Raw genomic sequence first — 115,315 nt, forward strand, 5'->3', positions numbered from 1 at the left:
CGTTTTAAAGTAATTACTATTTAAATGGGAATAAGCCACAATTAAAGGTTGAAATAGACATTAAAGGACAGAAAGAGAAAGAAAAGAAAGACAGAGGGCGCCAACTACTTTTTGAAGAAAAAATAGTAAAAACCAAACTGGAGGTAAAGGAATTATAAATTAATTAAGATGTGACGTTTATAACGTTACAAACCAATAAAGGAAAAATAAATCATGATGGTGATGTTACGTTAATTTAATTGAAATTTTTAAAAATAGAATTATATAAAGATAAAGATGGCAAGCAAGTATTTAGAATAAGTAATCTATTTGTTTTTTTTTATTCTATTTCCCAACCAGTGTTAGGTAAAATGCGTGATTTAAAATACAAGAATTCAAGCAAAGTATAAGAATTGATCAATTCATTAATAAATAATCTATGCTAATAGATGTAAATTGTATTAGATAAATATCAAATTATAATTTAAAGTTGAACTCCTGTAGATCTTGCGATTTTTTACGATAACATAAAAACCGAAGAATGTACTTTGAGTTAAATCCATTAAAATGTTATCAGAAAAATTTAAAACATATTAATTAAGCATCAAAAAGAGAAATTTATATTCTAAACGAAAACATTCCACACCTAATTAATAAAACTGCTTTGACAAATAATCGGTCGAGCCGAATCCTCTTAACGCGTTCGATTTGTCTACTGACTGAATGCCGAAAGTCGGGAAGGCATCAAGACGCAACACCAGAAACCCATCTTAAGTTAATGTTTCCCATAGGCAGAGGGTACTTAAACTAATTTGGACTTGTCAGAGTGTAAGTTTCTGCAGTTTATGTTGGGACAGTTTTAGAAATAGTGCGTCGGAGTGAGTATTAAATGCGCGCGACATGAAGACCGGGGTGATTGTTATTTTTGTGGTTTTCTGTTTTTGTAAAGCAGGTACGTTTATTTTTTTATTCGGTGTTATATTAAAATAAATTAGTGTAGATTATATATTATACCAATTTTTCGTCTTCCGTCTGTATTTTTGGCTCATAACTTGCATTTTCCTTAGTTCTTCGCTGCTGTTTAATAATTCATCTTATTCCAATACATTTTTTGCCTATGTAACAAATACTATTACACTTAATTGGAAATTTATATTCTGTATTTCAGAATAAAAATTTTTTTTCTGTATAATCTTAAATTTTTTAATTTTTCGACAGCATTTTCCTTTAATTTCATTAATTTATGTTTTATTTTTCTTATCTGTTAGCTTTTTTTAGAATATTTTGTGCATTATTCTCATTTCCGTTTTACATAAGATTTATTGGCCCAGTTTGAACTATTTTCTTTTCGTGTTTTCTCTCCCATTAGCGTTTATATATATATATATATATATATATATATATATATATATATATATATATATATCATCATCATATAACGGGGGTCCTACGGCGATTGTCGCTTCCCGCATTTCAGCCTCCATGTTTTCCTATCTCTCCAATCTCCCTCTTCTAAGCCTCTAGATTGCATTGTTTTTGTAATTTCTCTTCTCCAGGAATTTGGTGGTCTTCCCCTTTTCCTTCTTTCTGGCGGAACATACATTAAGGCTTTCTTTGGCCACCGCTCCTCCTCCATTCTCATCACGTGACCATACCATTGTAATTGCCTTCCTTGTATTCTATCTGAAAGAGTATCTCTAATTCCTGTACGGTTTCGTATTTCCTCATTCCTGATTCTTTCCATTCTCGATACTCGACATGACCTTCTAAGATAATCCATTTCCACAACGTCTACTTTATCTCGTTCATTCTGTGTCATCGTCCAACATTCAGCACCATATGTGGTAATTGGTTCTACAATTGCTCTGTATACGCGAAGTTTGGTATGCATCTTTATTTTATTAGACCACAGTAATGAATTCAGTATTCGGATGCATTTTTTCTCTTGGGTTATTCGGTTTTGTACATCTATCTTAACTCTACCATCTGCTGATATGATGCTTCCTAGATATTTATACTGGTTGCAGCCTTTTATAACTGCGTTTTCAAGCCTCAGATCTGTGGTATTTCCTCCAATTTTTAAATATTCTGTTTTGCCTATGTTTACAGTAAGCCCCCATTTGGCATATTCCTCAAATAATTTTCGATTCATATAATTTATATCTTCCTCATCGGTTGCAACCACCACCTGATCATCTGCAAATAACAATGTATACAGAGTTTTTTGTCCCACTTCGATGCCCATAAATCTACATTTATTTCTCCAATTCCTCAATGCTTCTTGGACGTATATTTTAAAGAGTGTCGGTGACAAACAGCATCCTTGCTTTAGGCCTTATATATATATATATACATATATATATATATATATATATATATATATATATATATATATAAATATATATATATATATATACAGGGTGTCCCAGACTAATTTACCCACGCTATATCTCTTAAATGAATGGAGATTTTCGAATGGGATATACACTTTAGTATGGCGTAGAAAAAAATCATCCTCTAAATATTCATCCCTTAGTTACAACCCCTAAATTTAATTTTTTTAATGGCACCATGTATATTATTTATAGTTTTGGATGTGGTCTATTCAAGTATCGTCTATTCAACAGATTTATTAAAAATAAAATCGGTTTGTAAATAGTCAAGAAATCAATTTATTTTTTATTTTTGTTAATTAAGTGTCCCAGACTAATTTATCCAGGCTATATTTATTAACAAAATAGAGATTTTTTAAAGGGACAAAAACTGGTCTGTTCCATTTGTAATACACTTTAATATAGCAAAGAAAAAAAAATGAAAAGGAATATCTTCTAGCTTCTAGAGGAATATTTTCTTGACGCTCATGTCGGCTCATGAAGAGGAATATCTTCTAGCAAATCGGGTAAAATGTTTTCTAAAAAGTCTAAATATCGAACACCTGTTAAAAAAGTAAGGACCTACAACACGGCCATTAAATAAACCGCACCACACATTTATACCCCAAATATTCTGAAATCTTGTTTCCATCATCCAATGTGGGTTGACGGGAGACCAATAATTGGAATTGTGACGGTTGACAACACCATTATAGTGAAATCTAGCCTCATCAGTCCACAATATTTTTGATAAAAAAAGTGGATCATCACTGATTTTTAACATTATTTTTGCAATAAACTCAAGACGTCTTTGGTCATCACCAGGCTGTAATCCTTGAACTAGGTGCACTTTAAAAGGATGGTACTTAAAATCTTTGAGAATTCTATGCACGGAACTTTTTGGAATGCCACATTCACTGGCGAGGGTTCTAACAGACACCTTGGGATTAAAATTAACATATGCTAGTACATTAATAAGGTTTTGGTTACATCTTACTGTGCGTTCAATTGTACCTCTTTTATTATTAGGAAAATGTCCCTGTCTAAGTGATCGTTCCAAATTCTTAAAGGTTTTTTCGCTTGGAATGTGTCGATTTGGAAACCTTTCTTGATATAATTGTCGGGAAATTCTCCTATTTTTTAAGCATTCTCCATAACTCAAAATGACATCAACGTACTCGTCAGGCGAAAATAAATAAGGCATATTGAAACGTTATAGATACACAATTACAACAAATATAATTATTACTGGTCTAATACCAAACGTCAAAAATAATACTTGTTGATTTGACAGATCAAATCATGGCAACCTGAATTAAGGAAATATCCAAGACGTAAAATAACCGCAAAAGTTTTTCAAATATTGTGACTTTATTATAAGAGATTTTTTTGTTAATTTTTGCACTCTTAATTTTGCACACTGGAAGAAAACGTATGCTCCTACAAAGACCAAATTTTGAAAAATTAAAAATAATGTTTAAATATAAAGAGTATGTACTTCGTAAGAAGTTATACTACCTAGTTAAAATAGTAAAATTTTCAGTGATAATTTTTCGACTGTTCTAACAACCATTCAAATTTCGTCATTTTGTGTCATGTGGAACAATTTCACCCAATCATGTCAAAATTAGACTGATAATTGCATTCAGTGCAATTTTCAATCCCTATGACAACACGATCGAGTTTGACAACTTCATCCAAATAAATTTCAAAATGTCACGTTTCGGCAATGAGAATGTTTAAAGTATAAATGCGCTAATCAAAGAAAAAATTCCCAGAAATACAACCTACAGTCACAAATATATTTGGGGAATATTCATTTTTTTTTCGAAAAATTATCCGCCGAATATCCCTCGGACATTGATGAATGCCTCATAATTTCATGACAAATTTCTCAAGCTCGTTGCTTGGTAACAGCACTCAGCCTTCGGCTTCGTGCTGTTACCAAGGAACGAGCTTTCGATTGTCATGAAATTATCTCGTCTGTTATCAATGTCCTAGGGATATTACTACTGATAATAAAGCATAATATTTCTTTTCTATTCTATTTTTTAAGGCTATCTTGATTAATTTAACAAAAATAAAAATTAAACTGATATTTTCTTGATACCTTACAAAACCATTTGATTTTTAAAAAATCGATTGAATAGACGATAGAAGACCACATCCAAAACTATAAAAAATGTACAGGGTGCCATTAAAAAATTTAAGTTAAGAGTTGTAACTAAAAGATGAATATTTAGGGGATGATGTTTTCTACGCCATATTAAAGTGTATTACAAGTAGAATAGATCACTTTTTGTCCCATTCGAAAATCTTTATTCGTTTAAGAGATATAGCGTGGGTAAATTAGTGTGGGACACCCTGTATATATATATATATATAAATATATATATATATATATATATATATATATATATATATAATATCTACTAATGATGAAATATTATCAGCCTCTTACTCCCAAACCTTGTTCTAACTTCTCTAGAGTTAGGTTTAGAGTTCATGTATTTAAACAGAAAAAGATTTATTACAAAGTAAAGGTAAGCAGTTCAGTGGATGTTCTACAATGTGCCATATATTCTTCTTAGCAGTAAAAACAATGTTTTAGAAGATATTTTTGAAGTTATACTTCTATACGCGCGCTCCACGTTGGAAATTTGTATGGGAGCGAATCTGTGAAATCATTACATATGTAAGATAATGAGTAAGAGAGAGACAGAAGATATATTTTCTCTCTCTTCCTCTCTCGAATATAAAAATGTCCCTTTTGTATATATAATTTAATATTATATATATTATATAAAGATATATATACATATAATATTATACATATAATAAAATATTTATTAATATTATTATTTATGTGATGTGTTTTGTATTATTTATTAAATGTTCATAATTATATTAGTCTTTTGTATTTCAAAATAATAATCTCAATAAATCACTGTATGATCCAGAACTGTCAATTTTGAAATACGTTTATGTCATGTCCTCGGTAGTATAGAAGTAAGCATCCCCGCCTGTCACCTGAGACCGGGGTTCGATTCCCAGTCGGGGAGGACTTTTTTATTAATATTATTACATTATTGTCATTTTTAAATACTTATGGATATTGCATTTTAATTTGTATTGTATTATTATATGGAATTATGTTGCACTGTATTGTAGTGTATTTTTTTATGTATATTATTGTCATTTTTAAATACTTACGAATATTGCAATTTAATTTGTATTGCATTATTATATTAATAACAAAATAAACAATGAATTTTACTGCAGAGTATCTGTAAAAAATTTTTGCATTCAACTCCTTTCATACATATATGAAAATAAAAATATACATTTTCATCAAAATATTGAGTCAATCCTTCATTGTTAGTAAGTTGTTATTAATTCTGTTTCTCTTTTTGCTATGTCTTACCTATAGAATTACATATGTAATGATTGTGCAGATTGACTCCCAAATAAATTTGTAACGGCGAATGCGTGTATAGAAGTGTAACTTCCACCGGCAGTCCCACTGGACTGCCACACCCGTTTTTTTATAACTTTATAGAAACTACTATAGCTTAGCTGTTTAATACTTTTTGGTAAAATATTGTAATAGTTACAATTTTTATTGGCAATTTTTATCTAAAAGACGTAATTGTACAGCGATTTGTTCGTAAGTAGTAACAGTTTCGCGTATTGTGAAAGTGAACATAAGACTGCTTTATTCAATGGGCACGTTTTCTATGAATTTCAGTTAGAACTTGAAATATCAACAGAGTAGGTAGCGGCATAATTTTGAATTTGATAAAGAAAGGTCGGGAGTGTTCTTGATAACTAACCCCTGCTAAAATCCTGATAGCTTTCTTTTGCACTCTAAAAATTTTAAGTGCATTTGTTGAATTGCCCCATATGATTAAGCCATAATTTAGGTGAGAGTGGAATAAAGAAAAATATGTAATTTTTAATGTTTCAAAGTTGCAACCTTTGCTAATTGACGGATAACAAATAATGAACTTGATAGCTTTTTCTTTAGTTGTATGTTCATTATGTAAATTACTAGTAGATATAACCAAATTTTGTGTTTCATCAGATTTAAGTTTTAGTTTTTTTGGAGCAAACTATATACTAGATTTGGTAGAAACTTTCTTTTAAGACATTTTTAGATCATTATTTTTTTTTCCTGATATAACGTATGTCGTATCATCTGCGAATTATACGGATTTATATGGAGATATGAATTTAGACAAATCGTTGACATAAATAATAAACAAAACAGGTTTTAGGATCGAAAAATGTGGGACTCCATGTTTTACGGATAGAAAATCGGAGAGATGGCCTTTAGACACTATCGCCTGATGTCTGCGACATAGATAAGAAGGTATAAGCTTAAGAGGGATACCTATGATTCCATAGTAATTTAATTTGTGGAGCAACTGAGTTCTCTAGTTTAAAACAAGCTCTCATCCAAAACGGTTTTCGCGAAAATCACATTAATAGGAGCATCCACAGACATCAATCTCCCACTCAGTCTCAAAGTCTCAGATCCTCATCATATGAAAGCTTTTCTTTCTTACATCAAAGGTGTCACAGACAAAATCGACAAAATTTTTAAGTCAATAGGAATAAAGACAATATTTACTCTCCAAGAAAAACTTTCATCCCTTGTCCGGTCAATCAGACAACTTCCAAATGAAGAAGACAGAGTTTATGAAATTACTTGTGCAGACTATATAAGTCAAACACATCGTAGAATTAAAAAAGAATTTATGAACATTCCATTTCTGTTCACAATTCCGGTTCAATTTCAGCTCTATGTCAACACTATCTTTATACAAGTCACAAAATTGATTTGGAGAAAACTCCAGAATCCGCTTTTATAAATCAAGAAGCCATAGAAATTGAAAAAGGCCAAATTGTCTTAATAAAAGAGATGATGTCACGCGGTTACCTTCGACATGGAGACCTCTCATAAAGAAAATATCGTTCTTATCGTGGGTTGATAACTTATTAACATGAATAGAGAAACAGCACATAATCAAAATATATCAATTCATTCATTATCTCTGAATTTTACCAAATAAATTGTTGCCAATTTCTTAAAATAGAATAGATTGTAACTTTTAATCATTCCTTTTTCTGATCCATGACCTCATTAGTACGTCAGTTTATTCCAGATAGTATGCCAATTGTTCGTTAATGATCATTATCAACAAATCTGTGCATTTTATTCTATTGTTTGTATAAATATCATTATATTTATCTATCAACGAAACCGCAAATTCCTTGCTTTTGAAAATAATTCTGTAATCTAAAATTGTGTGTATACAGTAGTACAAATAAAACCACAATGATTATACAGTTTTGCTAATAACAGAAATAAATAATCAAAATAACGAAAAACTATAATATTGTAAAGTTACAATAATGATATATGTATATTAATATTCAGCATAAATACAATATTTGCATAAAATTGTTCCTTAATTTATTAACTTTCATCAAGTGCATCACTTGCCTGTTACTATCCATCCCTATTATATGACCGAATTTTTTCTCCTTTATTGTGTCAAGCAACGATTTAATTTTTAGCCTGTTTCTTATTTATTATTTATTTCTGAGTCTGTCCTTTTTGTACTTATCGTTCTTCTGAGGTATTTCATCTCTGGTGCTTGCATCTTCTGCTTAAAATCCAGTTTTCAGGTCTATATGTCAATGTTGGCCTATATTTAGGTTGGTTATTTAAATTTTTTTAACATTTATAAATATACGAGTATAAACTTATGTGTCATCCTTATTCTTTATTAACCACACGTTTATTAGCCAGTTAAATATACAATCTTCTTGATTCATTCCATAAGATACATCTTTTCCAAAAATGCGCTAGTCTAGGAAACACATAACATCTGTAACCAACTATATTCTGCTAACATAACAGTCATAATGATCTGGACTTTATCTCATATTGGTATATTGGGAAATAAAAAGCACGTTCTTCTGACTCAGCCTTCAAAGAGCATCATACGGACCTTTTCATAGAACATACAGGATCTTATCGTTTACCACGTCGTCTACTCACGGTATTACGGCCATTATTCATCTGAAGAAATTCCATTATCCAAAAAATAATCTGGAATCATGCCTAAAGAAAATAATATTCTATTCCAGATCCCAGTTCAACAGTCCTCTGCATCAAACCAGTCGATAAATTTGGTGCCTAGGAGTGATATGTTGGACAAACTAAGGATGGTATGAAGTAATGTAAGTTAAAAGCTTTTGATTCGACGTTACAATTTCATGCTCCCCAAACCATTGGTCTCTTGGTGATCTTGGTGTGAAGTCGTTTTTCTGATAAGTTTCGTACCTCTAAAAAAGTCAAGCGGTCTCAAACCGCTATCATATTAATATTTCTGTGTACTCTCGTTGCTATTTCTCTAAAGGCCAAGTTGGCCTAACAGAAGCCCACTATACGCCTCCTAGCAAACTCGGCAAGCTGTTGAAAATTTGCTCGTCTTCTCAAACTCGGCATAAAGCCAGGTTTACACGTATCCAGTAACTGGCACCGGTTTCACTGGCACACCAGTGCTTGACTAGGACAGCGCTGGATAGGCAGGTTTACACGTATCCAGTAGCTGGCACAGTCTCACTGGCACGCCAGTTTCTACTTGGTGAAGTCAGTCGTTAGTTGTACTCTTCACAGGTACGCCAGCGACTGGAACAATGTGTGTCTACAACCGCTGAATCTTCAAAGAGCTCTAGCTCCCTTAGGAAGCATTTTCGGACTAGGTGAATTGGATTAAATTGTCTATCTAAGGCATCTCCAGCCTTCGTTTATTATTATTATTATTATATTACAAATAAGGGCAGAGGAGCGAGCTCCTATTATGCCCAAAAATCAAAAATAAAAAAAAAAAAAACATCCTTATAAAACTAATACCAATTATGAAGTTAAGTAAACATAAACAATTAAGTATATCATACAAAAGTTGAATGGTGAGACAATAAATAAATAAATAAATAATGCTGTCAAAGAAAAAAATCCTATAAATAAAATAAACCACTATCAAGTTTATTTTTAAAGGTGTTAATACTAGTTGCCGATATGGTGTCTTGATCCAAATTGTTCCAGATATTAAAGATTCTATTTGGCAAGAAGTTCACCCTGGACCTTGCAGTAGTTTGTTCTTTTTTCAATTTGTATCGATGGCCTCTTAATCTTTCGTCTTGATTCAAAGTGAATATGGTGCTTAGGTTCCTAAAGTTATGTTTTAAAATACGGAAGGACATAATTAGATCACCTCGAAGACGTCGCTGCTCGAATGTCGTAAGATGAGCCATGGATAATCTATCTTCATAGTTAGGTCTTACACGACCGTATGCCAGTCTTGTAGCTTTACGCTGAACATTTTCAAGTAAGATCTTATCGCGAATGAGATCTGGATTCCACACTGGTCCGGCAAACTCAAGAATAGGTCTAACGTATATTGAGTAAAGTTTACTAACAGAAGTTAGAGATATACGTGTAAAACATTTACGGATCAAAAACAGTTTCGAGTTTGCACGTTTACACACCGACACTATGTGATCAGACCAATTTAAGTCACTATTAATTATCACTCCGAGATCATTGTGGGAGGTTACCGAGTTTAAGGGATGTCCATTAATAAAGTACGGTAGTGATGGGTTATTTTTGCCGATATGTAAAACAACGCATTTTTCAATGTTAAGCGGAAGTAACCATTCTGAGGACCATTTGAATATTGCGTCAAGATCTTGTTGAAGAACATGTTGGTTAATAGTTGGATTCACATATAATTTCGTGTCATCAGCGTAAATGGAAACCTTACTGGATACGATGAGCGGAAGATCACTAGTGTAGACACAAAATAGTAGCGGTCCAAGTACTGATCCTTGTGGGACTCCACTCTTGACTGGCTTATCTAGTGAGTGGTCTTCCCCAACACGAACCCTGAAGTATCTATCGGATAGAAAATCTTCAATCCAAATGTTCAACTTTCCGCGGATACCATAGTGATCCAATTTAGCTAGTAATTGACGTTTTGGAACAAGGTCAAAAGCTTTGGAGAAGTCTAAGTAGACTACATCGACAGGATTACGATTGTTTAAAGATAATGACCAATCATTTACACAATGAAGTAAGTTTGTGATCGTTGAACGACCTTTGATAAAGCCATGCTGTTGGTGAGGGATGATATTTTCTTGAAGAAGAAACTCAGACATAGCTTCTGAAATAATCGATTCCATGACCTTGCCGACAATAGGAACCAGGCTGATTGGACGATAGTTATTGCAATCAAGTTTATTTCCTTTCTTGAATATAGGAGTAACCGAAGCCAATTTCCAGGACGAGGGGAGAGAACCTTGATTAAAAGAAGCATTCATTATAAGAGATATAGGGATGGCTACAGATTCTGCACATTGTTTGAGGAAAAAAGAGGTGAGTCCGTCTAATCCAGGTGATGAATTATTTCGTAGTTTCCTTAAATGGTGTTTAACTTCATCCGGTGTGAAAGATATATTGTCAAGAGTTTTAGACAAACGTGGGCACATTATTTGAGGAATGGTATCGTTAGGTTCATTGTGAAAACCTGAGAAAAGAATAACGATAAACATTCCGAAGATCCGTCAGCTTTTTGAAGTAACGGTATGGAGACTTTAGAAGATAAAGATGTACGAATGTACCGATAAACTTTTTTACTATTACCACTAGCAATGATAGATTCTTCAAATTCTGTTCTTAACTTTAGCAAAGATTGTTTGACTCGGTTAGAAAAATTACGGTGGGCGAGAAAATCATCAAGGGATCCAGTAAGTTTATATCTTCGCCAAAGCTTTCGCTTATGTCGAATTAAATGGGTAGCTGAGAGGTTAATCCAAGGTTTTAGTCGGTTTCTGTATAGCTATTAAGGATAGCTATTTATCAGGAAAGTTTCTGAACACCCTGTATATGCATCAATTTATAAAACATGTCAATTATTATTTTTGAAGCCGCTATTTCAAGTATATAATTTGGTGTAATTTGGTGGTTTTAATGCTTTTTTTACGCTTTTTCTGTATGGCTTCTTGGTACATTTGATCTTCACTTCGGTTAAAACTGTAATAATGTATATTTTTGGTTCGGCATAGCTTTCCGAAAATAGAAATAGTACTTAATAAATAATAGCAAATAAGTTCTCATCTTACTATAATTAACTCTGACAAACTGTGACACGGTAGTTTCAGTCGCGACTTTTGTTAATAGTCCATAAAATCAATGCACATGCAAAAGCCGGTAGATTTGACCGTTTCATGAGATGTTATTGTTGTCTAAAATATGTTGTGTAGGCGTGTCGAGGAGACCTCATTTTGAGAAAGATCTGCATATTTTTAGAAGACAAACGTTTATTTTACTGACACTTTTTGTTAAATTCATAGACAGCAATAACATATTAAGGAAACTATTAAAACTTTTATTTAATGTCCTACCATTCGCAAATAAAACAGACACATTTGTAAAAAACAATATGAATTTTTAGAAAGATTATCCACTGATTTTTAAAAATTATGTAGATTGAAAATTGTATAGTTTTTACTTTAATGGAATTTGAATTGGGATCTGCTTATACGTCACAAAATAATTTTGTTCACTTAAAATCCACAAGGAAACTAAGTTCCTGTAGCTGGCTGAATATCATGTATCATAAAAAATTTATTTAAAAATCCTTTATAAAAGGTCTATAAATCAAACACCCAATCGGGCTACATCACAAAACGTTTTTGGAATCTATATTCCACCATCAGTGTGTCTAAGTGTACATGTTTTGAGCCACTAAATATTTGGGTTGATAGCAACTCAGTTGCTATCAACAAGTCCTCGTAGACACTTTGTTTCAGGATTAGCAACCTCCTGTAGAGTCTTAGGTTGCCATGTCATCAATTCAATTTGTAACTCTAACATCTTAATATATAAGATCTCATAATGTGAAATAAATTTAAACCAATAACTTTTAACGGGTTTTTACCCAGATATTTAGTGGCTCAAAACATGTACACCTAGACACACTGATGATGGAATATAGATTTCGAAAACGTTTTGTGATGTAGCCCGATTGGGTGTTTGAATTGTACATATACCTTTTATAAAGGATTTTTAAATAAATTTTTTTGTTCACTTAATCACTAAACCTTAAAAACACGATTCAATCCGAAAAATATTTTACTAAATTTTCATATCAAAAGTTTATCAACCCTATTAAGGAGTGGCACCGATAGATTCCAAGATACGAGGTTGAGTAGGTGGGTATTTTCAATACGAAGAATTGCTGATCTGCCGGTTCCTGACAGGAATACGAGGGAAAGACCAAAAAAGACCTGGGGTAGGTGCTTAGGTAGGACATGTCGGTAAAAGTTATTGACATTGGTGTGATCGAAGATAAAAACTTATGGAGAAATGTAATTTGGGAAGTCGACCCCGCATAGAAACAAAGGCAAAGCGAATGATGATATAATTGTTACTTGGAATTGTTTGCAGACTAATTACATACCTGGTAAAGCCATGTTGTAAAGTAGAATCGAAACAACAAGAAATAAGATAAACAAAGAGATCTTTCCGGAATGGATACCTCGGGAGATCTATTTGAGGAAGCAGATACAACAAAAAATAGACTATAATACAAGAATAAAAGTTCTGGGAAGAAAGCTAACAGCACGAGAAAAGAAATTATAAAGCTGTTCACAAACTGGTGGAACAACATTTAACAAATGAAATCCTTACAACAGTACAAAAGTTTATTAAAGCCAACAAAAGATACATAGCGTTGCCAAAGAGATAGAAAATAGAAAGGTAGTGGTTAACCAAGCTTCAGAAGACAAACAACCAGATATAAGGAATACAAAAAAAAATGGCCTAGGTTGAGTTGCATACGGAAGAGTGAAGGACACATTCAATAGTGGAAGCCATATGAGCCTTACGAGAAAGGTATATAATCAATGTGTTCTTTTTCAGAGGAAAATGGAAATTAAATTTACAGACCGAATTAAAAACGAAGCGATCAGTAGAAGAACCGAATAGAAGATAGAATTTCCTGGAAGTCTATGGAGGAGGTTTATGTCCACCAGTGGACGCAAGAGGCTGGATCATAATGATAAATGTGTTCTAAAATTCTAAAATTAAAAAAATTTGAATAACACTTTTTGAAGACTACAAGTGACTTCACAAATATATAATACAAGCAACTAGATCCATTCAACTAGAAAAAAGAAAGCCTTTTTACAATACAGAACACAACAAACATAACAGGCATATCACCACTATTAACGGATCAAAAATAAAACGAATACTTTAGTTAGACATATAAAAGGGAATACTGGCAGAGCTTCTCAAAACAGATGGAACAAGACTTCTATGGAACACAAAAAGAAATATGGAGAATGATCAGAGGAAAAAGAAAACAGATGAACGAACTAATAAAAACGAAACAGATTCAGAAGGATACATGGGTAGACTAGTTTCGTAACAAACGAGGAAATAAATATTTCCTCGTTTCCTCGAGGAAGAGATAAAGAAAGCATTAAGGAAATTAAAAAATAGAAAATCACCAGGGGAGGACAGAATACCGAACGAACTCCTAAAGTACAGAGGATCAGATCTGAACAAACAACTATTAAAACTAATCCAAAAAATAATAGAACAAAGCAGAATTCCTCAAGAATGGAAATCAAGCATCCTAATACCTCCTAATAAAAAGAGAAACCAATCGGACCCGGAAAATTACAGAGGAATTAATTTATTAAACACAACACTAAAACTAACAACCAAATTAATAACAAAAAAAACTGAATAAAATTATAACACTAGCAGAAGAACAACAAGGTTTCAAGTCGAGAAGATCATGCATCGACGCTATATTTATAATGAGACAAGTGCAAGAGAAATCATTAGAATACAACAAACCGGCATATCTATGTTTCGTGGACCTTACAAAGGCATTTGACCGGGTCAAATTAAAAGACGTTATCCACTTACTGTACGCAAGAGAGATAGCTCTAGGAATAACCAAAACGATCGAAAATATTTACCAAAACAACACAATAAAAATAAAAGTGGAAGAAGAACTAACCGACCCTATTAAAGCTTGCAGTGGTATAAAACAGGAAGATTCCTTGAGTCCTCTATTATTCAACCTGATTATGAATGAAATAATAAAAAAATAAGAACTAAAAAAGGATACCACATGGTAGAAAAAAAACTTAAAATAATCTGCTATGCAGACGATGCAATACTACTCTCTCAAAGTGAAGACGATTTACAACGGTATGCTGCACCAACTTAATATAACCGTCAGAAAATTTAACATGTTAATTTCCTCAAAAAAGACAAAATGCATGGTTACAACAGCAGATTGACTAATATGTAAATTGGAACTGGAACGTCAAAAATAGAACAAGTGATGGAATTTAAATATCTAGGCACCACATTATCTAGCTACGAAAAGCTCTAAACTAAAGTGGAAGATCAAGTAAATAGAGCAAACTGAGCCGCAGGCTGCTTGAATGAAACAATATGGAGAAATACAAATATTGGGAAAGAAATGAAAGGCAGAATTTACAAAACAATCATTAGACCAATAATGACATACGCGGCAGCAACGCGACCCGACACAGAGAGGACCAAAATGATGTTAGAAACAGCGGAGATGAAAACACTTAGAACAATTGATGGTAAGACACTATGGGACAGAGCTAGAAGTACAGATATACGACGAAGATGCATATTGGAGAAGATCAAGAAATTGGTAAGAAATAGAAAAGTAGAATGGAACGATCATATAAGCCGAATGACAACAAATAGAGTCGGCAAGAGACGGTTCGTAGGAAGACCACGAAAACGATGAAACGATAACTTACTGGAGGCACATTGAAAAACAGATAGAGTCATGTCTACATAAAATGAAGAAGAAGAAGATCTAGATCCATTAAAAGAGACAAGATAAGACCACAAAAACACCGAGATAAGGCTTAGAACGAAGATCAGAGATATCGTGGAAGAAATTTTAAAAATAAAATGGCGCTGGGCCAGTTACATAGCCAGATATGATGATAACAGGTGGACACAGAATCCTAGAATAGAGACCAAGAGGGACAAAATGAAGCGTGAGAATACCTAAAACGACATAGATATATGGCATAGGATCAGTGGCAGGCAAACATGTGGATTAGATTAGCTCTAAATAAAGAAAGAAGGAAGCAATTTGGGGAAACCTTCATTCAGGGGTCGATGGAAATTGGTTGACGAAGAAAAGAAAAAACTAGTAAAAGGTAGTACTGGGCTCCAGTACTACCTTTGAATGGGTGTCCTTGAATGGGTGTCATAAATACATGTTATATTTACAATAAGGCAATTGACTGAAATATGACAGGTCTGTAACAGACAGCTTTCGAATAAAAAAAGAGAATTAATATATCTATATGCACTGAAACATTTACTGTCTGAGTAAATCACCAGATATCTTTTCTTATTAAATGTGCATTTATCCGACATTTGCTGCGATATTTGATGGCCAATTTAACAAAAAAAAAGAATATTGCCAAATAAAAATGAATCAGTCTTAATCTCTTTCAGAAAAAGAACATAATAAATAACTACTAGATTTAACAGAAATATGATTAATTTTCTACGCATAAACAATCATAAAATTTAGCAATTCATAAAATGGCAATTTAGAAAATTCACTTCAAAATTAAATTACTCCTAATGACCTATTTAAATAAACGAAATATCATCACCTAACAAGAATCTATTTTAAAAATATCCAAATATAACATTCTCTATTTTCACTTAATAGGCTTTTAATGTGGTTTGAACAGTTTATTTTACTGTCTTTGTAATCTTATTTTAATTTCTCACTTTTACTATGTTCTATTATTAGAAGGGCTGTCGAGCTTTCTTTTCTTTGATAGTGTCTTCCCAAAATAAGTACCCTGATTTACTACCAATGATTTCATTTGCATTTCGTAATAAATGGCCACACGCAACTTTAAACTTTATGTGTGTAAGATAAATAACTCGTTGAAGTTACATCAGTTTAAATGAGTCGTAAAGAAGAGGAAAAAATCTAGATATCGATTTCATTGAAATATGATTCTATAAATATTTTAGAAACTTACATAAAAACAAGCAGGATAACATGCAATTAATTGGTTACTTACAAAAAATTATAAATAAGTTATTTTTATGTTAAAAAAATACATAATTGAATACATAAGAGATTAAATAGGGATGGCGACCTTTAATAAACAATATACACAGTGCCGGTTACACACAATCTGTCGCCCGGTGCTGACACGGATGCCGCTCAAAGCTCAAAAATATTTCTTAACTTTTTCAATTCAACAAGTTTATTAAAATAAGGGAAACAATTACAACTTTTGGGTTTCAAACTTAAATGAATTCTAACAAAATACAAGAAAAAATCAGGAGAGAGAATGGCCATTCTCTCTCTTGATGCCACCGATACGCTTCGTTCATCCTGAACTCTTGTGCCAAAGTCAAACGTTTGTCCATAGGACTCTGATTAGGGTCATTAGAACCCATTAAGACAGAGTTCCCCACCGGGGTCGCCCATTTGCTCGTTTCTTTTGTAGACTTGGTAAATTTGTATTTGTAGACTTATTCATAGAACATTCACTTATTATTTTAACCCTCTTCGGGGCCCATCTCTTTTTGTCTCAATCTCCATTTTTTTCCCACCAGTTGGGACGAAATTCTGTGAAGCTCAATCATGCTCACTAAAACATGGTAAAATTATGTTTACCAAAATCCGCAGCTAATTTTAACTTAAAATATGACAATATACGTTCCTCATTAATAACAAGATTAAAATTCAACCTTCCTCGCTTTCCTTGGCACCCTCATACGATAGAAATATGTGATGATCCTTTCAGTAAGAATTTATCGATAACTGAAATCATATTTTCGGCGAATGTCTGAATCATATTAATTACAATTTTACGCATAGTACACTGATTAACGGTATTATAGTGATTTCTTATCTTATTCAAATAAATTCATAAAAGTAGATTTTTGTTTAGTAGATTTTTTATTAGATTTATAAATCAATCACTGATTAAAACTTTATTATTTGGCAGATACATTTTTAGTAAAATACCAATCTCTACTCTAAGCTACACACATCAGTAAAATAAAATATCAAGGTTAAATTCTCTTTTATATTTTTTTCGAAATTTAATTTTTAACATTTTTTTTGTCAAAATTTAAATAAATACATAATATGATTTGTCTAGAATGTTTCGTTTATCAACTATTTATTAATTATTTTTCAACAATTTAGTAAAGGTCTTTTATTATATCGGATCCTCTACTATACGTTTAGAATTTTTATTTAATCTCGAATATTTCAGTCAAGAAAATTGTTTTGTTTTCATATTGGATTAGTTTTTTTTTAATTTAAACACAAAACCACATCAACCGCGCAGGGTTATTAGTGGATATAACAAATACATGAAATATTACATTAAATAAAATTGAATAACTTGATGTCTTTTAAATAGCCTGTCGAAATTTTTTTGGTGAGAACTGTTTTGAGATCATCGTCTGTGAATCCGTGGGATCTTCTTTTTTTCCTTGAATTGAGGATAATCAAGCAGGATGTGTTTCACTGTCAGTGGGTTAGAGCATGAAGATAGCTACTCCGCCACTGGCCTGTTGTGCTACTCTGTTTTTTGGAAAACATTGATAATTTCGAAAATTTATATTAACTTGTTTAAAATAAGTTTCTTGAAGACATAAGATCTTTGGACATAATTCATTTATTAATAGTTTTAACTGTTCCAAATGGGTTTAAAACCCATTAAGATTCCACTGTAAAATAAAGGAATTGGACATGTTAGAATTCTGCCTGAAATAATTGCTCATCTGTTTCTTCTATGGAAGAGATATTATTGGGCTTTAGTTTCTTTTTTAATCTAGTTATATTATTTTTTAATTTTGAATTGTGGTTATAAACGTGAACAAAATTAAGGATCTCAATTAGCTCGGTAGTTTCATTCGAGTAATATTTTTAAATTATTTCAGGGTGTTTGGCATATATTGTATTTTATAGAAAGTCACATATTTCATTATAATTTAGGATAAACGGTGGTGATCTGTTTTCTATTTTGTCTTTAATTGACTCTAGTGAAAGTAAAAGTTCTTCGCGGGAATTTCTGGTTGACTTTTTTTTGGTTTGCTTACTACAGGAGAAATAAATATCTGTGAATCGGTCTGTGGGGTATTTTCGTTAGTGTCTGGAGAAGATAAGATGAACCTTTTTAGTTGATTAGGGACGTTTGTATTAATTGGATTTGGTGTTATTTCTACTGGAGTAGGATTTCTGATGTTGTTTGAGGTTGATAATGTTAGAGTTTTTAAGGAAGATGTTTCACTTCTATTACTTATGGATCCTGTCAGGTTATTGTCAGTTTCTATAATTCGTTCTGTTTGGTTATTAAAGGATTTTATTGTAATTAATATGTTTTGAAAAGTTTCTGGGTGTGCATCAGTGGATGAATTAGCTTTGTCAGAACTTTATAGTTCTATTTTTACTGTAGGTAATATGTTTTGAGAAGTTTCTGAGTATACATTAGAAGTAGTGGGGTTTGCTTGGTTAGGGCATTCAGCTTCCTGATGACCAATAGTCTTGCATTTTGTACAGTTAAATCCTTCTATAGAAAGGTATAAACGAATCATAGAAAGAATCAGGAATAGATATATTGTCTAAAGGTGTAATAAATATTTGCCTTCTAAAACTGAAGACATGATTGTATTCGCTTTCAGGCATACCTACTCTTAGAAAAGTCATTTTTGAGACGTAGTTTAGTCATGAACTTTAGTTCCTTCAATACTGGAAAGTATTATAGCTTGTTCTTTTGTTGGATCTTTGTTGTGTTGACAACACTGGAATATGAGACGTGAGATGAAGTGTGAGTAGTATTCATAGTTTTATTCTAAGTCATGGTTGATTAATTATAAGTCCGGCCCTATCACCGGTTCGAAAACCGGTATGGATTTTGACCCAAAACTGGATTTGTTTCTATTTCTTCGGAACGTTATAGGTTATATTAACATTAATATAAATACTATGAAGTGATTTTTGGTACTCACGTAACGTTTACTGTCACCTCGGGGGAACAATTAAGGGTCTAACCACCTTCTGATATCCCCGGGTGCTCTGTAGAGGGCTTCGAATATACTGTCGAGAGCTCCTCTACTTAAGTCCATTTTCGGGTTATGGACTTGGAAAATATTTATCTTCGGTGTCTTGCCTTGAAAAAGGCAAGATATTTCTTACATGACAATTTCTTCGTCGAAATAAAAACACCAAGTTAAGTTGAAACAATTCTCAGCCACAGAGTATGAAAAATAAATGCAGGAAGTAGAGCCCCGAGAGCACTAAGCTCTCGGAGAGCCCGTGAGGGACTGACCTGGCTGACCTGAAAATCGCCAATATTTATATGCGCTGTTCGAGCGATAAATAGGGATTTCCAGGTCAAGAGCCAATGGGAAAATTCGAGGCGGGGCGATGCGCATCGAAATGCGTACTAGTCCACAGACTATCGCATTCGATGACATTACTCGGTTGACTTGAAGGTAGCACTATAAAGATTTTCTCCAATAAGTTTACTACCTTTTTACTGCCGAAGTTCACACACTACTTAGTTTTTAACCAGTTTTACTAAATGAAACTGTGAAAAATACTTTAATATGAATTAATATTGAGTATTGTTGAAAGAGTTCTAACTTAATATGTATTCTGACTTTTTTCGGATTAGTTTTTATATCATCAAACGATGTAAATTACCTTCCAGTTTTCTAATTAAATAAATTGTCGTTAGTTCTATGATTAGATATATTACGAAATGGTAAAAACTCATGGTGCAACTATAAATTAAATTTAGATATTTAACATGGTTTAGTTTATTATTATATAAAATGTTTATTAATTGACCGGTTCATCTGGTTCTAATTTGTAAAATTATTTACATATTGATTAAAAATGTACAAATTATATCTAAAATCTAACGACCTTGCTTCTGGAAAAGATGTTATTAATTAAATTTATATTCGCTATGGGAGTCATAGTAGCACGAGTTCCTTTATGAATGAATAAAGAGGCAAATTAAGGACCATTACTACAGAGTTTCGTTCAATATGTAAAGCATAATGAACGCTAATGTTATCCCTAATTTCAAAAAGATTTACCGAGCCAACATCAACAAAAAGCTTGTCATAGGCGGAGGCTTGAAGAAATTAATATGCTTTTTTTTATTTTTGCAGATGTTGAATAGTAGGGGAGAATATATTAATATGGGCCCCTATTTTATTTGTTCCAAATATTTTTATACCCAGAACATTTGTTAACAATACGGAACAGTTATTTATTTAAAAAAGCTTTGGGAAAAACAAATATTAAATAATATAAATTTTGTGCAAATTTTAAAATTTCTCAGTGAATTGGAAATATAAGAAATAAAAGAAAAAAACATAGTTTAGTAACTTAGTAAAACAGAAATAAATTGAAACTATTTGCAAAAATCGCAAACGTAAGTGATTTCTCAGCTCCCGGACATAGTTTATGGTCCAACAAATTACATAATAATACATTGAATCCAAAGCTCTCCATTTCTGTCTGCTTGAAATCGCCACTCACTCAACTTTCTCAAGGTCAACATCATCGTTAGCTGCGAAAAATTGTTCAGATGCTACGGAACTGCCTTTTCTGCTGTTTCGGATGTTTTTGACTTGTTCTGGATTTTTCTTTTTTTCGGCAATGTTAAACACTCATTTCCTGAATTTCCTTTTGATCTTATTTTTAGGAAGGGAATACTGTCTGAAGGTGAAATTACTGACTGTTCTGATTTTGATGACGGCTGGGGCTCTTTCGTGTCATTAACAGTTTCTTTTTCAATATTTGAAGGACCAGGTACAGAAATTCTGACTTCCAATTTTGATGACGACTGGGGTTCTATCGCATCAGTACAAGTTCTTCTTCTTCTTGCTGAAACTGGATAAAAACATGGCCTTCATCGTCAGCATCTTCACCTAAATCTTGCTTTGTTACTTCCGCTGCCATAAAATCTACGTCCAAAACATATTTTTATCTAGTGGATAGATTCCTGTGGACCGAAAGCCCTCTCTTGCTATCTACAGTAGCAGTTTTTGCAAATGCTGTGGAAAGAGACCAGCTACATGGTAAATGGGGAGAACCTGTCCTGGATGGGAACTGGTCCAGCTGTCAGCGACCCTCTCATAATAAGCTTTTAATGGTTTCAAAAATGGCCGATCGAGTGGCTGAGTCTTATGACTGCTATGTGGTGTCAGACTTAATAAATGGATGAAATTATCTTTTGCAAATGTTACTGCTTGAAGATTTGCGATACATTATTATCTAGAATCAGAAGAACGGGGTTCTCCTCTGTTGGACTTGTATGGTTTTTAAAATGCTCCAGGTTCTTGATAAACGTGGTAATGTTCATGTAATCACTATCAGTAACAGCCATGTCGCAAGCAGTGGGTCCGTCTTTGATTAGAAAAAGATTCATCGGTTTTCGAGCAAATAAGAAAAATGGGGGACATGGTGACCAGTTGCACTCATACAATAAACAGCCGTCATTGTTTGTCCTTGCTCGGCAGCTACAGCTTTTGCTAGATCTCTCTTTTCAACTGGGGCAACATGTTTGGGCAGATGGTTTAGGACTCTGAATGCTCGTTTCATCGAAGTTATAGATACGGTTGGGAGGTAACCTATATATTTTTTTTAAATAGTGAGCTAGTTGCCCTTTATTGAAGCCCACGGTTCTTGTTTTTCGTGAAACTCGTAAAGATAGTCGGTTCCTTTTTATGAAAGATCCAGTGAAGTCCCGACCAGCCAACTAATTTATAGGTGAAAATGGATGCTCAATACGGTTTCTTTCACAATAAGAGTAAATTAAAAATCGCAATGACTTAAGCGTCATTCCATATTCCGTTTTCTTGGATTTTGGTTAGAACTGCTTTAAATCTGCCTAAAGACTGGACACCATATTAATTAGTTCACGAGCTTCGCACAAAATAACTTCTGTCAAAAGCTTGCGCTCTGATTTTCTTTTGTAGTTTCTGGAAAACAGTAACCAAGATTTAGACGAATTAAATATTTAATTCCGAAATTAGTAGAAACAAAATGAATTTATGATAATGGGGAAAATACGCATTCGTAGTTTTGCCCCATAACTCTCGCGTGTTTTTGCCCCATTTAGCAACACTGTCAAAACCATCTGTTGAGATTTTAAAGACCTAACCTCAATCAAAAACAATTAACATAATAACCCACAATCAAGCCAAGAAAACTCAATGAAAAATGCCAATTTTATTTGATCACAAATTAATTTTGTTATGCCAATATTACAGCAAAATATAATATATAATATATAGGGTGAGTCATAACTATTGGGACATAGACTAAGGACTAAGGAAATATGCCTTAATAAAATGTTGCTGAGAAAAAAGATACAGGGTGTTAAAGTTCATTTTTGTTTTTCGTTTTTTGTTAATAGTTTCCCTGTATATTTATAAATTGCTATCAAAATTGGCACAGAGGCATAATCTTAGACAAGAAATAGTATTTTATTTACAATTCTACTATCAAATACCAAACTAATAAACAAAGTTGCAACTAACGTAAGGTTTCCGTTTTGACGATAAATCAAAACTAAACACACTTTAACTTAAAAGAACTCACAAAAACTCAAACTAAACGTTCTACATGGTCTCCTCCGATTTCTATCTATGCCTTTTCTAATTCTTTTTATAAAGGATTTTCGGACGTTAAAAAAATATTATTCTGTCCCCTTATAAGATTAGCTGCATTTTGAATGTATCTCCAAAGTTCGTCTCGTGTATTAATTTCATTGGCATAAACTAAGGACTTCATATGTTCCCAAAAATAAAAATCTAGCGGGTTATACTCAGGACTTCTTGGTGGCCATTGAAAATCACTGCCTCTGCCAATCCATCGTTGAGGAAATACGTCATTAAGATGATTTCTAACAGCTAATGAAAAATGAGGTGGCGCATCATCCTGCATAAACCACATTTTTCTTCTTACATCCAGTGACAGATCATCTAAAATATCACTAAGAGTATTTTCCAAAAAGAATAAATAAGAATCTCCATTTAAATTCGGAGGAAGAACATAAGGCCCTAGTAGTTTGCCACACCAAATATTCAATTTAAACTCATGCTGAAAATGTCTAGCTTTAATAGCATGCGGGTTTTCTTCTTCCCAATAATGACCACTTCGCCAATTAAAAACCCCTTGTCTGGTAAAAGTTGCTTCGTCGGTGAACATAATATTCTTAATAAAGTGTTTGTCATTGCGATGTTTATTCAGAATACGTTGGCAAAACTGTAACCGTCGTGGAAGATCTGTTTTAAGTAAATTTTGAACAGGAGTGAAGTGATAAGGATGGAGGTTCTCTTTTTTTAGAATTCTAACAATAGACGACTGACTTACTCCTGTTGCTGCTAATAGATGTCGTGAACTTATTTCAGGATTTTCATCTACTCGAACCAAAAGTTCATCTTCTTGATTAGGTGTGATTTGTTTCGGTCGACCACCCCGATTTTTAGTGTGAAATGACCCAGTTTCACCTAAACTACGATATAATCTTGCAAAAGTTTTGTGATTTGGTTGCCTTCTGTTTGCGTATAACATTCCATACCTTCTGGATGCCGAGCGACCGCAAAAATTTTCTTGTGCGTATACGCAAATCATATCTCGCATTTCTTCATTAGTAAAATGATTGTGACGAGGCATTTCAATCAAAAAATGTAATGATTACTTTTAAAAAATGCAACATTACACTACACTGTCACATCAAAAATAATTTACTCTGAACAAATGACATTTACCAACAACAATTATCTGACAGTCCAAAGCATACTTTTCATAAATGAAATAATATTTGAAATCCTTTTTTAAGACTCTAAGCAGTTCGACTGCGTTTTTATCGAAAACGGTTGAAATTATCATGTTTAAACAAGAGTAACAATTTTACGTAAAAATGATGTTTACGTCATATTTTCTAATAAAAATTACTAAAAAGTTTCATCAGAAAAAGTTTAGACTCAATTTGATCATTAGGAATGATCCACGTGGCGCCCTCTATGACAAAACGTAAAATTGTAAATAAAATACTATTTCTTGTCTAAGATTATGCCTCTGTGCTAATTTTGATAGCAGTTGATAAATATACAGGGAAACTATTAGCAAAAAACGAAAAACAAAAATTAACTTTAACACCCTGTATCTTTTTTCTCAGCAACATTTTATTAAGGCATATTTGGCCTTATAGCCATATTTTGGTCCAAATAACCTGTCCTTAGTCTATGTCCCAATAGTTATGACTCACCCTGTATAATATATAACCTATACTGAACACGATTGCAACAGAACATGGCCATACTGTTTTGAGGTTACAAGTACAAGTAACGTACAAGTAAAAAAAATGAATCTAGAGGAAAAATATTTTTTCAAAATTTAAGGCGAAGTGATTCGAGTTAATTCAGTTTGAAATATCAGAGATCACAAGTGCTGAGTGGAAAAAAGCAGTAAACCATGTCGTTAATGTAGAAAATGAATACAGAAGACTAGGACAATTCACTTTAAAAAGTGGACAATTTGTTATTAATCTGTTGAATAGTTACGATGATGAGAGCTGGTCTACAGAAAAAATATTTTAGACAAGGTACGCTAATGTGGTGACTAAAAAAAGTCACCACATTAGCGTACCTGAGTTAAAAACATTCATTTTTTCATTATAAATTGTTAACTTTTTTTAAAGCAATATTATTTTCTTAAACGTTTAAATTAAAATGAAAATACATTTCGGCAGTTTCATTTCTGTGATGTCATCGTTAAACGCTAATAAAAAATGCCGATGAATACCTAGTATTTTTTTCCACAGGGTGACAGATTGATAATCTTTTGACATTTTCTCTGCTCTTTGACTACATACATATTATACATTGTTTCTTTATTATTTAATAATCAATAAATTCGTGTCGGTGAAATAAACAATATCGCGATACGTCCCTAGCATCGAGCAAAAAGACAAAAGAGGGAATCTAATCGTTATAAAAAGGCGACCAAAAAAGTGGCCTCTGATGGCGGACATATCCGGAAATGCGAATGCGCCAAATTTAAATTTTCCGACCCTTATTAACAGTAGCTATAAAATAGTTTTCAGAATGTGTCTTAGACGAGAAAATTTTAATTAAATATTAACGATAACAGTCTAAAATGTGAAACAATTGTTAAAAAACTTCAATATAAATAATATTTCATGTGACAGTTGGTACAAATAATAACATAACCCAACTAAATTTGATTTCTTAAACAAGGAAAGACTCTCTTTTCTTGTTTAATTTGGCCTCTCAAGATGGCACTTCCTGTCTAACAATATTTTTGCCCCCACTACCTTTACATTCCCTCTTTTGTCTTTTTGCTCGATGGTCCCTAGACAGCGCAGCGTCTACTCGAATTTCTGATACATTTATATATAGTTCGTCCCAAACCCTTCTTTCAGTGCGTCATAGTTGATCGAATTCTCTCTCTCATATTAAGCTAGAAGTGACAGAAAAAAACGTGAGTCTGTGATTATTATACATAGAACTCAGAAAATTATTTATCGTAAAGCTAATTCTACTTACGGATGTATAATTGGTTGGAGTTTAGAATACACTAAATAAATATCCAATCAATGATGCGCATAAATATAATTTGACGCAGATTTTCTCGATCGTGACAGTACTTTCACAATGTCAACTGATAAAATGATAATTGTCATTCCAGGTTAGCATTATCAGACATTTTACAGTGAAAATTTAATTTTGTATTTATTGTCATAAAAATATTTTAAATATGCCGAGATATATCGGGAAAGAACAAAGACTAATATTAAAATTAATAAATCATTTTCAATTAGAAAAAGAGAGATTACGATCCTGCAACTGTCAAAATTAGTGACGCACTGAAAGAAGGGTTTGGGACAGACTGAACCTCCACTTTTTCGATGGGAGATAGAAATATGGAGGCAACTACGTATATCTTTGACATGAACAAAAATTAAACACAAAATGTTTATACGTAATTTATTTTCTCTGAAACTATTCTTTATTACGAAATTATTTCTTATTTCTTTCAGATTTAACAGATCAATCAATAGACCACCCAGAAGGCGGTCCTGTACCAACGGTAATTACCCATATCAATACAACAAACACCGATGGCCACTTATTGCTATCAACGATAAATATTTTAGACCCAAAAGCTGATTCGTCACTCAACAATACCATTTCAAGTCAAAGTAGTATGCCAGCACCACCGAACGACTTAATAAATCGTCCTTTAAAAGGCCCGATTGATAAAGAACTTAATAAAGGCAATAACACATTTAACACAAGCACTAATGATATTAAAATAAACATCCTGAACAGTGGGTTGGAAGCACAAGGAACAGCAGGGAGTCATAGTTCTGAGAAGGCTGCGGTAGAGAAAAATAAATCGGAAGTGCCGAAAGATGGTGTCATTTCTGAAAATAATGCAAAGTTAGGCCATGATTTGAAATTCGTTGGAATAAATAAGAGCATCAGTCCCAAAACGAATGAAATTGTTCTGGAGAACGGTGAGTACAAAAGCACAAAATCTTTATTTTTGTTTTTAGAATTTGATTTTTTGAAAAATATTATTCGGTAATTTGATTTTTAAATTTAATTGCTTTATGTTCTTGTAACTTTTTATTTGATAAAGGAGAAAGTACAATGTTGAAAAACTTATGGAAGAAGAAGTAAAAAATAAATATGAAGATAAAATAAATAAATTTCTTTAAAAATGTCACCAAAATTTACAGAGCAAGCTTGGAAAAAAATTAAATCTGCCGTAGGACAAGCTAGCGAGAAAATAGTTGAAGGCGACTTCAAGTGAAGTAAAATCAAAGATTGGTTTAAGGAAGAGTGTCAGGCGATAGCAAAGAAAAAGAAGAAGACATAATGACGGTATTAGATTTTTGTTTTGATACAGGGTAGCGACTATACCGTTCTGACGAGACCTAAAGAGGTCGAAATACGTATAAGCGGTTGTCGCTGCCCTGTATCAAAACAAAAATCTAATACCGTCATTATGTTTTATTACTTACTTCGTTTGGAGTACCAGAAACTGAGTTCACTACGAATTTTGACCAGGATGAACGGCATGTGGAATGCAATTTTAGATTCCCTTGCCGAGTAATTTATCGAGCTGTTTGTTTCGCAAGTTTTAGGAAACACATTCGGTTTCGCTAGATAGAAATCGTTTGATTTCTCTTTTTGTTTTGAAAAGAAGAAGATCAGACTAAAATTATTAACAGATGACAGAGACTGTAAACAACAAGAATATAGAATATTTCGAGATAAACTTAAAGCTCTATGCAGAAAGAAAAAGATATATCATAATAAGTTCAAATTAAAAGAAATAGAAAGAAAGTTTAAACACAAAGAGGTTAGGTGGTGCTATCAAGAAGTTAATAAGATGGGAAAAGGTTACCAAAGTCACTGTAGTTATATGAAAGGGAAAGACGAAAATTTAATTAGTGATCCGTAAAAGTAATGGCGGAGTGGGAAACAAACTTCCAAATGTTATTGAATGGTGAAGTGTGACGCGAAGCAGTAGTTAACTGGGTAGTTGGAGAATTTGAGATAGTTGAAAGGCAACCTACAGAGGAGGAGGTGGCGACAGCAATACAATAAACGAAAAATAACAGAAGTTCTAGGGAAAATGACATATGCATAGAAATAATCAAGTTCGGAGGAGATCAACTTGAGAGAAAGATATATCAATTAATAAATAGCAAATATGGGGAAAATGAAATAATGCCAACTGATTGACATTAGGCCCTCATATGCCCGCAGCATAAAAAAAGACAAAATGAAGTGTGGTAACTGTAGAGCTATAGCCTTAATAGATACTGTATATGAAATCTTCGCAAGAATATTGAGAAATAGACCAAATTTCTTTCATCGGTTTTGTATTCTCCATTCTCAGAAGATGACGCTCCCAACTGAATTATCTTCTTTCTATATATTCTAATGTTGACTCTATTTGCAAATCTTGTCTTACTTGAGTGTTCTCTAATCTATCTCTTTTGGTAACTCCTCGAATTCGTCTCATATATTGCATTTTTATTTGTTTTGTTTTGTTTGATGTTCTGTTTTAACTCATGACATATTGCTGTTGTAAATATTTTCTAATTGCTCTTATCATAAGTATTAGTAACAAAATACTTATGATAAGAGCAATTTTCTAATATTTCCCATAATTTTTGCCTTGGTACACAAGCCTTTTCAAGGTCTATATACGCCAGATACATCTTTTTTCCTGTTGCTGGTATTTTTCTATTAGTTATTTGATAGTTAATATATGATCATGGGTACTTCTGCCTTCATGGGCACTGTTAATTTTTCCGGTTATTCTTTTGTTTAATATTTTTTCGTATATTTTCATTGTAGTATTAAGAGTGCTATTCGTCTATAGTTGTTACAATCCGTGCTATCACCCTTTTTATAAAGCGGTACTCTCTGAGCCTTCTACCAGTCAATTTTTATCTGTTCTTCTCTCCATATAACATTAAATATTTTTAGTAATAACTCTATTGCGTTTGATCCCGATTTTTCATCATTTTACTTAGTATTCTGTCATACCCTGGTGCCTTTCCGTTTTTCATTTCTACAATTGCTTCTTGCAGCTCATTTATGGTTATTGGATATATTATCACCTTCTATTCTTTGGTTTAAGAGGTTGTTTTCTTCTTGATAGCAGTGTATTTGTCGCATCTTTTAGAAATATTTTTTCTATCTGTTTATCATTTCATTGTTTTCTGTGAGAAGTTCGCCAGTTATATTCTTTATGTTTTTTATATCTTTTTTTTTCTTTGTCTGTTGTTTTCTTTGATTTTAAAACTCCATAAAACAGTTTCTGATTCTCTTTCCTGCTTGATTCCATCTTTTTTTCAAATTCTGTCCATTTGTCCTTTTTTGGTTTTGTAACAAATTCTTTTACTAATCTATATTTTTAGTATTCTTCATAGCTTTCTGGTGTTTTATTTTGTAAATATATTTTCCAAGCAATTTGCTTTCTTTTATTGCCCTTCTTACTTGTTGCATATAGGTCTGTCGCTTTATTTATATAGCTATTCAATAATCTCTTTGAAGGTGCTCCATAGTTGTTCTACGTTTTTACCATCTATCTTTTCTTTGGCATTTTCTAGCCTTTGATTTATGGTCATCTGGTACTTCTCAGTAATATCTTTATTTCTTAATTTATATGACGTAATAGTTTCATTTTCTTTTTTTTTACAGTTTGTTAATGTTATTATTATCTGACTCATTTTCTAATATTTTTGCTACTACTAAATAGTGGTCACTTCCTATTTCTACGACTCTTCTAACTTTTGTGTCTATTAAGTAGACCAAATAACTATGCGGAAATACACCAAATTACTTTACACAAAGAACATTATATGAGTACTAGACCGGCTTTAGAAATTACAGATCTACTATAGACCCAATCTTCTCCTTAAAGGTGATACATACCACTTAATACGATGGTAAAATTCTTCTGCTTGTGTTGTTTGTGGATATTATAGAAGCGTATGATTGGGTCGATAGATTCAAAATGTATCGAGCAATGGAACATTTGGGTATATCAAAAAAATTGATCAGACTACTAAAAGTTACACTAAATAACTCTATCTGTGAAATTGCTAAGCACAGTCATATTTCAGATCAATTTATGGTTGCAAAAGGCATGAGACAGGTAAAATCCTTTATCCACGACATTATTCAACTTAGTGTTAGAAATTGTAATCAGAAAATGCAGCATGAATGCGAAAGAAATAATCATGAAAAATGAGCACCAGTGTACGGCATTTGCTGATGATCTAATGATCTTAGCAAGAACCGCTAAAGAATTGAAGATTACTGAAGAAGCAAAGAAGTACAGGTTGGAGCTAAATGAAGAAAATAAAAAACATAATAATTGAACAATGTAATAAAGTAATTGGAAATTAGGTCAGAAATATCAAAGATAAGTGGAGGGTTTTAAAAAAAACGGTTATAATAGCTGTAAAAGAAGTAGTTGGGGCAAGCAAAAAACCTAGAAAAAAAAAGATGGTATGAGTAAGACAGTCGGAGGCTAATGGAACAAAAAAATCAAGATAGGCTTAAAATTCTGATCTACAGTACAGAAGAAACAAAAGTGGAATATATTACAAGTAGACGACAATTAAAACAACATCTATGATTTAAAAATAGTAAACAAAATATAGAAAAGATTAAAAGGCTAGAAGAACATGAACAAAAGAGAAATTTGAGAAAAAAAGGTTTCCAACGTTGGTTGATTAATTTCTAAAGGATCGTTGTTTGTGATTAGTTATATAGTATATTTTCACTGTCATTCGGCCTTTAGCTTTTGACCTGAGATCCGTTAGTATCTGCTGAGCCTTTTTCAATTATACCAGTACTTCATCATTACCCACACATTTAGTATTATCACGTCCATCTAACACGATTTCTTACAATGTTACTAAAATTAGTTTATCGTATTGGGTAATATCGAAAGCATTTCTATAATCAGCAAAAAAGCATAAAGTTTTCTTTGTGCTTACAAATATTTTTCGACCATTAATGTCAGACCCAGCATAGTCTCCCTGGTTTCTGTTTTTTTTTCTAAACCCATATTGGGATCAACTTAAATCTTCTTCGCATTTTTTTACTAAAGTGTTCCTGCTAGCTTTTTAGTACTTCTACTCTATCGTTCAAAAAAAAATATTAGCCTTGCCTTGGTTCACTTGTGGCTTGAAAACTTTTCTTTTTGTGTTAACTTATTTGAAAATTTTCGATGTTCGTGTTCTCTATTTCTTCGAACTCTCTACTGATTTCTTGCCGCTTTTTTTCTGGTTGTGCTTTTGGTTTTCCTCTCTTCTGTTTACTCGATATTATACAACATTGCTCCTAGTCCGCCTGTTGATCATTTTCGGATACGCGTTATTCTCTTTGGGTACTCGTTTAAATTCCTCATTAAACCAGTTATTTTGCTGCCCTTTAGGTACCTCAGCCCATAGTTCATCTGCAGTCTTTTGCAGCGTGGTTTTTTAAACTCCAGTTTGAGTTAAATTTAGTGGGATCTACTTCGTTTTGGGACGTTTTGATAGTTTACGATCTAAGCGTATTTGAAAGTTTCTTACGACGTCAGCATATTTTAATTTATCAACTTATTTGCTTAGTCTTATTGTTCCTGGCATTTGATACACAAGCCCTGAGACTCTCAGCTATAAAACAGTGATCGGGTTCAATATTAACACCTCTATAACTTCTGCAGTCTAGTATATTTGATCCATGTCTTGAATGCTAAATGGTACCGGTCCTTTCCCATCATACCTCTTGTATAGCTGTTATGTCCATATTATATTTTTTAAGAGTGTCTAAGAGGCATCTCATCGCTCCTGCAGAGTGCAATGTTCTCACGTTCTATGATCCAAATTGAATATCCTTTTTAAGTTTGCCAGATAGTCTACATAAGGTCCGTCCGGTTTTTGTTTTTTCAGCGCTCGTAACAATGCTTTTTTCCAGGGTGGGGTTGTTAGCCCTACGCCCAACCCCCAGACTCGGAGGACCAGGGACTCTACTGTTAGGGTTACCATTACCATACCTTAGTCTGTTTTGGTTCGAACGTGGGATTTTATTTCTTATTTACTCGACGGTCCTAGGACCGGTTAGGGCGTTCATTACCCACCACCTAAGAATTTTGGTATCTAGTTAAGTAAAAAAATGTTTAGTCAAGTTTGAATAAACAACCATTTTTTAAAATTTTGATTTTAAAAAATGGTTGTTTTAAATTAAAATTTTAAAAATCATAAATACAAGTCTCTCACTTATGATATTTTTTTTCAGCATCCACAACGAAATTTTCAGTAGAAACTACAACAGAGCCCACTACGTTAGTTACTACGAATATTGTTACAGATTCAACAATACCAACAATTACCACTGATTTTACAACACCGGATAATACATATGTAACTCCATCGACTTATACAGAAACAGAAACTACGTATTCACCCTACAGCACTAATGAACCAACTACAATAACAGCTTATTCCATTACGCTCGGTGTAAATATTAGTGGATCAACGGATATGCCTACCTTTACCAATCGGTTAGGAAGTAATACAACTACTCATGATGCCGTTACTACCTCAACACACCATCACAGAAACGGAACTCATAAGTCTAGTACACATCGATACCACAAACATACACCAGTAAGTAGTACCGAAAGTACTGGACATAGTTACCATAGGTTCAACAAATACACCAATCATCATTATGGAACCAAAAGAACCCATACTGCTACTACTTCTAGTGGGCACCACAGATTTAAGCCAACACATAAACGCACTTATATACATAATCGTTTTTCAGATACCACCGAAACAACAGAAACTAGTCCAAATAGTACAAATATCTCTAATAACAATGTAACGACAGTTACTTCAACTACTAGTAGATACCACAGATATAAACCAGTTCACAAAAATCAACATAGCTATCATCGTTATAACAAAATTAATACTATAAACGACACTGCTTTAAACAACACCAATTTAGAAGTCAATGGTACAACTGCTGCTCCTGTAACACATACCACACATAGGTATCACAGATATAAACCAGTTCATAAAACTCATTACAGTCATCGTCAGTATTCACATATCAAAAGAAAGAGCCATGTCAACAATGATACAAAAATAAATAGTACTAACAGCGAAGATAATACGGAAACAACAACTATTTCTGCTCATAGATACCATACATACAAACCAATACATAAAACCCATCATAATTACCACAGTTCTCATCATATAAGAACGACAGAAAATATTTTGAATGGTAGTACTACAGAAGCAAGTAACAACGGCGATAATAACACTGAAACAACTACTATGTCTGTAATATCTTCTTCTACACACAGGTATCATAGATTCCATCCAAAAACAAATATTTATAATAGTAAAAATATACAGCGTTCACATAATAAACCTTCAGGTAGTTATTTTTATACTACCAGACACCATTCACATATTGAACAAGGAAACGATGGAGATTATACTACAACAGAAATGCCAATAAAGAAAAATATATATCAGAAGTATAGATATCGCAACCACTTTTCCAATAATTTTTTAAATCGTCCAAGTTCGACAGACAATCCCAACTCCACTTCTTCCAACACGATCACTCCCAATACTACTACTTCTTCATTACCATTAGAAAAAACTGATAATCCAAATAGTACTATTTCTGAGACGTCAACAAGTGTCTATGAAAGATTTAGGCATAATAGACCTAATTTTCTAAATTCTCGATTTGGAACGGTTAATAATCACATAGAAATTCATCATAGCAATATATCTTCAGAACAAAATGCAATTAATAGTAATGGCACAAAAACTGAAGAACCTAATATAAATCCTGAAGAAGATAGTGGAACGGATACTACAACTGAAATATCTAGCACTTATGCATACGACAGATATAAGAGAATGCGTCATAGAATGAGTTTTAAGCCTCATTTTACCGTATCCAAACATGTACATCCTTCTGAATCTAATACGTCTGAAAGTATGGGAAATGAAACAACGACGATTAGACCTATTTCAAGAACTAACATATATCAACGATATCGAAACGTTCATAGACCTATGCAAATGAAACCTTTAGTACAAGTTAATCATAAAGAAACTACGGTAACTGATGATGAAGCAACAGTAAGTGAACATACGACACAGCCTGGAATAACAGCTGAAATCACTAGTGTGTATGACAGATATAGAACATTCCGTCACAGGATGAACTTCAAGCCACACGTGGAGACTTCCAAGGGTACAACTCAAACTCATTCGAACACATCTGAACCCAGTCCAACTGAGAGTATTGGAAATGAAATTACGACCCAAGAACCTACTGAAAGTACCAGTGTATATGAAAGATTCCGTCACGCTCATAGACCTAGATTAATGAGGCCATTAGTGCAAGTCAGACATCAAGAAACAACTACTCTTGACTCAACTCAAACTCTTTCAAACTCATCTGAACCCAATTCAACGGATAGTTTCGGAAATGAAATTACAACTCAAGAACCTACTGTAAGTACCAGTGTATATGAAAGATTCCGTCATTTGCGTAGACCTATGCGTATAAGACCGTTAATGCAAGCCAGACATGAAGAAACAACTACTATTGATACAACTGATACGACTGAAATTCATTTAAATCCATCTGAATACATTCCAACTGACAGATTTGGAAATGAAATTACAACTCAAGAACCTACTGCAAGAACCAGTGTGTATGAAAGATTTCGTCAAGCGCATAGACCTATGCGTATGAGACCATTAATACAAGCTAGACATGAAGAAACAACTACTCTTGATACAACTGATACTACTCAAATTCATTTAAATCCATCTGAATCCATTCCAACTGACAGCTATGGAAATGAAATTACAACCCAAGAACCTACTGCAAGTACTAGTGTGTATGAAAGATTCCGTCACGCGCACAGACCTATGCGTATGAGACCATTAGTGCAAGCCAGACATGAAGAAACAACTACTCTTGATACAACTGATACTACTCAAATTCATTTAAATCCATCTGAATCCATTCCAACTGACAGATATGGAAATGAAATTACAACCCAAGAACCTACCGCAAGTACTAGTTTGTATGAAAGATACCGTCATGGTCATAGACCTATGCGTATGAGACCATTAATGCAAGCTAGACATGAAGAAACAACTACTCTTGATACAACTGATACTACTCAAATTCATTTAAATCCATCTGAATCCATTCCAACTGACAGTTATGGAAATGAAATTACAACCCAAGAACCTACTGCAAGTACTAGTGTGTATGAAAGATTCCGTCACGCGCACAGACCTATGCGTATGAGACCATTAATGCAAGCTAGACATGAAGAAACAACTACTCTTGATACAACTGATACTACTCAAATTCATTTAAATCCATCTGAATCCATTCCAACTGACAGCTATGGAAATGAAATTACAACCCAAGAACCTACTGCAAGTACTAGTGTGTATGAAAGATTCCGTCACGCGCACAGACCTATGCGTATGAGACCATTAGTGCAAGCCAGACATGAAGAAACAACTACTCTTGATACAACTGATACCACTCAAATTCATTTAAATCCATCTGAATCCATTTCAACTGACAGATATGGAAATGAAATTACAACCCAAGAACCAACTGCAAGTAGTAGTGTGTATGAAAGATTCCGTCACGCGCACAGACCTATGCGTATGAGACCATTAGTGCAAGCCAGACATGAAGAAATAACTACTCTTGATACAACTGATACCACTCAAATTCATTTAAATCCATCTGAATCCATTCCAACTGACAGATATGGAAATGAAATTACAACCCAAGAACCTACTGCAAGTACTAGTGTGTATGAAAGATTCCGTCACGCTAGTAGACCGGTACATATGAGACCATTAATGCAAGTCAGACATAAAGAAACAACTACCTCTGATATTACTGATACAACTGATAGTACAACAGAGGTTACAATAACAACTGATACAACTGATGTAACCAGTTTATATGACAGATATAGAAAATTCCGTAATATCCATAGACCTGTACATATGAAACCCATAATAACTACTGTGGTACCTAATACTTCTGAAACTACATACGATCTGCAAGATAATGAAAGTTCGGCTATAACGGATGCTACTACAAATATTGCTGAAACCAATAGGCCACGTATACATATGAGACCGCGTATTTCCCAAGTTAACCATAATGAATTCAGTGCCCATTCACAGCATCCAAAAAGAATGCGATATAATAGACATCTTTATGATAGGCGACCACTTAGCCAACACAAAACAATTATTAAAGACGACATTAATGAAAATGCCGAAACTACATTAGCTCCAGAACTTTCTGGTAATGAACACACTGATAATAGACAGAGACATCTAAACCAAAGAAGTTTTTCTGAAAATGAAGATGACGATTCAGTTAACTCAGTTCCAACACGAGAAGTTATGGTAGATCATGACACTAATTATCATCAACCTATTCACATGAGACCCCGATATTTGGCAATTCATAGAAGACCTTCTGATGCAAACGAGAATTATGACGAATCAGATTTAGACCCCGAAGAATCCGGATATAAAGTAAGAAGACGAGTACATAATCGGCACTTGCGCAGAAGATCACAACATTATTACACAGAATCAGACCCTCCGGAATTTTATGGCGCATATGGTAAAAATATTCCCGAAGGTAGAAACAATGATGGCATACCTCCTAAATTTCAGAATCAAATAAGTCAAAATTTAGCTACAAAAACCGATTCGATAGGAGTAATGTACGAAGAGGATCCTGTAGGCCATGATCATGAGGGCCATGTAAAAGTTAAACATTCTATATCGGATAGCGAATATTTCAATAGTTTGGAAAGCGATGACAGTTTTCAAGTAAACCCTTTACGTGCTGATGCTTCTGCTAGTGAATCCATAATAAATAGAGAAGACCGTGATACCTTTGGGACAAACACTTCAAACATCGTTTTGAACAATGAAGAAAATAACGCATCAAATACGAAGATCAGGCAAAATGGATCCTTAAGTGAAAATACTAGTGAACATAAAGGCGATGATAGAGGTAAGCAATTTTTATTTAATGTTTTACACTGGCATATTTTTAGACAATTTAAAATCACAATTAATTATAATGATAATTACACTTTTTTTTGGCGTTTCGATTTTCAGTACGGAAATTGTTTTTAAAAACATGTATTGTATAACTCCTCGTATTTGTATCATTATTCAGTATTTTTTATTCTCATATATTTTAACAATGCCACCAGTGCCAAATAAAAAAGAAAAGTTTAACATACGCGTACGACTATTTCGTTGCTCTGTTAAATCACAATTACAGGTAAAAATCACAATGAATAAAAAATCACGATTACAGTTATACCTGTGATTGTAGAGTCACAGTTTAGCCCATCACTAATTGTATTACAGGACCAATTACGTTCAGCAACTATCCAATGATGAAAGAGAAGAACTGTCATTAGAAACGAAGAGAATACCGGATCACAAATAATACCTATGAAGAAGTTATCTACAAGGTGGTCCAGAATTATGCACATTAATTTCTAGAGCTCATAGTACGTCCAAAAATAAGGGTACTTCTTTATGTACACTTTTTTATAAAACTGAATAATAAGCGAGATACAACCCTTTAAAGGGGTGAATTGAAATTCTTATTTTTTCAAATATCTTCCAAACGGTTTTGAATACGGAGTTCATATTTTGGGAGTGATTATAAGACATTAGGATAATTAATTTCATGTCACCACCTACCACATCCTATATTAATACAGGGTAGTTTTGGAGGGTAAGTGGGGGTTATTGCGTCACATGTTTTTTAATTTTTACATATTTTAAAAAAATATTTTTAAAAATTGTTTCCTTAGACTTTTCTACGCAAAAAAGGTGCTCTTGTAATATTTCGATAGATATCACCGTTTTCGATTTATTTAAACTCGAAGGAATACATGTATTTTATTGTAATCGTTACATTTCTTAATATTCATCAAGTATGCTTTGGAATTGACACTTGTGTTAGCAACAACACTTTAATCTCAAGTAGTCTATGAACTGTCAGTGACGTTTAATAACAATTAAATTATTTTATCTACACTTTTATTGTACTCGACAGTGAAATTTGTTTAACACGTCTCTTTTGCTATATTTTTAAATTTGTTTGCCCGCAATATGGCACACTATTCAAATTCTGAGATGACAGACATACTTTTAGTATTAGGGGAATGTTCGGGAAATACTGCTGCCGCTATAAGACGCTACAGAGAAAAGTATCCGAACAGAAATATTCCCAATGCCAGGACTTTTGTAAGTACTGAACGACGACTGAGAGAAGCCGGTTGTCTTCAAAGAAGGAATACAGATGCTGGTCGTCGTAGAGAAGCAAGAAATGTTCGCGTTGAACAGCAAATATTGGATGCTGTAATAAATGACCCCACAATAAGTACACGCAGGTTAGGATTAAGAACGAATATTTCCCATCAAAGTGTTTTAAGAGTTCTGCATGAAGAGCAATTACATCCTTACCACTATCGACAAATGCAGGAATTGTTTCCTGACGATATGTCACTTAGAGTTGATTTTTGTGAAGTATTGCAAAATAAAGTTCAAACTGCACCAAATTTTTTAAGCAACATTCTGTTTACAGACGAGGCCACATTTACAAGACAAGGTATGTTCAATTCTAGAAATATGCACTTCTGGGCCGAAGAAAATCCAAGGGCTACAATGGAAACTCACTTCCAACACACGTTCAAGATAAACGTTTGGGCAGCTACTTTAGGAAATAGTTTCATAGGATACCACATCTTTCCCGGAAATTTAAATGGTAACATGTATTACAATTTTCTAGACAATATTTTACATGATATTTTGGAAGATATTCCACTACAAATACGAAGAAACATGTTTTTCATGCATGATGGTGCTACACCACATTACACAAGAATTTGTAGAAGGTGGTTACATGAACATTTCCCTGATAGGTGGATAGGGCGGGGTGCGGATGCACCGATTCATTGGCCTGCTCGTAGTTGTGATCTTAATCCAATGGACTTTACAGTATGGAGTTATTTGAAATCAAAAGTGTATAACACTCCAATTAATACAGTAAATGAGTTAAGTGACAAAATTGAAGAAGCATTTACCGATTTACAAAACGATCCAGTAACATTAAATGGATTAATGCGTTCGCTAAATAAAAGAATTAGATTATGTATTCAACAAAATGGAGGACATTTTGAACAGTTGTTGTGAAATATTATTTTCGCCATTAATTAAATGTTAAGTATTAATTAAGTTTTCCATTAATTTGTAATATTATTGCTAACACAAGTGTCAATTCCAAAGCATACTTGATGAATATTAAGAAATGTAACGATTACAATAAAATACATGTATACCTTCGAGTTTAAATAAATCGAAAACGGTGATATCTATCGAAATATTACAAGAGCACCTTTTTTGCGTAGAAAAGTCTGAGGAAACAATTTTTAAAATATGTAAAAATTAAAAAACATGTGACGCAATAACCCCACTTACCCTCCAAAACTACCCTGTATTAATATAGGATGTGATAGGTGGTGACATGAAATTAATTATCCTGTCTTATAATCACTCCCAAAATATGAACTTCGTATTCAAAACCGTTTGGAAGATATTTGAAAAAATAAGAATTTCAATTCACCCCTTTAAAGGGTTGTATCTCCCTTATTATTCAGTTTTATAAAAAAGTGTACATAAAGAAGTACCCTTATTTTTGGACGTACTATGAGCTCTAGAAATTAATGTACATAATTCTGGACCACCTTGTATATCAAAAACAGAAAATATGGCAAAGCTACATGACCAGATGATGTGTCCATCAAATTATTAAATCTCATTGATGAAGCTGTTATTGATGTAATGGTTGAACTCTTTAATCTAATATTTCGGACTTTCACAATCCCCAGACAATGTCTGTAATGGACCTTGGTAGCAATTCCCAAAAAGTTAAGTGTATTAACATGCTCAGATCACAGAACAATAGCTTTAATGAGTTACACACTTAAGTAAACCAATTTTGAAAATAATATACAGCAGAATTGGTAAAACTCTTTAATATGAAGTTAGTGATACCCAATTAGGCTTCAGAAATGGCATGGCAACAAGAGATGCTTTGTTCTGTTTGAATGTGCTGGCTCACACATACATGGACATGAATCAGGACATGTACTTAGATATTTTTGTAGACTTAGAATAGGCGTTAGCGAAAAAGCTTATAGATATATTAAAAATACTGACAGTCGTGATTTGAAAATTATATCTAATTTATATTGAAATCAAACTGCCAAGGTAGGAGTTGACAACCAGAATACCCGAGATATCAAAATACAGAGTTGCGTGCTGTTCCCACTAGTCTTCAATGTCTAGAGTTAAGCGGTATTTAAAGAAGCTCTCTTAGATTCAATAGAAGGTATATCTATCAATGGAGAAATTTTGAATAACTCACGATTTGTAGACGATAGGAAATGAAGCGGAAATAATATTGACTATCAAAAAAAGAAAACTTGAGTACTTAGGATATATGAAAAGGGGCAAAATACTCATTATACAAGGCAAAATTCAAGGAAAGCGACATGTCGGAAGACGAAAAATATTGTGGCTCAAGAATTTGAGGAAATGGTTTGAGTGTAGTAGTGCAAAACTATTTACAGCGGCGTCAATACGACTCACATAGACATGATAATTTCCAACCTTCGATAGAAGATGGAACTTAAAAAAGAAGAGAATGATTCATAAGTCATTTTATTGTGGCAAATTTAAATATTTCAAATTCAAAATTGAATGTAGTAGGATCTTATTACCAATGGTAAAAGAAGAAGTTGTCAAAAAGAAAATATCAACATTGGTAAATTAATAAATGGAAACAAATCTACTAATGCATTCATATAATTTAACAATATAAAAAGATGTCGGTGTTAAAAGTAAATTAAATATTATACCTAATACTTACTGTGCCGGGATAGGAGCAGGGCAGATTTGTAGTTAATTCCTTGAGAATTTACTCACAAAAGTATAAATAGCTAAAGACATCTAAAGAATTTTTTGTTTTAATCTGTGAATCTTCGAATTTTTCCATGAATGTGATAAATTTATAACAGATACTTATCATGTTACAAGGCAAACAAAACATTCAGTTTTAACTCAAAATAGATGAACATATTGTGCTGATGAAAACGACTTTCTTGTTTTCTTTGTGTCGGATTTCAAACATGCCGTAGGGACAGCCAATACTTAAAATTGTTAAAATAACAGAAAGGGATGATTATTTTCCGATTTCTTAATTTAAAATGTTTCACAAAACCATATTAATGTTAAATGTATTCAATAAAAGGTTTTCAATTTGATTTAGATATCTCATTGTTGATTTTTATTAGCACATACAATATCTATTCGCCTCATTAGATATTCCTTTCAACTTTTTAAATTTAATTATTTTTATTTCACTTATTTTTTCGTGAAAACTAACTTTTTTGAAACTTTACTGCCTGGGTAACAGCCCGCCTGACCATTGACTATGTCTATTTGCCCTATTAGAATCCTCTCGTATAATATAACTATGCACGACAGAAGGCAAACAGGACGATACTTATCTTTCCCCTTTAGAAGTGGCACGAGTCTTAAAATCCTCCAATTTGTCGGAAATCGCTGAGCTGAGTTTCAAGCAGTGCATTCATGTGTTTTGAAAGCCATGTCGGCTCCATAATGCCAATGCGTTTCGCCGCTTCTGGTGGTATCCCACTGAGTCCCGGAGCCTTTCGTGTCTTTAGCTTAATCTACACAGGTCTATTTCTTCTACCTTCTACTCTACACATTCTTCGTACTTCGTATCAGGAGATCCTGCTCCTATTTAAGGATATACTGAATGATCTCATTAGATCTGTTATATTTAATAGGCCGATGTTTGTTTTCTCTTCCTTCTAATGGTATTCGTTCCGGCTCTTCGTTTAGTAAACGTTTTTCGACTTTTCTAATTTACCTAGCTTTTGTTTCTTGTTTCTATCTTTCTAATTATTTTATATATCTTCCTAGTTTGCTTCTTTCTTCTGAATACGTTCCTGTAATTGTTTTATCGGTTGCCTATTTTAATGCTTACATTGCTCAAATAATAAAACTCGGATCGACTCCTCAGAAGATTATGTATTTTTAAGCAATATACTGTGGTATTGATCAGTGTGATGTTTACCTATCTCAAATATGCTTAGTTATTTTTGTTATATTTTAACCGTTGTTGGTTCATTTGAGGCACTTTTTACTCATACGATACACTTACAGCAGTAAACGCTTTATACATGCCGAGATTTTGAGTTGTGTTTAGAAGCTTTGCTACATATTTGCATGTTATTAATTACTTTATTTTTGTAGTGTTTCTATTATATGGTATTTCTTTTCTCGACCATTCGCTTTTTGGTATTTGAATTACATACAAAGCTACTTATTTGTTTACAATAATATAGTTTTTGTTTGTTTTATTATATTTTAAGTTAATAAACAGTTCTTTCTTGTTCCAGTGTCATTTGGTTTGGGGGACACATTATTTGCAGACGAAGCATCTGATGATTTACTATTTGAGGCAGAAGACCACGTAGGAAGTGACCTTTTTGGCGATGCTGTCGAGCCGACGATATCTCCTTTCGAAAAAGTTACTGTATCTTTACCAAAAAGTTTTTATTCCAGTAGTTTGGATGATGTTTCAGAAGAAGCAAACAATCAAACATCTTTGAAGAAAACAAACAACACAATTAAAAAAGCTCCAAAAAATTCAGAAGATAATGAAGAACTAATGAAGGAGAGCAATATATCAGGTTTAAGCGAAACTGAACTACACCAAATGCAAAAATACATTGATGAACGAAAATCTATAACGGATGAAGAAACTACTGAGCAGCAATTGGTAACGGTTGATCCAAAACACTGGTATACGTTAAGTTATCACCAAGATACTTCTGATTCAAACGAAGTTGATAGTGAGACTACTCTAAAATCTGAAACTACTCCAAAATCTGAAACTACTTCAAAATCTGAAACTACCCCAAAACCAATAATAATTACAGAAGAATTGGTCTCAAGTGTAACTAATGAAATACAAAATTTTACTACAGAAAATATTTTAATTAAAGATAAAATAGAATCAATTACAGTAACTGAAACAACTGCAACTACTGAAGCTGGAATAACTGAAAATAAAGTGATTTATTTTACTATGCCATACGAAGATAACAATAATTCTTCTGAAATGAATACAAAAAGTAAAACAATCGAAAAAGGCTACTCTCTTGAGGAACTTGGAATGGAAAATATAGGCATCAAATCTATAATTGATGTCTCAACAGAACCATCTACTATTTCTACCACTGACAATGTGCAAATAGGTACATCTGGTTTATTTTTGTTTACTGATAATAAAACAGAACAAACGGAGTTACCTGTACATAAAAATAAAACAACAAAAGGAGAAAATATTACAGTTGAAGAACTGAATATAACAAATATAGAACCTGTTAATAGTAATAATAAAAGTGCAGAAAATCATTCAAATATTAATGAATCTCGTACAGAAATGACTGTCCAATTAACTACAGAGTTAAACATTTTTAATAGTAAGAATAACACTGAGAATAATAAAAATGAAACTACTGTAATTGATAACGCTAAAGATACCAGCAATCACGATAATAACAAAATTGAACTTATACCTAATAACACAATAAAAATTTTTACCGAAGAACCTGCGACTAATGGTATTGAAACTGTAAAAATTCTGGAAAGAATGGGTACCGAAGATAAAGTAAAAGAAAGTGACATCTTAGTTAAACAAAAACAGAATGATTCATCGTCAAATTCATCTATTGAAAACAAAAAAGATGATTCATCGTCAAATTCATCTATCCAAAACAAAAAAGATAGTATATCAACTAATTCATTGAAAGAAATTTCCACAGAAGCAAATCTTGATGCAGAAACTACGACAGAAAGTGGAAGAAATAGCACAACAGTCTCATTAACAGAAAGCAACGTTTTATCTTTAGCTACAACCAACCAAACTGTTGTACAAGAAAGTCATCCTTTTATCGTCACCAATATTTTTGGACATAAATCCAATTTTACTGCTCAATTACAAATACAGGTAAGAATTTAATTTTATCAGAGTTGTCTATCAAATAATCGGCTTATTTTTGACTATTTTTATTTTTTGATGATATTGAGAGCAAATCGTAACACACAAATTGATTGAACACAAATGTAATAGCGAATCTATCGAAGTTTTATATTATGTAATAGAAGATGTTCAATAGGCCTATTGTTTGCTCAATAACAAATGTATAACAGACCATTTCTAAAAAAAAATAATTCCTGGTTTCATGTATTGACTGCTCATAGAATTGTGTTCATTGCGCTGATGTTATTGTTCAAATATGAAGGCTATGTTTAATATTGCTGCTGTTTCTTGAATCCTTACAAGCTGTTCTTAATTTATTTTATCCTAAATTTGGTTGCATACACAACTATTGTTTTAAATTTCATTATTCTCATCTATCTATTTTGTTTGACTTTTCTCTGATCTTTCGGTGATTCTTCATGATCATTATGTAGTTTTGGACTCCCCCAACATTAGCCCAACTGAATTTACATGTTTGCTTATCCCAAAATAAAGACGGATTGTAATTTTTAATATAATATATAATTTAACACAAGTACAATTGACCCAGGTCGAGTCACTATTGAGTGAAATGCATTTAACACTTTGCAGTGGCAAAAAGTGATGCGGGCATTGTGAGAGAGGGAGTGTCCTAACTATCTGATGAATGTGATGGCGGAATATCTCTTCGATAGAAGGAACATGGTTGAGAAGGGCACGTTCGTTGACGTATCGGCTAAGTCCCACAGGGATCGGTCTTGAGTCCGACGTTATGGAACCTGGCATATGACGGGGTTCTAAACTGCGAATACGAGTAAGGTATAACCTCATTCGTCTTTGCGGATGATCTTGTTGTGCTGGTAGTAGCGCGGGACGAGTCAGATCTTCGATTTTGTGTAAGACATATAGGCAACGTTGTGAAGGACTGGATGACAGATCACGAACTGGAACTCGCGGTAGAGAAGGCTGAAGCCATCATTCTGAAGGGTGAACAGAAAGGACAGGGGATGGAGTTGAAATGTGCAGGGGCACAGCTAAAATCAAAGAAATGCGTCAAATATCTGGTAGTGACGCTACACGAATATGACGGATGGGCGGTGGGAATCTACGAGTGGTAGTCCGTCCTAAAGGCACGAAAGAGTGCAACTGTGCTGAGGAAGGTGAGCACACGGTATTGTGCAGTGAATCATCCTTTATGCGGTAATAGTCTGGAGTGGTTTGGTAGAGATACCTACCAAACCACTCATGATACGAGTGGACAGAACGACTCTGTTACGAGAAACATGCGCCTACAGGACTGTATCTGCGGCGGCCTTGTGGACTATCACTGGTGGCATTCCTCTGCATGTGTTAAAAATAGAAAGGAGACATCTCTATGAGAGGAGAGCTCATTTAAAAACAGCAGTAAAAAGAAGAAAGGAAAGATCAATGGAAAGATAGCAAGAAGAGTGGAGTAATACAGAAGATGTTGCCCAGTGGACTAAGATTATGATCCCGAATTTAAGTGACTGGGTGGACTGTAGTCACAAGAGACTGGATTACTTCCTGAGGCAAGTGCTCACAGGACATGGGTGTTTTAGGACATATCTTCATAGGTTCAGAAAGACAGATACAGACAAATGCCTATACTGCGAATACTCCGCCACTGTTACTCACACAATGCTGGAGTGTAGTAGACGGACAGTGGAGAGACACAGAATGTATAGAGAAACAGGTATGAGCCCTATGACTGTGAGAGGGATGATCGTAAAGATAACGAAAAGTAAGGAGGGATGGAAAAGTGTACACAATTACATACGATTGGTTATTAAGAAGAACGAAGAAAAAGAGAAACAAGCAGAAAGGTCATGAAACAGGAAATATTTATTGTATTATGATAACATTTATATTTTCATGTTTACCAAATATTTTACACGTTTTGGCATTGAACTAAATTCAAATCAAACACATGTAAAATGAATTTAAGTTGAATCTCTAAACTTTCTGTTTCTCCTAATGCTACAATTTATTTGATCTTTGTCTTTTGCACAAAAAATTGTAAAAAACTCTTATATATATTTAATTCCATTTTTGCCCAATGTATTAAACAAACTACCGTAATTTATGATATTAATGTAATACGAAACAAATTAGACGTTTCTACATCGATGTTGTTATATTTTACAACTTAAGTAGCAGCCCTTGTAAACACTTAAATTACATGCATTTAAAAACTCATATATTTCTAATTTTAATTCGAACAACTGGATTAACATTATATACGCTCTGATTTATGTTTATTTTTAAAGAATTCTTCCGACTACCTACCATCAGATGTCAACGTTACAGAAGACGCAATAAATCAGGTGTTGAACTTCACTTGGTCTCCCTACGAAGCCGTCGTCAATACCATATCGTTAAATCTAAGAAAAGTTTCCAAGCATTATGTTATAGACGGTCTACAGCTGTATCTCGTAAAGGGTAAGTTTCTATTTCATAAATCGTATTGTCTATAATTAAGCATCCAGTGACAGCGTATGATATAAAAGAGATGAATATTAAATATAGTGTAAAAAAATGTTGCTACAAGAACGCAATAAAGAAACTATAAACTTTTTGTGTAAATAACGCCGTTAAATATTCTTTTTCTTTTAGTGCCTATTCGTTTCGAATATTGGCGATTATTGTGGCTATAATTATTTTATTAACTGATGCTTTAAATAGATTAGTTGTTGTTGTGGAGAAGCATTTCCTCAGGTTTTTTAACCATGACATTCTTCCCCAATTCCTCGCTTTTCGCATACTTTCCCTTGAAGGAATATTTTCAGTAATCTGTATTTAGTGGCGTTTTTCATTATCTATATTCTTTCTCCTTCTTTCTCTTTCTTTGTCTTTCTTTGTCTTTCTTCTTTTAATCGTATACATCACTTCTCTTTCTTTCCCATTCTTCGTAGTACAGTCTCGTTGGTTATCTTGTCCATCCATAATAGCCTTAGGATCCTTCCGTATAGCCACATCTCGAATGCTTCAACTTTTTTCTCCATCGCTTCAATAAGTGTTTAGGATTCAACTTCGTAGTATAATATCGAGAAGAAGAAAAACCGTAGGAGCCTTACTTTTATCTCCAGATTAAGGTTATGGCTTTTAAAGAGTTTGGCCAGATTGTTGAATGCATTCCTAGCCTTCTTTATTCTACATTTTATTTCTTGTGAGTGATCCCATTGTTCGTTTAGTATTAATAAATATTAATAATCATGTAATTCAATAAATGCAAAAAGTGCCGTTAAAATGAAGAATAAAATTTCAGAACTATTTCCGATCACAAAAGGATCACAAAAATGTTCTTTATCTATAACTCTATTCAAAATCTATATTCAGGAAGCATTAAACAACTGGATGAAAAAATGCACAGGGAGGGGAATAGAACTAGAGAACAAGTACATTACAAATCTTTTCTACGCAGTCTATCAAGTGTTATGACAACCGATGATGAAGACCTGTATTATATGATACCAAAGTTAACCAAAGAAAACGAAAATTAAGGACTCACCATCAACATTTATTACAAAATGGAATATTTTAGAATAAACGACAAACAAAGAGTCCCACAAGTCTCGATTAGAGATATAAAAAATGCGACGAATTTAAATACCTAGGGACCACCAAAGCAAAGAAAGGAAAATCGAAACAAGACATTTAGCAGAAGATACTGCACGGCCGAAATATCGTACAAATTCGTACAAATAATAAACTCATTACTTCTTAGATGTTCTAAAATTAGTTTACGAGCAAAAATGACAATCTACAAGTCGGTTGTAGAAGCAATGTTGACGTACAGATCCGCAATACTTTTCTCTCAAAGTGAATATGATTTAAAACGTATGCTGCACCAATTTAATATAACCGCCAGAAAATTTAACATGTTAATTTCCCCAAAAAGGACAAAATTCATGGTTACAACAGCACATTTACTAAGATGTAAATTGGAGCTGGAAGATCAGATAATAGAACATGTGATGGAGTTTAAATATCTAGGCATTACATTATCTAGCTACGGAAAGCTCCAAACGGAAGTGGAAGATCAAGTGAATAGAGCAAACAGAGCCACAGGCTGCCTAAATGAAACAATATGGGGAAATAAAAATATCGGGAAAGAAAAGAAAGGCAGAATTTACAAAACAGTCATCAGACCAATAATGACATATGCGGCAGAAACAAGACCTGTCACAGAGGACAAAAAGGATGTTTGAAACAGCAGAGATGAAAACACTTAAAAAAATTGATGGTAAGACACTATGGGACAGAGCTGGAAGTAGAGATATACGACGTAGATGCAAGGTGGAGAACATCAAGAACTGGGTAAGAAATAGAAGAGGAGAATGGAACGATCATATAAGCCGAATGACAACAAATAGAGTAGTAAGGACGACAAGAAACAGTTCCCCAATAGGAAGACGATCAGTAGGAAGACCACGAAAACGATGGAACGATAACTTACTGGAGGCACACTGAAAAACATGTCTACATAAAAATAAGAAAAAGAAGAAGAAGCATCTACAGAGGAAAGAGCCAGAAGAAAATTTTGATGTCAGATTAGACGAAAAACGATGAAAGAGAAGAAAAGAGCGTGTCGGATATCCAGACTTGATCACATCCTAAATGAAAAAATTAGAAGAAGAACAGGAAGGATATACAATACCGTAGATACAATAGAACCCAAACAATTTTTAGTGTATGGGCAAGAATGAAAGACGAACGAACAGAAAACCAAGAGTAAAAACTATGTTCCATGGAATAGAAGGAGAAAAGACCAGCATAAGAATGGAGAGAAGGATTCAGAGGAAAATTGAGAGATAAAGCCATAAATAAAGATGAATGGACCGACCAAAAAACGTGGTGGGATGCAGCAGATGCTATATGACCTGGCAGATATATAGACCATTGTTCTCTCAAATTGGATAAACAAATATAATTGTTTAAAAACAACTTGACCGATTGTGGCCATCTTTTGCAAATGTAGTAACTACATATAAACACATATTATGAAATGTGTTTTAAATGTTTTTATTGTTTATTTTAATAATTATAAAAAAACTGAAAAAATGCTTACTTTCGTGTTTAATTTGTAATAACTTTTTTGTTTATAAACATTTTTTAATTTAGAAAATCTCATTTTAAAGAAAAAGTATTTTCAAGAAAGTCGTCTGTTGAACGTTTTTATCTATAATGCGTAGTTTATTCACAATATTGAAATGAACGAAAAAGTCCCTTTTTTTTGCTGAAGTAAAAGTAGTGAAACGCAGTAAAAGTTTCGATAACCACGAAAAAATACGTCGCCCTGTCTATCGACATCCCTTAGATATTCTAGTCGATTTTTAAAGTGATTTGTCGGCTTCGTTTCATGGGATAATAAACTATAAACAACTTACAAATTTAATTTAATCTAATTATATATTTCTTAGAATAAAAAAATAAAAAAATAGTATTAATTGTTGATGTAGATAAGTGCCTTAGTTGATTAGTTGTATAATAATTGTTGTATTATTAAATTGTTTATTTAATATATAGCTAAATCCCTAACTTATACCTCGCAGTTTATTTTGCATAACCCATCATTATTTTAGCTTTATCCAAATAGTTTCGCCCGTTTGTTTTTGTACTTCACTGGGTTAGACCCTTCAAAATTAAAATTTGTTGTCTTTTATTTTTAGACGGGAACGTGTCTGTTTGGACCAAAAATGAAATTCAACCGCAGAAGGATGAAGTATCGAAACAGCTGTGCTTAGAGATTGAAAAGGGAATCCGTGTTATGTTTTCCAACCTTGATTTTCTTACGGCAGAAGAGGACGAGAGTATCCTAGCAGGTAAGTCCTTTAAGTAACTTTGGTAATAAATATTTAAATTTAATTGTTTATTTACTGATTAGTTACTTACTTATCCATGACTTTACACAGCATATTCTGTTTGTCGTTTATAGCATCCTAATCGTCATTTTTTCTTGTCATATGTATATATTCTTGTCTCGTCCATCCTTCGCATATGTCTATACCAGATGTCTCCTTCACATTCATTAGTTCTTCAAATCCTTCATTTCTCTCTTTGTTCATTAGTGTTAATCTGTAGGTTTTTCTCCAAAACATCATTTCCGTTACATTTCTTCTCTTTTCCATTCTTTTATTTATCATCGACGTCTACGAGCCATATAGTGAGCAGCTTTCTATTATTGCCTTAAAGAGTTGGTGTTTAGTTTGGCCATTTTAACTATTTATTTTTAGCAAGAGAAAGTATTATGTCTGGTAGAGAAACTTCGTATAAAATCACGGCTTGCGACTTTCTGGCTTCCTTAAAATTAAGATTATACCAAAGGTGGGATAATATATGGAAGGAATATTCCATTGTTAGCCCAAATAGATACACTTCTCTTCAAACAGATATTCCTAAAACTCCTTGGTATAAGTTTTTTAATGTACCTAGAAAATATGTTACCACGATCATAAGACTGAGATTTGGGTATGCTTGTTACTCCAAACATTTATTTAAACTTAAGGTTTTAGATAATGATCAATGTGAATTTTGTACAGAAGAAGGAAACCTAGATCATATATTTTTCAGTTGCCGCAGAAATACTATAATTTCATCCAGATTAATAAATAATTTACATAAACACAATATATTAGCCCCTTGGAACCTTCAGTACCTATTATTATCATTAGACTCGAGAGCAGTGTATGATTTTTTAGTTATGTTTTTAAAATATAGTAAAATAACCATGTAAATAATTTATACATTAGTTAATAATGTAACCTTTGTCTCTAACCCAATTGTTTAAATTCCTTTCTTACCGTGGCCTAGTGTTGTATGTTAAAAAAATGCCTTGATGGGCGAGAAGAGAGTGACCCTGTTTACCTGTTAACTGTTTTATATATTTATTTTAATATAAACTCAGACTAACTTATTTATTTGAGAACTTGGTTCATAGTCAATTTTACCAGAAAAAGAAAGACTGTCTAGAAGCAATTTCTTCTTTAATCTCGTGATATTATTTTTATTTTATTTTGTATTTGATCATCTATAAAGTCTAAAAGTTCTTTTATTTCTTCGCTTTCATTTGAATAATTTTCAACAATAAGTTCTGTAATTTTTGGTTGAAAGGAATTTTCCAGAAAATCACACAATTCATGAAAAGAAAGTGCAAAGGAAAGGCTTCTGTTTTTAATATTTTCTTTTATTTTATTAAGAATATTATTTGGAATGTCATCTTGAGTTTAAGGCTTTTTCTTAAGTTTTTGAGTACTTGGAGGAGGTAGGTAATTTTCAAGGAATTTGGGAGAAGTAGAAATTTGTCTTTTAGTAACTTGAGGAGCTTTAGTGATTTTTTTATTGCTTTCAATTACTGAAGAATAATCTTAATATTTTTTGGTTGTGACAAAATCTGTGATTTTGTGTTTGCTTGTGAGGAAGTTGTTTGGTCCTTTCTAGCTGATAATAATTTGTGAACACGAATGTTGTTAGGTTCCGGATCCACTAATGTTTCCGTACATTCTTGGTATTTCTTTTGTGGTTGTTCTTCCAGCTGCTTATATGCACTAATTTTCTCGGTGGTTTGATCATCTTTGGGAGACATACATATATTTACGTAATGGTTAGTTTCCACTTGATGGCTTAATTAATTGGGCTACTTGATAATGATAAGGAAGGACAGTCAGAATCTTGGTGTCTATGGAAAGTTTAGTCGATATGAAGTACTGTCGAATGAGATTAGGAATGAGTCAGGAATTAATGCATTTTCTAAAGGACTTATGAACATTTGTCTTCTAAAGCTGAGCACGTGGCTGTATTCCGGGTATTTTATTCATACTCGTAGAAATGTCTTATTGGAGGTCGATTTTATACCCACAGTTTTTAAGTGGTCTTCAATTATGCTATTAGTTATAGTAGGATATACATTAGATATGATTAATAGCTGGGCAGGAGTTATTAGTCTTCTTACTTCAATCTGGTTATCATCAATATTTATATATTTCTGGGAGCTAAGAAATTAGTCGACTACAGATTTACATTTTTGGGCTGTACTATTGATCCAACAACTTTTACATATTCGAAAACTTTTATTCCTGGTATGGTTAAAAGTATGATACCTTGGTCTTTTGAAGGACGTTTAAAACTTAAACTTAAAACTGTTTAACGCATGGGAATAAGATATATGTGACGTAATGGGTGTACACACCAAATTGTACACACATTGGAACAGGGAATCTGAAGCCGGGCCTGGCCGCTTAGCAAAATTAAACCTACAGCCTAATTACTTGAAGGTGCAAAAGTTGTTATCAATAATCAATAAGTTGAATTGAAATCGATAAGCTTTGAAACCTTTGTACTCACAGGTTCGTAGTATTCTCAGAGCCTGTCACTTTTAACTTTACGTTGTAAATTGTATAAAAATTAAATTATATTTTTATTTTTACTTAAAATAAAGCTGTGTGAGCTATGCCCATGTATTGCGTTTAATCATTATTAATTTTCAAATTCTTCTTCCAGCTTTTTTATCACGCAGTCGATGTCTTTTTTGTCTTCTGCTAAAATTATTTGATCATGGGCGAGGAACAGGCTATGAATATAGTTGTCGTCAATTTTTACTCCCTTCTATCCACATTTCTTGTTACAGTTTTTTAGTGTTTCATCTATCTAAAGTTCAAATAAGGTTTATGACAGGCAACATCCTTGTCGAAGTCTTTTATCGAGTTTAAACGTTTTTGTGTAGTTTTTTCGAATTTTACATTAATTGTCTTCGTATAGTGATTTTACGGCATTTATGTAGGTGTCATCTACTCCATCATTTTCCATCGCTTTCCACAGATTGTTGATGGGACACTAGCATATGCCTTTCGAAGGTCCACAAATACCGTGTGTAATTCAGTGTTGAATTTTATTGTTTCTATGATCTGTTTTATAGAAAATTATAAAAATATAAAAATGAATGTATATAAAATCTTATCGAAACTTGTCTATATCTGTATCAAACTCCCTTAGCATTATAAAGAATATACAAATATTTGCCTCTTGCCTAACAATTACCGTAACTTTGTTGCAAATGTTTCTATAAAAATTGCCGATGGGTACTCATCCCCTACACATTACATCTGTCAACAGACATAAAATATTTTATGTTCCGTAATTTTGAACAATTAGTTTATCAAAAGGGATGAATAATCAAGGGGATGTTTGCGTTTGCGTGTCGATTGAATTGATAATTGATGGCACAAGAGTAGGCGGGAGCGTCATTGAAAAGGTAATTTATGTTTCAAAATTTCGATGAATGTAACCGATAGGAAGGGACACATAAAAAAATTAGCATATGGGTCTAATAATTGATTATATGTGCAGATGGTGTGGCTTAGACGAAGCTACAAATCGTAAAAATATTATATGTTTTGCAAGTTTGTTAATGTATGAAAGAGAATTAAAATATTGTCCAAAAATCTCTAGCGAATTTGTGTTTCTAATTTCATTATCGTAAAACAAATAAATACGAATAGTGATTTTTAGAATATTAGAGTGAAAAAAATTAAAATATTAGCTGAAGCTGATTAAATATAGAAACTGATATCCAAATTAATAATATACGTCCAAGAAGAGATAAAAAACCAACAGCCAACATCGGTATGGAGTAGCAACTAATGTCAGTAAAAAGGTTGCAAAACCAGTTGAAGGCTTTATACCAATATCGGAAAGAATTATGCTAATACAAATGTTGACAACACATGGGAAATTAAACCTTATTCAGATTTATGCGCCAACCGCTGATAAAACAGAGGAAGAAATTGAAAAATTGTACGATGACCTTCAAAAAACCCTACAAAAAACCCTAAACATCTACAGATATAACAGTAGTCATGGGTGATTTTAACGCCAAAGTTGGAGAAGGAAGATGTCAGTCTACTGTAGGACCATATGGACTCGGTGTTCGAAATGAGAGAGGAGAACGCCTTATAGAATTCTGCCTAGAAATTATGCCTCCCTTGCGGTAATGAATACTTTCTTCAAACTGCCTAAACAACGCCTTTATACTTGGAAATCGCCAGCTGACAAGTTCGATAACATCATTAGAAACGAAATTGACTATATTTTAATAAACCACGGATACCGAAAAGCAATACAATCGGTGAAAGCGTATCCAGGTGCAGACGTGACATCGGACCAAAATTCCAGCTTCACTTAAAAAAGATACAAAAAAGCTAGAAAAGTGATAAACTAAACATACAAAAATTAGAATCAGAAGACGTCAAAGAAAAACTGAAACAAGAAATTAATGCAAACCTAGAATCCACACCGGAATCAATTGATGGTGATGTAGAACAAAAGTGACAATTCTTTAAAAATGTAATTATCGAACCAAGTCGCAAATAACTTACAACAACCAGATGCAAGAAAGGAGATTGGTTGACAGAAGAAATCTTGGAAATGATGGAGGACAGAAGAAGGCAAAATAATATCAACATAACTCAGTATGAACAGCTGCATAATCAAATAAGAAGGAAAATAAGAGAAGCTAAAGAGACGTATTTCGCTGGAAAATGCCAAGAAATAGAAGACTTACAAAACAAATATGATAACTTCAATCTCCATAAGAAAGTTAAAGAATTAGCTGGGGTAAAAAACAAAAAACCTCAAGCATACTATTGGACAAACAAGGAACCATTTTAGTGGAGACAGAACAAAAATTAGGAAGATGGAAAGAATATATAAAGGAATTATTCAATAACCAAAGACAGGAAAATATATATGAAGATAATCAGTGTAAAGACGAGGGACCCGAAATAACAAAGTCAGAAGTTATGCATGCAGTAAAGCTCATTAAAAATAATAAAACTGCTGGACCAGATGAAATACCAAGTGAATTGCTAAAACTGGTCAATGAAAAAAACATAGATCTTTTAGTCCAATTACTGAACACAATCTATTCCACAGGAATCATTCCACGTGAAATGCTGTGGCATCTACATTTATTTGTCTACCAAAGGAAGTAAATGACAAAGAATGTAGTGATTATCGAACTGTTAAAAATCATCCATAATGGAATACACGCTAAACTGGAGATGGATATTAGTGATTCCCAGTTTGGATTTCGGAATGGAATGGGCACAACAGAGGCACTATTTTCTTTTAACGTGCTGACCCAAAGATGTTTGGATGTTAATCATTCATGAAAATTAGCAAGAACAACAGTACAAACGAAATATTAACGATAGGTGGCCAGCAGATTGAGAGAGTAAAAAGATAGACTTACTTGGGAACGATAATCAGAGAAAATAATTATACTGCAGAAATAAGAGTCAAAATTAAAAAAGTACGTGCCAACTTCGTAAAAATGAAAAAGATTTTATGCAGCAAAGATCTGACATTGGCCATCAGCATAAGGCTAATTAAATGATATGTACACAGTATACTCTACTATGGAGCTGAATTATGGACATTAAACCGGAATACAATAAATCGACTTAACGAGTTTGAAATGTGGACATTTAGAAGATTGTTAAGGATTCCATGGGTAGATAAAGTCACGAATACAGAAGTGTTAAGGAGAATAGGCAGAGAGAGGGAAATGGAAAATACAATAAAAGAAAGGAAATTGCAATATCTCGGACATGTGATGAGAGGCGAAAGATACAATATCTTGAGACTCGTAATTCAAGGAAAAGTAGAGGGTAGGAGAAGCGTAGGAAGAAGACGCGTTTCCTGGTTGAAAAACCTGTGAGAGTGGTTTGGTTGCAGCTCAAGGCAATTGTTCAGAGTAGCTGCCTCGAAGGTCAGAATAGCCATGATGATTGCCAACCTTCGTCGCAGAGATGGCACTTAAAGAAAAAGAAGAATACCATTTTCGCACTCTTTAATTGTCTGGTAAATCGTTGACACAGAAATATTTTGAACAATAAAAATTCTTACAATATCGCGTTTTGGTACACTTCCCGTCATATAAAACTGGTACACTTTTTTTTCCCAATGTAAACCTGTGTCCAGACTGGATACAATGGTCCGTGAATCAATTCGTTGTTGCCATCACAGATAACGGAATTGCACAAAATCTAAATATATAAAAAATAACGTTCAAAAATGTATAAAGTTTTTAGATAGAAGATATTTTTATCATTAACAACAAAAAACTGTATCTAATAAATTTAATAACCAAAGATAGGGTTGAGCTAATATCCAAAATGTTTGAAGAGAACATTGGAATGCATCTACTGTAATTTTATATTTCAATTACCTACCGAACACGAACTGTATTTTGTGCCAATAAGATTAGTAACAGGCAAACTACCAAGATTTATATTATTATTTATTACAAGAACAATAAATGTGAAAAATTAACATTGCACTTTATCCTAGGTATTATAAACTATAAAATATCTGGGACGAAAAAACGCTTTTCAAAACGTGACAGTTACAGTCCAATAACTCACTGTAATGTTTTATTTTAATAATTTAAAGTGGGTACTTAATTGAGATTATGGAAAATTACAATGGTAATAGGAGAATTTTTTAGGATGCATGTTTAAATAAATGTGACTGACTGATAGAGAATGCTCGATAATGTTTTAGTTTTTAGTATACTCAAAAGATATACAGCCCTGCTTTTAGCTAGTTTCATATAATATTTTCGTTGAACTGGCAACAGTGCCCTAGAAATTAGAATGACACATGTGACAAGATCAACTTATACAACTTAAAAAACACGATTTTTGGTTATAAGAGTTGTACCAGTTTTTTATGACGCGAACGGTACAAGCCCAACTAAACGATAAATACTTTTACGAATATTAAGTTTGTACGACATCTTAACGAACGGTATTTGTCAAAACTGACATTGTTTATATCGCTTAAGTTATTTACTAACTTTGGTTTCCAATGGTAACTTGATCCAATGCTTCCTACCAATAATACTTTTCATTCTAAAATTTTCCGAAAATTTTATTTCTACTTTTTTATTATAGCATGTTATGTATTATTATTTTTATATAAAATTAAATTGTTACAAATATAATATGAGCTTATAAAGGCAAAAATTTAATTGTGTTCCATATTTTTCAGATAAACATCAAGTAGAAGCTGCAGAAAAGAGTGATATGAAAATCATGAGTATTGAAATTATCGGTGGTGTCGGTGTGCTTCTATGTGCAGTCTTCGTAGCTATGATTGTATCATATCGAATAATTAAAATGAAGAAACGTGGGAAAGCTACACTGAATACTAGAGTATAGCACCTAAATGCTGTGTAGAAATAAGAAGTTTGTACATATAGTTTTAAGATTAATGTTAAAGTAGTGGTCAGTATTTTTATTGTTTTTATATGAGGAAGAGTCAAATGTTAGTCCTAAAAATACTTGTCTGAAAAAAATTTCAGTATAAGAGATGTATGTTGTACCTAATCTGAATTTTAGTTTCTAAAAACTAAGAAATCTTCGGATTTCGACTGTTTGTTTTTGAATGTCATTTATTTATTGTCCATTTTTTCATCAGAAGCATAATTCAATTCTGTATTAGTGAAATTAGTGGAATTATCACTCTTAGAAATATAAAAATAATTACAGATAATATAATTAAAATTAAAATAATTACTTATAGTATAATATAAAAAATTTTAAGATTTGTATTTGACTCTAGTATATTTTTATGTAGTTAATATATAAAAACGGGTTTTCTTAGCATTAATACTTATGTTACTGTTTATATAAGATTTTTTATATAACTAAAGATCATTTTATCGTTTAAAGTTTAACCAAATGTACAGTTTTATTTATTGTATTAATTATTTTCATTTTCTTTGTCTTTACTATTAACCCTTTAATCGGCAAAATAGAAATCGGGGGTTTAACTTTCTGAACATTTTGGTTTCGGGGTAATTTTGGTACGCGAAATACGAATGAAAAGTCAATTTCTCGATATCTTTATTGAGTTAGCCACAAAGTGAAAAAGAAGAATGCCACCCATATGGCCGGTATATCGTTCTACAGGGAAAAATGCACTAGTGCTTTTTTGTTGCTTATAAAAACATTTAAATTTTTATTGATATAAACTTGGTAAAAAAATTAATAGATAATAACTAATAAATGAAATACACATTAACGACGGACGTGGTAGTCGTTCCAACAATTTTTGGCACCGGAATAACATAAATGCAGTTGACATTTCGGGCAGAAAGTGTGTGTCTCCGATTTCTTGCAGTATTTGCAGGACTTTTTACGGCCTGGAATCCATTCAGGAACATGATCTACTTCATCGTACCGTACGTCTTCAACAGGATGCGCCGCCTTTGTACCAGCATTAGTACTAATAGTAGGGAGCGGTGAGTTTGAAGGTCGACCAATGGGTCTTTTCTGAACAGAAGAGCACAGACCTTGAGCAATTTTCACACGAAATTGGAATAGTCTCATATTTTTTTCTTGTGAAGCTTCTTCTTCTTCTCTGAAATCTGTTTTCTTGGCATCTTCATTATATGATCTGCGAGACAAAATGAACGCATTTGTGACAGCCATATCCAGAAGATGGTAAAAGATACGTGTCATTGCATCCATTGTTTTAATGCGCAGTCCACTTCGTCCCATATGAGAGTCCATGAGGTCAACTCCACCCATATGCGAATTGTACATACGAATTATTTGGGGGTAGTCAACATTAATGTATTCTATCTTTTTTTTGTCGTAACGAGTCGTTTTTGCTATCTGTTTGTCTGAATTCAATTTCCGAAACGGTTTGACCCCAACGTAAGTTGAACAAAGTTTTACGTTCTTGGTGTCTTTCCAGAGGACAGTGGTAAGATCCACACCATATGCACAACCCATATACTCCACTGCATAACCTCGTTCCGTGTCTTTGATTTCTCTATCTGTATCAAGCGGAAGTTTACAATTGGGAATTCGATTTGCACGTATTGTCCCCAACCCAAAAATTCCACGAACTCGTAAATAAACTAGAAGAGGCAAGGATGTGTAAAAATTATCACAATATACAATATGGTTTTTGAAATCTGGAATTGTTTGTGACAACCGAATAACAACGTTGCTGGTAGCTCCGAGGTCTGGTGTTCCTGGCACGATGATGTTATCTCCAGCACCATTATATATCTCAAATTGGTACGAATATCCTGTGGTATCGCACAGTACAAACAACTTAATTCCCCATTTATGGGATTTGTTCGGCATGTATTGGCGTAAATGGTGCGCCATTTTTGTCGAACACATTTTCTCGTCAACACATAACCGCGCATTCTTTGGAACGGAATTGAAGCGTGCATTTAAAATATTAACAACTTTCCTGATTCTAAAAAGCGAATCATATCCAGGTTGTCCTTTTTGGATACGTTCTGCTTCATTAGCAAAACAAACATATTTTTTTACCTTGCCTAAATCCGAATTCTCCCCAGTGTGACTCCATATTGGGATAACGAAAAATTAACATGTACAATAGAATTCCGACGTATCGTTGAAATCTGCACTGCATCAACGTTGAATTGTGTGTTTATGTCTTTCAAACGTGCGTTCCGATTGGTTTCACAAACAACCAGGTCGATCAGTTCATCCGTAAAAAAATAACCAAAATACTCCATTGGTGTCTTCAGCTTTTTTACAGTATAGGGCAATGTAGTGTTTCCTCAAAATGCGACTTCATTGACATGCAATTGCATCGACTTTTTTCGCCATACAATTTTCGTAAACTCAGCTGAATTTTTGTCGATCGCATCCAAGCCTGAAAACAGAAAGAGAAAAAATTAGTTTTGTATTATGACTTTCCGTGTTTTATTAGCATACCTGTGCCAGTAAAGCCACCCGCTGATGGTACTATTTGCGGTCCCGTAGCTTCTACAGTTGGTAACGGCGATCTGGGTCTTTTCTTTGGTTTGAACTTAGTGGTTGTTGCTAGTTGTGTGGAAGTTGTGTGGACTGAAACGTCTATTTGAGTATCCGGATCAGTTGTTGAAACTTCTGGTGTTGTAGTTTCTGGTGTTATAAGTTCCGGAAAAGTTAATGTTGCTATTTCAGAAGTAGATATATTTACATGTGGTTCTGAAACACCCACTAAACATTCACTAACATTTGTGAGATTACTTAGTTCCAACGAAAGATTCATGGAGAGATCCAAATCAATGATATTTTCACGTAAACAAGGAGCAATCATCTCATCGTTCTCGGCTGTGAGCACATCCGCCTTGTAGTCATAATCCGGATCGGCTATGCTATCATCATCATCTTCGTAAACTGACTAGTCATCTGAAGCAAGATTAGAGTTCAAGATCTCGTCGATTTGTTCATCGGTTAATGTGGAAAGATCGTATTTTGTTCTTTTTTTCGCTTCTGTCAGCTCGTGATACCTTTTCGGACCATACTTTCTTCGTGTTTGAGATCTATTCTTGTCCATAGTCTACGATAGAAAGAGAAAAATGTATAAATATTACAAATATGTAGTTTTATTCAAATACGCGAAGGAATTATTTTTACCGTACACCGACAAGCCGGCCAAAAGGCGGGTATCACTCAACACTCACCAAGTAGCACTAATTTTGCATTTCTCATCAAACACATCTAGCAAACTATCAAACGAATAATATAAGCACTTACCAAAAAAAATATAAAATCAATTGGACAACTAGAACTATATTAGTTTACGGTTCGATTCCACGTGTTCCAGAGCAATAATTTGTATGTACGATTCACTTGCTTGTTTCTACGTAACTGGCTATATCTCTTAAGTAACTGAACCTACAACTTTTAAACCGTTACCGTTGGTCGACTCTATTCTTGTCCAAAAGCGGTGTAGACGATGTGAGAGCAAATAAATTTTACATTTTAAAATAATTCGGTTATTTTAATGCTGGCCTTATGGAGGGATTACCGATTAAAGGGTTAAGTGGAGTCGAATTCCTCAATTAAATTTCCCCATGAGTTTATATCTTGGATCATTATAATATTAATTTTCTTTACAGATATATTCTGCCCAAGCGTCTCCCATCAGGTCTTTTTTGAACTTCCTCTTTTACTCGTTTTATAAGTTTGCAATTCAGCCATTCTTTGCATTGAATAATTTGTGATCGTATGAATTACCATCTTATTTATATAAGTAACTCCATTTTTCAATAAATATTCCAGATACTCTGTTTTTGTCCTACTAACTTTTAAACTTTTCTCTGCAAGGGCTTGTATTTACTGGTCCAGTTTTTATTCTTAATTCCTTTTAGTATTGTCTACAAATATTATCATCACCATACATTAATCACCAGGAAATGACACTAATAAGCTACTTACATGGTATCTCTTCTTAGTCGTTGCTAAGCAGTTGCTGTTTGGATCTACTATGTTTCCATCGGTGGAAGACATCATACCTTATGATCTCTCGCAGGATATGGTTTCGATGATCCATTGGCTTGGCGAATTTTATTCTTGCTTTGTCGTCCATATGGTCCAATACTCTGATCTATTCTGAACAGCTTGGACCTTCTTTCTGTTCGTCTTGTAGGTATTTTCTTAGGCAAAAGATGCGTATGTCAGGATGGACAGTATGATGATGTTGATGAGCTTTGTCTTTGTACTAAATTCCTTTTTCTTCCATGATATGAAAAGGATATGATATTAGCGTGTACCATTTTTGGCTTCTATACTGTACTTCTAACATAAGATTTCAACGTGGGTCCCTTGTCCATGGTGACTCCAAGATACTTTGCTTCATTTGGCTTTCTGATGTGAGTGTCCTATATCTCTAGTTTTTGAACTGGTACGTCGTGTCTCTTCTTAAACATCACTTTTTGAATATTTTATGAATTAACTGCAATTTTCCACTATATTGTAGCGAGATTAAATAAAACGAGCGGTTCGAATTTATATATATATATATTTATTTATAACTTTACAGTTCGGTAGTATCTTAACAACTAAGTCTACTTCTAACATCGCGTCATATATATACCAAAAGTATTAAGTTTGAGAATATTCGGGAGTTGTCCCACCTCTAATTCACCCACGTGATCGGTTATTCTCTCTCGCACTCGATACACCGCGAAGCTTCTCGAAGAGTATTAGAGATGCAATGCAACCGTTACCTGGGCCATGCCAAAAGCATGTTCGTAACAATATGTACCATTCTTCTAGGGCTTCTAGTGTCTTCTGCATACAGCCTAATTATGGTGCTTGGTGATAGAGCTGCTTGGGTGTACTGTCTGTTATTGAAGCCTGCTGTGTGAATTCTGTAATCCTGAGTACCTGGTGTTCGCCTAAGTGTGTGGTTCTAAATCCGAATTGGGCTTCTGGTAACCTTTCTGTTTCCCTTTCGACCCTTGCGAGTATCACTCTTCTTTCAGCAATCTTACTGACTACTGGCAGTAAGCTTATTGTCCTGTAGTTCTGTGAAAAAATGCTGGTTTTTTCTGGTTTATAGATTGTGATTACATATGTTTCTTTTAATCGATTAGAGAATTTTCTGATTCTCATCCGTGCGTTTAATAATGTTGGTCAGACAAACAATTACTTTTGCTGGAAGGTATTTTAGAGCCGCGTTGGTTATTTAGCCGGTCCAGGTGTTTTTCGTGAGGTTTTCCGGATCAAGTCGCTCACTTCTTTTGGGAACGTGTTTGCATCCGTTTACATTTTTCTTCATGGTCCCTACTGTAATGACTACTCTGTAAACCAATGAACCGAACAACACAGAACTTAAATAGGATATCTCACAGTTTTATCCATTTAATATAAAATATTGGAAGAAATAATGAAATACCTGTTCTTAAATTCAAGATGTTATCTTTTGGAAACAGAGTACATTTTAATTTTACAAACTACACCATTCTTAGTTTACCGATTTTTCGGCAAGGGCTTTTATTTACTGGTCCAGTTTTTATTTTTATTCCCTTTAAGTATTGTCTACAAATATTATTATTACCATACATTAATCACCAGGGAATTACACTAATAAGTGTACTACTACTTACATGCTATCTCTTCTTAGTCGTTGCTAAGCTGTTGCTGTCATCGGTGGAATATATCATACCTTATGATCTCTCGCCGGATGTGGTTTCAGTGATCCATTTAATTGGCGAATTTTGTTCTTGCTTTGTCGTCCCTCTGGTTCCATACTCCGATCTACTCTGTTGTGTCTCTGAAAAGAAATCTTGCGCTACGTAAGTAGCGGTCCATTGTGAACAGTTTGGACCTTCTTTCTGTTCGTCTGGTAGGTCTCTCCTTATACGAAAGATGCGTATGTCAGGATGGAGAGTATGATGATATTGATGAGCCTTTGTACTAAATGTTAATTTCCTTTTTCTCCCAGTTTATGATACTAATTTGCTTCATTTGGCGTTCCGATGTGAGTGTCCCACATCTTCAGTTTTTGGGCTGGTAAGTCAGGTCTTTTCTTAAACATCACTTTTTGAGTCTTTTACAGACTTACTGCAATTTTCCACTATATGTACCGTTCTTCTAGAGCTTCTAATATCTTCCGCATAAAGCCTAATTATGGTGCTTGGTGATAAAGCTGCTTGGGTGTACTGTCTATTATTAAAGACTGCTGCGATGCATTCTGTAATTCTGAGTACTTGATATTCGCTTAAGGGTGTGGCTCTTAATCCGAATTAGGCGTCTGGTAATCTTTCTGTTTCCTTTTCGATCTTAAAAAGTATCACTCTTTCAGAAATCTTGCTGACTGCTGGCACTAAGCTTATTGGCCCGTAGTTCTATGGAAAAAAGCCTTTTTTTCTTGGATTATAGATTGTGATTATATATGATTCTTTCCATCGATTAGAGAATCTTCTGAATCGCGTCCTTGCGTTTAATAACTACTCTGTCAACCAATAAACCGAACAACACAGAACTTAAAGAGGATATCTCACAGTTTTACCTATTTAATATAAAATATTGGAAGAAATAATGAAATAGCTGTTCTTAAATTCAAGACGGTATCAGAGTCCGTGTAATTTCACAAACTACATCATTCTTAGTTTACCGAACAAAACCAAACGCTGGATTCTAACTAGATTTATTCCTTGCTCTAAAGCAATCTCTTACATCAAATGTGTTACTTATTCATTCCAGATTTGCTGGCTTTCTTTGTTTTGTTACCATTAGACTACTTTTAATGTCTATTAAATTATATTGCTTTCAACCTTTTATCTTATCTTAATTAGTATATAATTTTTTTCGAGTAATATATATTTGGACATATTTTTTAGCGTTTGACCTGCTGCTTTCTTGCGCGTTTGTTTTTTGCTTAGAGTATGATATGCTATTAGTGATCCCACACAATGGTCACTTTTATAATTGCATACAATGATTTGTATTAAAGTTTCCTAAAGATAGTTTATTTAAAACAAAATATGTACTTACTATACCACAAAATGTTATATAGAATGTAAGCTTTATAAAGGGTGTTCCGTAATGGAATTTAGTTTTTGAATAAATAAAACTCCGTTCCCCTACATGTTAATATAAGTTTAATTAAAAATTTAAAATCAAAAGACATGCGGATTTTAATGTTTAAATAAAAGGTCTTTTAAATGTTGACCGTCTTGTTCCTCGAATACGTTGTTTAAACTGTGCTGTGGTTGCTGGGGGGTCAGTGTATACCACACTCTTTAGGTATCCCCACAAAAAAAAGTCCAGCGGAGTTAGATCAGGCGATCGTGGCGGAAAGGGGATATCACCGCTTAATGCGATGACGGTGCCTGGAAACAATTCTCTAACCGCGTTCATCGAGAGAATGGCTGTATGTGGTGTGGCACCATCTTGTTGGAACCAGGTGCCGTCTTCATTATAACTCGAAAAATTCTGTAGTTCGGGACGCAAGAAAATTTCTTACCATGTCGACATACCGCTCGCGAGTTACACTTATATTGCGTTCATTTGGACCTTCAAAGAAATATGGCCCAATTATTCCGTGTGCAGACATGCCACACCACACGGTCACTTTTTTAGAATGGTGTTGCTTCTGGTGTAATTGTCGTGGATTCTCATTAGCCCAGTGTTCTCAAAACTGACGACGAGCTATGGTGAACGAATCATGGCTAAAGTATTCCTCCAGCATATAAGGCTACTGACAATACTGACAATGAATTCTCTTTAAATCCGCACGATTCTACGAGGCGACGGCAATGGTACGACTTCATACAATTGTACAGGGTCGGCATAAGGCTCACTTGAAAACTAAATTTTATTATCTAACACCCTTTACTACTGAATGTTTTATTAATAACAATAATTACGTTAAACCCTGTTTTACTAATATTTTTCTGTATAGACTGAATTATAATTTAAGTGATATGTTTTATAAACATTTAGTTATACTAAAGTTCCTAATAAATTTTTGTTTGCACCTAATGTTTATTTTAGTACATTGAGAATGTTATCTTTCGATTGTAAAAAGGAATTAAAATTTTTTAAAAAAGTCACATACTATTTATTCAGATATAAAACTCAGGTAAACTGTATTTCTTACGGGAGAACGGCCGACCACGTTGCCGGTTTGCCTGCCCCGAGCAGCTCATCAGGATCGGATTTAAGAATTATAGCACTGGAATATAGGCGCACACAACAATTGCCTAGGGTTGTATTAAAATATACGGACACAACCAGGAACATGAAACTGCGCCTAGTACGGACGCTTATCTTTCGTATCGCTACCTATGCGTCAGAAACTTGGACCATTAAAGTCCGACTCACGACGTATAATGGCCTTTGAAATGTGGGTACCTATATCGTAGAATGATGCGCATACCCTGGACAGCACATCGCACTAATGTCTCAATATTGACAGAACTCGACATCAATACTAGGCTTACCACAATCATCAACCAAAACATATTGAGGTACTTTGGACACATTACCAGACGAATGGAAGGCATGAAGAGGGTTGTGGTTGAAGGCAAGGTAGATGGTAAAAGAACCCGAGGAAGATCGCCACTCCGATGATCAGACCAAATAAAGACCGGTTACTCTCTATCTAAGGTAGCACACCGCGCCCAGGAGAGAGTATAATGGATAGCAACCATTCATCAAATACCATAACGTCACCACATCCTTACGAAGAATAAAGGATAGAGGAGGAGGAGGTATTAAAAGACTAGCATTATTGTTTCAACTAAAGCATGATTACAGGCTGGTTATTATCAAAAAGGATCTAGTTATTATGTCTGATATTTCATGTTCTTAAAGCGTTTCTCAAAATTATCGATAAAAGAATTTACAGCCAATGCCAATATCCGATAGATAATTCTCAGTTCAGGTTAAGAAATTAACCGAAAACGCGAGATCTTCTTTTTGAACCGAAGCTTCTATACTAGCGTTGTATTACTTTTTTCTCTATAGTAAAATGCTGAGGCGAGCGTCGTGGAATTGGCGCCACAAAGATGGCGTCGTCACGGAATTAGCGCCACAAGATGGAGTCTTCACGGGTACCGTTATAAAATAGCGATTCTTCACATCGATTCACTACTCCCGTCCAATTTGTTTCTAGTCAATATATATTTATTCTAAGCAGTTTTAAATTAAAATTTTGTTTAAAATATAAATAATAAAATTACTTTATTCAATTTTAAAAATATTATTTAAATTTTAAAAATATAGAAAACATAGCATACAGCTTCTCGTAATCTATTGTACCTCCTACTGTAACATCATTTTTTTTAATGTACTGGCACAGAAATCTATTGACACCAAGCAGCAACATAAATGGAAAAAGAGAAAACATAAAAATTATCAAAGTACAAAAAAACGTCATTAAATATAAGGGTCAGACGAAGAGCCTGGAGTCTATATTTAGGGAAGCATATTCTGCTAGGCTCAAGAAGAAATCAAGATCAATAAAATTACATAAACAACATCTGGTATGTGGTTGACAGCATCCAATAACAAACACGACATAAGTACAATCACATAATCAGGCCCTGTGGTACTCCATTCTTATTAACAATCGGACCAGACATTGAAATTTTGAAGTTATTTTTTATTTTAACTATTTGCTGTCGGTTTTTCAAATAGGATCCAAACGAACTATAGGCAACTCCCCTAACACCATATCTGTACAATCTATCGAGGAGTACATCGTATTTCAGACATATCCATCTGCTGTCGCTAGTTTTTCATACATGTTCATACCACTTTAGTCTTTTTTTTTCTATATATGTTAGTATGACTGTTTCTGTTGATGTTCTTTGCTTTATTTAGTCATTACTTCTCCTATCCATTCTTGTTACTCTGCAGCATCTTCGCAGGCCTTCCATCTCTGTTGCTACTATCTTGCTGCTATTTTTCTTGTTTATGATCCAATTTTCAGCCCCATATGTCATAATACTTCGCACTAATGTTTTATAAATCTGTGTTTTTGTCTTCATATTTAGGTGTCTATCCCACCATACTGAGTTAAGTTGTCAGATTGCTGTTCTTGTTCGTCCTAATCTTTGTGTAATTTCTTCCTCTATTGTTGCCTTTTTGTGATTATAAACCCTAAGTATTTAAATTTATCCTCTCCTTTGATTGTTACGTTGTCATCAATCTGTAGATCTTCTATGTCTTCTTCACTTGTAGATAGGTACTCTGTTTTCGCGAGGTTAATATCTAGGCCTTCCTTAGTATATTCTTCTTGTAGTTTCTTCATCATGTAGCTGAGGTCGTCTTGGTCTTGTGCAAGACTGAATTTGTATTCTCAAAAGTCAAATTTTCATAGTTTGTTAAATTAATAACAAACAACAACTTGTTTATTTTTATAGGTAACATTTTTGTACGCAGTTTTTGTTGGGGAACTACTTTCTTTATCAACAGCTAGGCTTTCATTAACAGCAATATTTTTTACGGGTGTAGTTTTTGGTTTTTTTGGGTATTCTTTACTGCTAGTATCGGTCGTTCAAAATTTAGGTCTCTGTTAGAATATTTTATTAAATTCATATTTTGTTAACTAGATGGCGACCGGTTAGTTAATTGCATATATCTAAATAATTTTCTAGTTGGTTTTTTAGTAAATTTATCTTAATTTGTTGATTTGATATTATTATTTCATTCTGATTAATAATTTTCTTCAAGCACCTGATTTTAGTTAGCCTCGGATCCTCATCGTCAGTCTCTCTATCCAAGATTTCATTTGGATCACTTAACCTCACACTTTCTCCACAGCATATAATTGTTTCATCGTCGATATATTTAATACATTTTAATTGCTTCAGGCAGCCACTATGTGATAACGTTCCGAATTTCGCACATCAAAGACCGCTTTGTGCAACTTTTTGATACTTTTTACAGCACTTAACTACCGAGTCGTAAATGTACGACCGTTTTTCTGAGGTGTCATGATGAATGTAGATAAAACAAACAAGAATTATAACTATAAAAATAAAAAAGGTAATTAGTAACAGCAGCAAAGTCAGATCATTGTGAAAAATTTGAAGATAAAATGGAAATAGATAGCAAAAGTAATAAAATATTATTCTACAGAATCCTGAGAGCGATAAGGTCACAGAAAAAACAAGAAATATACATCATTAAGGATAAAATGGAAAATTAGTCATAGAGGTAAAACATAGTAAAAAAATGGAAAGAATACTTTGAAGAACTATTAACGGAGATAAAAAGCAAGACGACTTTAATAAAGAACAAAATACTTACAGATAACACATGAAAGTCAGTAAAAGAGTACAATTTAGAAGAAACAATAAAAACATTAAAGGATGGAAATGCAGCCTACGGAAAATAACGGCAGAAATAATAAAAATAATGAAAAAGGAGAAAAAATATTACCAAAAATAATGAATAACATCGGCAGAACGCAGAAGAATATTGTAGCTGTGGAACCTATGAATATGGACAGGAATGACGTCAACATGTTTATTCAGAGCGGCAGTAGGTAGAATGATGTGATCCAATGTGATAGCCAATATCCTTAAAGGATAAGCACTTTATGAAGAAAAAGACGTAACTAGACATGAATAAAAGATGAAAATATTTTGAATACGCAGCATGTGAAAAACAAGCATTTGACAGCGATCTACCATTATTTCTAAAAAGAAAAGTGTATGATCAATGCATATTTTCAAAACCACAGGTCACAAGAAGCAGAAGCAGAGGACGACCACGAATGAGATGGATTATTGATGTGGAAGAAGACCTACAGATTTTAAGGGTCAGAAGATGGAGGCAAGTTGCCAGGAATCGACAGGAGTGACGACTTCTTTGTGAGCAGGCCAAGATCCACAACGGATTGTTGAGCTACTTATGATGATGATGATGATCAAGTACTAACGCATGGAGCAGAGAAAATAAAACTATCGTTGTTGGCGATAGCTCACGAGACCAAATTAAAAACGAGGATATAAGAAAAAGAACTAAGCTGACTGACACCATCGCATAAATAACCAGAATAAAATAGATATGGATAGAACATACAGCAATAATGACAGATGGTCAAAATGATGGACAAAAAGTTTGTTGTAATGAAGACCACGTGATGACAATCAGCACGATTTACTGATAACTAAAAAAAATGAATAAAAGCTGGATGATAGCGGCGCAGGAGAGAGGGGGATTGAAACAAGGGGAGAAAGTCTATGTTCAGCAGTGAACGTTCGAGACTAGATTACGATATTTAAAAACAAGATGTGAGAAGGGAGTGAATGCACTCATATTATATCTAAAAAATATATGTCAGACGTAAATAGGCTTACATCAGCTCTCTCTTGAACTTCAAATTCTCATCTGCGTAAGTTATATAGAATGCAACTGTGTTTATTTTTCTCTTTTTATTATTTCTAAATTTTTTAAATTTTATTATAAGACCCAAATATGTTTCTGTAATGTTCCTGTTTGGAAAGCCAAACATTTCGACATACTCATTTGATACATTGTGGTAGCTTTCCTCTCCCATTAATGTTAATCTTGATATAAACCTATGTGTTTAAAACTTGTTTAATGTACTAAACTAAAGTGATATAAAAATATAAAGAGTTATTAATAGGCAATGTTATATATTATCTATTTTTTGTTTCTGCATGCTATCTAAATTTTCTATTCAAATGGAAGTGTGAATTTATGGCGAATGCGCTGGTAAGTGACGCCACCGAAATTTTAAAACCAGTCAAGTGAAACATAATATTGTGAAGAATCTATTATTATAATCACAACAATTATAACAATCAATCAAATGAGGGTCCTAGTAACAAAGTCGGCAATCTCCATCATTTTGACTTTTGAGTAAAACGCAAAACAATTATACGGCTGTATTTTAGGTGATATCGAAACAAATATAGTCTAATATATAAGACAATGGCAAATGACAGCAAATGGTGAAGAAGTTTTACCTAAATTATTAACAGTTTTTTTTTTTATTGAAAAAAAAGATGGAGAATGCCGGTTTTGATACTAAGAGGTGTATATTGCCGGTTTTGATACTAAAATTCGGCAAGAACATAATAAAAGTAACATAATAAGTATTTATGTTACCTTGGAGAGTTTTACAGGTAATTTTATTTATGATAGCTCATAAAAATAAAACAGCTTTGTTTTCAGAATAATGTAATTTAAGAAACAAAATATTATATAAATATTATACTAAAATAGAAGGAAGTTCTTCAAAGAACTCACAAGTTGCTTCCTCCATTTTTTCAGTATCTGGAACTGTATCAGCACTTCCTTCCTGAACTGCTAGCTGCTCTAGTTGATTATTATTAAAGATAATATCTTCAAAAAATTTGAGTTCTTCCATGGTTCTCCAAGTATTTCCAAAGTGCTTGGTGAGTAGTTTATCAACATCTTTAAGCTTAAGTGAATTTACTTTTTGCAGACCACTTTCTATAATAACGGGGTCAATCATATAGATCGTACAACCTTTCTTTAAAACACTTTTAAATGTTTGCAAATCAGTTCTGTAATTAATTTCTCCTCTAATGGTAATATTTCCAGTTTTGCATTTTCTTAGCAAAAAGCGCTTTGTATTTTTAAAAGAAAAATGCCATGTACCAGTGGGTTTAAAAACACTTGAGATTGTTTCTTTCCAATTAAACACTTTGCAATTTTGCCCTAAGTGAGTAAGTGTAGCTATTTTTGAAAACAATTCCAAATACGTTTTTGGGTGCGATATAACTTCCAGTTTTTTAATATCTTTCTCAATATTACCAAAGACCCTATCAGCTGGCAAGAAAGAATGGCCTACCACCGGAAAAATTACCTCGATGTTTTGTACATGTGTTGGTGCTCTTGATGAAAGCCATTTGCAACACATTCCAATTAGCGTAGTGTTCTTATTTTGGCCACTGCAGCCATCTGCCATTAGTCTAATGGTGGTTACTTCAGAGTGAAAGTCAATTTTGTTAAGCCTGTCAAAAACGGCGGAAGAAATTTCGTTGGAACCTTTTCCAAATTCGTCCTCTGTACAATAATACGAAAATACATTTTTTTCAGTAAGCTTTGATTGAGAGGTTCCCTGGACTATGGTAAAATTATATAAATACAGTTGCCTAGAGTAGTAGGCACTTTGGTCGGGGACCTTAGGAAGTACAAGGTTTTTTTGACAATCAAAAGATAGTGTTATCAAATCATCTCGTGACTCTTTAAGCAACTCAAAAAATGCATTAGCCCTTAGCTTATGAATTTTTCTTTCAACAATCAATTTTTTCTTCTCTTCTTCATCCATAGATCTTTTAATTTTTTCTGCAAACTCAATGCATAGGGAACACATATCCGTACGGGGAGTAGTAAAGCTAAGGTTGTACTTAGTATTAAAAATCATTCTAAAGTATGATGGTTTTACTCTCTCCTCTGGAGAACACTGATTAATATACATTTGGAACATCTTTTGTATTGACAAATCAGAAGAAAGGTAGCGCATACGTGTGGAAGAACGACAATAATGCGATTCAATACTTTTAAAAGTATTAATAAATTTTTGAACTGATTCTTGTTTTCCTTTAAAATTTAAAGTTTTTCTGTCACCGCCTCTTTTTTCCTTTGGTGCTTCTCCTGTTTTTAAAAATGATTTCATAACGGCGATGTTTCGTAATATTTAGTATGTTTAAAAAAGCTTTCTGGCACACTGGAATATTTTGCTTTATTACACTATTCCGTACAAAGCATTTCACAGACGTTGTTTTTGCTTCATGTCTAGAGTTTTTTGGACGGTGACGTTTAGGTAGTTGAACTGTACAAAATTTTAGAATAAAGGAATCTTGACTAAGCTTGTCCTTAACTGCATAAAACGCATCATAAAAACACTTGATATCTCTCATTGTTAGAGAAGAACATTGATAGGCCTTCGTTTTGTGGCCGCAAGTAGGGAATTGTGGTAACTGTGATGAAGAGTACCTGAAAAGATAACATATTTCAAAAAACTAATTATAATACTGACCTTATAAAATTAACAGTAGCTTGAACAAATCATTTGTTTTTTTTTATTAGTTTTTTATAATATGTAAAATAGTTTTAAAAATAAAATAAATCAAAAAATTATATGAATAAAATCTGAATACGGATGACATGTGCTCTTAAACCTAACCTTTCGAGTAAAAACTACAACTAAATTTTAAAGAACGTACCTCATTTTTTTCCGCACATTTTGCTGCCATGTGGACGGATTGCGAATTCGTTTGCGAGCTTTGTTGTTTTCAACAGGAGTTGTAATAGTTTCCATTTTAAAAAAGTAACAAAATAAAAAACAAACAGCTTGGCACCTTGGTTAAAAAGAAACTACGAGAAATTATAACGACAGCGACTCCAGACGACTCCTAGTGGTATATCACATGGTCACTACGAGGATTCTCATTGGTCAAACAGGACATTGCCGACTTTGATTCTAAACTGTTCATGGAGATTGCCGTGTTTGATTCTTAGGCTAAATTTATATGCTATTTTATAGGCGGATAATGCCGTTTTTGATTCTTATTCTCTTTATTTATGTATAGTGTTTTAAAATACGAACAATTTGGTGTAACTAACTCAATTTTGGTAAAAAGTGGAGATTGCCGACTTTGATACTAGGACCCTCAAATACGTATTCCTACTTTTTTTAAGGTGGTAGATATTTTGTTTTGTGCGATGACAATATATCTATACTGGTACATTGGTTTTAGGGTTAATAGCTCGTGGTTTAGATTATTTCCTCGTCTTTATCTAGATTCTCAACAGAAAGATGGAGAAAAAATGGAATCGGTAGAAAAAATACGGTACAATAAGATATTAAATATAGACATGGAGTAGGAATCCTCTTAAATAATTCTTTAATGCTCTATCTTAAAACACAGTACCTATATTTGAAACAATCATTTTGATAATTCATACACCCCCGCAGTAGACTAATCAGACACAGAAGCTAAACATTTATATGAACAACTACGGAATGCCTTAAAATCAATAAAATCTAATGAAATAAAATGATTATTGGTGACTTTAATGCCAAGGCATGAAAAAGAGCAATAGAAGAAGTCATGGTACTTTTTAACTTGGGAAAAAGAAATATAGGGAGTAAGAAATATAGGGACGAGGAAATATATTAGTGCTCAAACACAAACAAAAATCAACGTCAAAGGACGAAATAAGGAATATACGAAATGCTTATACAGAAATATCGGAGAAAATTTCTGGGAATGAAATATTAGAACACGATAACATCGAGGAAAGCAGGTAAAAACTAAACAATAAGTAACGCAGCAAAAGAATCACTTTGAGAGAGGAAAGTAACGAATACGAAGAAAAAATGTGAAGAAAAAAAGGAAGCCTTTTTACAATACAGAACACAACAAACACAACAGGCATACAACCACGATAAACGAATCAGGAATGAAATTAATACTTTAATTAGACGAATAAAAAGGGAACACTGCCAGAGCTTCTCTAAACAGATAGAAGACTACTTATACGGAACACAAAAAGAAATATGGAGAATGATCAGAGGACAAAAAAAAAGAGATAAATAAACTAATAAAAACAAAACACATTTAGAAAGAAACAAGGGGAGACTACTTTTGATTCATATTTGCTAAAGGTGATGATAATGAACCACCAACATCAGAGTTGACGGCAAACGAAGAAATAAAAATTTCGATTGGGAAGAGGTAAAGGAAGTATTAAGGAAATTAAAAAACCGACAATCAACAGGAGAGAACAAACATAATACCAAACGAAATTCTAAAGTACGGAGAACCATATATCTGACCAAACAACTGCTAAAACTAATCCAAAAAATAATCCAATAAAACAGAATTCCTCAAAAATGAAGATCTAGCATCCTAATATTCCTCTTCAAAAGGGATACAAATTGGACCCGGAAATTACAGATGAATTAGTTTATTAAACCCAACACTAAAATTAACAACCAAAGTGATAACAAATAAACTGAATTAAATTATAACTCTAGCAAAAGGTTTTAGGTAGGAAAGATCATGCATCGATGTTATATTTATAATGAGGCAATTTATAATGAGGCAAGTGCAAGAGAAATCATTAGAATACAACAAATCGGCATAACGGCCAGAAAATTTAACATATTCATTTCCCCACAAAAGACAAAATGCATGGTTATACCAGCAAATTTGCTAAGATGTAAATTGGAGGTGGAAAGTCAGATAATAGAACAAGTGATGAAGTTTAAATATCTAGGTATCACATTATGTAGCTACGGAAAGCTCGATACAGAAGTGGAAGATCAAGTGAATAGAGCAAACAGAGTTACGGGTTACCTGAATGAAACAATATGAAGAAATAAAAATATCGGAAAAGCAATGAAAGCTAAAATTGACAAAACAGTCATCAGACCAATAATGATATATGCAGCAGGAACACAGAGAGGAAAAAAAGAATGTTAGCAATAGAAGAGATGAACTTACAGAAAAATTTATGGTAAAACACTATGAAACATAGCTAGAAGTACAGATATACTACGTAGATGCAGAGCGGAGAACATCAAGGACTGGGTAAAAAATAAAAGAGCAGAATAAAACGATCATATAAGCCGATAGAGAACAAATAGAGTAGTAAAGACGCAAAAAACGGTTCCCTAATAGGAAGACGATCAGTAGGAAGACCGCAAAAACGATTGAACGACAACTGAAGGCACCTTGAAAAAAAAACATAAGGAGTGTATATACGAAGAAGAAGAAGACTCTGCAGGATTAATATTTTTAAAGCCATGACAGCAAGGTTTAACAATATCAAATATTGTTATTATAAAAAAATATTTTTTCCACTTTGGTAGTAGCTTACAAAGTCTGTATCTACTTTAATAATCTTAAACGAAAACGTTTTATGTGTTATTTTTTGTATACTTTGGGCTGTTTGCAATGCACAAGATTAATCTACCAGAGAAGTTTTCTTATGCGCACAAAAAATTTAGCGATCTCGGCTTCGTGGAGATATATGGACTCGCAGCCCTCAAAAAGTTGTTTCAAATCCATAAATCTAGGGGTGAAAGAGGCTATGTTTACCAATCCGTGCCCAGAATTAAACTTTCCGAACAACCTTCTACAACTCTCAGGCAATCTACCACTCCTCGCCACACTCATCTAGACGTGTGATCAAGCTTCTGTTGTTGTTTACATTTAAGAAGAAGACATTATCTACAAAGAGTATAAATAGATGAGAATAACTTACGAATAATCACGAATTTGTACTGTAACGAGTGCGCTCAAGTCAAGCTCGAAGACAAGTTTACTGACCAGGTAAAGATCATGTAAGGAGTCATGCAGATTGTATTAATATATACTCTGAAGCGATTTTCACTAAAGCCCTCACAAATCTAGAGGTGGGAATCTGAATTAATTAAGAATACATCAACAATCTCCGATACGCTGACGACACTGAAAAGAAGATCAAAGTCTTCAAAATGTTGATCTACACGTAGATATTGAAGATATCTTACGTGGAACATATCAGCGGCAAAGTCCTACAGCGCATGAAAAAATACAAAGTGATTAACTTAGTGAAACAATTAGTGAAACTAGCCTATTTCTTTTATTGTTGTACTTTCAACATCCACGATCACACTACTTGTTTTCTTCCTCGTGGTCTTCAAAAGCACATAACACTTATGCGCTTTTTATGTTAAGCACATTCAGATGCTTCACCGACCTCATAATCAGAACCTTGATCAGAATCTTTGACATAAAATGGTTAGTTATTGAAAACAAACTTACAATTCTATGCGACAGTTCATTACGGAAGTATTAAGTAATTTGTAATAGTTTTACATCGCGTATTTAGCCAGAATAAAAGGTATCAGATATGAAATTTTACATGTAGAAAGATTATGTTATATATACAGCTATTAATAAAATGATCAAGAAATAACAAGATTTGCAGATATGACAGTTTACATTTGAGATACAAAATTGTATACAACACACTACTAATAAATATATAGGCTTCTCACCGTTTTAATACATACTTTTTTTTGTGAAGTGACCGTTAGGAAATAATTTGTTGTTAATAGCACTAACCGGACACATTAACGAAAACGAAGGTACTCAATTGTGACGTTCTTATCGAATTCAGGAATTAAGGGCGTGATCACCCTAAACGCACAAATTTATGGGCTCCCACGTTTCAATAACGATTAAGTATTTTTAAAAGCACGTACTTATTGATGAGAATATAAAATGTTTAAGGGTAGAATATGGATTGATTGCAATTTAAATAATATATCAGGGAAAATATTATTCTATACAAAAACCCAAACTGTATTTCTAAGGAAAGTAACACAAAAAAAAACAAAATAGCTGGATTAAAAACAACTTAAAGCGTATTATTAATCTACCACTGAAAATTTTATTTTCTTTTAACCCTTAAAATTGGTTTAAATTTTAAAGAAAAATTTTTCATGGACATTGAAAGTAAATTGAATTATAATTTTTGTATTTTGTAATTAGAATTTGTTGTATTAAATTTGCTGACTTCGTTAAGATTTACACAGTAATTAATAGACTTGGGCAAATATGCAAATTGCATATTTTACATATAATGCATAAAAAATGCAAAAATGTCCAATTTTGCATATTTTTATAAAAGTGAGCATAAAGTGCATATAATTTGAAAATTTGGTGTTAACTATATATTTTTATATTCAAACTTACAGATAGCATGAAAATGCAAATATTTAATTTTGTTTTATAATCAGTTGGTATTCAAATTCTTGATATAGTAACTAATAAAAGACAGCGGCTTTGTCATAGTTTTGTCACGTTTTGTCCTGGAATTAAGGGTTTGTGTTTGCCAGTTTATGTCTCTAGGTAAAAATTTTTATTTTGACGGTCAGTTTCACTTGGTTTCACTTTTGTTGTAAAATTGGAGGCGTAAACAATGTGTATTTTTAATTGTGAATAATTATTGAGCTTTGAAAATGCCGAAAATAAGCAATGTTTCAACTTGGATAAAACCTTACAAAGAGCTATCTATGGATATGGATAAAGTTTATTGCTCATGTTGTGGCAAAACTGTAAGTACATACGTATTATTTTTTATTTTATTTTAAAAATTTACACGGTGGTACAAACAAAGATTTTAAAATTGGAGATTATGTATAAGAAAAGTACCGACACAACGCTAGTTCGCAATAAATCGATGTATTTTTTCTTTTTTCAAGCATTTTTTAAACTCCTTGCGATAAAAAATAGGATACCTATTTAAAATTCAAATCATTCAAAAGTCTACTGAAAGGTCGCTAACATTTTTTTTTTCTAACAATAGCATAGTTTGCTTTAATTTTGCTAAAAAAAAACATATTGTACCGTTTTTAAATAAAACGAGCGGTTCGAATTTATATAAATATATTTATTTATAAGTTTACAGTTCGGTAATATCTTAACAACTAAAACTAACTCATAACATCGTTACATATATATACCAAAAGTATTATTTTAGAATAATCCAAAGTAGTCCCACCTCTATTTCTCCTACGTGACCGGTTGTTCTCTCTCGCACTCGATACATCGCGAAAGTTCTCGAAGCGTTTTCGAGATGCAACCGTTACATGGGCCATGCCGAAAGCATGTTCGTAACAATATATATTGGACTTAATTAGGTGCTTTTAATTTATGCTCACAGTATTTTTTCTTTAAATGTAAACAGAGAAGACCAAGAGCCTCTTGTAAATATTTGGGGGTTCTTCTTTCTTGTACATACATTTCTTGACATTTTCCAGATTACTACACCGATTTTTATTTGATTTCATTTAAATATTTTAATTGTTATGCAAAAACGGTTCATTTTTAGTTTATTTCTACAATCTTAGATTTTAAACATGGGTACAACTATAGAATATTTATATTCTTTTTTAGATTTTATCTGAAAAAAAATTTCAAATAGATCAGCATGTCAGAACCGCGAAACATTTAACTAAAAAAGTAAAAACCACATCCGGTGAAAAATATCAACCTTCAGTGTCCAAGTGCTTTCAGTCAAGTTCCAAAAAACAAACCAAACAAGAAATTTTTAACAAAGACTTGTGTCGTGTATTAGTATCTTCTAATATACCGCTTTCAAAATTATCTAATGAAAACTTTAGTTCTTTTTTAAAAAATTATTGCAAACAAAACATTCCCAGTGAACGAACTCTAAAGAGAAATAATGTCAAGTTGTTATACTCCTCAGTTATCCACAACATAAAAGCCGAAATAGGTAATAATTAATTTTACATATGTGTGGACGAGACCACTAACTCGTCAGGAAGATACATTGTGCACTTTTTGATTAGTGTACTTAGCGATGAAACCTTTCCAAAATCGTATTTAATTCCCTGTAAGCAAGTGGAAAAAACCAACGCTTTAACAATATCACGGTTTCTACAAGAAGCATTAGCAAACTTTTTTCTTCCTGCTGCTGTGCCTAATGATAAATTATTCCTTATTTTATCTGATGCCGCACCATATGTGGTGAAAGCAGGACAAAATTTAAAAATATGTTATCCAAACTTAATACATGTCACTTGTTTAGCGCATGGAATAAACAGAGTTGCGGAGGAAGTAAGAAAATAATTTCCACTAGTTAACAGTTTAATAGCGAGCGTCAAAAAGGTATTCCTGAAATCACCTGTAAGAATACAATGTTACAGAGATATGCTTCCTGCTGTTCCACTGCCACCGCAACTCATTTTAACACGTTGGGGAATATGGTTGGAAGCAAGCTAATTTCTATGCTGATCATTTTGTTGATTAAAAAAAAATAATTAACCATTTTACGGATGATAGTTGCCAATCTTTATTGGAAGCTAAGCAAGCCTTTCAAAATAACATCCTCTAACAGCAACTGTCATTCATAAAATCAAATTATAGTTTTGTCCAGAAAACTATAACTCAATTGGAATCCTCAAAATTATCATTGTTAGAGAGTAGTTTTAATAAAAGAATTTGAGTCTTTGTGTCAAAACGTTAAAGGTACTATAGGAAAGGAAATTTTTCAAAAATTTAAAGTAACCATGGAAAAACATAGTGGTTACCAGGTTCTTTCTGAAGTAGTTCAAGTACTAGCTGGGACATTTTCCGAACCACTTAATTTAGAACCATCTATTAGAGTAAATTTGAAAAATGCCCCAGTTACATCAGTTGATGTCGAAAGAAGTTTTTCTATTTACAAATATATGTATTTAGATAGAAGCTATAAGTTTTTATTAGAAAATTTTGAACATCATTTAATAATCTATTGTTAACACAATTCAAAATAATATTTATATGTTAATATAATTGTATATGTTATGTATTTATAATATTTAAGTATTTTGTAAATAAAAAATATTGTAAATATTTTTTATTACATGCATATTTTCTAGATAAATATGCATATTTTGCATAAAACACTGCATATTTTTGCATAAAATACTGCATATTTATGCGCATATTTCATACTTTTTTATTTGCATATTTGCCTAAGTCTAGTAATTAATAATAAAAATTTTATATCGGTCCTTTTTTATCGTTTACTGGATTATTCTTGTTGGGTATTTATATAACGGGCTCTACGAATAAATCTCGAAAATACAAATTTTTGAAATTTTATTATGTTTTATTTAACTGTTTTACAAATAGGACACTGGTACTTAGCGTTATCAAAATGTATAGTATTTCAGTATTTATAAAAAGTTAAAGGTATAGTCCTACCAGAGATCTAAGAGTCTACCGCAAGGCAGCGGGGGATCGCCTCTGGACAGGATCGTACTTTTATTTTCGATTTGCATTACTTATTCGATTGTTAGGTGTGTCTAAAAGCTGGTCTTTCACCTGACACAAAAAAGTGATAATTGGGTGACCAATAAACACAGTGTGGTCCATAACAAAACAACCGATAGTAAGTAGAAGAAAAAGAAAAGACGCTGGTATGTTTAGGAAACTAGACCGGAGTAATGTGGAGATCATTAGAAGAAAACATGTATGACGAACAGATGGTCCCCACGTTAAAAATCATCATGCAAAAGTTGCAAAAAATGACACAGGAATCAAGTGCTGCAGTAAGATAGTAAGGCAATGTCTTCTAAAAAACGTCTTTAAAATAAAAACGATCGATAAACGCCAAGCGATTATGGAATCTGCTCGTCTACAAATATGGAGGACGGCATTTTTAATTCAAATTCAGAAATACAGAAAAAGGGGAAGAGAAATTGTTTATCTGGATGAGACGTGGTTTGACACCCATGACGTTCCAAAATATGGTTGGGCAGATTCTTCTGGTCGCTGTACAACAAACAAAATCTACATCAAATAAAGGATAGCGTCTTTCAGATAAAAATTGCTTTAACTATTTTACCAAAAAATATTAAACAGGTAAGCTTTAATTTAAAAAAAAAGTTATAAGAAAATAACTACATTGCTCTTACTGCTCAGAAGAATATATAACTCATTGCAGAACATCCACTAAACTGCTTACCGTGACTTTGCCATAAACCATTTTCTGTTAATCTGTGTTTTTATTTGTGATGTTTTTAAGTTACGTTTAAGAAAAAAAAAATATTCAAATCTATGTGAGGCTGCGGTATCTGGAACTCTTAGAGAAAAACTAGAAGTATCAGTCTATATACTGTGTGTCAGCCAAATTGAATAAATTAGCTAATAAATAAATAAAGGAGTATTCAAAAAAACGGTCGGACACGTCGATTAGTATTTACAGTTGCGCATTTTTTCCATAAAAACTTTTTATACGGGGTTTATCAAATAATGGTGGCCAATACTAACTTGCTTCTCCTCAGATCATTTTAGACATTGTTTGCATACAATGTCCTATACCTATCTTTAACTGTTTCGGAAATATTAAGTATAACGCAAAAATTGACATTTAGAAAAGAAAATTATTTATTTATCAAAAGTCGCTACCACTGTCTTAATACGTCTTGCCCATTTAAAGGCTCCCCCAAACCAACGCGGAAAATTCGCATTATCTGCGGAATTCCGTACCGCATACGATTCGCATTGAATTGTTTCCACTGTGGTAAGTATACAAGTTCAGACAAGTACGATTTTCGTCGTTCGGGCATGCGTTTTGTCTGCGTATTTATTCGTCCGGAATCTTAGTTCGCACTCGACAGCGTTTTTATCAGTTTCGCAGTGGTTTCGCATGTGAAAAAATTGAAAATGGAGAGAATTATTGAGTTGGTTCGAAAGTATCCTATTCTCTATGACCTTTCTCATGAAGATTATAAAAATGTAAGGAAAAAGGACAAGATTTGGACTAGAATAGGAGAAGAAATAGGCAAAAATGGTGAGTAGTTTTACGATTTGTATTGGTTTATTTTTCTACATCTAAGACTAAAGAAAAGCAGAGGCCTAAACAATACTATATTTACTGCAAGAAGAGTCCATTATTTTCATCGTGAACAATCTATTCATAGTCCTGAATTAAAATACGTGGCAAATTTTTCTCGAACAGAAAATGCCAGTCTTGCAGCTCTCCTTGGGTCATTGTCCAAATTTTGAAATGCTCCAAGTTCAGGCTCTGGTGGATCTAAAAGTTCTATGAATCTATCATCACATTTTTTTGTCCTTAGAAAATTATGCAAAATACATGCAGTTTTCACAATGAGAATACTAGTATCAATTTTTGTTTCCATTGGTCTGTAGAATATACGCCAGTTTTGTGCCAATATTCCGAAAGCGTTTTCTACTACTCTTCTCGCTTTACAGAGCCTCACATTATAATTTTCCTTGAAAATATCTGTTCTGCTTTGACTGTATGGAAAGGGCCTCAACAAGTATGGTTTTAGTGCAAAGGCTTCGTCTCCAATTAAGACATGGGGGGAAAGTTCATTCTGGCCTGGGAGATTTTTCGTCTCAGGTACACCCATCTGATTTGTTTCAAATCTTCTTCCCATGTTGGAAGCTTCGAATATTCCACCGTCGCTGTTTTTACCAAAACCGCCAATATCAACTGAAATGAATCTATAATCTGGGCCAACAATAGCCATTAATACTGTAGAAAACTTATTCAAATAACACCAATAATTAGATCCTGTTTTGTCTGGACACTTGATAGTAACATCAAAGAATATAGACGCTATATTCTTTGGTAACATGCTTGCCATCGATGCTACCAATACAATTTGGGAATCGCCAGGTATTTCTAAAACCTTCTTCAGATTTTTTCCATATTTCTGTAGTTGGTTCGGGCAAGTAAATATGTTGCAAATTTCTACATAAAGCTTCACAAACTTCTACAACTATGGCACTTACAGTCGAAAACCTAAAAAAGAGTATTTTGTTTCAGGGGATGAGATTAAAAAAAAATGGAGGAATCTGCGCGATACGTACGCTAAGTACATAAGAACTAATAAAACTAGAACTGGACAAGCGGCAAGCGATAAAACGGATGAAAATTCCGCAGTACAGAAACCAACGTGTAGTAAAAATCTACTAACAACTCAGACAGATGATTCCCAGAATAAGATTCAACCCTCCTCATCGAAACCTACTCGAAATGAAGCTCCTAGGGTTACTCTTTCAAATGAAACTCCTTCTACAGGCAGAACAAACAGAAAACGCAATTCTGAGCCATCCACATCTGTGAAAGATATGATCAGTTATTTTGAGAGCAAAAAGAGAGTAGTGCATGATGCTACCGATCAACTGTTTTTGGCTCATGCTTCTACGGTAAAATCTTTCTCTCCTAGAAGGCAAATTGAAACAAAAATAAAGATTGCGCAAGTTATCATGGAGCAGGAGTTGCTTCAATTGGAGGAAAGTTCTTTGAATAGCCATCAATCTAGAGCTAAAAGTACAGACACCTATCAAAACCCCTCTTCCGTCGGAAGTATTTCGGTTGTATCCCTACCTTCACCAAATGACACTGCATTACCTAAACAATCGAATACTTCTGGGTTCTATGAAGTGAATTGTGAAAATAATTATGTTACACTACACAACTTGGCGCAGAGTTGCAACCAAGCAGCTTCTCATAATCCATCAACTTCCAACTATGTCAATTCCTTTGACCCTTACAATACATAAAGTATATTTTAGAGTTATTTTGATCCTTATTCTCTTTTACTGTAGTAAATTAATGATATAAATAATGCCTGCAGCTTTTTTTTTTAATTTTCTTACCTTAATGTTATGGCCAACCGTTCTTCGGGAGAAATAGCTTCTCGGTAATTCGTGTCTGATTTTCTAATATCATTTTCTACAAGGTGCAACAGTTCATCGAAACAATCTATTGTCATTCTAAAATAAATGTAGCATCTTTTATCGTCTTTTCGTAATTGAGGCATCAGCGTGTGATATTCCCCACATTTCAGTCTTTCTAGATTGATATCATGAACCCATTTTCTTCTTTTCCTAAGATTAAATTCATAATATAGTCCATATTGTTGTTTTAGGATAACTATAGATAATAATTTTACCTTGAATTGTCGTCCTCCATTGCTAACATTACAAGAGCTTCTTCTTCATCTGATGATGTATACATTTTTGTGAAGAATTGAGATCACTGAGTAGTATTCTTTGTTTTTCGTTGTCACCAACTCTTCTCAATACTAGACACATACGACTATGACGCGAATATATTCGCTTCAATATGAAGTTCTTTACGAATTCCGTCAGGAATTCGACTGCGAACTTTCCGTCACGAATCCGCTGCGAATAATTCGCGTTGGTTTGGGGGAGCCTTAAGTCTTGGTAATCATAAAGTAAGCAAAAACTATTTAAGCATTCCTTTTTAGTGATATGTTAAAAAAAATAAAAAAATTCTTTACTTTGGTTTAAAACGCCAATGTTTTATTGTTCCATGCCAGAAGTAGTTGTCAGTGCTATAGTCGCTTGAATTTCATTAACCGCAAGCCAGAAAAATGGTTCATTTAACAGAAATGTACAAAATTACAATTATACCGATGATTGGCTATGAAGATAAGACACGGACGCAAATGGAAGTAGCTCGTTTATTTCACGAAATATTTTCTAATTTGCCGCACATATCTCAAGGGACAATTAGTAAAATAGAAAAGCAATTCCACGAGCTGGGCCATGTTAGGAAGGTAAAAAAAGCTGCCAATGCAATAAGATAGGATACCAAATTGGCTGTTATGCTTGAGTTTGAGGAACACCCACATACATCTGATCTAAAAGCAGCCCCAGTACTCGATATAAGCTATTCATCGCTTATTCGAATATTACAAGAAAACAAAATGCATCCGTATAAAATTATACACACTCAGGAGCTCATGGAAGATGATTTTGATAGGAGAACGTATTTTTGTAAACAAATGATGGCAATGTTAGACAGCAATGTTATCCAATTAGAACATGTTTTGTTTTCTGATGAGTGCACCTTTATTCTTCACGGTCATGCTAATCGGCAAAATTGCCGCTATTGGTCCAGGGAAAATCCTCACTGGATGAGAGAAGGCAATACTCAATACCCTGAGAAGGTTAACGTATGGGCAGGAATTATTGAAGATCAGATCATAGGTCCCGTTTTCATAGATGACAATTTGAATGGTGACAATTATTTAGCATTGCTCCAAAATAATGTAGTGCCAACATTGGTCAACTTGTATTTTGATCCAGGAAACCCACAAGTTCCAGCGAATATGATATGGTTTCAACAAGATGAAGCATCACCCCACTACCAAATCCATGTCCGGCAGTACCTCAACCAAATATTTCCAAATGGGTGGATAGGTAGGTGAGGATCAATGGAATGGCCTCCACGAACCCCTTGATTTGACGCCATTAGACTTTTGCTTATGGGGATATGTGAAAAGTATTGTATAAAACCCACTGACTTAACTGACTAACGAATAGGAATAACGCTTGCGATTAGATCGATCACATCTGAGATGTTGAGTAACGTTAGAAGAAATTTATATTTACGGTTAGGGTTTTGCCAAGACGTTCGTGGGGAGCATTTTAAATATCTCCTACATTGACAATATTGTTTAGATTTGTATTATTAAACTTCTAGTTTTTAAATACGTTGTAGCGTTGTTGTAGCGACTTTCGGCAAATAGATAATTTATTTTTTTCTAAATGCGAATTTTTGCATTTTACTTAATATTTCAGAAACAGTCAAAGATATGTATAGGAAATTGTATTCAAAAAATGTCTAAACTGATCTGAGGAATCTAAAAATTAATTAATATACAGGGTGTTCTATTTAAAATAAGCAAGTTGGTATTGGCCAATGTTATCTGACACACCCCGTATAAAAAGTTTTTATGGAAACAAATGCGCAACTATAAATACTAATCGACGTGTTCGACCGTTTTTTCGAATACTCCCTCATTTATTTGTTAGCTAATTTATTCCATTTGTCTGACACACAGTGTATGATAGAGCTGGATAATAACAATACTCTATGTAATAAGTGACAAAAGGAAGCACAATAGATCTGTAAAAGGTTGCAGTTGTCACGCAAAGAGCTGCTCTAGTTTGTAATCTGTAGCTTTAGTCTAAGGTTTGTATCAATATGTGGATAGCAAAGAAGTCCTAAAACTTTCGGGATTCAATTGGCTTTCGGAAAATTTAAGATAGTCAGTCTTGTTAAGATATACAGGGTGTCCCGGAAAATAGTGCGTTCCTTAAAGGTATGGGCTGAGTGTAACATTTAAAACAAAAAAGTCTTATAACATTTTTTTATAAAGTCAACCGTTTTCAAAAAAAATATATATATTAAATTTAATCCATTTGATTAGTGTCCACAGAAAAGCAAATACATCCGGCAACGTTGCGCTCCAAAAGGTATGGGCAGAATGCGATAGTTTAATTTATTTTGATACAGAAAAGTTACATTATTTTGTAAACAGTTGTAATTACCCGTAGCTCAAGAATAAATAGTATTTTCATGTTTTCGATTCGCGAGTGTTACGATATGTTAATTACGTACGGTGAAGCCCACTGTGACAGTAATAGGGCTGTTAGACTTTATGTTGAACGCTATCCTGAACGACGACATCCTAATGCCCGAAGTTTTGTGAACGTGTCCCAAAGGTTATTAGAAACGGGTTGTGTGATACCTAAAAAAACTAGCGGTAGAACACTAAGTAACCGTAGACTAAATGCAGAAGATGTGATTTTGGATATAGTCAGTAATAATCCAAGAGTAATTACTCGATCTGTGACAAGAATGGTTGGCATTTCAAAAATGCCAACGGAACAGTGTTACATCCTTACCATTACCAACGAGTGCAAGATTTTTCAAAACAAAATCGCCAGAGAACCCGAATTTCCGTGCAAAATGTTGTGTGCAGATGAAGCTTGTTTTACTAGAAATGGTGCGTTTAATTTTCACAATTGTCATATGTGGAGTGATGAAAACACGTATGATATACGTAGGACAAATTTTCAAAAACAATTTAGTATAAATTTATGGGCTGGGATTATTGGTAATCGTCTGATTGGACCGTACGAACTTCCAGAAGATTTAATGGAGAATCCTATTTATATTTTTTGCAGCATGTTCTACCGATACTTCTTGAAGATGTTCCGTTACAAATACGCTCTGAAATGTGGTTTCTTCATGACGGGGCTCCAGCACATTTTACGAGACATATTAAAGATTTCCTCGACATCACTTTTCCTCGTAGTTGGATCGGTAGAAATGGACACGTTCTGTGGCCACCCAAAACACCAGAATTCAATGTTTGGACTTTTATTTTTGGGGACATCTAAAATCATTAGTATACGACAACCATGATGAAATTAAAACAGAAGCTCAATTGCGACAACGAATTTTTGATGCTGCTGAAATAATCAGACATAATTTACACACTTATAATATTAAGAATAATTGGATTCGTCGAATAAACGCGTGTATCTGTGCAAAGGGTGGACATTTCGAACACTTATTGTAATAATAATTTTCCATGTAAGTAAAAACAGTATTCAAACTTTAATTATTAAATAAATAAAAACAAATACATGCTTTTTCTCTATCACTGTTATCAGTATCAATACATATTATGCCTAACGATCGATGATTCATGATAGCTGATTTACAGTAATTAACGAAGAATAACAAGGAACTCAACGTTGCCGGCTGTATTTCCTTTTCTGCGAACAATAATCAAATGGATTAAAATTAATAATTTTTTTTTGAAAACGGTTAACTTCATAAAAAAATGGTATAAGTGTTTTAAATGCTGCAATCTGCACATATCGTTAAGGAACGCACTATTTTCCGGGACACCCTGTATATTATACAGAAAATTTACTTGATGATTAAAAATAATTTGATGAAACTATTAAATTAAGAAATTAATAAATAAAATGTATTCGTCTATACAATCAAAAACTCATTAACTTATTACATCATCATATAAAAACAATCAACCACAATATCTATCTATCCTTGTCACTGCAAAACTGCACAATCAGTGTTTCATAGTACCGGACAAAACAAATTATATATTTTGGCTGAATGCTATAATTTTTCTTAAAGCTCCAGCTGGTCTTTAGCGACTGACGACCGCACGATCTTACCATCAATTCGTCAAGGATGGAAGGAATCGAGGCAGGTGACAACGATGAACATAATCGTTTAAAAAAACACCATTCGAATAAGCCACGAGACTATGAGGCGGCGTCCTTATTAAATTAGCCTGATGTTTAAATTTTTTATTTTGTTAATTTTTGTGTGTGCATGGACGTTTGATTTACAGCTGTGAAATATAGGTGTTAGGTTTTGTATATAGTGTTAATATTTGGGGAGATGTTGATGTAAATATAATGAATGGGGGTAGGCAGATGATTTTAAACTATTGTTAAGTGACTCTCGGGGTATTGTTATAGAATGAATATCTACAGTAATTTAACCACTATTTAAAATATAAGACGTATCACTAAAATTTCGATATTTCAAAATATATTTTATTTTTATTGTTTTACTACATATAATAGAACTGTGACTTATATTGTTCAATTTAAATATGCATCATAGGAAGATTATATCAAACTTTTAATATATTTAAGAAAAAATACTAGTCTAGACAATAGTAGAACAATATTTATTACATCAGTTTATATTGTAGTAATGCCTGAAGTGTTAAAACAAATACAACTACCCGACAAATTTTAATTCTAAAAATAAAATAAATAAATTTAAAAATACATCATCATCACCATTCTCAGCGTATTCTACCGACTATGGTGACGGCTTCCTTACATAGTTGTTCTTTATTTCTGCTTACGATTTCTAATATTTGCTTTTTTGTGCCATGTTATACCGGCTTGTTTCCTTATGTCATAGTCCGATCTTAAGTTTGGACGTCTTCTTGGTCTCTTGACGCCTCTGGGATACCACAGTGTAATTCTTGTCGACCATCTATTGTCAGTTCTTCTCTAGACCAGGGCGGATCTGTTGAGGTGGATGTTGTAACGAGTCCGTCACTTCAATAATCCTTGCATTACAATAAAATCTAAAAATCAATATTCAGTCAATATGTCTTAGTAATTTGTAATTTCTAAGTTAGTATTAAGCAGCGACTCCAAGCAGTTTTGACAAACAAGCTTATCCGACTAGACACCCGTCACTCTTGTTTTGACCTCGGGGAAGAAAAGTTGGGTTTAAAAAGAAGGCAGCCAGAGATGGCGTAAATTTGTTTTTAAGAATATTAAAGTTTTTTTGGGAAGAAGAAGTTGAAGAAAGTTTTGGTTTGATTTTTTGAGTATCGCGTTTGGTTTATAGCCACTCTGAGCCGATAAGTGGATCTAATTATCAATAAAAAAAGTATAAAAACTATCAGCCATTGTGATTTCTAAAATATTGTCATTTCTTCTTTGATAGTTGATATGTATATATATATATATATATATATATATATATATATATATATATATATATATATATATATATATATATATGTCTATATGTATATGTATATATATCTGTCATTTTTCACATCATTTCATTAAGAAATCTTCGAAATTTATTAATAATATAAATTCATATGTTAATTTTCTATTTTACTTCCCGGCCTTAAAAACATATAATTGTTTAAATTATTTTTTAAAAATTATGTTAAAATTATCTATTTAATCAATCCATTTTACATAAAATATTGTCAAACCATTCGAAGGTCCCAATATTTACAAAACCATTTTTTTTTTCACACAAGGCTTTTTCCTTTCACACAAGGTTCCTCAGTAACTTTTTGTACTACCTTTCAAGGTTAATAAACCTTGTGTTTTTCCCTACTTTTTATCAAGAGTAAGAAGGAACTCTAACACAAATATTCTTTTTAGCCTACTGAATGAGTCAATCAAGAGTTAAGGGAAGAATTCCTTATTTTGTTTTTTTTATTATTTAAAGAAAAAAAAATTAAGTTATTCCCTATTGGATTTACACCTGATCTCCAGGATGATTTTCGTCACTCCTAGCTGTTCCTTCAGAGGTCCAGATCTCTACCTGACTATTCCTGGACAGCTTTAGGAAACCAGCCGGAAAGACCTCCCTCGTTTAGAGTGTGGAACACTGTCAATTTGTCTTAAGTTTTTATTGATCAATATTAATAATTTTCTATATTTTATTTTACTTTAAATCATACTATTTTTTCTAATAATAAAGACCAGTCATTTTTTTAAAATAATTCAATCATATTTAAGGAGTAATAATTGTCAACTACAGGTTGAGGTTTTAAATCCTCCCTATTAACTCTATTGTACGCATTTGTACTCTATTGTGTACGTGTACACATTTAATCAGAGAGTTCTTTATTGGTATTTTCCTTAATATATATTGAAACCTCTGGCACCTATCCCCTAAGGATAGAGTGTCCATTTTACTTTATTATTAATTTTAATTAAAAGCCGAAGTGTAGAATTACATTCTAGTAGGCAAGAAAATTACCTTTTTAGGTAGAATCATTAATTTTTTTTTCTTATATTTATTATTTGTAAATTCAGATAATCAAGGATCAATTGTGTATAACCAGGGAATTTTTTTAGTATATAAGTAACTAGGTTACCTGTACATAAATGGTTGTGGGTAGTATAAAGAATTAGACTGTATATATTTGTCTAAGTATTAAATTTGTTGTGAAGACAAAATATTTCAATTAATACCTGTTTTCCTTTTCATTTCAGCAAAAAAAGGTATACAGCTTTACAAGATACCTTGGAAGGTATATGTTAATACTTTTCTGGCGTCCAATTACATCTTAGAGCAACTTCCATAATTTATCACTTTCATTTACATTATTTATATATATTTTTGTATTACATGTCATTCATTTATAATAAATAATGTATAAAGTATATGTTAATACTTAAGATGCGGCAAGTTTTTTATTTATTTAGCGTATGGACTTTCACAGTACGATAAATATACAAATACAATAATAATAAATATATATTATATATATATACATATATATATATATATATATATATATATATATATATATATATATATATATATATATATATATATTATTGTGATATTTAAAGTCTTGGTGCGCCAAGCAATAATTAGCTAATTAATTTTTTTGATTAATTAAAATTATTTAAATGATATGATTATGACTCTATCACAATTTTTAATTCTTTTATCTCAGGGTTAAATTCGTGCTTCAATATCTATGCTATTACATGTGAAAGGTAAGGTCCAGAGAATACCGGAATAATAAAAAACACATATGATCTAACACTATATATTTGAATAAAAATAATGAAATAATTCACACTCAAAAGTTTTCAATAAACAAATCTCATATAAGGATTCTCAAAATTTTGTTCTCCGCACGTGAACAATCAAAACCTATGGTACAAACAATATTAATTGAAAACTCAAAATTCCAAACTATTCTAACTCTCCTAATAAAATATTTATATCCTTTCTAAATTACGTGTAAAAATTGTGTTATCAATAAAAAAAAACTGCAGAAACAAAATATCTCTCTCTGATGATGAGTGGTCCAAATCCTTGTTCCTTGTAGACTATATTATCTCCTCTCAACCGCTCCCTATGTAATCAGCAATCTTACACAGATTGTTGCAAGTATATCGTCCTTAATGATCTCCTTCAAAAGCACAAATCATTCAAATTATGATAGCCTTTCTCCTCTCGATAAACTGAATCTCTCGTTGGCCCGAGTGAAAAATGACTCTTGGAATATCTTCTCTTTACGATAAACTGAATCTCTCGTTGGCCTGAACAGTGACTCTTGGAATATAAGTAGAGAAATATGACTTACAATATTTTGCTGCTTCAGCTTCTGTCAGATACACTAACTCCACAAAAACTCACTAACATTCAACACTACTGCTTGCTACATTTCAGGAACCGCCAGAGAACAATCACTGTTCCTCTCACAGATTTCGAAAACCAACTGCTCCTCTCTTCTCTCTCCTCAATCTCGCTAAACTTTTTCCTACATACTTATCCCACCTTTTTCAATCTCCGCCAATCAAAACTCGTCACAATTCCCCCATTTTTTCATTTCGATAACAAACAAATTTTTACCTATAATTATAAATTTCCTAAAACTTATTTACAAATAATATTTTTCTATAATTCTTAAAAACTAACAAAAACCTCTTTCTATAATCCCTTCTATTGTCTTTAATCACTGCATTAATGTATTTCAATTGTCTTTGGGATTTCACTTAAAATTATGCGGGTCACTCAAGTATAACAAAGAAATAATTTATGCAAAGCTTACATTTTGTTTAGTACAGGTAATTCAAGAAATTAATAACTCTCCTTCTTCGAAATGTTTGTTGGATATTATCCTACTTATCTGAATTATTTTAATGTTATTGAATTTTGAAATATTTTTAAACAAACCAATATTTTTCTCGATTTTACATATCATAACAATATATATATATATATATATATATATATATATATATATATATATATATATATATATATATATTAAATATATTATTTAAACACTAAAGATAGAATGAATGACACTAAATATTAATGCCCAATTTACATAGCCATTCAATTGCTTCTGGGGAACATTCCGCAAAGTCTTGGAGGTTTCCACGGTAGGCACGATTCAAGCAGTCTGAAACACAATGGCTTATGGTCTGTCTAGATTGTCCGCAATCGCACTGTGGACTTTCTGCACGACCCCACCTGAACAGCGAATCAGCACATTTACCATATCCGGTACGTATACGATTAAGCCTTGCCCAAGTGGACTGGGGCAGATTTGATCCGATGAAACCCTGAGTTGGGGTGGATATCTTAATATAGTCCGATTCTACTGTTGGCATCCATCTTGTTGTCCATTGCCTATGTATATCATAGGAATTACCAATTTTTCGGGCAGATCGTATTGGAGGATTTCTAGATCTCAGTCGCTGGTGCTCTTTTGAGATGTCTAGGATATCTTGATGTATTGGTAATTGTACGTTGGCTACAATTTTCTGGCACTCTCTCACTAATGCTGCTGTACGGCGTAGATCTGGTGGAGCAATATTGCTCAGAGTAGGCAGCCATCTCACTGGCGTTGGTTTTATTGTTCCAGTGATTATTCTCATGGTTTGGTTAAGTTGGACATCGATTTTGCTTGTATGTGCACTATTTAGCCATACTGGTGCACAATATTTTGCCACTGAAAAAACCAAAGCTAGAGCAGAGGTCCGAGGAGTATCTGCAGAAGCACCCCAAGTTGTTCCAGCAAGTTTTGATATTAAGTTATTTCTTGTTCTTAGTTTACCGGCTGCGTTTGTAAGATGACTTTTGAAGGTGAGTGTTCTATCAAGTGTGACGCCTAGATATTTGGGGTTATTGTCATGTTTGATAGCTGTATCATTTAGAGTTACATTGAGAGTATCGCCCGCAAGTTGATTCGACAGGTGAAAGAGACAGGTTTCAGTTTTGCTTGTGTTAGGACGTAAGCGCCAGTTCTTAAAATAGTTACAAGCGGCAAGTTATGCGGCAAGTTAATAATGGTTTAACTTATTGCCCTTGCTGCAAAATAGCAATAAATACAAAGAAGAGGAGAAAACAAGCCTTTTATTATTCAATATTTTTCAACCACTTATATTGCCGTTAAGACCTTCATAAATCGCCTGGAAAATCTTTATAACATAATAAAACAGCCCTCTAAGATTCATTACAATTAATTTAATAGACTTTGCATAATAATATTGCAATCTAATTTTTTTTTAATTAATTTTTTTAATCTTGCACAACAAAAAACAAAAACTAGATAAAATAGAAGTTTCGATAACTTATCTAACTTACTTTATGGTATTGAAATCGGATTATTTTGGATGGCCTTAATTAAATTTAGGAAACAGCTGTTAAAAATGCATTTTGGTCTCTTAAAGTTTAATTTCATATTCCTAAATGTTATCTATAATTCCACAATTCAAGATAAAATAAATAGTAATTATAAGCCAAAATTAAAGGTTAAAGTAAGTTTATTGACATTTCAATTTCTACTTCGGAAATCATTCTCAAAATACAAACACTAGTAAATTAAACAAATTTTGTTTTTGTCTAGCAATGGGCTCTAGTTTATCTCCATTATTAGCCGATATATTTATGGAAGATTTTTAAACAAATATTACTTCTAAACAAAATTTAAAACCCACAGTATGGTGGAGATATGTGGATGATGTATTCTCAATATGGCCTCATGGATCAGAGTTGTTGGACACATTGTTGGACACACACCAACAGACATTTTAATTTCAAATCAAATCACAATATCAATAATAAAAAGGGAATCATTAAATCCTTATACGATAGAGCCAACATTGCTTGTTCTAACAAACAAACACATTGAGATCTATTTTGTCTAAAACCAAACCTAACAATGAACAAGAAAGGACAAAGAATTGTATTTATAAAATACCTTGTGAATGTGATCAATTTCATTTAGGTGAAACATCAAGGCCATTAAATATTACAACGAACGTGAACATCAGTCTTATATTAAAAATAGAGAATTTGATAGATCTCAAATATGTAAACACGCATTTGATAATGAACATAAGGTTCAATGGAATGATTCCTAATGATGTATAGTCCTAAAAGAAACGGATGGTAAAAAGAGAAAAATTAAAGAAGCATCTCTAATTATGCCAAACGAGTCCAATGGTGTCGCAAATTCCTCGGTAGAATGTAGTAGGATCTGGTTACCCATATTAAAAGAGGAAGTTATTAAAAGGAAAATACCAGTATTAGTAAGTCAGTAACATATCGAGGATACATCATTTATGTTTTTTAAATTCATATCAAAATCAGAATTTGGTGTTTATTGAGAGTAAACTAAATGTAGGACCAAATAGTTACCATGTCGGGATAGTATTATGAGGTTTTTTCCTGGTTTTTCCTTCATGATTTATTATAGAATCACTAGCAGGAGAATTTTACTGTCATCGTGGCATGTGGTTGTCTTTTAAAGACGAATTACATGCTATGATTTTTTCTGACGGATATTCTCAAGTTAAAGTTGATTTCATGTAATCGAATGAACTATCTTACATGTAAAGTCGTCCCAGGAACGCAACTCAACAATATTGGCAATATCATTTTAAAGTCGTCTACTTTAAAATGTATAATGTATGTCTGAATTGTCAATATAAATGAATCAGATAAAATTAAATTATTAGAAGCATTTTTTACCAAGTAACAAAAAACAAAATTTGTTTAATTTACTAATGTTTGTATTTTGGGAACGATTTCCGAAGTGGAAATTGAAACGTCAATAAACGTACTTTAACCTTTAATTGTGGCTTATTCCCATTTAAATAGTAATTACTTTAAAATGCCAAAAGAAAATATCTTCAGAACAATATTAAAATAAATAGATTGCAGAAAGATGTATAAAATTATATAATACCCTATAAAAGTATAGTAAAGAATTATTTAAACCTAATACATTAAATATCACACATATTCAATAAATCTCTTTTCTTTGTCATCGTCTAATAAACAAACTCATACATCACTATCCATTTCATTGATTTTATAACGAACAAAGATTTGTGGTGTTGATCAAACCTGAGGGTGTGCACACTGTATACATAACGACAGGACATAGTGGTGAATCGGATGTAGAATTACCAGTAAAGTACAGACCACTACCGTTACGCTCTGGCGAAGAAGACGGTTACAAATCGTACACCATGACTTACCATAGAGCACTGCGCTTTTATTTTATCTTGTAATTACAGGAACAGAAAAAGTCGTATATTTACAGACACGATTTTAATTTGTTTTACTCCAATTTAGGATAGTGAAAAAGTATCATTAGGAGATATAGTAATTGAGATGAATCGTAAATTTTAGAATAAAAAGAATAAAGGGTAATTAAGCTTCACGGTAAGTAATAAAAAAACTTTAAAATTTAAACAATGATAATAATTTTTATAAAATAATCAAGTTGTAAGAATTGTTTAAAACGTCGTCTTGTTCACATTTAAAAGCTACGGTCCATGCGCGATCTATTGAAAATCAGACCATAATGGATGTTTGAGAAAATATGTAGTATTTACTTTCATATTTTACATTTACTATTTTTCTTTCTTTTACTGTGCTATAATGTGGTCTTATTTAATAGTCTATTCTAACTAGTTATTTACTTTAAAATATATTATTTTCTTTTATTCACTAAAATCTCATTGTTAAACTGGCTTTAGCACAAGTCTGTTTTTAAGTTAAAACATGTTGACTTCCTTTGTTATGTTGGACTTTACGTCGAAAACACAGAAACTGCTGTAAAGTATCAAATTTCTGTGACCATTTAGTTAAAATTATTCTCATTCAAAATCGCAATACCATAGTGTGATTTATTGGTATGAACTTGCCCTACGGCGTACGGACCACCTCGAAGCGTGGCCAGAGGGTTTTTTGACCATCTCAAGACAACACTTCCTACCGAGACAGCGTACAGTAAGCATTTGGAGTTTATCGGGACGTCCATTTTTTGTGCCTCGGATGGCGCCGCGACGGTCAAATACAACTCTATTCCACTAGCTACAACTAATAATACACCAATATTTCAAAAAGTAAGTCTATTCTTTGTACAGATAACAGTAATGTGTAAAGCCAGTTAATTATCGTAATTTATTCACAATTAATATTTGCTATTTTCGCTAATTTATTTACAGTCAAAAAATCACTTCAGGATGTACCTTGTATTAATAATTACGATATATGCGATAGTCGCAAACCTTGTACTTAATTGTTAAAATCTGTAAAGCTCGAAAATTTTTGTTTTTGCGCCCATATTTTCGCATACAACTTGTGCAAGTTTCTTTTTGTAGTTTTACATAATATTTGATAAGCTATCAATCAATTAAAAATTTAATGTTTATTGTTTAAAAAATAGTAATAATTCGGAAGAAAAATGCAAAAAATGGATTTTTGCTTTAAATTTTTTCGACCCTTTAAATACAACTAAGTCCAGTCGTCAGAGTACCCCTAAAAATCATACGAACATGCTAAATTTTGCAGAGAATATTAATTTTGGGACCCCAAAAAAGGTGCAAAAAAATTTACCACTTTTACCCCGGGGCTTCCCCCTAAAACCGCCCTCGCAGGGGGTAAAAACGTGAAAAAATCGATTTATCAATAATCTGTACACCGTAGAAAAAATATTTCAAATAAAAAATGTAGCTGAGATAATTTTAAACAAAAATGTTTATAAGCATTTTTTGTGTATAATGAACCGTTCTCTTAGAAACATCAGCTGTCAGCTGTCAACATCAGCGTATCAGCTGGATGATAAAAATTCGATATCTTTTGATTCAAATGTCCTGTCGAAAAAAAATCAAGATGCATTTCAAACTCAGTTTTTATAAAGGTGTTAAATAGATTAACGAGGCGCAATTTTTGCCATTTTTTTACGGTTCTTGTGAGATCAATAAAATTGATCACTTTCATTGACCAGTTGTAGTAAACTTTTCATTTTTAGAGATCAATCTTTAAAACCTATGACATGAAATTTTAATTTTGGGTTGTGGTAACAAATAAAAAAAAAATAATAAAAAACGCAAATTTAATGTTTTACAAACGATCACACGTCAAGGAAAATGTATTTGAAAAGACTGTTTTGGGTGTAGGTTATTACAGTAGTTTTGTTCTTTTAAAAAACGTACTAGTGTAATTGAAAAAAAAAGTTTTAAATGTTTTAGATCGTTTGTTGTGTGAAAGCTTAAATCCAACATTTTTTAAGTATATTTCAAATGCCTCTCATTTGTTGTTAAAACGCAAAACTAAAATTCCATGCTATAACTTTTAAAGGTTAGGCTCTAGTAATTAAAACTTCATAGTGGCCAGTCAATGAATTGTATTGATCTCGTGAGGATCATAAAAAATGGCAAAAATCGCGCCACGTTTATTTGCGGCAAAATACAAAAACTGCACACAAAAGCTAAACTCTTTACCTTTAAAATGCATCTTAATTTTTGTCAATAGGCCGCTTTAATCAAAAGATATCGAATTGTTACCGTCAAGCTGATACAAATTTTATTGAACCCTGATTTCGCAGGCGTAACTGACATGCAAAATCGACGGTCGCTTCAAGCGTTGTTTCTAAGAGAACGGTTCATTCTACATAAAAAATGCTTATAAACATTTTTGTTTAAAATCATCTTAGCTACATTTTTTATTTAAAACATTTTTTTCTACGGTGTACAGATTCTGTGTAAATCGATTTTTTTGAGTTTTTATGGGAAAACCCCCATACGAGGGGGGTTTTATGGGAAAGCCCAACGGTAAAAGTGGTAAACTGTTTTGCATTTTTTTTGTGGTCCCAAAATTAATATACTCGGCAAAATTCAGCTTGTTCGTATGATTTTTAGAGGTTCAGTGGCATTTTCGTCTCTGACGACTGGTGTATTACAGCTTTGATATTAACCTATAACCGCTATGTCCAAATACTACATTTATATATGTCTATGGCTAAGCTAGTTACAGGGTTTGAATATGGCAAATATACCAAGAATAAATGAATAAAATGAAAAGAAATTGGAATAAAATAATTATTTAAAGCAAATTAACAAGCATGTGACGTTTATAATGTTATATACTTCAGCCCAGAGCCGGCCATGAACGGAAAAAAGCCTGGACCTGAACACGACATAACTCTCACTGAAAAAATACATTCCGTTAAGTACATGGAAAAATTGCAATTTTTTTTATTTGACTTGAATAATTCTAAAATGAATTCTAGGCATTAAGATTTCTTTAATATTTATTATTTACTAGCGGACCCAACAGACTTCGTTCTGTCAAATAGATTTGGAATGTGGCAATTCTCGTGAACAGAACCGTCACCACGATGATAGGGCGGTGTGTGAGGGTCAGCTCGGATGACCTAAGTATCTTCGCTTCCACGAACTTTGGCCACCCTTTTGGACCTACTAAAAACCCCGACTGGGATGTCTGCCAGAGGGCTTCAAACTAAGAGGTGAATTTAAGGTTCAAACCTGATTAAAAAATAATCTAAAGGGATAGTGGGAAACTAAAGGTGAAAATATTTATAAAGTGGGTGCTTCAATGACAAAACAGAGATAATTAATTATATATTTTTATTATTATTAACATAGGGTTAATAACCGATGTAATAAAGAATAATGAAATAAAACGTATATAAGTATTTTCAGTAATCGCTTTATTGTAAATCAAGTGAATCATAATTATCTGTTTTATTTTTATTGTAGTGCTTTATGATATACAATGTTTTTTTGTTTGATTACCTGGTGAATATACAAACAAATCTGATGGTTTTCCAACACGGGAACAGGCAACATACAATTGATCATGTGAGAAACATGGGTTTTCTAGATTAATACCACAAACACCTACTGATTGCCCCTGGGACTTATTTATGGTCATAGCAAAAGCAAGCCGCACTGGAAACGGTAGTCGTTTAAATTCAAATGGTACATCAGCCGGAATCATTGGGATGCGTGGTATCAAAACGTCTTCTTCTTTACACTTTTCTTTCAGTATAGTTGCTTCTATCACGTTGTTCAATAATCTTTTTATCGCTAACCGTGTGCCGTTGCAAAGACGCGGTTGGTTGATATTTCTTAATATTATAATTACCGATCCAACCTTTAATTGAAGATTGTGAGGTGGCAATCCTGGTAAATCCAGAGAGTTTAAAAATTCAGGCGGATAGTTGACGACGTCATCTTGGTTAGTAGCCGAATCAACTGATTTATATATCCTCTATTCGCCTGTAATTTGTTCTTGAATTTTGAGATTTAATTCATTTACATCTATATTTTTTGCAGCCCATTCGCTAAACCAATCATGGTTTCTGTAATTTTGAGCAACATCAGGAAACACTTTTTGAATAAGTTCATCTTTTGATCGAGTTAACTGACAAAAACTTTGAGGAAAGTTAATGCAATCAGTCAAGATATCTATAGGAAATTTGCCATTACTAATGTCAATGAGTTGTTTAGAGAATTTGTCTCCAGATTGGTCATTTTGCAACTCGACACGCATATTCTTGCTTAATTGTAATACCTTGACATGTTTCCACAAATTGGAGGACTTTAAACATGCATTGAGTTTATCAGCTGGCGTTGATTGTGAAATCACTGGCAGTTTTTGACAAAAATCTCCTGCTAATAAAATCATTGCACCTTCAAATGGGTTATGATTGCTACGTAGATCTTGTAAGGTTCTATCTAAAGCCTGCAAAGATTTTTATGTGCCATCGTGCATTCATCCCAAACAATCAATTCACATTGCTACAAAAACTTTGCCATTGCAGAGTTCTTCGAAATGTTGCAGGTTGGAATTTCGTTACTTTGCATATTTAATGGTAATTGTTAATTTTAGTGCTGTATGGGCTGTTCGACCACCTTCAAGCAAAGTTCCTGCGATTCCCGACAAAGCGAGTGCAAGTGCAATTTTATTTTGTGAGCGAATGGTTGCTAATATCAATGAAATCAAAAAATTTTTTCCTGTACCACCAGGTGCATCTAAGAAGTAAATCCCTCCTGTTTTATCCTTTGTTACTTTCATAAGTGTATCAAATATATACTGTCGATCGGATAGCCAAGCGGGCTGGGCGGCTGGCTTCTCCTTCGCTTCACTGCGAGAGATGTCAGTTCGATCCCCAGCTCGGTGACAGAAAACAAAAAGGCTAACGCAGCAGTTTAAAATTCTAAAATGAATCTGCGGCTTAGTCTAGAATATGCTGGTATCTGATCGGCCTATGGTGGAGCAGTACGGCAAGAGATAAGGGCTTGCGGCTCGGTGATACTCCTCCATAGATCCCTACCGGAAGGGCGTGTGCCGCCTAAATACCGGGTATATATATATATATATATATATATATATATATATATATATATATATATATATATATATATATATATATCAAATATATACTTCTGTTGTTCATTTAATAGTGGAAGATTTGTTTGAATTAATTCTTTCAAAGTGTTCACCGGACCGAACAGACCGCTCCGAAAATATTTGTATGGGAAAAAGAAAAGGGCTGTTTTAGGTTTTTCCCGGAAATTTTCAGAATTTTTCTCGACGTAAAAACTATTCTTAGACTTCAAGGAACATTTTAAAAAAAGAATTGTTAAGATTGGTCCATGCGTTGTTGAGTTATGCGCTTACCAACACATTTTGCGATTCATTTTTATGTTATAGATTTTAATAAATTTTTAAATTTTATTAATTCTTATTGAAGTGATGTTATTTATATCTGCTTACAGATTAATATTTTAAAGTATTAGATAGATTACCTCTACCAGATAAATATACAACCCTCATTTTACGCTTCCCTCATCAACATAGATCAAACACAATAAATCTTTGTCATTAGCGGGAAAAGATCTAATTAAATCTGAAATATTTCCCATTGCCCTACAGGTTGCGCCCTTTTGAGCAACGAAAGGAAGTGAACACCGCGTGAACTAGGAGTGCCTATATATGTTGTGTACGAGTGTACGTGTATGTGTGTGTCTCTAGCTGCAACTCGTTTCCCACACTGTATACTTTTCGGATGTGTGCAACTTTAATTCGTTCTGTGTGTAAGATCGTTCACGTGTTAAGAGTTACGCGAGGGAAAATAACATACGATCAAATTAAGTAATTAATTATGGATTTATACCAGTGTTTGAATTTTAAGTTGTAGGTTTTTAGATACATTTTCGACATCTTCATGAATAAAACTGTGTAGAATTGAGGTTGCTTTTATAGTACGAAATTTAGCAACAGATTATTTATTCAATTTAATATATGCTCGAATAAATGAACTTTGAAAATTAAAGGCAGATATCGAGCACAGTTTTATTAATTAAATCTTGCCCAAGTACTTTCGCTCCCTGGAGCATCTTCAGGGGCATCTAAAATAAGCCAAAAACCGTTTTTTAAATGAAGAAACTGATTAACCTCGATAAAAACTCGAAGTTAATGGATGATAAAAAGTTTTTGTGATTAACGTTTTAGACTTACTTCGTCACTTTTGGGCTATCCAACAATTGCAGAATGTCATACACATAAAACTAAACATGAAGTTGAACATAACACTACACTAAACAAGGACAAACAGTTTAGAATTATTTAAAAGTCGAAGATACATTCTAGTCGGCAACAGGAGAGAGAATGGCTCCAGGTATTAACAGAAATATTTAGGTGATATGTGACATATGACAGCTTGGATGGACAGTCACAATCATGTAGATGTGATCTGCACATTTCAAAATTCTATGTAACTAAGCATTGACCAAAGATCCAACTGACACTACTCTTGGAAATAAACTGATGAAATATGACATATAGAATATTTTATATTTTAACTAGATTGCATAATCCAGATCTCACACTTAAACCTGTCTATAATAATTAGGGTGTTAGTTTAAGAGCAATTGAAGTGGACGTAAAGTACGAATGCAAGAAATAGACTAAACAATCTATTAGACAGTGGGTGGTTGACTACAATAAAAGGGTCTACCAGGCACTATCAATACTGTAGAAAAGAAGAAATCTGACTATGAAATTAAAATACTAAAAATTAAAAAACCAAAATTGAAAGCAGTGTATAAATGGGGTATAATTCAAGTAGTTCAGTTAAACCCCCAGTCAATGGAAGAGCTATAAAATTAATATGTAAAAGCGTTACTCAAGACCAACTGACCGACAGTGGGAGATTTTGAAATATACAACTGTGGAGATGGTATATCTAAATTACGCAGAAGTACGAAGAGTTTAATTAACGCCAACTATAGATCAATTGAACCTGAGCAAGCTAGTTTTTGTAAATTATTGAAGAATAAAATAGTAATGTTAAACAAAGTATGAAATTAATAAATTCTTAATGGGTATACTCAGTGCAGGAAGTCTAAAGAGCCGAGCTGGGTCCACTACGAGGTGAAGCTGCAATAAAATTTTTAAAAATAGGTTTAAATTTGGTACAATTTAAATTAATTTGGATATTAAGACAGTGAGAGTTTCCATTTGTTTCCTTTGTGATCTCCAAATCTTCCAATAAATCCAACTCCAAAGAGTTTTACTTTCTACTTATGTCATGTAGAATAGACGAACCGGTATTGATGTTAAAATTGTGTTTACTAGATAATAAGTGTTGACCAAAACTTGAAGAGTTTGGTCTTTACAAATGTTCTGAAATTCTAGTAGATAACTTTTTAATGGTTCCTCCTACATAAGAGGCATCACAATCATCACACTTTAATTTATAAATACCACTTTTGTCAAGTGTGTTAATCCTATCTTTGGTAATGATTAAAAAGGAACCTAGTGTTGTGTGATTTGAAGGAAATTTTGATGTTTTCAATTGTAGAAGTAAAAAGTTTAGATATTTTATTGGAAATGTTGCTAATATAAGTAAAGGAGAAATATCTGATGTTGTTTGACGCATTAGGTTGAAGAGAACATTGTGATGAATATGCAAGCTTTTCTGTAATTTTGAGTTTAGCTCTATTTAGAAGCTTATAAATGATGTTGGTGTAACAGTCGTTATTTTTACTACTATTTATATTAAAGTAATTATTTATATTAAAGTAATTTCAGAGATGTAGTATGGGTTGCCTAACTTTAGGTGTTCATTTGCTCATTAAGTGTGTATTTTTAATAATTTAAGTTGTCACTCTGATCTAATTTGGTACCATTGCGAACCAGAGAGATGACAGGAGATTAGGGGGAGTGGAAACTGGCTCTTGGTTAACTTGGTTAACTGTGAATTACAATTCACTTTTGATCGAGAGTTTGAAGTGGTACAAAGGTGGTAGTTAGAGAAAGAAAATCCAATTAATGCATAGAATTTCCTTCACTTCAAGAAGTTAAATGTTTTAAGTATAACCGTAATCATCTAATTGACGGTGTTTTCGGAAACTCGGGAGGCTGAAGTGAAATTTCTAGCACGGAATTGATTAGCTATCTGGTAACTATTTTTTTTTATATTATAAAAACTAACTTTTGTTCCCACATCCCACATCCTTAAGGTATTCAGAATGACCTTGGGTCACGAATTCAAGCATAGTATGGCCGCTTACAATCATTCTGGCATGAATCTGATTAAAATTCTGAATTTTCCGTAAATCTTTAACATCTATTACAATTTCCACAGATATTTTAATGAACATTAGAGTATTTTATCCATATCCTATTATTCAGATTTATTATTTTATATTTTAATATAGTATTTTGTTCAAGGAAATTATATTTTTACTCTATGTGAAGCAAGGTCACGCTACATTCGATTGGATGAGTTTTTTCATCTACTATAATTATCTTTGTGCTCCGGTTTCTTATGCTGAAAGAAACTTTCCTCACTTCTTCTTTGATTTCTTTTTATCAATGTTGAGACTAGAAGTAACGGGGAATTGTTTTCAGCAACCTCCCATGGAATTATAAATTTCCCTCAGAACATCCGAGGGAGAGTACCACTTCAACTCTATAAGAATCAGGGTCATTGGGACAAGCCAGGGGGTATTGTCTACTCCACCCTCATTTTTTCTCCAGCCTGCACCTAGAGGTAGGGCAGGACAGTAATCATCGGAACTGAGCCAATTAGCACCAGCTCCGTGCTAATTTCGGACCTCAAGGAGGACTTCGCTGGGACACCGAAGCCATTCGGGAGTATCCTTCCAGACAACTGTTTCACCTAGGAGGACAGTTGGTTTTTGATTCAGAACTATATATATATATATATATATATATATATATATATATATATATATATATATATATATATATATATATATATATATATATATATATATCTTGTTTCACCAGTTATAGTTTTTTTTTATAACATATATATATATATATATATATATATATATATATATATGTATATATATATATATATATATATATATATATATTAATTAATATAACTCCCCTTGGTGTAAGGTATCGGTAAGTTTGAGCTCAAATTCTACCCAGAGATTATCTTCCATTGTTTTTTTGTATTAACCATTTATTTCATTATTAACTTTAATGTGTTTATGTGTTCATTATGTGTTTACTTAACTAATTTTTTTTATATTTCATCTTGTGTTATTAACTCTGGTTATTATCCCTTCAGGATAATAGACCGTTTTAATTGTTTAACTTGGCTTGTTCTCATTTATATATTACTTGGTTTATATTTGAATTTAGAGGTGTTTAACAATATTGTTGGTCATATTGTAGGTTAGTATAATATATTTACTTGGCTATACGTTCTTCCAACGTTAGCATTATTTTGTTTAAGGTTGTTTTTAACCTAGATGTAGGTTGTACACTCTATATCAGAGTTATTCTGTGTAATTTTCAACTTTTTATTATAGTTGTTTTCAACATTTTTTTTTAAATATTATATTGTGAAATTTTCATATACTTTTTGGTAACTTAGAGATTGTCAAAATCTAAGAAGTTATATTTAATTAACTTGAATTTGTTTGGCATATAATTTTTTTATTAATATTTCCTTACCTTTTTACATTTACAGCATTTTTGTTTATTAAATCAACTTTAATTAATATTAGCAGTATACGATACCTGGAAGAGTGACCGTTACTCTTTTTAGAGTAGTATCCCTCTTCTGGCGCCCTCAATTTGTTTTCTTTGTTAATTTTCATTATATCTACTCATTTTTCATATCTTCTTTTCTATCCATCATACATATTTTCCTGATTTACTGTCTTTAAAAGGCATGCAAATTGGCCGTATCCATCCTTGAGTTTCTAGTGGTCATTCTCTTGCCTACATTGCTAGCCTAGCCACATTCCGTTCAATATTTTTTTTACTTCTTTACTTAATTGTTATCTATTTTGCTTCTATCAATTTTATCCCATATATATAGACCACTCTTCTTATACCTCTCTCCTCCTACACACCCCAGTTTTTTGCTACATAACCATTATTGAAAGAAATTTTAGTTTAGTTTAGTTTTATGTGTATGAAATTCTGCAATTGTTACAACGTTACGTTTAGACGAAATAAGTCTAAAACGTTAATCACAAAAAACATTTTATCATTCATTAACTTCGAGTTTTTATCGAGGTTAATCAATTTCTTCATTAAAAAACGTTTTTTGGCTTATTTCAGATGCCCCTGAAGATGCTCTAGTGAGCGAAACTACTTGGGCAAGATTTACTTAATAAAACTGTGCTCGATATCTGTCTTTAATTTTCAAAGTAAATTTAATATATTTATTAATTAGCTGTCTATTCACAACTGACTATATAGTTATAAAAATTCATATGTAAAAAAGTAATACTGACGACTGAGCGGCATAAAAGGAAAAGAGTACTCAACACATAACGCAAGTATTGTATTTGCCTCTCTTTGATTATGCTTAGTAATTTTTTCTGTTTACTAATGCTCCGAAGTACCTCACCGTTGTTAACTTTTTGTACCCATGGAATTCTCAGCATCCGTCTGTATATGTATATGAATGTATACATATAAAAGGCATCTATTCTTTTGGCTGTGTCCACCTTTGACAGCCTTTGACAGCAAAATAGAAAAAACGTAACATCTGATTATTCGAATTATGATGTCTAGACTAAGGTCCAATGTTGTAAAAAATGTTTTCATATTCATGAGTGTTTTCCTCGCTTGTTGTATTCTTGATTTTATACTGATTTCTAGTTCTAGTTTCTATACTCTTAGTTCTTAATCCGGAAATACACTGAAATTCCAACAGTAAACAGCCTATAGATCGTTTGCCTCTAATTTTCCCTTTTTTAAAGTCAATACCCGTATACAAACAAAAATCACTGCTGCAAAACACGAGAATTCATTCTCCAATTACATACGACACCCACACGTCTGTTTCGAAGTAATAACCGTTTTTGTCTTGAGATCATTATTACTATTATTTGAGAAGGACAGATCCACTAGCCGTAACCTTCCTTGGCAGGTGCTACAATTACGTTGACGTGCTCGAGGAGATTTTTGTCGTTAGCGATACTTAATACTCATAAATAAAAAGTAATTAACATGGTAATTGGAAGTCGCTCAGATTTCAGTCAAAATGTTTAAATAATTGGAGAAAAAATTGGTTATGAAGTAGTAGTTGTGAGTACAAAGATATATTATTTTTGTATAAATACCAGAATACAGACGAACCGGTGAGATAAGACGCGGACGTCATTCTGTTTGTATAATTTTAATTCCTTCTGCGGAAAGGGAAATAGAAATCAGATGTAAATTCAGTATCCACAAGGAAATTGAATTTCTTGTAGTCTATTATAGTTATTTCCTGTAGTTGTAAACCACGAATCACAAAATTTTATTAAAAAATTCCTGCATATATACAGGGTGGTCCTTAAGTAATTGTACAAAAAGAAACCGTAGATTCTACACTTTAAAATATTACGATTTAAGCCAAATTGCATTAATAAAATGTTGATATTAAGAAAGATACATTGTGTTAAAGTGGAAATTTAAAATTTTATTTTTCGCTATAACTTTTATGTCTGTGAACATTTATGTATAAAAATTTACAACTGGGTACTATTGAATATGGGGAATTACAATTTGATGCACAATTTAATGTAGCTGAGAGAGGGCGCCACATATGCCACATATGTGGCATCAATTTTCACTTAACTTTTTTGCTTCTCAAGTTACCGGAATTTGTGACAAAAAATAATAAAGATACATTATTTTAACAAAAAAAAGGTATATTTGTTAATAACTTTAAAACTCAACAGTTTTCGAGATAATCGGATTTTACAAATCAACTGCATAATTCTGATTTAACGCAATTACTCCAGACAACGAAAGAAAAATAGACAAAAACATCAATACTTCTGAATTTGGTATAAAATACCTTTAATAAAGTTCATAGTTAACGAAATATTAAATAAAATAAATATATTAGCAGGATAATTTACAATAGGATTTAACAAAATAACAAATTAATTGGATTTTACATCAAACATTTTCGTTTTATATTAAATCAAAGTCATAATCAAAACATTTTATTTACAAACCAAATTAAGAAATACTTAGTTAAACTAAATAACATTAAATTATTTTTCAAAGTAAGTGTTCGATATGTCCACCATTTTCTTTAATTCATTGGTAAATACATTCCATAAAAGATCGTCTCATATTAAATAGCATCATTGGTTCTAAAGAAACTGCTGCAGTATTTATTATAAGTATTATAAGTATGATAATAAGTACTATTCTCTACACATGACCAAGGAATATGACTACCACGAACAATCGAACGTTAAGGAAAGTTGGTATTTAATTATATTCTCACTGCCCTCTCTCTATAATGTGGCGGTGTACCATCTTGCATAAACCACATATTTCTCCTTAAGTTTGATGACAATTCTTTCAATAAATCAATAAAATAATATTTTTAAAAATGTAAATAAATCTCACCATTCAAATTACAAGGTAATTTGCATGTCTGTAAAAAATGATTACCCATGGTTCCAAACCATACGTCTATTTAAAATTCAGGTTGAAAATGCATTTTTTTCTCAACATGAGGATCTTCAGTATTTCAGAAATGATTTTTTTTTAATTAAAAAGACCGTGGTGCGTAAATGTTTTTATGTGACCAAATTTTTTTTAGAGTATGACCTAAGTTTACCCACGTTTCATCCTGGTAGAAGATAGGCCTTCATTCAGCCCGAAATTTTCGTATGGATCTTAGATAATTTCTTCTCCAACATATTATCTCCTCCCGATCAATCAAAAGTGATTTTCGGTCTGATTTTTCCCACCGGAAATTTAATTCTTTTAAAACTTGCCACAATTTAGTTCGTCCGATATGAGGCAAATCCGGGTCGTCTCTAACTTCTTGTAAAATTTTGTTTAGGTTTGGTATTTCTTTTTTGAAAAAAAATCCATGAATTTTCCTTCGAATGCCATTTTTGGCAAATTCATTAATTTCAATAGGCTTTTTCCCTCTCTTTAAGTGTTCGTTTGTGTTTGGGTTAGCTATACCGTGTTTTTTTCTTTCTGATAAGAACCTATATATAGTTGACTCTTCTACGCCAGTCATGTTGGCACAACTTTCGACTATGTTGCGAACAGTGTTTGTGGGATTCTGAGAAACCAGAGCATTGTGAACATTCAGGACAATAGTCTTCTCTCTTGGTGAATAGACAGACTTACTGACTGTACGCAACAGTACCGGTGTAAAACTTGATGATGTTGATGATGAAGCCATCACAAACAATCCAACAAAACGAGCACAAGCGAAAGGTACGTATATGTTCGTAGGTATATGGAATAAAAAATTACTCACGCACTGCATATAATTCGCAAAAGAAATATTCGAGACGCTAATTACTGCCGTAGACGCGGACACACCGACGAGCCGTAAATTACATGCGATCAAAAACGTACTAAACAAAAAAATTGTTTTCGTTCGTAATAACTTCACCCTTTTAAGTTAAGTTTCGAATATAAACTGAACAAACGAGGCACGTGGCCAAAGCATACCCATTATATTATTAAAAATCTGGGGAATTCCATCCTAATTATCTTGCAACGAATAGTACCTTCGGATATGAATTCCAGGTTTTCTAGTAAAGTGATTAAACGCGAAGATTAGTATTGAAATATCCAAAGAGATAAGGTATTCTTATTTACAAAATTGTTAATGGTTAAATTCTTATTTTTATTAATATAATATAATTACATAACATTAGCCGTGAAAGTTTTAATTGTTTTTTTGCTAAATATATTAGTATTAAAATATTATTAATATTATATATATAACAGTATTAAAAAATATTATATTATTATTTAATGAATAAACACCTTAGGAACGCCTATGGTTTACGACAGTTTTATGAGTTTGAGGCACATTTCGTGCTCTCAACAAATTATGAACGGAGAATAGCAAAGAAACGTTTAAACAAATAATCAAATAATTATTGTATACTAAACAATTTACCAATTTGATGTCCCACAAGGAAATAGCTTTCTAACTCTACCTGAATTTTTGATATCCTCTAACACAATCCTCTTTACTAATAGCTCGATAAATAATTGTAATCAACAGATCATTAAAAGAAAATAAAATTCCATTTAACAATGAATGCGTGTCATTAAATGGGTACGAGAAAAAATTGTTCAACAAATGTAATAAACAAAACTGTTTGTAGCGGTGATAAAGAAATGTACGTTTTAATTAACTTTCTTAATGAGTCTTTAACATCTTTAATTTCTTTATAAATATTATTATTTATTAATAAGGTAAATAATTCATTTCTTGCTTGTGTTAACGGTTTTTTCACTTAGCGGTAAATTCGAATTTGCGACAAAATAATATAAATGCAACATATTTTAGTGACAATAGAGAATTATTGAAAAGGTATTTTACGTCATCCTAAAAAAACAACTTTAATTTGACAATTGCATATTTATTGCGCATTTAATTTTGACAATTTGACAAACAACAAGGTTTCCGGAAGAATCGCAGCACAATAGGATTTTTATTATCAGACAAATAATAGAGAAGTCTATTTAATATGGAAAATCAGCATACATGTGCTTTGTAGATTTAAAAAATGCTTTTGACAGGGTAAAGCGAAATAACATCTTAAATTTATTACAAGCTGAACAAATAGACCATCAGATAATAAGGACAATTAATGAAATTAACAAGAACAATAAGACCGGAGTTATAATGCCAACAGGGGAAACAGAATGCATAGAACTAAAAGGAGAAATCCGCCAAGGACACTCGCTCAGCCCATTGTTATTCAATATGGTGATGATTCAAATAATTCACGAAGTAAGAAAACGACAAGGATACCACATGGGAGCGCATAAAATCACGATACTATGCTATGCCGATGATGCAGTACTAATTGCTGATAACGAAGATGACCTGCAAAGTCAGTTCCACACCTTCAATATCACAGCAAACAAACTTAATATGAGAATATCAGTAGAAAAAACTAAATGTATAGTGATCAGTAAAGAGCCGCGTAGATGCAAACTAGAAATAGACGGCAAAATTGTAGAAAAAGTAATGAAATTGAATTACCTAGAAGTAGAAATCACTAGTGACAGGGATATAAGAATAGAGACCACAAGGCAAGCATCAAAAGCGGCAAGAGTAAGTGGTTGTCTCCGAGAAACCATATGGAGAAACAAATATCTGACCACGGAAAGCAAAATAAAAGTATACAAGACAACAGTAAGACCAATCCTAACATATGCAGCGGAGACAAGGACCGATACAAGAAGACGAAGAAGAAGAAGCAATTTTGCTTCCATTATTACTGTCTTTTATTAAACTAAAGGGCGCCTGTATTTAAATTAAATAAGGTCCAGAAACCTATAGTTGTCCAGAAAACTAATCGACTTAGGTCTTGTCTTAGGTGGTATTTTGTTATGTTTAGATCTATGTCATCTCAATCACCTGGAATTCGTGGATTATGCTTCTGTTAAAATCCCCCCAACCCCCTTTATATTCTTATCACCCAGAGTATTTTTCTCGTAGTTACGTCAATTCATTTACGATGTATTTCGTGTTTATTAGATTCAATCTTAATTTCATTTCTTTTGACGTATTAGGGCAATATCAGCTAAAACTAAGTGGCTCAGTTTTTTGCCATCTAGTTTCCCTTCTTTATCTTTTCATTGTAACTGTAGTCTTATTTTTTTCATTCTTCCTTTTTTTATTACTTGTTGCTTAAGCTGCTGGGAATTACGCATATTTCTACAGAATCAAATGCATTACATCACAGTCTGAAACCTGTACCAACTTGTACATGTTTAGTGAATTGATACCATATGCTTTTGGCATCACTTGGTAGTCTCCAAATAATATTTGCTGCCTACAAACTAATACATCTCAGTCAAGTAAGACACGCTTAACTGTTTCAGGTTAACCTTATTACTTCTTATTAAAGGTTAAACTGCGTTTAGCACATATGGCTACCTCAAGGGAGGCCTTTTTTAGCAGTGGAACGAAGTATATTGTAGCTGATCCTCTTTATGCAAGTTTGTCGAATATATCTGGGTATTCCCACACTAGCCTAGAGTACACCTTAAGGCCCCTAATAGCTTTTATAATCGCTTAACTATCTGCACATATGTTGAAGCTGAAATCTGAAAGCCCTTATATTAATTTCTCTTGCACAATACAATATTGCATAAATCTTTTCATAGAATAACATATCCTAGTGAAGTAGACATTTTTACATGTCCATCATCATCATCATAAGTGGCTCGACAATCCGTTGTGGATCTTGGCCTGCTCACAAAAAAGTCATTCCAGTTGATTCCTGGCAACTTTCCTCCATCTTCTGACCCTTAGAATCTGTAGGTCTTCTTCCACATCTTTAATCAATCTCCTTCGTGGTCGTCCTCTGCTTCTTGGGCCCTCTGGTTTTGGAATTGTTATTCTGTTCGAGTATTCGTGATCTGAGATTCTAGCAATGTGTCCAGCCCATCTAAGTCTCTGCACTTTAACGAATTTCACAATATCTGGATCGGTGTATAACTGATATAATTCAAAGTTGTACCTTCGACGTTATAGATCATTTTCATTTGCGGCCCCAAAAATCTTTCTAAAGATTTCTCTCTCAAAAATACCAAGAAGTCTTTCATCATTTTGAGATAAGGTCCATGTTTCAGCCCCATATATCAGAACCGGTCTTATTAAACTGTTGTATATATTGAGCTTTACTGCACGCTTTATATTTTTATTTTTTAAATGTTTCTGGAGACTGTGAGCAGTTCTGTTTGCTATTGCTATGCGTCTTTTTATTTCGTCACTTGTCATGTTTGTTGCGTTTGGCTGTTAATTTGAATTCTCTGTTACATATTTTCATATGGTTTTTTCCTCGTTTACTAAGTCCTAATTCAGTTGCCGCGTCCGCAAGCCTTGTAAAACACTGCACCATGTCTCTCATAAGTCTGCCCACTATAACTATATCGTCAGCGAATGCGAGAATTTGGGTCGATCTATTAAAAAGAATTCCATTTATTCTAATATTTAATTGTCTGATTGCCTTGTCCAAACCAATATTAAAGAGGAGACACGCCAGCGCGTCCCCCTGTCTTAGACCATTATTATTAATGTTAAAGAACGTAGAGTTTTCTCCTTCAATTCTAACACATGAGCTTTTTACATTGTTAGTTGGGTCAACTTAACTAACTTAGGTGGGATCCCAAAGTCTATCAATACATTATATAATGCAGTTCTTTTTACACTGTCATAAGCTGCTTTGAAGTCGATGATGAGATCGTTTTGTATCTATGTTATTTTCATGTGACTTTTCTAGAATCTGCCTATGTACTTGAATTTAATGTATAGTTGAGTTTCCAGCAGTAGATCCGCATTGATATTGACCAACAACATCCTTTGTAAAATGTTTAAGTCTAAGCCTCAGAGTAATGCCTCTATAGTTCTTACCTCCATCTGATCACCCTTTTTATGCAACGGACATATTATTCCCTTTAGCCACTTTTCTGGTACCAATTCATTCTGCCATATAAGTACATGGTAGGTTGATCACCACCTTTTTTTATACATTTCCGAACAGATTTCATCGATTCCTGGGGTTTTATTGTCTTTGAGTTTTAGGATGGCATTTGACACTTCTTTTTTACATTTAAACCACTACTAAATACTCATATATTCCACTTTTCTGCAGTTTTAGACCATGCAGCCTGGATTCTACGTTTTCCATGTAGGAAACCATGTAGGTGTTATATGGTCAGATATCATCATCCATACGGTATCTTTTGTGATGTTACTATATCCTGATCTAACCATTATGTTATTTAGGTTTTCTGGTAGTGTACATCAATCTCGCCTCTCCCTTTATAATGTGCTAAGGAGAGAGGACCAGTGGGGCCTTCATAACTGCTATTGATGTGCGCCTCAGAGTACCTGTTATTTTAAGGCGTGCAAGTTTTTGTACCTTGCTCACTTTAAGGAAGGCACTTTTTTGCAGCACATTTCGTCACTATACTACTAATTAATTAATTTATTGGTTTAAACGCACATTTTTCCTGCTAGCCTTAACTTAGCCACCATTCTGTTGGGTATTCGATCTACCTGTAGATTTCAAGTAAGCCTTAATTCCAATATTACCCCAAGGTACTTCTCTTCACCTCTAAATTTATCTTTCTTGTAAATTTAATGATTTTGGACTTAATGAGACTGGAAGCTTATGTTATGCCCTAAATTTTAAAATTCATTCTGTAACTACAGTCAGAGCCTGTTGCATTATACCTCTAAATTTCTAAGAAAGATGTCTTCCTCATAGTTCAGAACATGATGTCTGTCATTTCTGAGTCTAGCATCAAGCCAGTATTAGATAAAGTGTAATAAATATGGAATGTGACTATAAGCTTAGAGAAATGTATTTATCTAATCATTCTAAGTACAGAAAGGCATAACCTAGTTGGAGAATAAGGTGTAATAAAAATGTATATTAATATAAGTATCTTTGTTATGTATTACAGGTTCATGGAAAATATAATTTAATTTTTTAATATTTGTAATTAAATAGAGTAGCACAGCGTATGTATGTTAGCTAAGCAATGGTTATTAAAAATGTATTTTAGTCAGTAAGAGTGTAGATATCGGATTCAAGATAATCCAAATAAAAGCATTACACAGTACAGTGGGTTTTTGTTGTATATACACAGTGCATTACAATAAATTGCAGTTCAAATCAGAAACAGTAACTTTTATATAAATAGCTAAAAATAATTCAATCTTCTTCTTCTTTCAGTACCCTCTCCGATTATCGAAGGTTGGCGATCATATTGGCAATAATAACTTTGTTTACGGCGGCTGTAAATACATTAGCGGTGATCTCTTTTAGACTGGCATGGGCGGCATTTGGCAAACTAAGCTACATTCTTAAAAACAAAAGATATCCACAGCATCTTAAGACCAAAGTATACAATCAATGTATACTCCCAGTTGTCACTTATGGTTCCCAAACGTGGACATTTACAAAAGCAAACATGGACAAAATTATAAAAACCCAAAGAGCAATACAGAGACAAATGTTGCACATAAGACTAATGGATAAAAAGAGAAACGAGTGGATAAGAGAGAAAACAAAAGTGAGGAATGTTGAGAATGTGAGAACAAGAAGTTGCAAAATTGAAATGGAGATCTGCCGAACACAATATAAGACAAAAAGAAGACCGATGGAACAAAATTCTTATAAGTTGGAGACCGTGGGAATATAAACGAAACAGAGGAA

General features: G+C 33.0%; 1 protein-coding gene across 1 annotated transcript; it reads left to right on the forward strand.

The window, feature by feature from the left end:
• Positions 1–637: 637 nt before the first annotated feature.
• Positions 638–57,871, forward strand: LOC140437642 (uncharacterized). The gene is made up of 7 exons (XM_072527271.1): positions 638–931; positions 26,583–27,062; positions 32,362–37,185; positions 42,686–44,301; positions 46,602–46,773; positions 50,004–50,156; positions 57,382–57,871. Exons 1-7 carry the CDS (start codon positions 880–882, stop codon positions 57,549–57,551), a joined length of 7,467 nt encoding a protein of 2,488 aa, XP_072383372.1. The 5' UTR covers positions 638–879; the 3' UTR covers positions 57,552–57,871.
• The last annotated feature ends 57,444 nt before the right edge of the window (positions 57,872–115,315 follow it).

This window comes from Diabrotica undecimpunctata, chromosome 3 (assembly GCF_040954645.1).
Source record: "Diabrotica undecimpunctata isolate CICGRU chromosome 3, icDiaUnde3, whole genome shotgun sequence".
Lineage (NCBI taxonomy): Eukaryota > Metazoa > Arthropoda > Insecta > Coleoptera > Chrysomelidae > Diabrotica > Diabrotica undecimpunctata.

Excerpts from the sequence above, each read along its gene's own strand:
- LOC140437642 (XM_072527271.1), top strand. The coding sequence starts at position 880 with ATGAAGACCGGGGTGATTGTTATTTTTGTGGTTTTCTGTTTTTGTAAA. Across the intron at positions 37,186-42,685 it reads ACATAAAGGCGATGATAGAG|TGTCATTTGGTTTGGGGGAC; the intron begins GTAAGCAATTTT and ends TTCTTGTTCCAG. Across the intron at positions 50,157-57,381 it reads GGACGAGAGTATCCTAGCAG|ATAAACATCAAGTAGAAGCT; the intron begins GTAAGTCCTTTA and ends CATATTTTTCAG.